The following is a 143458-nucleotide window of genomic DNA, read 5'->3' as shown; positions in this document are numbered from 1 at the left end:
ATTTGAGATGCCCACTCCATGCACAGGCAGAGACGGCAGGGAAGGGGAAGAGGCTGCAGCTCAGGGAGCCCTGGAACGTGTAGCCCGACCTGCTGGGGCACTGGGTCATGGTGCCCTCATGGCTGGGAGCTGCTTCCCTCCTGGGATGCCACAATTCCTTTAGGGCACATCTGCAGCTCCTGCGCTCACCACAGAGGGGAAGTGGGAAGGGCATCTGTCCCTATGCATGTTCTCCTTCACCTTGTCCTAGGCAGGTCCCAGGCAGCACCTCCCCTCCCAAGTGGCTCCCCTTGGCCCCTGCCCCTGGTGTTCACAGCCAGACCCTCGAAGAGAGCTGGACTCAGCGGCTCACTTCTAATGAATAGAAGCAGGCAAAAGAGATGGCGATCTCTCCTGAGATTGGATTGGGAGGGGCTGCAGGTTCCATCCACTGGTACTCTCCCCCTGGGTCTTCATAGGTGCTAGTTCTGGCATAGCCAGTCACCTGCACAGGGCAGAGGGCGGTCTAAAGCTGATGCCACGGAGAGACTGGGGCCTTCAGTCCAACAGCCTGCAAGCAATAGAATCCTGCCAGCAACACAGAAGCGAGCGTGGAAGCAGCTCCTCCCCTGATGAGCCTGAGCTTTCAGAAGACATGGCAGCCCTGGGCAGACACCTGCTGCAGCCGCGGAGAGCGCCTGGGGCAGACGGCCCAGTGAAGCCTGCCTGAACTCCTGGCCCAAGGAGTAAACACTCCTGTGGTATAACTGTGTGCTGGTGTGGGCCACAGTTTGGACTAACCTGTCAAGGGACAATAAAGAACAAACACACACCTCAGGTCCTACTTGGGGGAAGCTGTACGGTCAGCACGGCATGTAATATCTGTCAGGCCTCTGCGCCCAAGCCAAGCTATTGCATCCCCTGTGACTTGCATGTATACGCCCAGATGGCCTGAACAAACTGAAGAATCACAGAAGAAGTGCAAATGCAATACCGCGCCTTAACCGATGACATTCCACCACAAAAGAAGTGAAAATGGCGGGTCCTTGCCTTAAGCGATGATATTATCTTGCGAAATTCCTTTTCGTGGCTCATCCTGGCTCAAAAAGCTCCCCCACTGAGCACCTTGTGACCCCCACTCCTGCCCGCCAGAGAACAACCCTCCTTTGACTGTAATTTTCTTTTACTTACCCAAATCCTATAAAACGGTCCCACCCTTATCTCCCTTTGCTGACTCTCTTTTCGGACTCAGCCCACCTGCGCCCAGGTGAAATAAACAGCCATGTTGCTCACAGAAAGCCTCTTTGGTGGTCTCTTCACAGGGACACGCATGACAATATCTTCCTGTTGAACTAGAAGATTAATTGCTGGCCGGGCGCGGTGGCTCAAGCCTGTACCCAGCACTTTGGGAGGCCGAGACGGGCGGATCACGAGGTCAGGAGATCCAGACCATCCTGGCTAACAAGGTGAAACCCCATCTCAACTAAAAAATACAAAAAATAACTAGCCGGGCGAGGTGGCGGGTGCCTGTAGTCCCAGCTACTCGGGAGGCTGAGGCAGGAGAATGGCGTAAACCCGGGAGGCGGAGCTTGCAGTGAGCCGAGATCCGGCCACTGCATCCCAGCCTGGGCGACAGAGCGAGACTCCCTCTCAAAAAAAAAAAAAAAAAAGAAGAAGATTAATTGATAAGGCCAAAGATTAAAAAAAAAAAAAAAAAAAAAGAGCCATAGCTATTCTTTTCCATTTAGCTACAGGTATATATTAATATATGTTAATTCCCTGACTGAGTAATGGGCCAAACTCATGAGAACAGATGTGTGAGGACCGTCAGTGACCACCCTGACCCCAGCCCTTATATACAGACAAACTTTTGAACATAATCTGTAACCTTGGGGATCTTAACACTCTAAATTGTATTGTTTTTAATTAACTATTTCTATTCCCTAAGCAATACCTGTTCATCGGAGAGAAAAAATGGCATTACCTATACTAAGCAAAAGAAAGGAAATAAAATGTTCAGAAACATTTACATATATATGCAGACACACACACATACACTCACACACACGCACACACAGGCTCACACTGTGTCTAGGCCTGCCTTTTCACTTATTTGTATGTCCTGAACATATTTCTGTGTCAGTAGACACTTATCTTCGTAGCGGTAACAGCAAATAAACATTATTACAGCGTCTATTTTTACCATCATTTATTTAACTCATTGTGTTTGAACTGTTAGGTTGTGTCTATCGTTTTCTGTATTATAGACAATTTGATGACAAATGACCAAGCCCCTAATGTTCAATATAAAAATATCAATTGTATAAGGAGATAAGGGGTATTTGGCTAAAATAAAATTCAGTGTGCCCCACCTTCTCCACATGTAATATTCTCTAAAAAGGCATGAATAATTAAATTAGCCCTTCTATTCGCCAGCACGGATCCTGAGCCCAGCGGTGGGTGCAGGTGCTTAGAGCCTCGGTCTGCTCTTCTGCCCGCCAGAAGGCAAAGGCCACTCAACTGCCACCTTAAGACACCCAGGATTCTCCTCTCCTTTTTTATTAATAGAATAATGCTCAGGCTCAGTGCATGAGAGCAGCGCTCTCCGACTTTGCATTCATCAGAGTAACCTAGGTGGCTTGTTTAAAAATACACATTCCCCGGCTGCTCTCCCAGAAACTGGACTTCAGTGGTTTAGTGGGGATGTGCGTAGGACAGGTGATTCTGAGGACCACGAGGGGTTAGGAATTTCCCCGTTCATTCTGGCCAAGGGAGAGAGCAGACCATCCAGCATTGTCCGCAGCATATTTTTTTTTCCTCTTTTGCAATGAATATTTGATGCTCAGCGGGATCAGCCCCAGGATGAGACACACATCCAAGAAAAATCCATGCCTCTCCATCTTTTCACCAGGATTGCCCTTTGGCGAGACTCTCCTTTGCGATTGCTTCACTTTCCCCGGTTCATAGAACAAACCTCTTCTTAGTCTCTTTTGTTGTCTCTTATCTGTTCAACAAACACCCACTGCACAAGACCATCTTCCGGTAAGCCGTCGAGTGGGGCCGTTTGGGAGCCCTACTTCGTGGGGGTGGCACCGAAGGAACCGGGGCCCCATGAGCCCTTGCTTTTGTCGGGGCTGCCCCCTCTTCCATCGCAGGGTAACTGGCACCAGGCTGTTAAGCTGTGGATGCACAACCGCACAGCGCATTGCATGTGCGTATTTCAGCACGTGGAGTTGGCCAGTGAAGTCAGCCCAGGTCGGCACAGCGTACAGCAGCGCGCGTGTCCCTGGGGAGGAAGGGGAGGAAGGGTCGTCCCGCCTCCGCGCCAGGCCAGTCCTGTTGCGTCTCCTCTTGCCCCACTCTGATTTTCACGCGCCCAGGCGTCTCTGAGGGTCGCGCCCAGACACCCTCCTCCGCCCCAAGGCTGCTTCTCCCATAGGGTCGGGCTGGTGGCCCAGGAGCGCCACAGCCCCCGTGGGCCCGGGAAATCGCAGTTTCGTCATAGCCCAGCCCGCCGCGCTCAGCTTTTCCCACGACCTGAAGGATTCACTCTCCGCGCGTCCTGCCCGACCTCAGGCTGCAGAGAAAACTTGGGGGCGGGGGTCGAGGAAGCCGCGCCCCGGTGCTCCCAGCGCAGCCCCAGGAGGAATCCTGCGGTTAACAAGAAGTTGTGCGTGCGCTCGGGCTCGGCGCCGACAACAGCAGGAGCAGCCGGGCTGCCGCGAGCCTCCGCGTCCAGGTGGGGTCTCCGCGCCCCAATTCCACCCCGCCCGGCCATCGGAGCACCCCGCAAGTGCGGGGTTTCCACCCGCCCCGGCGTTCACGCCCACTGAAAGTCTCCCTTGCCCTCCCGAGAGATGCTCCCCGTGTTCCATTCCGCCCCGTTCTGGAGCGCCCCGCAAACGATGTGACCTCGCCCCACTGCGGACTCCCCTCCCCCGGACGCTGCCCCTGCCCCCACCCGTGGCGCTCCGGGCATCTCTAAGGCCCCGAACCAGAGTCCTCCAACGCACCCACGAGGCTCGCGCACCAGTAACGCGACCCCACCCGCAGGGACCCCGCCCACCTGTGGCGGTACCCCCGCCTCTGCGACCTCCCCCACCGCTAGCGCGGCCCCCACCTAGGACGACCCCCGCGTAGGTGCTCCTGCCCATACCCGCCCCCCCCGCCAGCCCCTGCCCCTTTCCCTGCTCCTGCCCCTAGCCGCGCCCCCGCCCCCGCAGCCCCTCCCGTGCTCTCTGGCCCCGCCCGTCTCCGCCCTTTGGCGCTGGTGCCGGGCGGGGGCGCGGGCGGGGCAGCGGTTCCGAGTCGGGCGCGCGCGGGCAGGGTCCCCATTGCCTGCTGCACACTAGGACTAGCGACTCCCCTCGGCCTCCTCGCCAAAGACGCGGACGACTCCCGGGCCCCCAAGGGCTCCTGGCGGAAGTTCCTGGAGCACCTCTCCGGGGCCGGCAAGGCCATCGACGTGCTGACTAGCGGCGGGGATGCTCAAGGTGCGCGACCTCCTCCAGGCGGCGAGGGAGGGACGGAGGGAGAGAGGGAGAACGGGGCGAAGGGGATGGGGGGACAGGGCAGAAGAGAGGGGGAGCGATGGGAGGACCCGGGGAAAGATGGGGAAGCGATGGGAAGAACCGGGGAGAAGAGCGGGGAAGCGATCGGGAGAACTGGGTCGAAGCCGGTGCCCGGGAGCGGCAGGGCAGGGGTACCTGCGGGGCAGCGTGAGTCGTCAAGGCAGCCCCGGGGTCCTTGCTGGGTGGGGCGGAGGAGGAAGGGACATGGCGGTAGGAACCTCCATCCGGAAGATAGTGAGCTTTCCATTCCCTCCGGTTTATGTTTTAAATTGAGCCTGGCAGAGGGGGTCGCCTGGAGCGCCCTCGGGGGTCGTTCTGCCTCTGAGCTGTAGGACGGGGCCGGGCTTCCCCTCCGAAGCGAGGGTACAGCGCGATCACTTCCTAAGTGGACCCCCGGCCCCCAACTCCGCCCCACGCCACCACACAGCATGTCGAGGAAGAAAAGGCGGAGTCCCTGCACGCCTTCTGTCGCCTCGTGCCCCGCGCGGCGTGGGCGGGGTCCCGGCTGCTGCAATGCAGGACGCGGCGGGGGTGCTCTGGGTTCCCGCCTGGCGTCTCCGAGGCGGTCCGGCAGCCCCTCGCGTTTCCGCTGGATTTACAAAAAGGGTTTCTTGCGCTCGCATGTGCTGTCGCCTTCCGGCTCGTGACAAAACTGAAAACTAAAATGGGTCCCAGGCCCTCCCCGCCAGCCTCCGTGGATGCCAAGGACCAGGAAGCGGGGACTCCGGGACGTCAGCGGCGCCGCGGCGCGGGCTCTGGGCTTCCCCTGCCCTGCAATGTGGAAGCGGCTCTCCAGGAGGGGCCCGAGCCTGGGCCCAAGAAGCGGGCGCGCCGGGAGGGCATTTAACATTGAAGAGCAGGAGGTGGTGGAGACTGCGCTCCCCAGGCCCTGGGTGCACGTAGGGGCGCCGGTGCCCGGGATCAGGAGGATGAGGCCTTCTTGGCCAGGTAGCCTTGTTAAATCTATCTGAAAGTGACACATAACTAAGTGTCAAGTCGTCAGAGATATTTAATTATCCTGAATGAGATGGCTACGGAAAACATGAAAACATCGTTACTGCTTACGTGCATGATGCATCCAAAACATTGTTACCTGGACAGTGGCAGCACTGATATTTGTGGGCTTTTGAACGTGTGGACTGGAGTGTTAAGAGTCCTTCAGAGTTATGACAGTAGTTTGATTTGAATGTTCTTTTCTTGGCGAATAAATGCTGTACATTGAATTTACCCAGGAAACTAGGAAGGTGAACCCACACGAAGGACACAGGCCTGTGGGCTGCTCCAGGCACCATTAGGGCGTTGTGGGGCCTGAGCCATGGGCTTCCCGCTCAGCCTCCTGAGAGCGGTGACAGCGTCTCTGTTCTGCCTCACACTGGACCCGCTAGTTTCATATTCTTGTTATGGTTCTCAGGCTACGAGCGGTTGGATTCTGCTAGTCACTCTCTGTCTTCCTCCTCCAGCTGCTTTCAAATGGGTCATCTCTTCGTTACAACTGCTTTTTTAAGCAGTGATTGATGGGGTGAGTTGTAGTGCTGTCCTGAATTGCAGAGGGAGCGCATTGAGGAACCTGGGTTTTGATGTTTTGCACATCAGCTGAGTCACCAGCCCAGGGCCCTGCCAGTCCCATTATTAAGCTCATTTCTTGCTCTTCTCATCGTTACTCGACGCCTTAAAAAAAAAGCAAACTCCGGCTTGCCGTCACTGGCTTAGTTTGGCAAATGGGTGTTTACCCTGGAAAGAGGGACATTTTGTCCTCTGGACCATCTAAGGCGCCCTTTGGTGACCTGGTCGGTTTCTGACCACTCTATTCTGTGGGCGTCCTTCCTGCTTCCACCTTCCCTTTCCGAACGCCCCTGCCTCCAGGGCTTTAATTTTCCTTCTGTGTGTGTGTCACGCAGAGGTTATGACTATTGTGCCAGTGCCCTGTTTTTTTTTTGTTTTTTGTTTTTTTCTGCTCAGGGCCCAGAACTTGCTACATCTCAAAAGAAGCAACTGTACCCATTTGTTCGCGATGATCATAAACAGCACCCTCTAAGGGAGACTAATTGGTCAGTCCCTCTGCTGTGGGTAGAAAGACAGCGGTGGCCGCGGAACGAGGGCTCTGCCCCTTCAGAGCCTGCACAACTGTCCTGCTTTCTTTCTTCAATATCCAGTAGGGGGGTTAATTTTAATAAACCCTTGAAACCAACAAAGCAGGGAAGTGCAAAGACATTGAGTTGCAAGATTTAAAATTACAACCAGCAGCCTCTCATTCTTCCTTCACTGGGGGTTGCCGCTTCGTTTTGGGGCTGCAGGGTATGTTTGGCAGCGACATCGGACCTTTGTGCTGTGCGACTCATGAATTGAGATAGTTCTTTACTAAGTGCTTTGTGCTGTAGGTATGAAAATGGGGAAAGAGGGAGAGCACTGTCCCGGGTGGAGAGGCGTGGAGAGACGCTGTGATACACAGCGGGTCCTTTTCTTCTGGGCTCCTGGTTTTAAATCTTTTCTTTTTTTTTCTCATAGCTTGACAGATGGTTTTTGTGTCTTAATTAAAAGATTAAAGACTGTAGGCCAGACCCAAACTAATTCCACTGGCATCAGAGAGAAGAATTCTTTACATATTTATCTATAGGCATAATTGAATTTTTTTTTTTTTTTTTTTTTTTGCTGAACTATCTGGTTAGTCAAATCATACATTAGAGAAGTAATATTTAAAATTAAAAAATAAAAAATAAAAAATGTACCTGTAAACCTAACCCCCTTCCATTCCAGTCTTTGTCTCTGTGTAATTTTAGAACCTTGGGCCATGATGTACATAGAGTTTATATTCTTTTAATATCTTGCTACTTCATTGTTTTAATGTTTAATCTTTGGGTTGATGTATCACAGGTTACTTGACCATTTCTTACACGTGTTTGGTTTAGTTTTTTTTTTTTCCTTTAACTCTAATGTAAATTTGAGTGTTTGGCTGGTAGGTTTAGCAGGATTTAAGGCAGAGCCTCAGTTACGGCCGTGGATCGATTTATGGTCCCTAGTTTTAGGAGGGAGGGGGCAACCTGTCCTTTCTTCTAAAATTGATATGTTAAATCACAATGGACATTTACTTGATTTTGAGCACTTGGGAATCCCCTGGGGTTCACTGGTATTGCAAGGTCAGGACTGGGGATCTCCTGCTGGAGAGGCCCCCAGCGTGCCCAGCGCAGGGTCCTGAGCGCGTTGCTGCAGGACAGAAGCCCTGGGCTTTGTCCTCCAGCAGCCGTCACTCTGGGAAGAACTGGCTGCTCCAGGGATGAGGACTATGCTCTGAAGCCCACAGTCAGCAGAGCAGCAAAGGTCAGCACAGATGACTTTCTATGAATCATTCATTTAACAAGCATTCATGGAATGCACACTCCATGCGGTTGGAACTTAGAGTGGAGGACCATCAGCTCACTGTTGTCTGAGCAGAGCTTGATCTCTGGCTCCCTGTTGTAGCCTCCGCTCCTAGGAGGTGCACAGTGAGTGTTGGGGAACCCTCCACAGGCACGGTTGCTGAACAAGGACCCCTCCCAAGGGCGTCAGCCCTGGGCCCTGAGCTCTGAAGAGGAGGAAGGCATTCCTAGGGCCGACTTCCCTTCTGGATACTGAGCCCTGCACCGAGAGAAACTCTTCCACATTCACTGCAGTGAAGTTCATAAAACAAATAGCACTTTAGAGACTGGGGCCTGCATTCCGCAGAATTTCTGTGGCTGCAGGTGGTGTCTGCACCATGCAACTGGTGTCTATGTTCCCTGGAATTTTCGTGGCCATAGGTGGTGGCTGTACCATGTGAATGAGAGTCTGTGTTCCCTGGAATTTCCATGGCCATAGTTGGTGGCTGTACCATGCAACTGGGGTCTGTGTTCCCCGGAATTTCTGTGGCTGCAGGCTGTGGCTGCACCATGCTACTAGGGTCTGCATTCCTTGACATTTCCATGGCCATAGATGGTGGCTGTACCATGTGTCTGAGGGTCTGCGTGCCCTGGAATTTCTGTGGCCGCGGATGGTAACTGTACCATGTGACTGAGGGTCTGCATTCCCTGGTATTTCTGTGGTCGCAGATGGCGGCTGTACCATGCAACTGGGGCCTGCATTCCCTGGAATTTCCATGGCCACAGGCGGTGGCTGCACCATGCATCAGGTCCGGTCTCAGGAGTTGGTGCCATTCTCTCTGTTACTCTCTCACCTGACACAGAGCGGCAGTTCCTGACCTTATCACTCCCAGGAAACACACAGGCATCTGTTTTAGATCCTTGTTTTATTTCCCCATCACCTTTGTCATCAAACGGAAATTAGCATCCCTATAAAGCTGAAAATGGTGTGGGGCCCCCTGGTGGTCTTTCCAAGGCATTATCAGCAGGTAAATTAAACCGTATGGGCCAGTGTACCTGAAATGAAAACAGAAAGGTAAGTCGTGTCACTAAGCTTTGCTGGGAGATTCAGGGTCTTTGTCCGTGACAGAATCATCCAAAGTAAGTTATTTCTTCACTGCAGATCGACACGGTTAGCTGTGTCGGGATTAAACTTACCCAGTGTCGACAGAGTGTAGCTTAATCCTCACGGAGGGGTGTCAAGTACATTGAAGAATAGCTGCTGAGCCTGCTATTGTCGGGAGAGGGGCAGGTAGGTCTCTCGCTTAGCCCAGTGCTGAAGGAGGCCGGGCTCACATCAGGCCGTGCGTGTGAGCGAGCTGGATGTTTAGCACGCTGGGACGATAAAGCACAAACATCTATTTTTAACTTGTGGGTGACCTTCTTCTGTGCTGCTTGAGTCTCTGTGGACCTTTCTCTGTTTCCTTCCTGAGGAGTCTGTGCCAGGGTCCCAGGCGTTTTCTGGGCTGCACCTCGGCGCCTGCCCACTCAGGAGCCTCCTCCTGGTGGCTGTGGGACCGTGCTGGGCCCACACTGTCAGCATCGTGTGTTTCCCCATTCACCATTATGTTGGCTGTGGGTTTGTCACATATGGCCTTTATTGTGTTGAGGTATGTTTCCTTCAGTGCCTAGTTTGTTGAGACTTTTTATCATGAAGCAGCGTTGAGTTTTATCAAGTGCTTTTTCTGTATCTGTCGAAATGATATGGTTTTTGTCCTTAATTCTGTGGATGTGATGTAGCGTGTTTATTGATCTGTGTTTGTTGAGCAATCCTTGCATCCTGGGATAAATCCCACTTGATCATGGTGTATAATCTTTTTGATTTACTGTTGGATTCAGTTTGTTAGTATTTTGTTGAGGATTTTTGTATCTGTGTTCATCAGGGGTATTGACCTATAGTTTGCTCTTTTTATTGTGTCCTTGTCTTATTTTGATATCAGGGTGATGCTGGGCTTGAAGAATGAACTTGGCAGAATTCCCTCCTCTTCAATATTTTTGGAATAGTTTGAGAAGAATTGAAATAAAAATTTGTAGAATTCAGCTGTGAAACCACCTAGTTCTGGGGTTTTCTTTGTTGGGAGACATTTTATTATTATATAGTCATACATGTTACTCATTGTTCTGTTTAGGATTTCCGTTTCTTCTTGGTTCCATCTTGGTAGGTTGTACATGTCCAGGAATTTATCCATTTCCTCTAGGTTTTCCAATCTGTTGACATAACAGTTGTTAAAAATAGTCTCTAATGATCCCTTGTATTTCTGTGGTATCAAATGTAATTCTCCTTTTTTGTTTCTAATTTTATTTATTTGGGATTTCTTTTTTTTTCTTAGTGTAGCTAATGGTTTGTCTATTTTATTTATCTTTTCAAAAAACCAACACTTTTTTCTTCATCTTTTATATTTGTTAGTTTCAATATTATTTACTTTCTCTTTGACCTTTGTTATTTCTTTTCTTCTACCACTTCTGGATTTGATTTGTTCTTGCTCTTCTAGCTCATTGCAGTTCATTGTTAGGTTGTTTATTTTAAATCCGTTTTTTAAAAGTAGGAGTTTATTGTTATAAACTTTCCTCTTAATATTGCTTTTGCTGTATACCATAGGCTTTGATATGTTGTGTTTCTGTTTTCAATTATTTCAAGAAATTTTTAAATTTCCTTCTTAATTTCTTCATTGACCCATTGGCTATTCAAGGGCATATTGTTTAATTTCTATGTATTTATACAGTTTTGAAAGTTCTCCTTGTTGATTTGTTTTTTTGTTTGTTTGTTTGTTTATTAAACTTTATGTTCTAGGATACATGTGCACAATGTGCAGGCTTATTACATATGTATACATGTGCCAAGTTGATGTGCTGCACCCATTAACTCGTCATTTACATTACATTACACTACTCATAATGCTATCCTTCCCCACTCCCCTCACCCCACAAGAGACCCAGGTGTGTGATGTTCCCCTTCCTGTGCCCAAGTGATCTCACTGTTCATTTCCCACCTATGAGTGAGAACATGTGGTGTTTGATTTTCTGTCCTTGTGATAGTTTGCTGAGAATGATGGTTTCCAGCTGCATCCATGTCCCTACAAAGGACATGAACTCATCCTTTTTTATGGCTACATAGTATTCCATGGTGTATATGTGCCACATTTTCTTAATCCAGTCTGTCATTGATGGACATTTGGGTTGGTTCCAAGTCTTTGCTATTGTGAATAGTGCTGCAATAAACATACATGTGCATGTGTCTTTACAGCAGCATGATTTCTAATCCTTTGGGTATATACCACTAATGGTATTGCTGGGTCAAATGGTATTTCTAGTTCTAGATCCCTGAGAAATGGCCACACTGTCTTCTACAATGGTTGAACTTGTTTACAGTCCCACCAACAGTGTAAAAGTGTTCCTATTTCTCCACATCCTCTCCAGCACCTGTTGTTTCCTGACTTTTTAATGATCGCCATTCTAACTGGTGTGAGATGGTATCTCATTGTGGCTTTGATTTGCATTTCTCTGATGGCGAGTGATGATGAGCATTTTTTCATGTGTCTATTGGCTGCATAAATGTCTTCTTTTGAGAAGTGTCTGTTCCTTGTTGTTGATTTATAGCTTTATTCTGTTACAGTCTGAGAATATCCTAGATGTTATTTCAATTTAAAAAAAATGTATTGAGACTTCTTTTGTAGCTTAGCATGTGGTTGATTCTAGAGAATGTTCCATATGCTGAGGAGAAGAATGTGCATTTTGTATCTGTTGGATGAAATGTTCTGTAAATGTCTGTTAGGTCCATTTGGTCTACACTGTACTTTCAACTTGATATTTTGTTGTTTTTTTCTGTCTAGATGATCTCCAGTGCTGACAGTGGGGTTTTGAAACCCCTACTATTGTTGTGTTGCTCTCTCTCTCTCTCTCTCTCTCTCTCTATATATATATATATATATATATATATATATATGTATGTATGTTTGAGACGGAGTGACGGAGTTTTGCTCTACTTGCCTAGGTTGGAGTGCAGAGGTGCAATCTCAACTCATTGCAACGTCCACTTCCCGAGTTCAAGTGATTCTCCTGCCTCAGCCTCCCAAGTAGCTGGGATTACAGGCATGTGCCACCATGCTGGGCTAATTTTTTGTATTAGTAGAGACAGGGTTTCACCATGTTGGCCAGGCTGGTCTTGAACTCCTGACCTCAGGTGATCCACCTGCCTCCACCCCCCAAAGTGCTGGGATTACAGGCGTGAGGCACCGTGCCCGACCCTTCTCTCTATTTAGATCTGCTAATATTTGCTTTATATATCTGGGTGCTTTGTTGTTGGGTGCACATATACTCGTAATTGTTATATCCTCTTGCTATGTTGATCTCTTTATTACATAATTACCGTTTTGTCTCCTTTTTACAGTTTTTGACTTAACTTGTGATTGGTCTGAAATAAATAGAGCTACTCTTGCTCACTTTTGAGTTCCATTAATGTGGAACATGTTTTTCCATCCCTTCACATTTAGTCTATGTGTGTCTTTATGGCTGAAGTGAGTTTTTTGTAGGCAGCATATAGTTGGTTTTTCTTCTTTTAAATCCACTCAGCCCGTCTATATCTTTTAATTGGGAAGCTTGGGGTTATTTTGCTATTGATATCACAGTCCAGACATTAAGATTTTCTCACTTAAGTTATTTGTACACAAATTAATATGAAGAGGAAGTAGATTTTTTCTTTTGTCCTTTTGAAGATAGTGATGGATTATTATTTTGATTTCATGCAAGTGAGGGACTCACCGTGCCAGTTGGAATTTTAGAATTTCTTTCCTGTTATTAGGAACAGCAATGATCTGTAATGGGTTCCTGGAATCATCCAGTGATGGCCTGAGTATCTTAAAACTTTCCTTTCATGTCTCATTTTCTATTTAGAATGCTGACATTCCTTGAAACAAAGATATAGAAAAAATCTTATAATTGCAGGGTACCTTGTAGTTTTCAGCTGCTCTCATGTGGATCCTTTTTCGTCCTTCTGAAATGCATTCCCAGGAGAGAGCATTGTTCTCTTTATATAGATGAGGAGCCTGGGTTTCAAATGGTTAGGAATTCATCGCAGGCATTGGAATCTTTGGTTTCCTGGAACATTTTCTATTCAAGTATAGACCACATGGCCTCTAAAGGCTGGCTCACTCTTTTTTGTTTGTTTTGCTTTTTGAGATGGAGTCTCGCTCTGTCACCCAGGCTGGAGTGCTGTGGCCAGATCTCAGCTCACTGCAAGCTCCGCCTCCCAGGTTTATGCCATTCTCCTGCATCAGCCTCCCAAGTAGCTGGGACTACAGGCGCCTGCCAGGTCGCCCGGCTAGTTTTTTGTATTTTTTTTTAGTAGAGACGGAGTTTCACCGTGTTAGCCAGGATGATCTCGATCTCTTGCCCTCGTGATCCACCCGTCTTGGCCTCCCAAAGTGCTGGGATTACAGGCTTTAGACACCGTGCCCGGCTGGCTCACTCTTAACACCACGATTGGGGATCCAGCCTCACCTCTGTGGTGGGTGGCAGGAACTCCACAGCAATCCTGGGTGCTCTGGGGTGGGGTGGCTGAGCTGTGGCATCCCCTCCTAGCTGAGCATCAAGGCAGGGGAAAGCTCATTCCATTCCCCTTGGTTCTAACCAGGTAGAGGCTTACACTGCACATTTCCTTAGCTGGGAACCTTTAGAACTTTACATTTAAAATCTAATCTGTGATCCAGGGGGTAGATACATGGGTACTTACTGTACAATTCCTACATTTTTTGTATATTTAAAATATGTTGTGTGTGTGTCATGGACGACAAAAGAAATGCAACCCCTTTGAGTTAGCTTTTCTGTATAGCATCTTCTAGAATCAGGAGGCTGGACAGGGTTTCGTTTCATCAGAAATCTTAACCTTTCTGCTCAAGAGATGGCATTATTAAATTCTTGGTTGTGTGGTTTCTGGGAAAGAAATAGTCTAACTGAGTTCCAGGAATCACCTCTGTGGCGTTTCTACAGGAAAAGTGACCACTCTTGAAGCTTCACTGTCACTAGCAAGAATGATTGTGATGGTTTCTAAGCGGTCTCCGGTCAATCTTTAGTTCTTTTATGCAGAGTCCTTTTATTCCAAGTGAAGTGCCCTTCTGTTTAATGGTGACCACCAGTTATTACAGGGATTGCAGCCACATTTGATGGACGTGAACCTGCTCATCTCTGGCTCCCCAGCTTCACCTCTGGGGTGGGTGGCAGGAGCTCCACAGCCATCCTGAGTGCTCTGGGGTGGGAAGTCCCTAGTCGGAGTGGACGGTGCATGGCCGCGAGGTTCCTGTCCCATGTTCCACACTGGTGTGTGCGCGTCTCTGCCTTGTTTCCTCCGTCCGTGCGTCTGTGGCGTTTTCTCCCTTCGTGCGTCTGTGGCCTGTTTTCTCCGTGCGTGCCTCAGTGGCGCGTTTCCTCCATTCGTGCGTCTCTGGCCTGTTTTCTCCATGCGTGCCTCTGTAACGCGTTTCCTCCGTCCATGCGTCTGTGGCATTTCTTCCGTCCGTGCGTCAGTGGCATTTCTTTCGTCCGTGCGTCTGTGGCGTTTTCTCCATGTGTGCGTCTGTGGCGCTTTTCCTCCCTCCGTGCGTCTGTGGTGCTTTTCTTCGCTCCGTGCGTCTGTGGTCTGTTTCCTCCGTCCATGCGTCTGTGGTGTTTTCTCCGTCTGTGGATCTGTGGTGTTTCCTCTGTGAGTCTGTGGCCTGTTTTCTCCGTCCACGCTGAAGGTCGTCGCTTCTCTCTAGTCACCACTTACTGATCGCTCCCTGTGTGCTGAGCCTGTGTCAGGCGTGTGTCGTGTGTCACCTGTGTGGCAGAGGTTTGCGTGACACACAGGGACACACGCCTGGGGAGCCGCAGTAATGGGATCATAGCCACGCAGCTCAGCCCTCGGTCTGAGGGGCTTGGTGCCCACCCAGCTCTTCCTGAAGCAGCCTCCGGGCAGATCCCAGCTCTGCTTTCTCTCCTGGAGGCACCTCATGAAGTAAATTAAGCAAATCTAAAGTAGGAAGCAGTTGTGAAATGAAACCTGGTTTCAGGTGTGTGTGGTCATTTCTCATACATGTTTACTTCATATATCCCAAATGATATATTTTCCACCTGGTATAACAATTAGTTACCAGCCATTACTGGTTCAAAATTCCATGGATATTTGAGGAGGGCATAGTCTCAAAAACATGCTTTATTTTCACAGCTGTGATTTGCATGATAAAACTGTCAGGACTGTGACTTTCTTTTGTTATCTTATTTTTAGTTTTAGACACTTGAGAGGAAGTTATTTAGTGATTACTTACAATTGTGAAAATAATCTAATGATTAGACAATCTCATTAGAACAAGTATTATATTTTCTGTTCCTTATGTAAATGAAATCATCTTAATCCAGGCCGATGTTGGCAGGAATGGTCACGTTTAAAATGGGTAAGATGTTTATGTGATGTGTGGACCTCCCCCATATCGTCTCTGGAACATTCCAGAGCTTCCATCTCAATTCTCACTGTTGACACCCTATCTTGTTTTGTGATTATTCTTGTTTGCATCAGAATTTTGAATCCACATACGTGAGATGATACTTACGTATGCATGTATACGTGCATGTTTGTGCATGTGTGTATGCGTGTGTATGCGTGTGAATGTGCATGTACGCGTGTCCATGTGCACGTGCATATGCATGTATGTGTGTGCATGTGTTCATGCGTGTGTGTATGCGTACGTGTATGCGTTCATGCGTACGTGTATGTGCATACATGTGTGTGTATGCAGGGATGTGCATATGTGTGCATGCATAGGTACGCATGCACACATGTGTACATGTGCATGCACATGTGCACGCGCATATACATGTATGTGTGTGTATGCACATATGTACACGTGTGTGTACATGTGTAGGTATGTGTATGCACGTGTATGCATGTGTGTGCGCACAGATATACCTTTTCCTTTCATACAGGCTGTTTTGAGTATTGCTGTTAGGCAGTGACAACTTTCCGTTTCCTCAGTCAGAAAATGGGTAGCTCATCATTCATAAAGATGAGCATTCAATATCAGGAATCCCTAAAGACAATTGAAATTGTCATATTAAATAAATAAATTCCAAAACAAAGATAGTGTTCTGTACTGTGTGTTCACATTGAACTGTCTCATAAAAATTGGTGTGAATGTTTCCCACTTATTGGAAATCACATGACTAGTTTAAGCCAAAACGTGGAATATTAATTCTGTCTTCAGATCACTTTTACATATTTATGATTGATCTGTTCTGTTGTTCTGGAAGCTCTGAACGCCACTCTGTCTTACCCTAGCTGGTGCCACGGTTGTGAGAATTCAGGGAAACGAGGTGTCTGCCAGTTTCAGTATTTTAGATCTCAAGCTGCCTCTTTTCTGATCATAAACCAGCCTTCAAGACAGACACAGTGTGACTTGTAGTGGATTATATCAGTTTTATTTTCTGTGGCTGAATCGTCACTCTACATTGTGAATTAATGTTATTTTTCAGATCGTCTTCATAACACAGGGAGGTTCTCCAGTGTTGAGTGCAGGTTCAGTGAAAGCACTAACACTGTTACTACGGACTTCAACAGACTTGTTTTCTGAGGTGATAACCCTGGAGTCAGGCATTCAGTGTCCGCCCATCACTTCACTTGGTTCCGAGTTCTCGGTCCCCTCCCGCTCTCCTCCCCCTGCACCCTTACTTCTGTCTTACCTTCTTTTTGACTCATAGGCCTTCGGCAGATGGTGTGTTGGGGGCAGATGTCTGCTGTGAATCTCCGATAACCTTGAGAGAGAACTTTTTCTTTGGAGCAAGACCCCTCTCAATAAACTTTCAGTAGCCCAAGTATCATCTGTTGTGTGAATTATTTATGGAAAATGTTCAGCATTTTTCCTTGGATTTTGGCCGATCTTTCTCCACCTGCCAGTTTCTTCTCAGTTTGCCATGTCTGTACCCTCACCAACCCCGTTCCAGCCCTGGTTGCGTGTAAAGTATTTGAAGCAGAGCTCTGCAGATGAGACAGTGTGTGTCGTCCCCCGAGTTCCCTTCCTGGCCTCTGAGTGTGGGTTGTGTTTTGTTCCGAGGAACGACTCTGAGGCTCCTGGCCCCTGTTTTGGAGCAACCCACACCAAAGTGGGTGTAAAATGAAAACTGGGTTTATGCTGTATTATTATAATTCATAGAGCAGATGATAAAAATGCTTGAATCTGAACAGCAGCTGAAAATGAGGACATGGTACCAGTTTGGATGTTGGACGACCTTCTTGAAAAAAGCTTTCATCATACTTTAGAAACCGTACGTGTGCTGTTTTCTATTTCATACTTAGAATCTGTACAGTGTGTGTTGTATGAATGTGTTGTATGAGTGTGTTGTGTTGTATGTGAGTTGCATGGGTTGTATGTGTTTTGTATGTGGATATTGTGTTGAGTTGCATTTATTGTATGTTTGAGTGTTGTGTGTTGTATGAGTGTGTTGTACGTGTATTTGTGAGTTGTATGTTTTGTATGTTGTATGAGTGTTGTGTGTTGTATGAGTGTTGTGTGTTGTATGTGTGTATGAGTATGTTGTATATGAGTTGCATGCATTGTGTGTATGTTGTGTGGGTGTTGTGTGTTGTATGAGTGTGTTGTACGTGTGTTTGTGAGTTGCATGTGTTGTGTGTTGTATAAGTGTTGTGTGTTGTGAGTGCAATGTACATATATTTGTGTTGAGTTGCATGTATTGTGTTTGTTGTATGTGCTGTATGTGCATGTTGTGTTGTGCGTGAGTTGTATTTCTTGTATGTGTTGTATGAGTGTATTGTATACGTATGTTGTGCTGTGAGTATGTGAATGTTTCGTTGAGTTGCGTGTGTTGTGTGTGTTGTAGGTGCATGTTGTGTTGAACGTGAGTTGCATGTGTTGTATGTGAGCTGTGTGAGCGTGTTGTATGTGTATGTTGTGAGTTGCATGTATTGTGTGTATGTTGTGTGAGTGTTGTGTCTGCATGTTGTGTTGTGAGTTGCGTGTGTTGTGTGTCGTATGAGTGTGTTGCATGTGTATGTTGTATGTGAGTTGTGTGTTGTGTGTGCTGTATGAGTGCATTGTACGTGCGTGTTGTGTTGTATGTGAATTACGTGTGTTGTATGTGTGTATGAGCGCGTTGTACGTACATGTTGTGTTGCGAGTTGCATGTATTGGTTATGTGTTGCCTGAGTGTTATAAATGCATATTGTGTTGTGAGTTGCATGTATTGGGTATGTGTTGTATAGGTTGTGTGTGTTTGTGTGCATTGTGTGTTGTCAGTGTTGTATAAGCGCATTGTACATGCGTGTTGTGTTGCATGTGAGTTGCATGTTGTCAGTGTGTGCCGTGTGAGAAGCGGGGCATCCACATGACTGCTCCTCAGCGAGTCCTGCCTTGCAACCCCTTCCGAGCTTGTATCCTCCCGAGCAGCCTAGAAGCAGCAGCATGTTTGCCTCTGCCCCTCCCCAGGAGGCCGCTGGGCGGTCTGCCTCTCTTGTCTCTCTTCTCTCTCGTCGTCCTCCTGCGCCTCTTCCTTCTCGGGACCTGCAGCCTTCCTCTGTGCTCCCTGGCAAGCCACACTTGGGATGTGGGAGTTCAGGCTCTCCTCGAAGCCGTTTGCTCCTCTCTGAAGAGCGCCCCCCTTGACTGGCAGTGAGCAGCTGAAGTGGATTGCAGGGAAGGGAGATGGGTGTTCCTGTAGAGACGCCGGGGTCTTACCTGGGGAGAACGGAGCCTGCACTGGGCAGGCCGCCCTCCTGCGGAAGGGGATGGGGCGGGAGGAGCCTCCGGTGGACAAGGGGCCCACCTCCTGCCCTTCTTCCCTCTATCCCAGTCAGTTTTGAGGGAGGGCGGGGCCCTAGGTGATTTCTATGCAGATCTTCAATTATTCAGGCTGTGAAACAAATACTTCTGTTTTTAAGATCAGAGGAAATCTCCTTTTGTGTGTCTGCCTTTTATTTTATTTTATTTTACCTTTTTTGAGAAGGTGTTGCCCAGGCTGGAGTGCGGTGGCACGATCTCGGCTCACTGCAACCTCCACCTCCCGGGTTCAAGCGATTCTCCTGCCTCAGCCTCCTAAGTAGCTGTGATTACAGGTGCCTGCCACCATATCCAGGTAATTTTTGCATTTTTAGTAGAGATGGGGTTTCACCATGTTGGCCAGGTTGGTCTCGAACTCCTGACCTCAAGTGATCCACGCACCTCGGCCTTCCAAGGGGTTGGGATTACAGGCGTGAGCCACGGCGCCTGGTCCGTCTGCCTCTTAGTTAGAGCCTGTATATTTAATGTTTTAAATTTCACTTTTCCGTTGGAACAGTAGTGTTGCTTTTTCATAGTGCTATGAATGTCCTTTACGATTAGGATACTGGCTGGCTGCCCACTGGAGAGTGGCATCACTGGGTCACGGTCACCATCTGCCCCAGCAGGGTCCAGAGTGTTTAGAGTCTTTCCTGGGCATAGACACCCTTTTGTCTGACGTTCAGATAAAACCAATCACCATATTCAGTTAATCAAAGAGATCAGAGCTGGGAACGGTTAGTGCACATCCACCTCTCCCGAGAGTGTTCACGCCTCTTCCACGCGGGGCTAGGCTGCTGCTGAGCGTGGTTCTACTGGCTGTGGGTGTGGCCTCTTTCCTCCACCACAGCCATCGCAGACCTGCCACAGTTTTGATTCCTCTAGAAGAGAATAGGCAACACAAGAGAAATAAGATATGTTACATTTGAAACCTTCAAAAATTATTTCCTCAAACATCGTGTATACTTTTTGCCCATACCTAATGTGATAGCAATTTAGAAAAGATTAAAATGAAAAAAAAATTTCCCCCATATTAAGTCTTTGAAAGGCATCCAACTTAGTTTTCATACAATTATTGTCTCTTTGGAGTCATACTTTATTGGTTTCAGTGATGTGTGACAAGGGCACCGGCATAAACAGATTTAGGAGCAAACAGCTGCTTCATGATTATAGTTCAGCTCGCGGGGCCCAGCTGTGGGGGTGCAGCCTGCGCCTGCCTGTGCGCCAATAGGGCTGGTCACCTTGAGCATCTGGGAGTGTCTGGGTAAGTGAGGTCTGGGCAAGGCAGCATCCACACACCTGCGTAGTTCTCACTTTGTCCACGTTATCCCGCAATGCCACAAAATTATCAAGTAAATGTTCTCCAAGCGCATATTCAATTAGTGTTTGGAAAGTGCATAAGTAGCTCATACAGCACCTTCAGGAGGAGCTAGGAGCCCAGGAATGAGAGCAGGTGTGAGGCCTGTACTCTCTTTGCATAGATAAAATATGCATGTGTATATCTGAGGCCAGAAAGTTAGATTGGGGCCAGAATGTGGAAGTCCTTACCTGTCGGATACTAGGGAGCCACTGAGGGTTTCGGAGAGAATCGCCTCTGATGTGCGGCACGCCGTGGAGCCGGGGGGACAGAGCAGGCTCATGCAGGGCACTCGCCGTGGCGAGAGGAGGACAGAAGGCAGCCAGTGAGCTGAGCAATTCGGTGCCTGGGTCAGGATGGGAAGAGGGAGTGCAGGAAGGCGGAAGAAGCTGCGAGTCTGCACCCCGAGGTCGGCGTTGCGCTTTGCCAGAAATCAGGAGAAGCAAATGTGGACCTGACTCGGAGATACTTACAGACACCACTGCAAGCTGCGAGTTTGGAAATACAGGAGGAGGCTTGGGGAAAATGTGGAGCAGGGTGCATTTGGTAGCCTCTTACGTAGAAGTGCAGGTCAAGTAGCCAGAGTGTGAGGCGTGCATGTCTGGAGAGAGGAGGCCAAAGGAAAGCCCACATTTGGAAATGGAGGAAGGGTTGGAAGACCCAGAAAAGGCCCTGCTTACAGTCCAGAGAAGAGCTGGATGGCGCAGTTCACTAAAGCCCAGAGCCGAGAGTTTCCAGGAGAAAGTCCCAAGTGTTTTTGAAAACCAGGGGGCAGGACTCCAGTTGGAGCCTGCGAGGGGAGCCTGGCGGCCCTGATCCCTGAGAGCAGCCAGAGCCTGGGGGTCTCGCGGAAGTGGGTGGGAAGTGCAGGGAGCAGGTGGAGATGGTCCTTCAAGGCCTGGTGCTTCACACGGGCAGCCAGCCGTGGACCAAGACACAGCTGGAGAGGGGCCTGAACCCAGAGCGTCTCCAGGTGAAGCAGGGAGCCGGGAAGGGCAAAGGTATCCGGAAGAAAGCGGGCAGGCATGGAGCCAGGTCCCCAGGGAGGCTGCAGTCTTCTTTCTCTGTTCATGGACTGGTTGTTGGTTATTTTGAGTTCCCAAAGTCATCCACTCGGTGCGGTCCAGAGAAAGTTCCCAGGGTCTCAAGCCCAGAGCAGGCCTTGTGCTTTTCCGAACACGGTGCGTGTTCACTCAGGGTTACTGTCAATGGCTAATTCTAGCGTGTCTTTTGTTGAAATCTGCAGAAGAGTCTCAACCAGCATCAGCTTTTGAAGAACTTAAAAAACTTGTGTTCTTCTAATTCTGGTATTTTTGCCTCAAATGCCTCGTATATTTTTGGCTAGGTGTTCTTAGCACTTGTGTTACGGCATTTGGAGCTCTGTATTTTTGTGATGTGCTAGCTGTGAGGATGTTTAAAATTAGATTCCTAGAAATCAGGTTATAGGAGCTCTTGGCCACGCTTCATGGGTTATGTTTTGACCCCTCATAGTGGATCCTGTTGCGGTGGCTATTCTTAGTATTTGTGGAACACCTGACTCGTGATGCTAGGAGAATGTGATTTGTTTTTTTTGTAAGTCTAAAGTCTAATGACCTTGTAGAGTCTTTATACCCATCTCTTATAAATCAGCTTTAATGTACTTGAAAGTGTCCTCACTGTGCCCTTGAAAAGCAGGTACACATTTTAAAAGTCATCCTTTTAAAATCCTTTTCTGCAGCCTGTGCCCTTTGTCTGTTTTGTTTCCTTCACTGCAACATCATGAAACAGGGACAAGGACTAGAATCTCTGTTTGATCCACAGAGCTGAACTGTGCTGAGTGACCTGCTATGCTGATGTCTGTTTCTATCATGAGAGGGAACCCAGGCCTCTTGACTTTTCCTTTTGTACATTTTCAAAAAGAATGTTTTTTCCTCTCTCGGGTCCATTCCACTGTGGGATTCTCTCCTAAGGCTGTTTCTTTGCCTTCCATTTTGACAACTATGGTTTAGTTTCTGAGATGATGAAAGGGCAGTGAAAAGGCCTGGGAAAGAGAAAGCAGGAAGGAAAGGAATTATCTCATGATTTTAGTCAGAAGGAAATCACTCAGACAGAAACGCTCTTACAAGTGAGTCAGATCCCAGAAAGTGGGATTGAATAAGTGGCATCGTATCACACAACTCTGTTTTACATTCTTGCTGTTGCCAGGGGTAACGAAAAGAACGAGTATATTCATTCCGAGGTCAAATATATACCTTTGCTGACTCTGACTATAATTAGCAGAATTCATTCAGTTCCAGTTTGAGAAAACCTTTACAGAAGAGGGTCTTCGTGCACGTGTGCCTATTTCTATTTGTATGTTCACATGTATTTGAGTATAAATGTGTGTGTGCCGTGTGTGAGACCTCATTATTTGAAATCAGGAAATGTGCAGTAGAGCTTATTAATTACGAGAAGGTACATTTGGGGGATAAACCACTTTGTTTAGAGTTGAATAATGGGGTCCTTGAGGGGTGTATATATGTATGTGTGTTTGCATTTATGTGTATGAAAGCCTGTATTACATGTATATGTGTTGTGCATATATGTGTGCCTTTGCGTGTAATGTACACGTGCATGCATGTGTATATGTGTGCATGTGTATCTGTGTTGCATGTATGCGTGTGCATGTGTTACATGTTTAGGCATGACTGTGCACACATGTGGAAATATGCATACATAAGTGCTCGTGTGTGTGTAGTTATACATGTATATTTGTGCATGTTACGTCTATGCATTTACTTATGTATGTGTGTGTCAGAATGTATATGCATGAAAGTGTGTGTATATGCATATGTGTTTGAGTGTTGTATGTGCGTGTGTGTTTGAGTGTTGTGTGTATGTGCATGCATGTGTTATGTGGTGGTATTATGTGATTATGTGAATGTGTGTGCATGTGTGAATGTATGTATTGCACGAAGGTGTAGGTGTGCGTGTGCATGTGCATGTGTGTGTGATATGTGTCTGTGCATGCATGCATGTGCACATTTGATTTGTGAGTCCTCTCTGGGAGGGGCATGTTCCTGGAGACAGTGCATGGGATCCTCCGCTGTCCTCTCAGGGAGAGAGACATTGTGAAGGTTGGAGCCATTAGGTAAACATGCCTGATGTTCTATAAAATATATATTTACATATACCACTGGGGTTAAATATATGTTAAATGGGTGCAAAGCTGTTATATTGCATTAAAAGTCATGTTAATACTTCCTTGTTAAAGGCTCTGTGAATGACTTCCTGTACATGGGACATAATACACCACACAGAATTACAGCGGGTCAATGATATTTGCCAGGAGGTCTGGCTTATGATTGGTATTTCTAGTTGCAGACATGCAGGTTGAGCTTTGCTGGACTTAGAGGAGGGTCATTGACTCTGCCCACTGAATGATACCAGCGTCTCTGCTGCTTCCTTGTTCTGCCGGCTTCATCCAGAGCTGGGACAGCTGCTCTCAGACGCATTGTACTTTTTTCTCCATAAAAATCTGCAGCATTTGTTAGCAGTCCAGTAGCAGACCGAGTGGCAGGTCCAGGGGCAGGTCCAGTGTCAGGTCCAGCATCAGGTCCAGTGTCAGGTCCAGGGGCAGGTCCAGCGTCAGATCCAGGGGCAGGTCCAGCCGCAGCTCCAGTGTCAGGTCCAGTATCAGGTCCAGCAGCAGGTCCAGCCAACTTTCCACCTGGCCCATGTGAAAATGTACACTCTCTCTTCCATTTTTCACAGCAGTAGTTATTAGTAGAGCCTACTGCCATTTCTCCTTGAGTTCCTCACAGTGGATGGTAAGCATTTGCTTTATTAAAGGAAAGTTCCATGCTCTTTGTGCTAAGTCTCCTCTGCCTTTCTGTGAGAGGCTAGAATTGGGATCGACCCTCAGCTGTGCCAGAGCCTTGGTTCTGGAATCTACTCTGTCTCAGTTCTGGAATCTACTCTGTCCTTGTTGCCTTCCATCCCCGACAGCCATCTGCCTTCCTGTCACTCCTTCAACACGGAGTCCAGCAGTGTGCACACAGGTGAGCGTGTGTGGATGCTGGTTTCATAGGATCTTATCGGGACCTTAGTCATCTTTTCACTAGGAAACCTGACACTGCAAAGGACTTACAGAAAAGCCCAAAGAAGCTGTATCAATAGAATCATAGAGACAGAATTCTATAACCATAGGAAATGGCATTGATTATCATGAAATGTGCATTTATGTGAGGCATAGTAAAACATCACATTTCTTACGGGGTAAGAGCTTGGGAAAGAGATTATGAAAGTATAACTTGCTCTACTCTTGTATCGTGGAGGATGGTAAAGTGATGCAAGATTATTGTATAGAATGGAACAAACAGAATAGAATTATACAGAGTAGCGCAGAATAGAACAAACAGTATAATGTTATATAGGGTAGCATAGAACAGAAGAAACATTGTAACATTATGTAGTATAGTATTCAATAGGACAAATAGTATTGCATGGTCTAGAATAGAACAAGTGGGATAGTATTGCAGAGTATACAGTTGAACTAATGGCGTAGTATTGCATAGCATAATACAGTCTAGATTAGAACACACAGCATAGTATTAATATTACGTAGTGTGGTGTGGAATAGTAGAGTCTCATGGCACAGAACAGAGAGGATAGTGCTCTGTAGCACTGATGCAGGAGTTTTGCTCTTTAGCTCAGCTGAGTCCAGGTTCTTGTCTCATGACCAGGAAGAAACAGACACGTGGACATCGAAGAGTGAGTGCAGTGGAACTTATTAAGCTAAAAGGAAAGCTCTCGGCGAAAACAGGGGTCCTGAGAGCAGGTTGCTTGTTGCCCCCTTCCCAGCTGACTACAAGAGCTTTTATAAAGAAGCTGATGGGGCTGGGCTCCCTGTCTGTGTAAGGAGCGATTTTCTGGTGGCTCCACCTCATTCCCCCGTGCGCATGGGGGCCCTTAGTCTGCTGTGAGCATGTTCAGGCCAGCCCCCTGTGCAAGTCCCCCTATCTGCACAAAACTGGAGGCTGGAGGCTCTCTGAGACCCTTTCCTTACTCTCCGCCTAAAGCAAGCTGGCTAACTCCTTTCCGTATAGAAGAAAATAGTTTACAATAGAACACATAGTACAGTATTATATAGTATAGAATGAAACTGTTGTAGTCTATCGTAGAGAATGGAATAGTATAGAATAGAACAAACAGATCGTACTAGTGTAGTATAGAATAGTAGCCTCGAGCAGCACGGAGCAGTGTTGTGCTCCCTATGTACAGAGTGTAACCACCAGGAGAGCGTTGTTCAGTGGGGCATCACTGGCCCTTCATATTTCCTTGGTTCTGTGGAAATGGGGACGGGGAGATAAGAGAGGGGGAGGAGGTTGGCTTTCTTACTTTTAAGGTGCTCATTACTTCTTGGGGATCATTTCATGGTCCCCTTTGGTAGTGTTCTGTGAAGCAGTCTGTGGACTCTGTAGGGTGAAATGTGGGGCAGTCTGTGGACTCTGTAGGGTGAAATGTGAAGCAGTCTGTGGACTCTGTAGCATGAAATGAGGTGTTTTATGTAAACAGTTGTCTCGTGCCTGGCACATGGCAGAGCCTCCGTGGATCTTGCTGTTGTGAACTTTCTGATAACTTCTCTACAGTGCCCTCCACACTATAAATACCACACACTGTGGGAAGTCCAGGCCTTTTCAAAGGCTGGGTTTCATTTTAACAAAATTGGAAAGCCCTGCATATTTGGAGTGGCCAGATCATCCTGCACTTAAATGACTTCACCTGTCCGGCTGGGTACAGCTGGTTTTTCTGTTTTTTTCTCCGTTTCTTTCATCTGGCAGTCTCTTCAGGGAAACTTTGACTTTGTTGTCAGGAAAACACTGATTAGCGAGAGATCAGATAGCAGCTGTGAAGAATGAAAGCCACACTAGTGCCTGATGAGGAGAGATGCACCTCCCTGCGTGCTGCCAAGGTTTATGAAGCGGAATTCCCTGACGCCGCTGCCCTCACTGCCTGCACCTGCATCTGCTGTGGGTTCATTTCCTTATTGGACTTGGCTGGGGACCGCCTAAGGGGTGGATGGGTCAGGACTGGGTAATCTGGGGAAGGTGTCCGCGGCATTCCTGTTTGCAGTCTGTGTCCCTGTTGGAAGAGATGCTTTTAGCGCATCCGTTAATCCAGACGTGATTAGCAAGCAGTGTCTCTCCCAGGTGAGAGTTGGTGCATCTCTGCTGAACCACTTCTGACTTCATCCTTTGTCAAGTCTGTTACAAAGAGAACTTTGGTTTCTCAAGGTTTAAGAATTAATGTCAAAGGGCAATTTGGTGTTCTTTTCGAGTCGCCAGCCTGGCTGGGGATGATTCGTGAGTCCTTGGTGGTCAGGGCCACAGCACAATCGGTGGGCCGTCTGTTCCCCACCCTGGTGGATACTTTCTCACCCAAAGAGATGTATTCTGTTAACATGTCTCAAGTAGAATATTTTAGTAGGAGACAGAGTTATGGCTCTTGTTTTAATTTGTAATAGATGATTACTGTAGCAGGATCAAGGTTGAAACTTGCAGTGTAGCTCATGGAAAACACTGATTAGAAACACCCAAAATATATCACCAGCTTTGTTGCTGCAGTTCCAAGGGACTAGGAATGCATATGTTGTTTTTTTTCCTTTTGTTATTATTTATTATTTTTATTTATTTATTTTTTTTTGAGACAGAATCTTGCTCTGTCACCCAGGCTGGATTGCAGTGGCATAATCTCAGCTCACTGTAACCTCCCAAAGTGCTGGCATTACACACATGAGCCACTGTGCCTGGCCGCCATGACCATTTTAAATGTGGCACTGAATATCTGCCTTTTTTTTTTTTTTTTTAAGAAGTGCAGGTGTCACCCCTCACACCACTATTCTGGGGCTGGCCTGGGCTGGCCAGCAGGGTTCCCAGGCTGATGTCTGAAGTGTTGTTGGACAATGTAGATCTGTGACCCTTGGTCTTTGGGGACGTGGCGCACCCCGAGACACCCACAGTCTTGCGAGGGTTTACGGCTCTGTGTGTGGCTGCTGTGAGGCAGCTTTGGGCGGGGAGGAAGGAGAGCAGAGCCCATCTGTCCTGGTGCGGAAAATGCCGAAGAAAGTGGGGGCCATGCACCTGTTTGATAATAAGAAGGCATGCTTCTCTTACTGCAAATACAACTTTTAATGGTTTTCTGCCAGAAAGACCCTGTCCTTTATGTAGGATACATAGAGGATCATTTGGCAAAGGATTGGGAATTTGGGGTTAAACTAAAAACAAATTAATTTCATTTTTTTGAGTTAATTATTTGAGTTAATTATTCATTGAGAAGTTGAATAGCACACACTGTTCTGACTTCCAATTTCCCCTGAATGAACAGCATTTGCTGTAATATGACAAAACCCTGAGTCTTAGAATTACTGGGTAATGTGGAAAGAGTCAAAGTTGGTTCTCTGTTGTTTTGCTTTAAAGAAATTATATTATTTTGCAGCCACTTAGTTTTCTCCTTTCCAATAAGAAAAATTGCTTTCTTACTACCTGAAAATTCGTGAAGGTCAAGGGGACACAGGCTGCAGTGCATTAAAAGCCACCATCAAATGTGGACGTGGACTGAGTTTTCCCCTGTTCTCTCCCACCATCAAATGTGGATGTGGACTCAGTTTCCCCCTGGTCTCGCCCATCAGCAAATGTGGACGTGGACCCAGTTTCCCCCGTTCTCTCCCACCATCAAATGTGGACTTGGACCCAGCTTCCCCCTGTTCTGGCTAACCATCAAACGTGGACTTGGACACACTTTCTCTCTGTTCTTGCCCACCATCAAATGTGGACACGGATTCAGTTTCCCTCTGTTCTTGCCCACCATCAAATATAGATGTGGACCTAGTTACCTTCTGTTCTCACCCACCATCAAATGCGGATGTGGACCCAATTTCCTTCTGTTCTCGCCCACCATCAAATGTGGACATGGACTCAGTTTCCCTCTGTTCGTGCCTACCTTGCCACCATGGCTCATTTCACAATCACTCAGGAAAGGAAGAAACATTATTTTTAATAGGCATGAAGGCAGTTGTTTTTAACCTAAGGAGCAGGACATAATTCCAGCAATGGAAATGACCAGCTGAGTGGGTCTGTGTGAGGTTTGGAAGAAAAAAAGGATTTTACCTTCCCCTCTCTGTGCGTGCCCACCTTCCCCAGTTGAGAGTCACAGATTTAATTACTTTAATTTTGAGCTTAAAATTATTTGACCGCCTAACAAAAACTACTACAGTCCTATAAAATTCTGCTGTGTGTTTGGTTTTTCAGTTGTTTTCTGAATATGGTAAATGAATACATTATGAGTTGTTATTTTAGTAATTGCTGTAAAAATTAAATTATGTTATAAACAAGTGTCATAAAGTTAATTTAGCACCAAAGTAAAGCTAAAGCTGCATTGATTTCCCACTGTACTTGTGCATAACAACGGCTCCATGAGGCAGGCGCTGTGACCCTGCAGTCTGGTGGGAGCAGGTGCCACCTGGCTGGTGCAGTCGCTGCCCATCCCCTCTTGCTGCCAGGCAGCTTTGTAGTTTCCAGGCTATGCGGGAGTTGAGGCGGGTGGTCAGTAAGTGACGGTGGGGAGTTGGGTGGTGCAGGTTGGCTTGGGGTGGAAGGAGGCGTGGAGAGCCTGGGGAAGGCTGGACAGCAGTTCCGGTACCTGCACAGGGGGGCAGGGTGAGGCGGCACCGGGCAGTGAGTAGCTCCTGGAAACAGCCCTGGAGGTTTTTATAGACGAGTCTGTCTTCAGCTCTGCACCCCTTTCCTGCTGAGTCCGGGTGGAGGGTGGAGGCGTCGAGCGCTTGTTTCTCCAGGTGAGGGCCCGTCGGACACAGCCAGTGTTTCCTGGAGTCCCCTCACCTGGGAACGTGCCCCTGCTCTTTTCAGAACAAAACAAATCTTAGTTAAACTTGACACATCGCCTTTCCAGAAGATGTTTAAGTCTGTATGCCTGTTAAGTCACCTAACTTTAAAGAGTAATGATACAATATGCTTCTTTTTAGGGGAGAAAACCTAGCTGATTTAAAAGATAAAATCAGAGGTTGGGGTCGCAGCATTTTGGAGGAGACTTGGTTTATGTCCTAGTGGGCAGCAGTGTTTCCTCAACTGTTGTGTTTGCTCTATTATTACATTACAGAGGTGACACTTCAAACATAGGGAAATGGAAGGCAAAACAGCCCCCCCCCATTCAGAGATAAACGTTATCAACATATTCATGCCCTTCCTTCTGCTGTTTTCACTGTTCACTTTTAATTTTAAGACCACGTTCGTAGGATGGATATATAATTGTTGATGTTGACTTTAAAAGCACCTTTCTTGCTAAAAAGAGTATTTTTTCACTCTGGAAAATTTAGACAACATGTTTTGTTTAAAAATTAGTTACAATACCACCGTGAAGTCATCAATGTTTTTATACATTTTCTTGGTCTCTTTATGGACTTAATATATGCAATTTAACAAATTGGAAATAACGTAATATTATGCATAAAATGTTTCTTGGCATTAGAGATGGAGCAGAGAGGAGGCACAAGGCTTCCCGTTGACTGAGGTCCTCCCAGGGTGTGAGCAGCGGCCTCCCAAGTTTAGGGTCTGCACGGAGTAAGATTTCTAAATCGCCTTACACCACACCCCCTGCAGCCATGCACCCCTTTGATAAGGGGGTGTACTCTGATAGATTTTTCAAGACAAGAGTGTGCTGGATCTGAAGCTGTTTCAGCTGCTTCTGAAGACGGCAGCTCTGGGACGTTTTTGCCAGCTCTTCCTCAAGACCCCACAGATGCCACACCCTCGTCTTTTGGAATCCATTGTTAGAGAGAAGCCTGAAGCCAGTTTGATTTTTGCTTCGTGGTAGGAAACTGATGTTTTCAGGCTTTTCCCCTTTATTTCCATAATGAAGATGATGTCCCACCTCATCCAGAGGTGTTTTTGTTACCTTGTCGGGAATGCCCAGCCCTTATATGCCTTTTCAGGTCCTCAGTCCCTTTCTCAACTTCCTCGCAATCCTCCCCATCTCATCCATCTTCACTGTAATTCTGTTATTTTTTTCATTTTTGTGCTCACTTTCCCATGCGACTTTTGTTCTTGTTTCACGTGCCAAACTTTATGTCTGAGGCTCGGGGGCCGTGTTTTATCCTGTCTGCCTCTGCATATACTTTTGAGAAGTGGGCGTGGAGGTTGCCCCCAGGTGCTGTTTCAGCTGGACTTGCCCAGACTCTGTGAATTGGGGGCATCGGGCAGAGCCCATGTGGCTCTGTGGTGGGCCGTGTTCCTGAACCGTACGTCTGATGTTTGGGGACCGTGTTTCATTCTGTCTGCCTCTGCATGTACTTTTGAGAAGTGGGGTTGGAGGTTGCCGCCCAGGTGCTGTTTCAGCTGGACCTGCCCAGACTCTGTGAATTGGGGGCGTCGGGCAGAGCCCATGTGGCTCTATGGTGGGCCGTGTTGCTGAACTGTACGTCTGAGGTTAGGGGGCCGTGTTTCTTTCTGTCTGCCTCTGCATGTACTTTTGAGAAGTGGGGGTGGGGGTTGCCCCCTGGGTGTTTCAGCTGTACCTGCCCAGACTCCCTGAAGTGGGAACGTCGGGCAGAACCCGTGTGGCTCTACAGTGGGCTCTGGTGCTGACAGAGCAAGAAGCCGCACTCCCAGAACGCGCTCACAGCTGTGGGCAGGTCTGGGATTGGGAGAGGATCATTTCCTTCTCTAAAATACATCTCAACTGTTATCCAGAAGGTTGGCTGTAGGCTTTCAACAGCTTCACTCTTCTTAGTGACCAGGAGACAATTCACTAAACAGAGTTGTGGTCAGGGTTTAATTAGGAATTTCTGCGAGAGGCTGGCGGGACAGCTCCCTCTGAAGCCTCCTGCAGCCTCCCCGTCCCCACTCTTGGGCCCAGCCACCTGCATTGGTCTGTGGAGGCTGCACATTCTCTGTTCTCCTGAGGGGCTCCTGGACTTCGGGACAGCCTTGGTAAGCTGATGTGTAACTCCCAGTCTCTTCTCTCTTTAAGTAAGTACGTTCATGGAATCCTGATCTTCTAAATTGTTTCATCTTTTTAAAACAGCCACAGCTTCCTAAGCCACCTTGTGTCTGAGTGTGAATCACTTGTTATTTTTCACTGCAGAATGAAGAGAACTGAATCGTAGTATTTAGAGGGTGATGAAAAGACAGAGGTTAGGGTATTCCATTTTCTCACCTTTTCCTTACACTGACATGGCGTGGGGCAAGGGCTTGTTCCACGAGCTTCTGTTTTTGTTGTTGTTGTTGTTTTTGTTACTTTTTTTGACATGGAGTCTCTCTGTGTCGCCCAGGCTGGAATGCAGTGGCGCGATCCAGGCTCACTGAAAGCTCTGCCTCCCAGGTTCACGCCATTCTCCTGCCTCAGCCTCCTGAGTAGCTGGGACTACAGGTGCCTGCACCACGCCCTGCTATTTTTTTTGTATTTTTGGTAGAGATGGGGTGTCACAGTGTTAACCAGGATGGTCTCGATCTCCTGACATTGTGAGCCACCCGCCTTGGCCTCCCGAAGTGCTGGGATTGCAGGCGTGAGCCACCGTGCCTGGCCTGTTTTTGGTTTTTTTTTGAGACAGAGTCTTGCTCTGTCATCCAGATTGGAGTGCAGTGTCATGGTCTTGGCTCACTGCAACCTCCACTCACTGCAACCTCTGCCTTCCAGTTCGAGCAATTCTCTTGTCTCAGCCCCCCAAGTAGCTGGGATTACAGGCATATGCCACCATGCCTGGCTGATTTTTGTATTTTTAGTAGAGACAGGATTTTGCCATGTTGGTCGGCTTGTCTTAACCTGTTGGTCCCAGGTAATCCGCCCGCCTTGGCCTCCCAGAGTGCTGAGATTACAGGCATGGGCCACTGCACCCGGCCCTGTGTTTGACTCTTAAATCTTCTTTTTCTTTTTAATATTTCTCTTTCTGGAGGGCCACTCAGTGGATATGGAGGAAGAGTTCACAGATGTCCGTATTACATTTGTTTCTTAAATTAGCCTCCCTTGAACACCGCTATAGGGTACAGACGCATGAAGGGCTGAAAGGGTGGTTGCTTCCCAGTAAGTGTGAGCGTGGAGCTGGTCTGTGAGACTCCGGTGCCGGTGAAGGCACCCGTGTGAGATGGCCTGGGACGGGGGTGTATAGAGCCCTGACCGTGGAACACACCCTTCGGCTTTGATGTTTCAGGCCATTGCTCTGGTCATCAGTGAGCAGAAGGTCTAACAGCAGTGATATTTATCACTAGCTGTGTTGGTCAATGTGTTAGGAGGGTGAATCTGTTTGACTTAAGCTGCTTGACTGGTTTGCATTTAAATAGACACCTGGTGACCTGGTGCCTGGACACTTGCTCTGTGACCTACCCCACGTGGCTTCTCCCTCTGCTATGCATTAGATGAGATGGGCATGTTTAGGGTGGTGTGGCCCTCGACTGGAATGCATTAGAAGTGCAAACCCTGCCTCACCCCAGACCTGCCCCACCCCAGTGTGACTTTTGGAGGTGGAGGCCCAGCATCCTTCACCTGCCCTCCAGGTGGGCCTGAGGATGCTGAGGTTTCAGAGCACTGCTTTGCTGGCACACCAGCAAGTCCTGCTTACAGAGACCAGGATGTGAAATGGCAGGTTACCAAATTGTATAGCAGAAAAATAGAAATGTTTCCTTAGAATGGGTGTAGGAAGAAAAATGATTTCCTTCACCGTATCTGGAAAAGATTTCAAATTAGCAGGCACTATTTTTAATTATTAGTGGTCTCTTGTATTTCTTATCTTTTTTTTTTTTTTTTTGATACAGGGTCTCACCCTGTTGCCCAGACTGGAGTGCAGTGGTGCAATCTTGGCTCCCTGCAACCTCCGCCTCCTGGACTCAGGTGATCCTCTCACCTCAGGCCCCTGAGTATCTATCTGGGAATACAGGCACGATACCACACCTGGCTAATTTTTGTATTTTTTTTTTTTTTGTAGAGATGGGGGTCTTGCTATGTTGCCCAGGCTGGTCTCAAATTCAAGCATTTGTCCTGTCTCAGTCTTCCAAAATGCTTCTGTGCCCCTGTCCCAACAAGGAAGAACAAGAGATGTGAGCCACACTCCTGGCCTCCTGTCTTTCCTTGTTGGAACAGGAATGGAGAAGCACTTGCCGCAGCTGACTTGAGTATATCCCGTTTTGCTTTGTTTTCCTCACGGGTAACCTGGCAGTGCTGTGCACCAGTGCTGCTGGCCAGCTGTTTTTTCGATGGACTGGCAGAAAATGAAACTGAGACCCGGGTTCCTTTCTCCCTGGGTACTGACCAGGTGGGAGAGGAGGGACGTTATCTGAGTATCATCTTCATGAGGGCTGGTGGGGAAACGTCAACTTGAAGGTGCCTGGGATCTAAGGCATGAAACCCAGCAGTGCAGCGGAATATAGGGGATGTAGACTTGGGAGCAGAGACGTGTGGGCCGGTGCCCTCGTTCCTGGTGGGTTTTGAGTGCAGGAAAAGGTTAGTGAACCAGCCGAGGTCACGGAGCAACCTGCCAAGACCTGCCTGGATGTATGGCTAGCTGCCATGCTGGCCCCACAACTGCCCATTTGGGGATTCCTTGAAGTTGCAGACCCACCTAGGAGTCCGGAGAGCATCCCAACCATGACCTCAAAGAACGAGGTGTTGCCTTGAGATCCTCCAAGGTGAGGGTAGGATTTTTTTTTTTTCACTTAGCAATAATTTGTTGTGAATGATCTTGGACCTATTTTCCACTTCTTTGTATAGGAAGAGAGAATAAAAAGTCTCAATGTGCCAGATGCAACATCAATGGATAATGCTGCGATTTGGTTTCCTCCCGTGGTCCAAAACACGTTCTAGAGATGCCGCTGCTTTGTGTGTACCTGAGACAAGGGTCTAAATGTATTAGGGCCTTGATATAATCTGTAAGACAGGCACAACATGCCTATTTCAAAGAGGCACTAGACAAGAAAGCGTGCTCTACTCAGTACAATGAGAATGCTTCATTGTCATAAGCAAAGTAAAATGTCTCCAAGACGAGCTTGCCATGCATTTAATGACCTTGGATACGAGCTTCCTAAACCTGCCAGAAAGTGCTTCCAGCATAGCTTCATGCAGTGGTTTCATGCAGTGGCTTCAGTGGAGAATGTGCATATGCGGCTCATACTGAGAGCTGGGCAACACCCTCCTGACCTGACGGGTGCCCATGTGTGAACCGTGAGCCGGGCATCCTGACTTGACGGGTCCCCATATGTGGACCGTGAGCCGGGCAGCACCCTCCTGACCTGACGGGTCCCCTTGTGCCCATTGTGGGACCTCCATCACTCAAGCAAGTGACACGCGTCAAACTGAATGCAGGGAGGAGGGTCCAGGATTGTGTGCGGGCTCCGTGTCTCGTCCTTCTGAGGCCTTCTGGGAAGCCAGGAGGGCAGTGGGGACTTCTGTGTGTTTCCTCCTGGTGGCTGTGAATTTGTAGCAATGGCTTTTTGCCAAAGGGCCCGGAGGCGGAATCAGAGCCTGTCTTGGAAAGGATGACACCTTCACGGGCAGCTTTTTCCGCCACTCCAGTGCTCCTGTGATTTTCAATATGTGCACCCTGCAGACTTCAGCCTGCTAGTGTCTTGGGGGAATAGATACCAGGATTGCTCCAATGCCTGCAAACCTCAAACAGGAATTTCTCTGCATGAAGTTGGTCACCAAAATGGGAGGTAAGGGGAGAGGGGAAGGAACTTCTTGGCCTCGTCAGCCCTTTTCTTGAAACTCACAGTCAAACTTTGTCAAATTCTAGGTGATGGTGCTTCAGGCGATGCACTTGTGTATGTTATGTCTTGTTTTCTGACTATGGTGCTTTGAGAATTTAAATATTAAGGTGAAATTGCCATGCACAGTTGAATTGGCACCATAATTAGACTCTCTGTAAAGCCTTTTGGTTTCCTGTTAGAGTGACTTACCATTTTTTGAGTTAACTGAAGCAAACTCACTCTGCTTTCAGCACGAAGGAACCACTGTATAGTTAGGACATCCAATTTAATAGAATTACCCTAAATAAAGTGTGCTCTTTTCATAAATTTTAAAAATTCATTTATTCATCAAACACATATTGAGTACTTATTATCCTGGTTGCTAGTCACTGTTCATATATATTTTTAAGGAATTACTTCCACCTAGCTCTGAAATAACATTGCATTTAGAATTTAGCACAGAGGTGATTAAGCATGAACTTTTCTCAGCAGTCTTGTTTTCATTTTTACTTGAGAACATGTTCTCAGACTCGGTGCCCAGCTGACATTACCGTGCGTTGCCCGAGGCACACACCTGGCCGGCGCTGTGTCTCTGGGGCTTTAGAGCAGGAAGGAAGGGCTGCCAGGTGTCTGGCCCTTCCATGTTTCCCTGGGGTAGGAATTAGGCCTTGGGCAGGAGTCTTGGCTTGTCTTACTGGATTAGCTGGTGTCATTTAGTCAGCTCTGCCTTGGTGTTAAGCTCTGGACTGACACTGACCTCTGAGTGGCAGAGGAGAGGACGGCGATTTAGAATCAGTCGTGCAGACCGGGGCACCCAGCGGGTCTCCGATAAAAAGTGGTGGCAATTGATCACTTCCCTTTTTGGGAGACCTGTGTGGATTGACTCAGACCTCTTTCTTTTGATTTTATCTTGAGACTTTGTAGAAGCAAAAATGCCTTTAAAAAAATTAAATGATGGGCTTTTGTAATGTTTGTATCTCCCCAAGATTCACAAGTTGGAATCCTCACCCGCGAGGAGATAGTGCTAGGAGGGGGAGCTTTGGGCGGTGAGGATGTTGTGAGGGTCTCATAAATGGGATTTGTGCCCTCAAAAAGGGACTACAGAGAGCTCCCTCGCTCCTTCCACGGTGTGCGGACCCAGTGAGAAGGCGCCGTCTATGAACCAGGAAGCCCTCACCAGGCAAACCTGTCAGGCCTTGACTATGGACTTCCCAGCCTGAGACTGAGACTGAGAGCTGTGAGAAATGAACTTGTGTCGTTCGCCAGCCCCTGCTCAGCCTGTGGTGTGTTGTTAGAGCGGCCTGGGTGAACGAAGGCAGGTTGTGAATTTTCTGTCGTACTTTCTGGCTTCAGATACTTGCTAGGGAGATGTCACCATCTTACCCAGGTGGGACTGTCTGGAATCAGACGTTCCGTTATGATTTGACCTTGTTCTTGCCCCACGCCTGTGCCGTTCACACCTCCAGGTGTCTCGGCTGCCCGCGGCCCCTCCAGACGTTTCTGATTCGGGATGTGGTACTGGTCGCGGCCACGCCATCAGTGACCAGGAGTAGGAGCTCGCACCCCTCGTGAACCAGCAGCCTCACTCGGAAGCTGCTGAGAAGCGTTTGACAGAAGGTGATCGTGCCTCGAGACTGAAACTTCCTGTTTACAGGGAATGGAGGTGCATAGTAGGGAATTTAATGATGGCCCTAGAAACAGATGCCTCTGGGGTAGGGGATATTCTGCAGGACAATGCCCCCGGACTCTCGAAAATTGAAGATCACACATAAAAGGGGTGCTAGGCTGTCCCTGAGGAAGACGGGGAAGGAGAATCACTCGGCGCAGTGTGTGGCTCAGATAGAAAAGACGTTTTCGGGACGATTGTGCTACCTGAACATAACCTGGACAACGATGCTCGGAAATAATTCTTGTCTGCCGATGATGGTACTGCGGCTGCAGAGGGGCCCTTATTCCTAGGGAATGTGTACCCGAGGACTCGGTGAGGCAGCAGGAGCCTCTCACCTTCAAGTGGCTCTAGAGGAGAAACAAATCTGTCTCTCTGTCTGATCTACAGAGACAGTGAGAAAGCAAATCTAATGAAATGCTAGCAGTTGTTGGAGCTCCACGTGGAGAAAACTTGACCACTCGTTGTACTGTTCTTCCACTTTTTAAATATGTTAGAACATTTTCATAATGAAAATGTGAGAAAGTAAAAATAAATCTGGAAATTAGAACGGAAGTGAGCCCAGCCAAGCGCTCTTGGGTTCAGCTGGGAAGAGCCAATCGTCCGTTGGTGTTCTCTCGACTCGTCGTGGGGATTTCCTCCTCCTGGGTTCACCACCTAGTTTTCCTTGTGATAGTTATTTTATACATAGCTATGAGCATAGGTGATGCTGAAAACACACGTTTAGTGTGGTTTGTCATTAAGAATTTGGAGAACTGGCTAAAGAAACCACTTGTACAGAGTTGAGATGAGCACTACCTGCCTCAGCGTCTGTGGTAACAGCTTCATTTGGGTGCAGAGCTTGGCAGAGGTTTGAGTGACTCTGTCTCGATGGTCCTCTGTCAGAGGACAAGGTTAAGCATCACCACCAAGGGCCCTGTTGAGCCTCTGGGCCGGAAGTAACCTCCCCTGGGCTGGTGAGGCAGCCTCGGGGGGCTTTCCTGACAAAGCCCTTCACTGAGCTGCAGTTTGGCCACCTCTGCCCTCGCCTCCCTGACTGCAGGGCCTCGAGGTCTCACCACCTCCAGCCTGAGCGCCCAGTGCCCAGGGGCAATTTCCCGCCTTCTCTGGGGGCTCAGGATGCCGGCTCCCGGAGAAGTGTCCGCAGCTGGGCCCCTCCTCCTGGGCTGGGGGTAAGGCTGGGCACGGCCTCCTGCTATGTCCCACTGGCCACTTCACGACAGCTGCAGCCCACACTGGGTGGCCGCTCCTACTTCTGTTGGATGAGGAGATGCAGGCCTTCACCGAGGCTTCCCGGCCTCGCCCCTGCTGGCCCCAAGGCTGTGCCGCTCCCCCCTGCCCAGCCCCTGGTCTCTGTGCAGTGTCTGTCCAGGATGTCTGTCCATCCGTCCTTGACATTCTATCCAGACGCGGCCACTGTCATCCTAGTCTGTGAGGGGTGAGCAGAGCCCAGGTGCGGTCGATGTGGAGACGCTGATGGACTTCAGTGTGCAGGGAAGTGAGTTCCTTCATATCTACAGCCTCTGCACAGACAGCTGGGGGCTCACCCCATTCACTGGTGGATGTGCCTTGTTTTTTAGCCCAATCGCCTACATTAAGTCAGACAACTCACAGTTCCCTGCTTTTCCGGCTTTCGTGACCGTCCGCCTCCCTCCTCTGCCTGGGGCTGAATGGTGGGGTCTGTCGTGGGTTCGTGGGAGCCTCTGTTCTCGTGAGGCCACCAGGGACTGTTATCCAGGCTGATTCCACAGGAGGAGTTTGGGGTGAGATCCTGAGCGAGAGTTGGGAAGACTGACGTCTGCGTAAACCTTGCTTGTTCGTGGTTATTCCTCTCAGTCTTCTTAAATTCTGAAAAATTGGGGCCAGTTTGAAATAAGGATTTAGGTATGGATCGGTGAGGAAAGAACGTTGATCTGATTGAGTTTACGTTGTGTGTGATAATTTTATGCTACCTTCGGGAAGAACTGAAGATGTTGACAGTGTCGTGAGTATCCATCCTTCCTTCCTTTCTTCCTTTCTTCCTTTCTTTCTTTCTTTCTTTCTTTCTTTCTTTCTTTCTTTCTTTCTTTCTTTCTTTTCTTTCCTTTCTTTCTTTCTTTCTTTCTTTCTTTCTTTCTTTCTTTCTTTCTTTCTTTCTTTCTTTCTTTCTTTCTTTTCTTTTCTTTTCTCTTTTCTCTTCTCTTCTCTTCTCCCTTCCTTCCTTCCTTCCTTCCTTCCTTCCTTCCTTCCTTCCTTCCTTCCTTCCTTCCTCCCTCCCTCCCTCCCTCCCTCTCTCTCTTTCTTTCTTTCTTTCTTTCTTTTTTTTTTTTTTGATGGAGTCTCACTCTTGTTGCCCAGGCTGGAGTGCAATGGTGCAATCTCAGCTCACTGCAATCTCTGCCTCCTGGGTTCAAACAATTCTCCTGCCTCAGTCCCCCAGTAGCTGAGATTATAGGCGCTCACCACTATGCCCAGCTACTTTTTTGTGTTTTTGGTAGAGATGGGGTTTCGCTTTTAAGGAGATTGTTCATTAAGTATTAATTGGTGGCCTGCCGTTGAACTAATGTTAGTGTAGTATTGACATCATCAGCTACAGCAGAAACTTACTTGGCACCCCTGGAAAAGAGGACAGGGAAGCATAGTGCCCTGAAACCACCTCATTCTCCAGTGCTACTTCCAACTCTGAGCTGATGGTCATTATGAGTGGATCTGCCCTGGACAAGTAGTTTAGTGCAGCTTCCTTGGACAGGCAGGTTAAAAGTAACAAACCGCCACAAAACTCAGCTAATAAAATGTGAGGAGAGACATGGGGCGCCAGGAAGGGGTGAGGCCTGTCTCCCTGTGTGCCATCTGTGTGGAGCCTCAGTACCTAGGGGACAGCGTTTACGCAGAGCCCCAGGTTTTTATTAGCGTTTCCCTGAATAAAATGTCACTTGTGAGCTGCGGACTGGGAAGCTTTTTCTGATGATTAGGTTTTGTAATGTGGGATCATCAGTAGGCAAGGTGGACCTGAGGGCTGTAGGATCTGGAGACTGTCCAGGGCGGCTTTCTGGGGATGACAGGCTTGTCCTGTCAGCAGTCAAGACACCAAAGAGAGTCTTTCTGAGAATAAAAGACAGAAGCTTTTAAGGAAAAAAGCAGTTTCTCTCTCTGTTTGGGAGTTGAGTGCATATTCCTACATTTATTCGAAGATGTTCCTTGGTTCCCACCATGTGCTATTGCCCCACTATGGGGTAGGGTCACCCCACCGCGTACCTAACCCGGGAAAACTCCTCTGCAGTGATTTCAGAGGCTGTGTGCATTTCTCTTGCCTCAATGGGTGGAGTGAGTTTTTCTTCCTACTGTTTTTAGTCAGTTTTCTTAATCTAGCGTACCTTGCGTAGAGAGCAGTCCACCTGTAACCAGTTTGTTCCTGGAGGTGCTGCAGTGACCTTGGTTACGCGAGGGCTCCGTGGCTCAGGATGGGCCGAGGAAGGAGTGTGTGTGTGAGCAGTGGGCACTGGCCAGAGGCAGGGGAGGTGTGGCCACTTGTGGCTTAAACCCCCCGATGCACTCTACTGCACCGCTGGGACGTGAACACTCTCGCCCTGAACGTTTTCTCTGAATGCTCAGTGCCCAGGCTCTTGGGTACACAGGCGGCCCCGGGGTTTATTTGAAAAAGGTGTCATGAACAGTGAAGTAACCCACGTGCCTAAGCTTTGATTGACATGAAGGAATGTAGAGGCTGCTGAAATCCTGGTCATTTTAGAACAAAGTATTTTATTAACAGTTTTCTAAAAGAAAGAAATCGTTAAAAAATTGATCCCTGTTGAGGTAGAAGGATCTCGTCCTCATGCTTCTCAGTTCTTTCCAGAATCAGCTTCCAGTTCAGCTGCACAACAGGTTCTGCTGGTGGCTGGAGCAGCCCAGGCAGGTGCTGTTGGGTCTGAGTTCACACTGGTGCCTGTGTGGTCTCCGGTTATGGTGTGGGCTGTGGGGGCTGAGTTCACAGCATTGCCCATGTGGTCTCCAGTTACGATGCTGGCCGTGGAGTCTGAGTTCACACTGGTGCCTGCGTTTAGAACGTGAGTTTGACGTTACTGTGGTAAGGGGTATCCTACACGTCATAATTCCTAGTCAATATCGGGTATTTAGTTAAAATAGAGTCAAGTATAGAGAGGCATTGGTCCCTCTGGCGAAAGGGCAAGGCACGGTGCTTTAGGTCCAGGTCCCCAATATCAAGTATGAAAATAAAACGTTGTCAACTCCAATTGCAGCCCTGTCCTCAGCGGGTCATTGTTTACGCTAACAATTATAAACAGCGTGAACTTGCTGTCCTGAGAGGCAACACACCCTCCATTCTCTCTGCAATGTAGCTGCCTTGGTGGATGGAACATGCCCCTCCTCCCTCCCTCCACCCTCCTCTCTCCTTCTCTCCCTCATCCTCTCTCCCTTCCTCCCCCCTCCTCGCTCCTTCCCTCCCTCCTCCTCTCTCCCTCCCTCCGCCCTCTCCTCTCCCTCACTCCCCCCTCTCCTCTCCCTCTCTCCTCTCCTCTCCCTCCCTCCTGCCTCCTCTCTCCCTCCCTGGCCCTCCTCTCTCCTTCTCTCCCCCCTCCTCTCTCCCTCCTTCCCCCCTCCTTCTTCCTGTTTTCTCTCACCATTCTCCCTCCACCTTCTCTCCTGGGTGAAGGGCAGAAGAGAAGAGACCTCTGGAATCTTGTGCTTCATCCAAGCAGCTTGGGGGCAGCATCAACAGCTGCAATTTGGCTGCCCCAGCAGGTGCCTCAGGGCAGCGTTTCTAATGGGAGTCCTGGAATCATGTCTTTCCTTAATGTGCCCTAAAGGCTGGAGGACATGAAGTGAAACAATGCTCCATGCTCAGTCCTGTGATTTTGTGTATTTGTTGGACTTACTTTGAAATTAAACTAAATGATACTCAAAGTACAGCATGAGAAAAACGAAAAAACAGGCTATGGTGTTTGAAAAATAAACAAAGCCGTTTGTTTTGTTGGTTTGTTCTTAGACCTTCACAGGCTCCTAGGTCACACGTTTCAGTTTCTCAGCGAGTGACATTCTCTGCGGAAGCCGTGTCAGCCTCTTGTTTGATGATGTCAGCCACAGCAGAAAGAAGCACTCCATAGGCCCTGTGCTCAGCACCTTGGCGTGAGCTCTTGCAATCTTCTGTTCATCCTCATCACAGCTCTGTGCAGTGGGCGTCCACCTGATCCCGGTGGGAGGATGGAGGATGGAGGCGGAACGGTGAGTGACAGCAGGATCACATGAGGGGTCTCTCCCGAGGTAGAGAGGGGAACTGGCCCAGAATCTCAGTGCCCATTACGTCCTTCCTATTCCTCCTCTGCCTCTCTGTGACTGACTCAGGCTGCAGGGACAGATGTGAGTATGTGCAGAGTGTGTGTGCACCCCTGGGGGTGTGTGCTCATATTGGCAGGGAGGGATGTGAGTGTGTACAGAGCGTGTGTGCACACCTGGGGATGTGTGCTGGCATTGGCAGGGACAGATGTGTACAGAGTGTGTGCGCACACCTCGGGGGTGTGTGCTGTTGGCATCGACAGACGTGAGTGTGGACAGAGGAAGTGTACACACCTGGGGGTGTGTGCTGGTGTTAGCATAGACAGACATTAGCGTGTACAGGGCATGTGTACACACCTGGGGGTGTGTGCTTATGTTGTTTTGTAAGCGGCAAATACGTGGCCCAATGCTTCTGGCGGCCCTGCGCCTGTGCTGAGTCCGTCAGTGGCTCTCGGGTTGGGGTCTCCATCTCCCCAGACAGCACTAGAGTGTCTTGAGGTTTCAGATTCTTCCTCTCCGGTTACTTGGGCCTCCTCAGACCAAACATCAGAACCAGCCAACTGCAAACTACAAGAACATTCAAATGCATCTTCAGTAGAGAAAACAAAAGCAATTGGAATAATTTTCCAACATGACCCCGTGGTTAAGCCGTTAGACACTCCAGCTAACAGATAGAGTCACTTTAAAATTCACACCAATTAAAATGGTTGTGAGAGTTGCAGAGCTTTACCACTAAACCTTGAAATAATTGAAGAGTTCTGCTCCACTTGCTTACAAACTGGGGTTGGGGATAACTTTCAGTCCAAAGTAGTAACCTTCTAAATCCAGCTTAGATGCGAGGCTCCCACTCACACAGGAAGAGACAGAGACCCTTGATTATTCTCCTGTTTCAGATACTTTGTCATTTTTTTTGTATCCTGATCATCACTTCTGCTTTTCCAATTCAAACTAAAGGGAGTTTAGTTCTGTTTTGGAGAAGCTGTGGTTAGTGGTTTCTTTTCATGGTTTGCTTAATCTCTTAAGTCTGGCACTTACATTTACCCAAATGGACTTTTCTTTAGTAAGACGGTGACATAGCCCAGGGCTTCTCACTCCATATCTGCTCCCCAGGAGGCCCCCTAGGAATGGGCGCTAGAGATCCAGCCCCTCTCCGTGTGCCATTTTCTTTGAGTCTAATGTAGCTTTGGCTCAGAGAAGAAAAGAGCCCTCTGGGTTAGGTGCCTCTGACTGCTTGCTTGTGAAATGTTTAATGATAAGGCGACTTCCAAACTAATTTTACACATTAATAGTTGTAGCTTAAAGTATCACTGAAGTCATAAGAACAAGAAACACTCCCATAAAGTAGATAGGCAGAAAAAAGCCATAAAAGTTTAATAAAGTGCAAATAAAATGGTGTTGTAAGAATGTACAGTGGGAAATGTTCTCAGTCCAGCCAGATCGGCTGTGGCGTCCTCCTGTAAATACATTCAGCCACGTGTGGCCCTGATCGCAATCAGTACTGTGAATTGTGATCCAGAATGTTCTTGGGGGCCGATACCTGGACTGTGCCAGCAGCTGAGTCTGATTGGACGTCACGGCGGTGATGTGGTAGGCGTGGCCAGCTGGGCCGAGGGGTGGCCACCTGTGCACTACCCACGTGCAGCCGTTATTCTTGTGATGGAGTTGCACGGGGCGTGGCCTGTCCACCTGGGCTACTTATAGTACCGGGAACCCAACCTCTGGTGGGTGCCTCCCGACATGGGAGCTGTCTTTTTTATCCAGGGCCCTCTGGCGCTGCAGACCCTGAGTCCACGGGGAGGCAAAGGAGGGCTCTGCTGGGCCATGGAGGTCCCCGAGCAGGTGGTCACTCATTGCTTGTGGAGTGGTCCATGGCCTGTGAGTTTATTCCCGGGGTCTGTGTGACCGAGGTTAACCAGTTCACAGCTGGGCACTTACCCCTTACACAGGTGATACTAGTTAAAGTGGAATCTATATTAGCTCGCACGGGAGCGTGTGAGGAGCTGGGAGGGTGGTGAGGCTTGGCCCTAGCACTGGAGCCCGGGCTCCTGACGTTCTGCGTCTTCCTGTTGAGGGGCCATCAGGGCCGCTGTGGGTCCTGAAGACAGTAGGTGCCATATGGACCAGGGGATGCGGAAGCCTCTAGAGGCTGTGGGAGGCAAGGAGACAGTCGCTTCCCCAGAGCCAGCCCTGCCGACACCTCGACGTTAGCTGGTGGGACCTGTTTTGGACTCCAGCTTTCAGAAATGGGAGAAAATAAGTCAGTGTTTAGGACGCTAAATTTGGGGTGATTTAGTGGAGAAATAGAAAACCAGCCCACGAAGGTGCACGCATTGAAATGTGCTGTGTCCAGGTGTTCACAGTGGCGTGAGGGGGATGGGGTCAGGGTTCTGGGAACTGTGCAGTTTTACTGAAGGAAGGGGGCTCGCCACGCCTTTCCTCATGTAACTGAAGGTATGTATGCCTGCCACACTGCCCAGGAGACAGGGACTAGAATTCTGACTATTTCTTATGGGAACCAAGGTCAGAACATGGTGAGGGCTGAAACGAGCTTCCTACAGCCTGAACTGGGCAGAGAAATCGCAAGTAGTTTGTGTTTTTCTACACAGACCTGTCCTTTCAGGTTTTGTTAAGTTCTGGAAAAAGGGAGAAGCCAGGCACACCTCGGCGACGGACAGTGTTTCTGGAGGTGGTGTGGCTTCAGCCTGAATGTGGCCTTGTGGCTGGGAGGCTCAGAACCTGCCCTCCAAGAGCACTCATCTGTTCCTTATTGCACTAATACCTCATTTACAGAAATCCACAGAAATTACAGAGCTGTGCGGGAGGCCTCTGGTCTGGATGGCTTTGTGTGGACCGAGGTCACGGGGTGTTGTCCCAAGGGCTTATCCTGATCTGGCAGAGGCTCTGTTCCCAAATGATTATGCCACAGTTTCAGAGCCTATATCTGAGTGATAGTCTTTTAACTTTGGTGCATAAAAGCAAACAAAGTATGTCTTGAGAGTCTAAAAATCCGTTTAGTAGCATGGCTGTAAACTCATACATGGGGCATTGGGATGGAGTGAAAACCACCGTCACCTGGCGTGGACGCTGTGTGGTATTCTGTGTGGTGGCCTGCTCATGCCTTGAGCTCCATCTGCAGTGTGAACAACAGCTGTGCATTTGAGAAATGTGGGCAGGTCAGCTTGCTCCTCCAGGGGCCTGCAGGCGTCCGGGCGAGGGGCCTGGGATGAGGCCACGTCAGTGGGAAGGAGCTTGGTTGTGTCAGCAGATATGTCTGTCTTTACAGGCCCGCAAGCCCGCCAGAACCCAGTTTTCCTTTGGTCATCTAATGCCAGAAAAAACCCCATTTCTTAGAGATTCTCGTAATTTGTTAATGAACCATTTGATCATACATAAGATGTTGTAAATGCATGAGGCTTTATAACTTGGCAGATGTATAACTCGCATGTTATGATTGAATCAAACTGTTGAAGATACTGGTTTCACTTGAAGATTTTTAGCATTTTATGCGCAAATCAAATGCCAGTAGCATTTTGAAGGAGTATTTTGGAATCGTAAATACAGTGGGACAGTGCTGGGTCTCTGCGATGCTGGTGAGGTGTACGTGACCTCAAGCTCTTGGAGCTTACAAATAAGATTCCTAAATTGTCACACCTGCAGTGCTGGAAGTCAAAGTGGATTTCTGTAAAGGAGGTATTAGTGCAATAAGGAACAGATGAGTGCCCTTGGAGGGCAGTTTCTGAGCCTCCCAGACTCCCCAGGAGGAAGCGGGAGAGGGAGGCAGTTACCCACCAGAACCTGGATGGTGGAGCTGGGTTTGCTGGTGGCCCTGCGTGGCAGGTCATTACGTGCAATAAGGAACAGGTGAGTGCCCTTGAGGGCGGTTTCTCGCTCTGCTTCGGAACTGCAAGTGGAAGACGCCCCAAAGTGGGGGTGGGGGGTGTGGTTGGTTATCCAATGGGGGGGCCGGATTTGCTGTTGGCCGCTGTGTGGCAGGTCACTGCGGGGAGCGATGGGAGGTGAGTGGAGTGGGAATAGAGGATGCACCCTCCACAGCTACTGCTGGGAGTTGGCGCTGGTAGCAGAGGGGGCATAGAGGGATTCCCATGAGGGGCAACACGGCTGGGGTCCCACGTGTGCTGGACGCTGAGGTGTGGCTATATGTGATCTCAGTCTCCAAAGCCGTACTGGGAAGTGGGTTCGGTCACCTTCCTTTCTCACATTTGAGAAATCTCGGGCTTACATCACAGCTGGGTGGGTTGGAACTAATGTCTCAGGCAGGACGTTGGCCCGAGAGCCCAGATCTTACTCCCCCACCTGCTCTTTTCAGTTCACCAAGCTTGTAGAGAGGGGTGTGTGGTGGTGGGGGGCGATTGAGAAACCAACACAGTAGAATGGGGGAAGGAAATAAACCAGGCAGGAGACACAAGCAGTGCTTGGGAGGTCTGTGCGGGGTGTGGGTGGCACCTCTGGGCCTGTGAACCCCGTTCTGTGCTCTCGGCTTGCCCAACCTTGGCCCTCAGCCATATGCTGTGCACTTTAGGTGAAATCTCAGTCCCTCGAGTGATGCGGGCATCTTTTCTCCCTGGCTTTGCCTCTCCTTAAATCACGGAGTCTCAGTGGGGATGGCGGGGTGGTTGGTGGTCCATGGAATTTGCCCTCCACTTCCCCATCCTTGTCCTGTCCTGTCTGGCCTGTTACCTGTGTCTGTGTCTCTTCAGAGCCTGCAAATGAGTGGAGGCCGCGGCAGCCTCTCGCTGATTGGCCTCTCAACTTTTTTATTCATCAGAATCGTGTTAAATGCTGATTCCTAGGTACCCCATTAGAGTGTCTACGCCTGCCTGGCATGGGTACTTTGGGGAAGGTACAGAGGGTTGCTGGGCTGTTCCAAGAGGGAATTTGCATTTGTAGAATGTCAGCTGTGGTCTTTCCAGCTCTCTACTTTCCACGCACACATGGCATTAAACCTGGAAAACGTCTGGGTGCTGTGCTGGTGAGGAAGCCCCGGCTGGACGAGGGGCTGCTGGGGCTCGGACTTGATTCCTGGGCTGGGGGCTGTGGGCTTATTCTCTTCAGTGGGTCTGCCGATGGGACGCCCTGGGAAGTCCTGCTGTGCACTCGGGGAAGGTGCAGAGACACGCTCGGGAAATACAGACCATGGATTTAAAAATTCCTACTGGAACATCTTTTATGAGCAAAGTAATTTGTATCTAACTGTAGACAATCATTGCTTGAATAATTGATTTGTTTACCAAATTGGTCCTATGAACAGAATAAAGTTTTCATTCATGCCTTGTCTATAACGTAAATAGGAGCTATTACTACAACCTAAATTAGCTTTAAATTTTGTATCAGATTGCAGTCCAGATTACAAACGGCTGCTTGATAATCTAATTGATAAAACAGAGGAATTTAGTGCTTGGAACCCAGAGTGAAGGGAACAGAATTGCTTTGGTTTCTCAAAAGCGTGTGACTGAGGGGTGACCTGGGGTGAAGAGAAGTGGCTGGAGTCATTACACTGGAGGAGAAGATCTGCCCCAGCCTTTCTCAGCTGTCTTCTGGATAAAACAAAAGGGCGATAAACAGAAAAATTCAGCACTGAGTTCATCTATTCCCTGAGCTGCTCATATGGTCATTAATGTGACTGGGCTGTATCTGTGAAGCCTCCATACAGGCACAAAGGAATTAGGCTAGAGTAAGGCGGCCGGCGACCTCTGGCGTCTGTGCCACGTGTCATTTCCTGAAGCCCTTTTGGGCGAAATGACAGTCGCAATGTCTGTTGTTCAGAGGAGTGTAATCTCACGTATGAGATACAGATTTTAAACGATGGAGATTTTAAACACCAAAACCAGGAAGCTTGGTGGGAGTGGCTGTCTTCCGAGTGGTTTTCTGTGCTGCCATGGACGAGGCGTGGATGTGTCATCCGTTGGTGAGATCCACTGGTGAAGGGGCTAAGCAAACCCTGGGGGGAGGTGGTGAAACTACATCTCTTCTGGCATCCCTAGTAAATACGTTTTGTAAAACCTGTGAATTTGACCCTAACCCTGAGTGTTGAAGTCTGGTGCAGTGTCTTGAGCCCTCTTCTGCATTGAGGGTGAGTGACTGTAAATGACCGATTCCTCAGTGATGAAAGTTCAAATTTAGCTTCCCTGAGGAAGCCAGACCTCAGTCACCCGTGTCTCCATTAACACTGCAGTCCCTACTCAGGTGGCTGCAAGTTTCCAGGCCTTCCTTGGAGACAGAGTCGTGCGGTGCTTGATGATTTGATAACATCAGCCACCTTCTGTCTAATCACGGTACAGATGATTCTCCTACAAGGAAACGGATCTAGTTTCTTCCCTGATCGTTGGAAGCAGCAGCCCGCCTAGGGACTGCACCGTCCTCTGCACTTTCACAGCGAAGCCTGTGTCTTTCTCCAAGGAGTGTCGTGGGAATCGTGGGAATTGCCTCCTTACTTCTTTCTGCTTTTGAGGGCTCGGACAGCTCTGCCTGTTTCACCCCGGACGAACAGTGGGTGGTCTCTGGCTGCTGTGGGACTAGGGCTTGGGGTGCATCATCACATCCGGTGACCTGTCCAGGTGGGCATATTGTCTTGCCTGTTGGCTGAGGCAGCTGTGATGCCATGGGGGTCATGCTTGTATCAGGGCCAACCCAGTTCTTCCCGTGCACACTTCTGCTGCTGGAGTGCCTTTCCTTATGATGACGTGTTGAATTAGGGTGGAGAATGCAGAGAGGCTCTGGGCCTCTCCTTCCCATTCTTACTCCCTGGAGCTGTGATGCTGGACAAGGGAGCCCACAGGCAGAGGCTCCTTTAAATTTAATTAGAATAAAGATTTGATAACATAGCCAAACACATTTGAAAAGAGCTTCACAGATTAAATTCCGGATTCAGCCCTTCAGGCCCAGTGGCCACGTTTTGGGGCTCAGCAGTTGTAGGTGGCTGTTGTCTCTGTGTTGGCTCAGCAGATTGGGACGTTTCTGGTTCAGCAGGCAGTTCTCTTGAATGGCTCTGCCTGTGGTGAGGGCACCTTGGCTGGAGAGCCTCGTGGGGATCCCTTAGGCCTCTGGCTACAGCCAGGCTGCACGGTTCCTGTGCCCCGTGTCCTCTGCAGGCCCAGAGCTATCCCACCACAGAGTCAGCACTGCTAGACTTGGGTACTGTGTGCAGACAGCAGAGGGTCATGTCTGGGTCTTGCAGGGGCTGGGGTGACTGGCCTCTTTGGCCAGGAGCCCGTCTCCGAGTCTTCAGGGGAAATGCATCCACCATCCACACCGTGCACCAGAGGAAAACTGCCGGCTTCTCTGTGGATGGTGAATTGAGATCATGCAGAGTGACTAGGCTTGGGCTCCTGATCAGCGTGAAACCTGATACCTTTAGGTGGAACCTGACATGCCTCCATGTGTACATGGCAAAGAGAATGCAGCGTTGTCAGCTTGAATCCAGATGTGCTCCCGTTTTGAGGTGGAAGGTTCTGGGAGTATTGGCCATTGGTGATTGTCCTGCCATGGAAGACTTTGAATGCAGGCACTGGTTTAGGATAACCCTGGTTTCCTGGTCCTGTATGTGGGCATCCCTGAATATCCCGGGCTGGACGAAAGCAGGGCAGATGGGAGGGTGACAAGAGGTCAGGTGTTTCCAGCTCTGGGGAGTGATGCCATCAGACGGCTGAGATCAGGTGGCCGGGGAACAAAGCAGGGGTGCATGGAAATGTCATGTTTCCTGGGGCATAGGGAGGACCTGTTGAGCTCTATTCCTGGGCAACAGTTCTTCCATTCTCAGGAATCTGTGCCATTTGTAACTGAGTAGCAAATTCTAGAATTGCTCTAATTACTTACTGTTAAGTCCCCATCCCAATTACCATGAATTAGCAACAGTGATAACAGTTTGCCAGGTCAAACCTTGCTAAGAAAAACCGGTGGAACTAGTTTTAGTTGCCTCGAGTTCCCTCCAAATCGGATTCCTTAGCGGCTTATGTCCCCACAGCTGCTGCAGTTCTTCCTGGGCCTGGCAGGCACATTCCAGACATTGACATCTCAGCTCAGATGCAGGCGTGCATATTATAGAAAATCGCAGTGTGCTGTGATTGGCTTGAGCTGACGTTCTCTAGGTGAGAGGCGGAGGCCGAGGACCTGTGAGGGACTGTCTTGAGTGTCCTCTCATTGACTTGGAGAAGATGCACATCTGTTCTTCAAAAGTTCTAATGGGATGAAATTAGAAATAGGAATTTTTAAAATTCATGTGTTACGAACTCTGTTCAGTGACTTCCTCTGAAATGAGAGACTATTTGCAGACGAGGCATTCAGACTGCAGCTCTCCTTAGAACTGTCCTAGACCTCGATGCCGTCCTTTGGCCTCTTCCTGGGTGTGGGGTGCTCTGCTTGAAGCAAAACCACGTGGTCTGTGCATCACTACTGCAACCAGCTCAACGTACACACCCACTGGGAGGGGGGCCAGATCACTTAATATTTTAAATGCATTTAACATTAAACCAGCAAGTCAGCCAGTGCTTTCTGTAACCAAGCTGCCTGGCTTATGGGAACCTGACACTTAATTTTTCGGGAGAGAATACTTGCTTCTGTGGAGTGTCAATATTTGTCTCATTTGTTGAGACTCTGCTCAAAGTGATGAACGTGTGTAAATTAGGACCCTTTTCTGTAAATTGGGCCACAGAGCTCTCTAGGCACAGTCAGGGGAGTAAACGGCTGTGAAAGATGCCGCCTGATGTGAGCCGTGACCAGGCACTTTGGAACCTGGGATCCCATCTCCAGCCTTTCAAAGGACGTAGAGGAATCGGTGTGATGTGAGCCCTGGCCGGGCACTTTGGAACCTGGGATCCCATCTCCAGTCTTTCAAAGGACATAGAAGAATATAAAATGCAGATGGGAGAGTTCATATTTTGGGCATCTCTGTTCTTTTGAAATCAAAGTGCAAAGAAAAAGTTTTGCCTTGAGGTCTTACCCCATCCTTGTTTTACTTTTTTTTTTTTTTTTTTGAGACGGAGTCTCGCTCTGTCGCCCAGGCTGGAGTGCAGATCTCAGCTCACTGCAAGCTCCGCCTCCTGGGTTCCCGCCATTCTCCTGCCTCAGCCTCCCGAGTAGCTGGGACCACAGGCGCCGCCACCTCGCTCGGCTAATTTTTTGTGTTTTTAGTAGAGACGGGGTTTCGCCGTGTTAGCCAGGATGGTCTCGATCTCCTGACCTTGTGATCCGCCCGTCTCGGCCTCCCAAAGTGCTGGGATTACAGGCTTGAGCCACCGCGCCCGGACCCCATCCTTGTTTTTCTCCTAAGGTTTTAACATTTTCTTAACTGCTTTTTTCTCCCCTGATCCTTGGGGAACTTCTATCTTCATATCTTCTTAAAAGATATGGTTAAATTCAACACTGAAATTTAAAAACATGCATTCATATTATTTTTCTTTAAACTGATGTATCTGACATTGGTGAAGAACTAACTGGGCGTATTGGTGTATTTTTATTTTTTTGAGATAGTCTTGCTGTGTTGCCCAGGCTGGAATGCAGTGGCGCGATCTTGGCTCACTGCAGCCTCACCTCCTGGTTCACGCCATTCTCCTGCCTCAGGCTCCTGAGTAGCTGGGATTATAAGTGCCTGCCACCATGGCTGGTTCATTTTTGTATTAGTAGAGATGGGGATTCAACATGTTTGCCAGGCTGGTCTTGAACTCCTGACCTCATTTGATTCGCTCACCTTGGCCTCCCAAAGTGCTGGGATTACAGGCATGAGCCACCACACTTGGCCTGGGATATTCTTGATTGTAGCTGTAATAGATCCCTTTAATAAAAACAAAACAGAACAACAACAACAACAAACAGCTGTCTGAAAAGTCCCAAAATTAAAGAGCTCACTTGGACAGGGATTAAAACACCAGTTGAATGGCCCAGCACAAACCATAGTTACATGGGCCACTCGGCCTGTTAGATCCTTAGGGTATTTGAAGTCGTGGGGATATTTGCATTTCTGCTTCTGGATATCGTGTCAGTATGAATTCGGCTAGTGTTTGAGGGCCAGGCTCAGATCCAGGAAAGCAAGAGCCCCTGCCCTCACGGCACTTCTCTTCCATGTGTGTGTGTTAGGAAAATAGAAAGCATAAGATATTTTTTTCAATGAGCTGGGAAGATGGAAAAATAAGCTTAAGATGTTTACTTGTTCAGAAGAAGGGAAGTGCAAGGAATACTCAGCTTTGTTGCTGCTGAAGGAGGCCCCTGGCGAAGGATGTTTCAGAGGTGGGGTTTGTCTGAGAAAGGTGGTAAGAGGCAAATAGGATGCCCCATCTGGTTTGCCAGAGATGGGGAAAGTCCGTATCCCCAAAACAGCCTCGGCATTCTGGCAAAGGCTTTGGAAAACCAGCTAGGGTGTGGGACGTTGTTGGCTGCTGGGTAGAAGGAAAACATTGCTGGTCCTGAGGACTGTACTGTTCTTCCACTGCTATAAAGAACTACTTGAGGCTGGGTAATAAGGAAAAAAAAGGTTTAATCGGCATACAGTTCTGTGGGCTATACAGGTTTCTACTTCTGGGGAAACAGAGTGGAAGGTGAAGGGGAGACAGGCATGTCTTCACATGGCTGGAAGGGGAGAGAGAGTGAAGGGGAAGGTGCCATGCACCTCCAAACAACCAGATCTCAGAACTATCATGAGGACAGCACTAGGGGGATTGTGCTAAACCATTAGAAACCACCCCCATGAGTCAGTCACCTCCCACCCGGGCTCACTTCCAACAAAGGGTTAGAGTTCAGCATGAGATTTGGGTGGGGACACACAGCCACACCATATCAGGCTTCCCATTCTTCTCCTGCACATGCTTCGCAAATGGTTCTGTCATTGGTTTTTGTTTTTGTTGATACATAATATGTGTACATATTTTCAGAGTGCATGTGATATCTTGATTCATCCCTATATTGATGAAATCTGTGTACTTGGGATGTCTTTCACTTTAAATATTTTCTTTTCCTTATGCTGATAATGTTCAAGTTATTCTCTCCTAGCTGTTTTGAAATACACAGTAGATGACCCACTGCCATCCCCCTGCTGATTTATCAATAGTAGGTCTTGTGCTCCCATTAGGCTGTGTGTTTGTGCCCGTTATGAGCCTCTGCCTATCCTGCTTATGAGTGGACTCTACTGGGCCCTGTTGACCACCTACTCTTGGCCTCCATGAGATCTGCTCTCAGCTCCTGCTTATGAGTGAGAACATGCTCCGTTTCTTTGCTTGGCTCGTTTGCTTAACGTAATGTCCTCCAGCTCCATCCATCCTGTCTCGGATGACAGGGATCTCAGCTGTATGGTGGAGTATTGCTCCTGTGAATGTTCGGGCCACATTCCCTTCATCCCCTGTTGAGGGGCACTCAGGTGATTCCAGATCTTGGCTGCTGTGGATGGTGCTGCATTGAAGCTGAGAGCAGTCACTGGCTTTATACTCGGGGGACGTGAGCCACTTTGATGTTCTCAAGCAGCCATTCCCCAAAGTCCTCCGTGGAATGCCGCTTTCCTTTGTGCCCATGGTTTCCACTAGGATGAAGAGCTGGGAAGGGGCTTCGAGTGAACCCTTGGGTTTCTGTCTTTAATTGGTACCCAGCTGCACTGACCAAGTGGGGGTCCCAGTGACCCTGGACACTACCTCACATAAGGTCCAAAGATGCAGTTAGGTTCTTTTTTTAACTTAAAAAAAAAAAAAAAAAAAACCTTTTGACCTGGTTAAGCTATAGCATTATCAGTTAGTGTTTTTCTTATTGGAAAGGTATATATTTTATTTTCTAAGAAGGAAAGAAATCCTGTTAAATACTCTAACTACAGATTAAATCATGTCAAGGAAAGAGGTACTATTTTGGGGGAAAATTATCCCTTCATGTCAATGATCAAGGAGAGGACTTAGATTGTTTAATTGAGTTAATTATGAAATCTTAAGTGGTTTTGAGAAGATGAGCTGTGGATGCTGCAAGACATGAGACTGATGGTGATTTAATGTGAGTCAGCCCTGACAGAATGTGGCTAATATTTAAAGCTTGCTCCAGTATTGCTTGATAGATTGTAAGTTAATGTAAAGATCTGTTTGATGCTTTTATTTTACAAACTATTATGGAGAAAAAGTTTGACAGCCAAGGAACCACCTTCAACCAATTTCTTCCTACTTTCTATCACTAGAAAAATTTGTCCTGTTAATTCCAGAATTTACTTTTGGAAAGTTCCTGTAAGGAGAGCAGAGGTATTGGTGATTGAATAGTGACTTGAATTTAGGTGAAGATCGTTAAATATTTCATAGTCATGTTTGTCTTGGTGGTTTTAGCAATTTTATATTAAATTTAGAACTGCGAGTGAAACCAAATGTGTTCTTTTGCTTTTGTGATACTCCTTTGTATGACTATACTGGTAAAGAATGATAAAATGTGTATCGGGTATTTTTTCTGTGTAGCTATTAGGATTTTGAGGGGAACAAATTAATCATTCTTCTAATAGACATTGTGCTGTGTGTTGGGTCCTTTGTATATTAGTTGAATCACTATAATGAGGACAACTTGAAAGTTTGTTTCTATACAAGATCTTTTATATGCTGACTTGTGTTACGCAAAATCCTTCATCCTCTAAGAAGACTAAGCAATGGGTTGGAGGAGAGGTTTCATCACCCATTAGGTTTATTCTAAATGCCCAGAATTGAAAGCAAGTACGAATTATGTTTTTGAAGTGTGGTGTGTGTGTGTGGTGGACTCCTTTTTAGGTCATGGGAGGGAGGTAAAGCAAAGATCAGATTTGCTGATAAACATTTGTACATATGCTAGTGGAGAAGTCATATGACTTGACTGCACCTGCGTACTCTGATTTTGGTTTTGTTAGTGTCTGTAGCTACAAGCCACAGCCGCCTCTGGGACTCACCCTGAGGGGCTGTGATGAGGGTTATTACAGAGTTGTGTGTCTTAGCGAATGGCACAAACGGTCTTGTGGGCCTACTTTGGCTTTGTTTGAATCTGTAGATTGTTAAACTAAGTTTAACATTTTGAGGATTATAAATTGTGATTCTTGTCTAAGAAGAGGTTTCTGTTGTCTCTGAAGACAGGAGCCACAATACAGATGGTCCCTGGCTCACAATGGTTACATTTGTGATTTTTTTTTTCAACCTTGTGATGGTGTGAACTAGTCACACTCAGTGCATTGTTCGGCCTGAGATGGGCTGCCGCTGGATGAACCCATTGTAAGTTGAAACTATTATGTCAAATGCACTTTCTATTTAGGATATTTTCAGCTTACGCTGGGTTTATTGGAACAGTTTCATCCCACGGTAAGTCAGGGAGCATATATGCTCATAAAAGTAGAGAGAATCTCATAGATATCATGAGATATAATGTCTCTGATGTTATAGAGATACGATGAAAACAATCAAGTGGGACTTGGAAGCCTTGGAGGGACTCACATGGGCGGCTCCTGGAATGCAAACGTGAGCGCCACTGGCTTCTGGATGTGACATCTGTGCCTTCTGCTTAGCCCAGTGGGTTATTGGCTGCTCCCGAGAGCAGAGAGGTCCAGCGTTCCTGTGTTTAGGTGTTTGAGCTGCCTTAAGAGGCTAGGTCAATTCTCACTGGTGTCTTCAGGGCTTTAGGTCTTCTGAACAAGCAAGAGGAAGGACGACTTTGTAGAGCTTTGGAAATCTCAACGGACTTCAGGGCCATCCCCCTTGGCAGGAGAGAGCTCCACTGGAGGTGAGCAGGGTGCCATGCGTGCCTGTGCTGGGCCCAGACGTGTACGGAGGTTGTGAGGGCCACAGGACGCAGATCGGTCTTGGTTCACAACTGGTGTCAATGGCCACGCAGCATTTCTGCCAGGTACATGACTGCGGGGACTTGGGTTTTGGGGTGTGCGTCCTGGTTGCCTAGTTGCTTGGAAAACCCCTATTCAGACCCCAGCCTGAGTCACCGTGACAGGCCTCCCGCTTCACACGCCACACGGAAGCCGTGGCGTCGGTCACTGACGCCCACCAGCTGTCAGATGTGCGTATGTATCTTCCCTGGTCTCGTGATGTGTCTTGTTTTGAGGTTATAGTAAACGTTCTTTAAGAGGGGTTTTGGATTTTTTATGTTGTTTGCAAGGAGGCAGCAGGGAGTGCTTGAGCAGTGAGATCCCCTTCCCAACCAATGCAATTTCAGATCACAGCAGGTAATTAGGGCAGCGGAGCTGTGGGATCACCTACCCAACCAATGAGAATTCAGATCACAGCAGATAATTACGACAGCGGGGTGGGTGGCAGAACCCTGAACTGTGGCTGTTTCTGGTGTCTTGCCCCGGACAGAGTGTGCTGGGGCCTCCGTGGTCCTCTGTGGGGTGGGTGGAGCACATGAGCTGGGTGCTGCTGGGCTGTGACTGGCTCCCCAGTCCGGGGTTTATGCAAGACTCGTTCTTAAGACAACTTGGAACCCAGAAAGCAACATGAGGAGAACGGGTTTGTGCGTTTCTGGATCCTTGGTGCTTCCCAGTCTCAGACGCTGTGCAGGCTCTGAGGGGTCTCGCCAGGAAAACTTGAACAGTTGGCCCCCGGGGTGGAGTGGGGCTGCAGCGGGTCTTGCAGAAACTGGAAGTGGGGGTGAGTGTGGCAAGCAGGACCTTTCAAATGGGCCCAGCAGGCTGCATCTGTGGAAATGGTGCCACCTAAAGCAGGGCTGTGGCCAACAGGGCCTGAAAGGCTACAGCGGGCTCTGTTTCTGCTGTCTTGAGAGAGTCTCTGCATGGTTTTCCTTGGTCTTTGTCTATTTGGAGGACGCTTCCCCCTTTCTTGGGCTTACCTAGCCTTCTGAGCTGCCTTGTTGAGTATGACAAAGCCCTGAGAAGGCATTTTTATCGCATAATTATGTTATCCTGGTGGCTGGATAAATGACCTGCAAATGTGGGTGACTCAGTAGCTCTGAGGGTGCTCAATATCCAAGACAGGTGGGAAGAAAATGTTCAGGCAGGTGTCAGAGAATCTGTTCTCTGCTTCACACTGGGGCCCTGGTTTGCTGACAGTCTTCACACTCGATCCAAAATGGGGATAATGAAGTCTCACGGATTCGGCTTCAGCTGAGAGCTGCCTCCAGCACAGTCTTGTGTGAGTAAGAGTTTATAGGTTTGGTGCAAAGGGCGGGCGTCAGTTGATCTTATTTGTGGTGGTGCTTATGGTGGCTTTTCCGTAAGGAATTTAGAGTTTATTAGGTTTGGCAAGGGAATCCTGAGTGATAAAGTGGAAGAATGCTTCAGGAAATTCTGGAACCTGCAGTGAGTTTGGAATCTGTATGAAATTGAGATTTAGATTCTCACGATTTCCTAATGCTACCCCGAAACCCAGTAGTTGAGACAGTCGTAGAGCTTCAGTTGTGCTGCCCCGGTTCCCCATTTTAAAAGGAACACGTTGCTTTCATCTAGAATGTTCTGAGCTCTGAGTGCTGCCAGCGGAGTTTCCAGCTCTCTGCATCAGAGGGGAAGCCAGGACCGCGCTCACGGTGTCGCGGCAGCTGGGAGCTGAACCTGGACCTCAGGCACGTGTGATGCTGACCATTTTCTGTAAACTCCAAGGGTGCAGTGGTCTCTTTGGCACTGTACAGTCTTCTGAAGCTTTTGATGTGTCTGTACTTTATAGATTTTTCAGAAGTAGAAGGCCTTTTCCCACACCCTTGGGCTGAGTTTTGTCAGAGGCTGGTGTGTGGGAAGCACCACACCCACATTCTGACAGCGAAGACTCTGGTGCCCAAACGAGGTCAGAGTGGAAATTTGTTTTTCCTTCCCTCCAGTCTGGTCCAGCTGCTCCCTGCTTGGCCAGAAGAAAATCATGCTTATCCAAGTCATAGGCAAACCCCCGAAGTCAAACATTTGTCTTTTTTCTTTAATATACCCATTTAGTTTTTATGGGACGATAGATGGAGAAGTGTTTTTTAGGGGAAAATTAATTTCTTTAATTACAGAGAACTTTTTGGACAAAAACTGTAATCAAGAAGCTATTGTGTAATAAGATCTAGTTAAATACTACAGTTGAAAGCTCTTTATATTTGATCTTAAACTTGGGCCTGGTATGCATGTCCGCACGCTCGTGCTCATGACGCTAGGCTCAGCTGTGAACTACAGGCACGGTACAGACTTTCTAGTTGCTTTTTTGAAAGTCTTACTGCTTGGCCTCTCGGACTCAAATGTTGAGTTAGGTTGATTCTGTTCAGAATGTTCATCCCTCCATCTAGGGTCCAGTCATCTTTCAGGAAGGAACCGTCTTCCTCATCTTTGTCCCCTACAGTATTGTATATTTAATAGTTAAATATTTATAGGTTACGTGGGTGACTGATCTGTTCATTAGGAGGGAAACAATGCCAATTTTCACATCATTATAATGGGCTTGTTAAATGACTGTTAGTATAATGAAGTTTACATGGCAAAAGAAGCTTTGCAGATATGACTGTAACGGACAGTGGGATGGGGGAGGACCCTGGGTTGTCCAGGTGGGGTCTAGCGTCCTCATATGTGCATTGATGGGAGAGAGTACGAGAGTCTGCCTCAGAGGAGGAGACCTGAGGATGAGATAGAGGCCAGAGGGCTGTGGGGCTGAGGGCGGGGGTGGGGTAGGGGCCGGAGGGGCATGGGCCAAGGGTGGGGCAGGGGCTGGAGGGGTGCAGGGCTGAGGCCGGGGCAGTGGTCAGAGGGGTGTGGGGCTGTGAACCAAGCTGCATGGTGGCCTCTATGAATTGGGAGACTCCAGGCAGGAGCACAACCTACTGACCCCTTGACTTCAGCCCTGGGACTCCTGACTTCCAGGGCTGAGAGGAGGTTTGCGTTTGTGGTAATTTGTTGCAGCAGCAATAGGAAGTTAATGCAGTGTATCTGTTCTTCACCTCCAAACCTTTGAAAAGTAACCCTGTTGTATCGGCCTTTTGTGTACCCTAAATTCTAATGAGATGGTTTGTAGGAAATAATGGACACAAACGATGGCAGAACACAAAGTTGGACAGAAGCAGTGTCTTCTGTGGTTCTGTAGTTTGGGTCTGTGAAGTTAGATTTCGGTCAGAGAGTGTGTGGTCTTGTTCAGTGTATACCTGGAGTACTTGTTCAGAGCTCCTAGGGGAGTGGTCTTTAACACTGTTAGGATTAAAACTTCAAGCACATCAGGGCCAGAGTTCCTGAGTCAGTGTTAGGCGACCTTTGAATAAGAGTTGGCATGTAGAATCTGCCCACTTTACTAGCATGAAGCAGGAAATTTTTTTTTTTTTTTTTTTTGAGATCGAGTCTCGTTCTGTCACCCAGACTGGAGTACAGTGGCTCGGCCTCGGCTCACTGCAACCTCCGCCGCCTGTACTCAAGTGATGCTCCTGCTTCAACCTCCAAATTGCATGATTTTTGTTTTGTTTTATATACTTAGTATATGACAACTCTGCAAACTTTATCAATACAAATGACATGGCAGAACTTATGAGAATCCAGCATTTTCCCATGCAAATTAGTAGTGATGTGGAATTCCTGAGCTGGTTTGGTTTTATAAGACGTAGGGGCGGATTCTTTGCCTAATTTTTGTGGAGCTAACAATTGTTAATCACCCAACACTCTTACCTCCCCCAACAGCTCAGGTGAGGGGGTTACCCCCGCTGTCATGATGAGAGGCAGGAGACTGAGGCTTAGGTGAGCAGGTGACACATTACTGTCCAGCCCCACCCACCCCGTAGTTTCCTGCCATGGCTCAGGTATCTTCCTACGAGAAAGGACAGACATCCTGGTGCTGGGTAGAATTCCTTGTGAACCCCTTTGCATCCTCCAGGGAGTTCTTGCTTTACGGTGGTGGCTCACGGGGAGGCCTCTGGCCCACTGAGAAAGTGACTCATGTTGTAACATTACTGTCTCTCTGTCCGGCTGCTGTCGATTGGGTGATTTGTAAAGAGACATTTATTGCTCACAGCTCTGGAAGCGGGAAAGTCCAAGGTCAAGGCAGTCCAAGGTCAAGGCACCTGCACATCTGGTGTTCCAGGGCCTGTGGCATACAGACGGCAGCACCTCACAGGGTCTTGCGTGGCAGCAGGCGTCTCATCGGGACTCATATGGTGAAGGAGCAGGAGGGCTCCTCCATCTCCCAACAAGGACACCAACCCCAGTCCTGAGAGCAGGACCTCCCAAAGGTCCCACCTCTTGATGTATCCCATCGGAGATGGTTTCAGCATGAGGTTTTGGGGACATTCAGGCCAAAGCCATTGCTCTGCCACAGTGTTAGGGCTGCATGGCATCATTACTGCAGCAGAGCCACAGCCTTCTCATGTGCATTTGCTGCAGGAGGAAGATGCAGGTGCCTGTGCATGTTGGGGTTCAGTGCAAGAAGTTGAGACCCTCTGGGAATCTTAGCAGGACGAACTTAAGGCTTTGAGAACTGACACCTTAGGACTGTACTTTTCTTCAGACTGTAAAAACCTTGGTGTGTGATAATACTGAACATTTCCTGAGCCCTGTGATCCTGTAAAACAGTGGTGGTTAAGACATTCCCCCTCCCCACAACTAGGCCCCCACTTTTACTGCAAGAAGCCCCTTCCCATGTGGCTTAGGCTGACTGGCGGATGACCATTTACCAAGGACAAGGCCAGACACAGGCCTTCAAACCCCCCATTTCTGCCTTATAAGTGATTAGCTAAACTGCCTGTTCCCACTGATCAATCACCTCCCACCTTGAAATGGTTCTTCGTGGTGCAGTTGTGCCTAGGGGGGTCGACTTGTCTTTGACTGTTGCCTTCCACAGAGGACAGTTAGGATGGGCAGGAAAGAATTATCTGCTACACGTCTGCATTCCAGGCTGTTTCCAGAAGTGGGAATTCTTGTGCCCTGGAGTCTGGGAATGGATTTCTAGTGTCCCAGCTTCAGGTGGAGTTGAAATTGAGTGAGGCAATCCAACACACCCATCTGGAGCCAGGAACTAGAGCCATTTTTAAAGTGGCAGTTTCTCCATAAGATTACCCAAAAAATGCGCTCAGCACGTTTCTTTCTTTCTCATATGCATTTGGCCATCTAAAATGGGAATGGTGGTTTTTTGAAGTATGGATGTAGTTTTAAATTTTGAGTATTGTAAACCTTAATGTAGCTTCTTAAAATGTTTGCCTGATTATTTGGAGATTTACTAAACCTTTGGAGTGGTAATCATGAATTGATCTATATGACTTTGCTTTCTATGATGCAATGAAAGTACTCTAATGAAAACCTCTGCAGTTGGGTCAGCAGGCGATTGGCCAAAACAAATTCTGCTTTTTGGGTTTCTTTAACCAAACAAGGGAGTAGAGTGTAGGCCGAAGTGGCAAATTCATTTCAGACCACGCCAGAGCCCTCAGTGATTGAGCAGTCTTCTCAGGTGAACGTGTAATGTGCCGTGAGTCTTGGCAAGCCTGGCTACTGATGTGTGCACGTGACATCACAGAGCCACACCTAGGAAGATGTGGTTTCTGTAACAAGCTTTGGAAAACCAAAGTTCAACTTAATTATCCAACTTTGTTATAGAAAAAGCTTAGATCAGATGGCCAAAGACCTGATTGTTTCATGGTTGAGACATGGTTATAAAATTGCCCTTACTTGGTGCCAATCAGTGTTGGTCCACAGTGATACTCCTCCAACGTCACTGAATAGTTTGGAGACTGATATGAGACTGTGAAAATCTCCTTAAGGTGAAAAGGGCTCTGGGGCACCCGGGAATATCCGCACACCCGTGGCCATTCCCCTATAAGGTGGAAAGGACGGCTGGGTCACGCGGGAGCATCCGCACACCCATGGCAGTCCTCTTTATGGTGGAAAGGGCTGCTGGGGTGCCCCGCAATATCTGCTCACCCGCGGCCATTGTTCCTGTCCCCCTTTCTGCTCAGTCACCTCTGTGTTCCTGCATTCAGCCTTTGGGACACTCATGAACAGCTCGTCCCCTGGGCTGGTGAGGAAGGAGTAGGAGGTTGTTCTGAGGCTCTGTCACTGTCTGCCCTGTCATGAGCTGGGGAACGCAGTGGCAGTGACCCTGGAGGAGTCTGGTCAGTGAGGGATCCGGCAGGAAATGCTGAGGCTTGAGGTGGCTCTACCAGTCGTAACCCAATGTCTTCCCTCTTATTTCCATGATTCCTTCTAGTTCTGCACCTTGCACTGCAGAGTCTCTGTGTGTCTATAAATATACATGAGTTACGATACAGGTGTCTCTTTCCCCTCTATCTGGGGTTGGGCCCAGGGAGTGAAGTGCAAGTCCCCCTTATTGCTGGATGCCCACCAGCACGAGGCAATGCCTACCCTGTTAACGAATGCCTACAGCGAGTCCTGGAAACCTCCTTCTGAGCACCTGGCCTGTTGACGGTGTATACGGGAGACAACTGAGCTCCCCTTGCCCCACCCTGAGCAGAGACTGGGGAGGCGGCGGTAGCACTGCCCCCATGGTGCATCCTTGGTGCATGGAGGAAAGTGTGTTCATGCTTAAAACACAGCTCATCCTCTCAAAAGCAGGGTGACAACCACATTTACTTCTGGAATCTTAAAAAAGGGCCCGTCTCTTTGAGAGAAGAACGTGGTATGTATGTGTGTACCTCCATTGTTTTCTTTGAGACAGTTTCCCTCTGTCACCCAGGCTGGAGTGCGGTGGTGCGATCTCACTGCAAGCTCCGCCTCCCGGGTTCATGCAATTCTCCAACCTCATCCTCCCGAGTAGCTGGGACTACAGGCACCCACCACCACGCCTGGCTAATTGTTTGTATTTTTAGTAGAGACGGGGTTTCACCGTGTTAGCCAGGATGGTCTCGGTTTCCTGACCTCGTGATCTGCCCACCTCGGCCTCCCAAAGTGCTGGGATTATAGGTGTGAGCCACCACGCCGGGTCGTATGTGTGTACCTCTTTACAAGTCTTGCCCGACCTTTGCATTGAAAAATTATTGAAAAACTTAAGGATGTAACTGACAAGAACTTTATAGGTTTCTCCAAGGAAAAATTTGGAAAAGTTAAGTGAACCCATAGTGTGTTTTACTTCTATGAGTCCCATACTTGGATTTTTAAATGTGGGCAAAACATCTGTATGTTCTCAGCCTGATTTCCATGGAATCGTGAATGAAACGTGCTGAAGTTGCCATGCGGATTTTGTTATGTGGCGGTGACAAGTGGGGCTGGTCATTAAACAACTGGAGGGACCCCTGTCCTTTCTGTGCTCCTGTTGGACATTAGGCACGTGCTTGGGTGTTTTCTGTGTGTGTGGACAAGATGAGGACAATTTCCAGATTCACATGGTGGTATCTTCTCCCTTTTGTGTTAAAACGTGTCTTCTGCTGCTTCTACATAGACCAAGTGTTTCTTTCTCTTGCCTGTCTATATAAACACTGTTTAACAAAAACTGTATTGTAGACATGTGAAGCTGAATTCCACATGATACAGCAGATAGAGATGACTGAGTATACTGTTTTGTGGAAGGAAGGTTTAAAATGATTTTTAGCTTTTTCCCTGAAATAGGGAATAATTTTAACTTTTTCCCTGAGATAGGGAATAATGAAATGGGAAAATAATTAAATTTTCCCATTTAATTGTTAGATTATATTTAATTATTAGATTATTCATGTATTGCAAGGGAAAAAGGAACTAGATCACCCCATGTACCCAAATGAAAATTTAAAGGGTATGGGCGAGTTCATTTGAACTCCTTTAATTTGTTTTAGTTTGTTTGTTTTTGAGAGTCTCACTCTGTTTCTCAGGCTGGGTGCAGTAGTGCAATGACAGATCACTGCAACCCCAACCTTCTAGGCTGCAGGTTCAGGAGTGGTCAGAGGAGGCCAGAGGAGGCCCTTGTGATGCGAAGCTAAACGTTTAATGATGGCGCTGCTGAGTGCATGAGCCGCGTCAGCCCAAGAGTCTGGGTAGGAGGGAACGGCGGGGTGGAGAGAAGACTGGACAGATAGGTGCTTTCCTCGGTCCCTGGGAGCACGGTCAGGTCCATGCTCAGACGTCCTGGTTTCTCCCACATTGCCATAAATAGCAAGGGAAGGACTCGGGGCACCCAGGGACCTCAGGGGTATAAGCTGTGTCCTCGCGTGGCCCCAGCTGTGGCCAGTGATGTTGTTCTCTTTAACCTCAGGCTTATTTTCTATAAAAACACAAAGGGACAGAAGTAGTTCAAGGGCCTCTAAACACTTACGTAATTGTTAATAGGCCTACTTTTATGCTTGCTTATGTATTAAGAGCAAATCATGAAACAAACTCATTTCTGTTTGAAGAAATCTTTACGGTTCTCATTTTTGTGGCAAGCAACATTGATTCTTTGCTTAGTGAGCGTTAGTGCCCTCCTGCCCAGTGCGGTTGCCTGGCGTGTCCTCGCACATACCTCTGTCCATTGGTCTCCGTTCACCTTTCCGCCTAGAATTGTAGGAGGGGCGCTGGGATCTTAGGGCTAGAAAGAAACTCTGAAGACCACTTTTAGGGGCGGCTTTTAGTCAGGGCTCTCCAGAGAGACAGCCAGCCGGGTGTGCGTGTGTTTCCAGGGGGAGGCTTGCTGCAGGGGCTACAGAGTCCAAGAAGCCCCAGGACCCACAGCCTGCAAGCTAGAGTCCTGGGAGGGTGTGGCTTGAAGACTTGAGAAGCGGAGGGTGCAGATCCCACCCGGGTCTGAGGAGCTGAGACCCAGTAGCACGGGCTGCAGAAGACAGATGTCACTGGCCTATCAGCCAGACAGGTGGAGTGAACCCAGTTTTCCCCGCCTTGCTGTTTTACTCGGGCCCTGGGTGGACAGGGTGGTGTCCCCCACACCGGCGAGGATGGGTCTCCACTCAATCCAGAGGCAAACATGCATCTCACCAGAAATAATACAGAACCAGCCATCTGGGCACCCCGGGCACGCTCAGGTTGATGCACAAAACCAACGCCACGCGTGGCCCTGACGTCTGCGTGTTCGCATCACTCCACGCACATTGCTCGCTCATCGTCTCGGTGAGTTTGTAAGCTCGTTGTGTGGTTCTGGGGCTCTTTGTCCCGGGTGGTGGTGGTGGTGATGACAGGCTCCCCACTGCCCCAGCTCAGGTATGGAAGGTGATGGCACCAACGGCTCCTTGTTTCTCAGACACTGGAGCGGGTGCTCTGTGCAGCCAGTTCCACCTGCAGCAGCATCTGTTTCCTATGCCGATTCCATTCGGAGTGTGCGCCTCCCTTCTGTTGAGGGTGCAGCCTTCTTTCAGGGAAGAACTGTGTCCTGTTCGCCTATATCTCCTGTGGTGTATCTCATGGCTGAATAAGTAGCTATAGTATACCTTGGTGGCTGAATGATAGGTTCATTAGAAGGAAAACTTGATACTTTTTTTTTTTTCTTTTTGGGATGGAGTTTTACACTCAACGCCCAGGCTGAAGTGCAATGGCACGATCTTGGCTCATTGTAAACTCTCCCTCCCGGGTTCGTGATTCTCCTCCCTCAGCCTCCCAAGTAACTGGGGTTACAGGCCTCTGCCACCATGCCTGGCTAATTTTCGTATTTTTGTTAGAGACGGGGTTTCACCATGTTGGCCAGGCTGGTCTTAAACTCTCGACCTCAGGGGATGCACCCACCTCGGCTACCCAAAGTGCTGGGATTACGGCCATGAGCCACCACACCCAAGAACTTAATACCATTTTTTTTAAAATCATAATGGGCTTGTTAAATGCTTACGTTAATGTTTATTTTTAAAAATGTTATCTGTGACCTTTCAGCTTTTCATAGCACTTCTCGTGTGAATATTTTAAAAAGGCCCTTTACTCGTGGGGGAGAAGCGGTTATCCCTTTCAGCAGAGGGAGATGGAGGAACAGGCCCTCGTGGGTCTGAGCACAGGCAGTCACCCCAGCCTTGATGCTTGCTTAGGTCTGTTCTCCGTTCACCGTAGCGCATCCACTCTCATTGTCAGCTTAAAAATAAGCTTTTTCCTCTTTCTAATCAGAACAGTTAGTTTGTTAACCATCACGTTAAGGTATCGAGAATGATGGCTTTCAGGCCTCAGATATGACACAAGTAGTAAATGCAGCTGACCCTGAACAACATGGGTTTTGAGCTTCGAAGAATCACTTATGTTAATTATTTTCCCACCAAACCCTTACTGAAAAAACCTGGCTTTGTGGAGGGCTGACGTTTCCTACATGCGGTTCCATAGGGTGGCCGCGGAGTCCTGTGGATACGTAGATTTGGGTAAACTCGGGGGGTGTTCTGAAATCCATGTCCCTGTGTATACAGAGGGACAACTGCAGCTTTTTAAAAGTTTGTGTCCTGCCTTGTCCTAAAAAGGCTCCAAGGTGGATGCAAAATTATTTCATCCTTTTGGTTTTCTTGGTGGGATATTGATGTTTATTCTTCAGTGTCTAAAATCCTGAGTGAACAGAGTTAGTGCTTCAGGAATAAAGCCAGTCTGGAAACACATATTGAGATATCCACCTTTTCTTCATGGTTTCACAAAAGGCCATGATCATATTTTATTCGGTTGAACTGTAGGAAACTGCCAATATTTGCTGTTTTTGGCCTACAAAATGGCAAGTTCGTACAATATTAAAAACAAAGGCTCCCTGGATGGGGAAAATAGGAATCGGTGAGAACCTGAAGTTGTCTGTCATGGCCTCTGAGTCACAGGTAAATAAACCTGCGTGAGGGGAAGTTGGCTGTACAGTATTTTCCTTCTGTTTTGAGACTGTCAGAAAAAGGTAAGTTCCATTGCGTTGGGTCCCTTTTCCTCACCTTTGCTGCAGAGTGGACTTGCCATTATTCCTCTTGTTTCCAGTGCCCAGGAGGCTGATGCCACATAGAAGACCTGCAGGTCGGTGGATGTGAAACAGGCAACGGACACGTTGTGCACCTTGGGACGCATCTGAGAAGTGCGTGCTTGCAACAGGTCTGAGGTGAGGGCGTGTTCCATCTCCTCTCCCTTCTCTGGCTTTGCAGGCCTTTGAAGTTGGTCCTGGAAAGTGAAGTTAGTTAATGCTGACTAGCTCCAGGTCAAAGCCTGGGGGCGGAAGAGATCCGCCCTTCACTCGGGGTGTGAAGCATTGGGCCTTCCCATCAGGAGGCAGCAGGGACTGGAGAAAGCCCCACATACCCTTCAGTTCCCTTATGTTGAAATTTTTTGTACTCGGCCATGCCAGGTCATTTGGGAGGTAAATGGGGGGTTCACATGGGGGTGTGCAGTATTCTTAGGTGTCAGGTGTGAGACTTGAATTTGTAGAAGCTGTGCGGATAGGAAAGGGCCTGGCAGGGAGTGCTGTTTACACGGAGCCAATTTAACGCGAGGTCTGTGCTCTGCCTGGGTCCGTGTCTGACCGGTGTCTCCCAGTCTGCAACAGGACGTTGATGTGACTTGGTGCCATCGTCCCACTCCGTGTAGACGTCTGAGGATCTGTGCGCGGCTGCTCTGTGAGAATGAGTTGTGATAATGAACTGAGAAACAGTGAACAAACCCTGAATTGGTTATCACTGGTTCCACAGCCACTTCTGTCGTGGTTGGGGTCATTCATAATAAAGTGTGCTGGAATTCTATGCAGAGCTCTGAATTTCAGAGGCCCTTTAACTCGGCAGCTAACCAGCCGCTTCCTTCAGAAGACATTTGAGTCCCCTTTACCTACCAGGGTGACCCTGGGAGTTTGAAGATGAGTGAGACAAGCCCTCCGTGTCTTGTGGATTTTACTGTCCAGAGGGGAGACAGATGTGGATGGTGAAGGGGGCCCTATCAGAGGTCAGCGCACGTCAGTTTGATTTCTTCAGCACTTGCTGTGTTCAGGCGGTGCCCCGGGCCACGTGCAGAGCATCTGGGGACACTTCCCATGGCATCCCAGGCACAGCTAGCATCTGCGCCATCTTCATACTTGGCCTGAGTTTTGGGGAAGTACCGAGGACGGCTTCTGACTTGGCTGGAGAGAGTTGGAAGTGAGGGTAGCCCTCCACAAGGAGATGATCGCCAGCTGATTCCTCAAGAAAGAGAGGTGGTCCCCACATGGGCAGAGCAGGGCAGCATGCACAGACCTGGGTGTGGGGTCTGAGGCATGTGCATCTGAGTGGGGTCTGCTGGGAGACAGCAGGGGTGAGGTGTGAAGGCAGTTGGAATTTACAGGATAAATGATCACTAAGGCGATGCTGGCAAAACATAAAATCGGGACTCTCTGGGGTAAACGTGGACTTAGGGTGACCCTGGGCATAGGTATTTTCAGGCTCTGAAGGCAGAGATTTAGGAAATTGGGGCAGAGCTGAGCCCCAGATGAGGATGAAGACCACCCTTGGGATGTTGAATGAGACAGGGGTAGAAACCCAGTGAATGTCGTGGGGTCAGTCCAGGAGGAAGACAGCAGAGGAGACCGGTGTCCTCAAAGGCCCCATGGGGCCTGCCTCTCAAAGTACTGGGATTACAGGCATGAGGCACCGCTCCCTGCCGATATTTTTAAAATTTCCAAGCTACTCTCTCTCATACCCACTCCCGTATTTTTTTTTTTTTAGACTAGGTTTATGGCTATATATTTTCCAAGGGAACCAAACAGTTACCTGTTTGAAGTACAAATAACACTGTCTTTAAAAACCGAAAATGCCAATTTGCATAGAAGTTTTCAAATACCCAGTTGGTTTGAGGCTTGCATTGCAGTGTCACTACCTGCCGTTAAATTTCTACATGATGTATAGATAGTGAGGCAGGGACGGCTCGTACATCTTCAGGTTTCGATTCTACTAACTTGGGCTATATTTTCATTTATTTTGGCACATCTGTGGGTGTGGCAAGCAAGGCCAGGGTATTTATTTTGAAGCTTGTCCAATAGCAGTTGGGAAGATTTTCACATTTTTAGAATTTTCATAGTAATAGTCATAATTTACAAAGAATTTATAACTGTGCAGTCATTATATTGCTTTTTTCTAGATATGCCCTGAAACAGGGTTGCTAACTATCATTCTACATCACAGGATTCAGAACAGTACCCTTTTGGAGCAGAAGCCTGTAATCGAGGAATTCCGCCTAGTCAGTTCACTTTAAACTTGTTTCAAAGGTTTTCTTTATCCTAGTTGGCACCTGTGGCTATAGTTTGTTTTCACTGCTGAGGAATATTCCATGATGGAAACTGTAATTCATCTGTTTTTCATATCGGTGGACATTTGGATTATTTTGGGAGGGTGTGTATGTCTATTCAGCCTTCCTTTTTTCAGGATTTTTTGTAGAAGATAATGTAACAGTGTAACATCCTCTGCTACGGAGCCAACACGAACCCTGATGACAGCCATACAGACTCTCACACAGACTCTCAGGCCTTGTTACCAACGCACAGAACCATTTTCTTAAGTTGAAACACAGTAGCAGAACCTGAAGCCATGTGAACGGGTCCTCCGATCTTGCACTTGGAATTCACTTTTTATTACTATGTCTGCTAATTAGGAAGCATATCAATTATAGAGAAAACTGAGAACGTAAAATTATATGTTTATAACAGAAAAAAACTTATTTAATAGCCCAGAGCACATGGCTATGTTTTTCCCTCATGCCACACCACTGTTTTCTTTGCTTGAAATGGGAAATGACACTTGAAGGCGGTTTTCTAGCAACTGTTAGACTGGCATAGTTGTTCAGAGACAGAGGATGTAAAGCACATGGAGAATTTCTGTTTGTGGAATGTGATTTCCCGGTCACTTCATTCAGGCTGCCGCCGCCTTCCCCTCTGGCCGCCTGCACCATGGGACGTCTGAGGAGGTCCCTGTTTCATCCTCTGGAAATTCTGAAAAGGAAGGAGAGGAGGGCGTGCAGGGTGTGATGCATTTGTGTTGGTCCTTCCAGCTTTTATTTGGAGTCTCGGCTGCAGCTTGATCTTATTCTCAAGGCTCAAATCGACTGGGTATTTGGAGACTTCTGTGCAAATTGGCATTTTTGGTTTTTAAACACGGTGTCTTATTTGTACTTCAAATGGGTAACTGGTTCTCTTGGAAAAAATATAGCCATAAAGCTGGTTCTTTAATAAAAAAAAAAAAAAAAAGAGTGGGTGTGAGAGAGTGGTTTAGAAATTACACCAGTAATGGTTGGGCGTGGTGGCTGAGGCCTGTAATTCCAGCACTTTGAGCGGAGGAGGCAGGTGGATCCCCTGAGGTTAGGAGTTCCAGACCAGCCTGGTCAACATGGTGAAACCCCGTCTGTATTGAAAATATGAAAATTAGCCAGTCATGGTGACAGGCACCTGTAATCCCAGCTACTTGGGAGGCTGAGGCAGGAGAATCACTTGTACCCGGGAGGCAGAGGTTGCAGTGAGCCGAGATCGCACCACTGCAGTCAACCCTGGGCGACAGAGCAGAAACTCCATCTCAAAATAGGAAGGAAAAAAAAGCACCCCGGTAATGGAAACCTGATTGCGTCATCTGTGATGGAGATGGCAGATTATTTCATTTTTAGTGACAGGATGAACTGGATATGTTTGCAGTATTGATCTTGACAAGGGAAATGGTGAAAACCAAATGTGCCTCCCAGCTTGGGCCTTGCCGTTGGCAGAAGACCCTGGTGGGCAACAGACTGGAGACTCGGAGACCAAGGGGAGAATTCTCACGCCTTGATGCTGGTGCAGTGTGCGCTTCTGGACTCCTGCTGGAGGGAGCGGCCCCTTTGCCTTGCAGGCTTTGGTGCAGTGGAGACCTTAGGACCTGCCCCTCCTGGCACACCTGTGGGTGTGGCGAGCAGTGTCAGGGCTGAGGCACAGGTGCTGAGCCCAGAATGTGGGACGGGAGAGGCTGCACACGCTGGCAGGCGTCTGCTGCAGCAGCCCGGGGTTTCCACAAGGGGGCGGGGTGTTGGTTTTCCTCCTTGAATTTGGGTGGGGAGGGTGTCCTGGGGTGCTGTGTCTGCACTTGTGTTGCTCTGAGGTCAAGTTGTGGCCCCGAGTCCCTGTCCCTCTGCCAAAGTGAGGGTTTGCCCATTTTCAGGTCAGATTTCCCTTGGGTCCGGGTCTCTAGGAGTGGGGCACATTCGAAGGGGGCGTGAACACGGTGGACGCGCGTGGGCCTCTTCCTCTCCCCTCAGCTCCTGGGTCTTGTGTGAAGAGCTGCCCAGCGGAATCACCCTCCTGCCTGGTGTTTCATTCACCAGAAATCGTTCTCACAGTGGACTCGTGAGTCAAATGTAATTCAGGAATGAAACGTGCTGTTGCTGGATGCCACACACAGCATCAGGAGCTTAGTTGGGGATTATATGATCTTACCCCACACCTTAAAAGTAAAGACTGTAGTTGTCAGGCCTCTGAGCCCAAGCCAAGCCATCGCGTCCCCTGTGACTTGCACGTATATACGCCCAGATGGCCTGAAGTAACTGAAGAATCACAAAAGTGCAAATGCCCTGCCTAAACTTAACTGATAACATTCTACCAGAAATAAGTGAAAATGGCCGGTCCTTGACTGAAGCGATGATTTTTATTTTTATTTTTATTTTTTGGTGAAATTCCTTTTCCTGGCTCAAAAAGCTCCCCCGCTGAGCACCTTGTGACCCCCACTCCTGCCCGCCAGGGAACAACCCCTCTTTGACTGTAATTTTCCTTTACCTATCCAAATCCTATAACATGGCCCCACACTTACCTCCCTTCCCTGACTGTATTTGGACTCAGCCCGCCTGCACCCAGGTGAAATAAACAGCCATGTTGCTCTCACAAAGCCTGTTTGGTGGTCTCTTCACACGGGCGTGCATGACAATAGTTAAGGGGATACTGAAGTGTTTGGCAGCTCCAAGAACTTTTTCAGTTTGTGTCAGGCATTTTAGGCAGAAGGAAGAGCTTGCTTAGAGAATCTTACAGAAATGTTTGGTGCAGTGCCATTAACTCGTGGAATAAATGTGTAACTTTCCATGGAAGCCCTCTGGAAAGAGATGCACTTTGAGTGCACCCTGGCCTGCTTGCTCCAAGAATCGGCCGTGTCACCCCGCTTTCCGTGGGTCTGCAGGTGTGCGTGGTCCATTGCCCTGCACTGTGGCCATGGAAGGGAAGATGATCTGGAATGTTGGCGACAGTTATCGGTGTGTGTTGATGTGTGCTGCTTTCTACAGGGGAGAACATTTCTGTTTAATAAACATCTCATCACGATGATGACTGCAAGATATTTGAGTCTCATTCAATAGTGTTTCGGGGTTCCTTCTGTTTTTAATCTGCTTTCTAGCACTAGGCAAGTGAACACATGGAAAGTAAAAACCCATCAAACTTGTAGAGACATGGTGTTGTGTAGGAGCAGACTGTAGCCTCTGGCTCTGTTTAAAGATTGTAGTAAACCTCTTACCTGGCATGGTCAGGGTGTAAATTATCTTGTTTAATCGAAATGTGTATGAATCAAAGCTGGCGCCTGCATTGTTGATGAAATACCAGATTTTAAGGGAACATGTCAATGTGCCGTAAGATACCAACAAAGTTCCTCACTGAGGTTCGGCGCGGGTTCGGAGGAGCTGAGCCTTAGGTCACCGGGGTCGTCTCTGGAAGCAGATGCTCAGTGTGGGCATTAGTCACTTAGCCTTTCCAGAGCCGAGGAGCAGCTCTCTCTGGTGGTTTTTGGAACCTGCATTTTGAGTCAGTTTGTCCCACTTGACTCGAAGTTGCCGCGCAGTTTCAGACCTTTGCCTCCACCGTGCGCTCGTTTTCTTGTCCCCTGATAACTGCCTCGGTTGCCCCGGCCTGACATTTGAGCCTCGTCGCTCATGGACACAGGCTCCGTGGTGGGGCAAAGGCCGCGACTCCGGCTTGCACAGTTCCGTGCCTCTCACCATGGTTTATCACATCACTCCCAGGATCTCCTGTTTAGAGGAAGAGTGTCCCTTTCCTGCAGGCCCTGTGTGGTGTGGAAACCACCCCTACCTACCTTTCTCCCGTTTGAACTGTACCGTGAAGCTATTTCTGTTCTAGTCAACCGTCAGAATTTAAGGAGCAGTAATTTATGTAACTTATTACACGCTTCTCAGCAGTTCTTTATGAATTTCATTCTGTTGTGAAATTATTGCAGTTTTCATGGCTATGCTGGTCTCAGGTTGTGGCCCTTGAAATGAATTGCCTTCCCCATTGTGTGTTAAGGTTGTGCCTGGGAGCAGTTGAGGCCTCACCTCTGCTTGGGGAGGCGGCTTTGCTCTCCTGACAAGAGAAAGAATCTTTTTTAGAACATTTCTAATGTGGTTTTTGCTTCCAGACAGAATTACTTTTTTCACAGAGACAGCCACTCAAGTCATAAATTATGCTCAGGATGGACACACGGGTCAGCTGGCAGAGTGGAGTCCAGAACAGACCCAAAGATGCAAAAGCAGTTCAGTGGAATTTGAGTCTTTTCAACAAATGGTGCTGGAATTATGGGACAGCCGTATGAAAAGAGTGAAAACAGGGAGAAGTTCCTGTATGAAAATTAAGGTGGACCATAGCCCTGCATGTAAAATGCCAAACTACAAAACCTGTAGAAGAAACGGAAATTGTCGAGACCTAGGGTGAGAGCTCTTAGCCATACCATGATCCATAATCAAGGAAGAAAACAAGTAGGTAAGACTCATCAAAATTAAACTTCTAATATAAAAGACACCTCTAGGGAATTGAAGAGACACATTTTTGATAGATGGGGAGAAGATGTCTATGAACCGTGCAGCCGGCAAAGGACTCGTATCCGGAATGCACAGGACTCCCACGGCTCATGACAGAACAAACCACCTGACTTAAAAGCGGAAGAGACCTGAACAGATGCTTCGCTGAGAAGGACGGGAGGATGGCCCGAAAGCATCTGAAATGACCTTCAGCGTGACTGGTTGCACCGAGATGTGCACCGAAGCCGCAGTGAATTTGTTCACACCCCTGCTGGAGCGCCTGACTAAGGTCTTCCGACAGCCCCAGGTGCTGGTGAGGACAGGAAGTTGGGACTCCTGTGCGATGCCGGGGTTCAGCATGGTGCAGACAGCTTGGTGGTTTCTTACAAAACTGAACTCACACAAACGTGGGTCCCGGTGACCGCACTCCTGGGTATTTACCCTAGAGAAACAGAAGCTGATATTTAAGAAAAACTGTGCCCAGATGTTAATAACGCTGTCTATAGTTGCCCAAAACAGGTTACAATGTGCCACAGCCATACGTGGAATAATAAACACCCAGCAGCCCCGAGGCCTGGCTGTTGATCACAGGACACCCTGGCTGCACCTCCAAGCACGATGCCCAGGAAATCATGATTTTGCGAGTGTTTTGCCACAACACTCGCAAAAGACAGACCCGGGGGATGGGAGAACACAGAGAGGGTGGTTGCTGGGAATGGGAGGGTATGCTTATGAGGCCTCGTGAGTGGGTTTGGGGCTGTTGGACTGTTCTGCTTGTGTGATGATGATTATGGGAATATTTGTGCTGAAATTCACAGAACTGAACACTGTCCACTTTACTGTAATTTTTAAAAAGTGGTAATATGCTCATTTTCAGGACTGTTTTTAATGGAAGATGGAGTTTGCAGATGATTTGTTAGGGCAAGCCTGTCTCAATAGTTGGTAGACGATTCGTTAGGGGCCTGTCTCAGGGCCCTTGGGTTGGGTTGGGTTAGGTTGGGTTGGGTTCGGTTCGGTTCAGTTGGAAAAGCCTTCCCTGTTGCGGGCAGTAGCATGGGGCACGGAAAGGATATCAGCAAGGAAACACGTAGAATCCTTTGAGGAAACGTGTATTTCTAACTTGCTATAAGATAGAATTGGAAATTGTAACGGTTTTGTTTCCTAGAATCTTGGTAGAATAGGGAAGACAGTGTAATAAAAGCTAATTTTGAAATGAAGAATTTGAAAGATTGCAACAGCAATAGCTCTAGGAAGTCACCCTGGAAATGTTTTTAAAGATGTTCAGTAGCAATAGCTCTAGGAAGAGTCACCCTGGAGTTGCTTCTTGAGCATTGGTTTCCTGGCTGTATCTTCCGACTTTAATTTTTGAGTTTTGCTGTGAGTTGGGGATGTGTGGGAATAGCCATCCCCAGGTGTTGGGTAGGAGTGGCCCTGCAGGGGGTTGCATGTGCCCTGAGGCACTGTTACCACCTAGCTTGGAACATGGGGACTCTTGTCAGTGGCTGGAGTAAGAGTACCATCCTGGCAGGCTGGGGGAGCCCCGGGGTGGTCTGGGCACTGTCCTCCCTGCCTGCTGGACGGCAGCTGGAGGAGCTCTAAGGCTGCCTGCCTCGTGGCTGTCAGCGCAGCAGCTCCTCCTGGCCCTGGAGCAAGCTTTGGGTCCATGAGTCTCTGAGCCGGCACTTGTCTCCTGGGACCTCCGCCACTGTCCTGAGGGCCCTGGTGCCATTTTCTCGGTAGGACCCAAGCCTCAGGCAGCTGCGACACCAGATTCGGTTGCTTTCCCTGCCGTCTCTTTCCAGCACGAGTGCTCACCTCACTCAATGTAGAGCCTCAGGTTCCCTCAAGATCCCCAGAGATGGAATCTCCCAATTTTACAAGATAGTTGGTGACAAGATATGAGTGGCACTGATTTAACTCAGCTTCCAGAGTTTAAGTTCCCAAGACACAGTCCTGCTCCTTCCTGGGCCTCATCCTGTGTGGCTGGTGTGGATGCGGGGTTTCCGGAGGGTGGGGCTGAGCCAGGTCAGCAGCAGGAGGATGACTCATTATTGATCGCTCAATGCCTTGAGGGTAACTAGGATTAATGACCTTTATAGGGCTGTAGGCTTGGGGTACGTGTGTATGTATGTGTGTGTGTGTGTGTGTATATATATATATTTAAACAAGGTGGACACGGTTGTCACTGCATTTTTCTGACATGAAACGTGGAGAGCAGAGGTTTTAGGAAACTCCTGAAGCCACACTGTCAGTGGGGCCTGGGCGGTCTGGCCTTAGATCCTGCACTGTTTGCCCCTCGCCAGGCTGTCAGCAGACCCGGGTGGTCTGGCCTTAGAACTCATGCTGGTTGCCCCTCCCTGCCACGTTATGGGGTTTTTCCTGTCTCTGGGCAGCATTTGATAGCTTGTGAAACAAGAGCAAGACTTACTATGAGTGGATATGCCGTTATCTGAGATCCAGAACGTTTCCTGGACCTGGCGTTGCCGATGTCACGTAAGGGGAGGTGAAAACATTTTCATTGTGGTCACTGGGGCTCCTGAAATGGTGTTTTTCCCAGTGAAAATTGACTCATAAAAATCTGTTAACTGAACACTATGTGAACAGGAAGAAGTGTGTTGGGCTCTAGTTAAATGTCTCAGAGCCACAGAAGTAAATGAGGGCACCTTCCGAGCACAGCCTCCCAGAGGAGGCCAAGGACTTTTGCCTGGAGGGTTTGCCATGAAGCAGGACTCGGGTAGGGCTGGTCTGCCTGGAGAGGCCTCTGCCATGATGTAGGTTAGTTGAAGTAGTTGAGGGGTGCTGGCGTGAAGTCGGTGGTCCCCGAGGAAGCCCCTAACAAGGCCGGTTTCCGTGGGATGGAAAACTGCTGATCAGTGGCTGTAATCCTGGCTTCACGGGTCTGACGTACAATCCTGCACTTGGATACCTGGATCCCAGCCAGGTCAGATGGACCTGAAAGGACTTTTGGACTGTGACGGCTGCACTCATTCTCAGTATCTGTAGGGTCTCCTATGTATGTGTGTGTTTCCACTTTCTTTCAGCACAATTTCTCTCTCCCAGTGAAGTAGCGAGAAACAGAAGGAAACATGGAATGAAGATGTGATTGAGGAAAGCGGGGTGTGGTCTTCGACCTTATTTTGCTTTTGTTGGTGCTCAAGAACTCCACCTGACCTCAGAGCTGAGCGTTTCTGCCAGGAGGTCCTGCCTTTTATCCTACCCCGATGGCTGTTGAGACACTCCAAGAAGCTTCGTTAACAAGTTGCCTTTTCCTTTTACAGCAGTTGGATATATTTGCAGCAAAACAAAGGAATAACCCCCCAATATGGTGATGAAATGCATTTAAGTATAGATAACATTCAGTCTTGAAGGGCCTGGGATTTTAATCATCTTTGGGTCATGTAATTAGTGGTGTTGGTGATTAAAATCTCCTGACAGCTTTGTTCTGCCACGTCCCTCAGTTTTGAATGATGATCTTCCTGGTTGTACCTTGGAGGGTCGTTTGTGTCAGTAGAGAGCAGAGTGGTGGTTCCCAGAGGCTGGGAAAGGACAGAGGTGAGGCCCCTGAAGGACGCTGGTCTTCCTGGTTTAGGGGTTTGGGGCTCAGCCACCTTCCTGTGTCCGTGTAAATTATACCCAGGATTATTTTCACTCGCCCCACTTTAGTTGAGCATTGGAGCTTCAGGATGTGCGTGCCCACGTCACCTGGGCTGTGATCCTGGAGTTGGGTGAGACATTCCTGGGTTTATAGAATTACTCTGAGATTATTGAAAACAGAAGCACTTGAGGCATTCGTAATGCTATTTCCTGAACATAACTTATGTTCAGGTCTTCAGAAACTTTTATCTGAGGAAGCATCTATAATTTTAGTTTTGTGCCACTCAGTGCTAGAAAGAATTGTGCAACACTCAAGTGAGTGGCATTATTCTTCTCCCTCCACCATGCAAGCAAGATTAAAGGTACTTCTGGCTCCCCGCAGTCTTCTCACCTGCAGGGTGCCTGGCGTGGCAGTGTGCTGCCTTCTGTCTTCTTTCTGGGGAGAATCAGTCGTGTTTGTGTGTGCTGCTCAGCTCAGCTTGGTGCGGTTGTGTGGGTGAGAAGCTTGGTTGCTAGGTGACCCTCCCAGGCCTGCCTCCCACCTCCCTAGGCCTTGTTCTAAACTGACAGATAACCAGTGTCTTTTGGAAGAGGACAGCAGCAGGGCAGGAGAGAGTTTGTTAACACTTTCTCCTCGCACTGATGTTTGAGCCTTCATCCAGCCTGGGCGCTTCTACAGAGCTGCCTTTGTGTGTTGCAAACCACTTCCTCCCAGTAACCGTGCTTTCAGAGGTTTGGAAATGTGACTTAACTCATCTTCAATTTAAAGCATACTATTAAATTTTAGTGTTGAAATTGATGTATTTTATGGCCTTTATTTGATTTCTCTTGATTTTTTTCCCCCATATGAGACATGGCATCTTAAGGGAGACAGCCTGGTGTTGGCCCTCTTTCCTAAGGATGGAAGTGAATTCTGAAAGCCCTTTATGTAGGCAGCGAAATAATCAGGGAATCGTTATTATAGCTATGCCTGTCCATGTAAAGCGAGCACCACTCATAAGCAGAAAAAAGTGCAGCCCGGGGGCAAGGTGAGCCCTAATGCTGCCTGTGCCTCACCTCCCTGCCATGAGGAACGAAAGTGCAAGCGCAGGTAGTTGAGTTAGCCTCCAAGCCCAGCCTGTGCCCCCTTCACATCCCTCTGCTTCTGCAGGGGCACAGGCCATGCTGCCACCCCTCGCTCAGTGCCACGGCTGATGCGTCAGGAACAGGGGTTACTGTCCGCCCCTTGTTCAGTGCCAGGGATGATCTGTCAGGATCCCTCGTGCTCATCTGGTCCTCATGTCTTCATCACCAGCCTCCTGCTGGTAACGGGCTTATTACCTTGGTATGGGTAATAACATACCCATACCAACGTATGTAATAACATACCCATACCAACGTATGTAATAACATACCCATACCAACGTATGTAGTAACATACCCATACCAACGTATGTAATAACATACCCATACCAACATATGTAATAACATACCCATACCAACGTATGTAATAACTTACCCATACCAACGTATGTAATAACATACCCATACCAAGGTGTTGTGGGGCGGTGCTCAGTCCTCCGAGGGAGGGAATCGGCTCTTACCCGATTCATATTCACCAGGACCGGGGAATGTGTTCTTGTTCCATGTCCTGGATGCCAGGAAGTCCTTGCCCTGGACCCTGTAATGCCCGGGGTCTTCCTGAGAAACGCTGGTGGCCACTGGAGCACAGCCCGGCCCCCTCCAGTTTCTCTGTTTTGTAACTGCACTTGTGTTTAGCAGGTCTTCCAGGACTTAGACCCTGCTTGGTGTGAGCCAGGTTTTGTGTGGAAGGAGGACAGATCCGAGCCGGCAACCAACCAGCCCAGAACCATCTTTTATGCTTCCAGATTCTGTGGCCAAAAACTTACCCGTGGACATTGAGGGTGGTGCATTTCTGCTCCAAGACGTGTGTGGACTCAGCTGGAGGGATAGAAAGGACGTGGAGCCTCTTCACTCCTGGCCTGGGCTTGGACCTGCTGTGTAGCCTCTCAGTGACACCAGGGCCCCCTTGTGTCACAGCGGCCTCGGGTTGCTGGCACTGCCCCAGGATGTCCCAGGCTTCATGATGTCCAGGCTCCCCTGGCATGGTGGCCTCAGGTGGGTGGCACTGCTCTGACGGACGTCCCAGGCTTCATGATGGTAGGGCCTCCTTGTGCCATGGCGGCCTCGGGATGGTGGCACTACCCCAGGGTGTCCAAGGCTCCAAGGCAAGTGTTCCGTCCAGCGAAGGGAAGTTGTACTGTAAGGTCTAGTCTCGGAAGATGCCTGGGGTCCTATCCTTCAGAGTGGTCCTACACTCACCACAAATCAAGCCAGGGGAGGCCCTGCCAGAATTTGCAGCTGTGTTTCAGGTTGTCCCACAAGACCTCTTTTATTTTGGGTTAGTCAGGTATATAATTCTTTTTCTCTTTGGTTATTTTAGAGACAGGCAAAAAAAAAAAAAAACAACCTTTTTGTGGCCCAGGCAGTGGTGTGAGCACAGCTTACTACAGCCTCAACCTCCCAGGCTCAAGCGATCCTCCTGCCTCAGTCTCCTGAGTAGCCAGGACCCACAGGCACATGTTCCACGTGTCCCCATGCCTGACTTATTTTTGTATTTTTTGTAGAGATGGAGTTTTGCAATGTTGCCCAGGCTGGACTCGAGCTCCTGGCCTTATGCGGTCCAGCTGCCTCAGCTTCCCAATGTACTGAGATCACAGGCATGAGCCACCGTGCCTGGCCAAGTGTGTTTCTAATTTCAAAGTTAAGAGGACCCAGAGTCAGTTAATGACGTCTCTACTGGAACATGCTGCTTATAGTACATTAGGAAAAATCATCCAGAACTTGGAAACGGGGCTGGACAGACACAGCCCTTCGAGGTTGTATGATGAACCCCTGGGGTTTTTAACCATCTGGAGGGATGTACCATGTCAGACTCATTGTTGTCGACGGGCTGAAGCCCAGGTTTCATGAGGTTATGTGTCGGCTTGTAGTACTTTCTCTGGCAGAGATGCGAGTGACTTCTGCTGACTGAGAGGCTCAACTCAGAGATTTCATGGCCTGAGGGCCGGCAGCCTGTTTGAGCTAATCGAGCAATCTCGCGCTACCCTTATTTTCTGAAACGCCTATGAGTGACTTCTCACATGGTCTTTGAAGCGGCTTCATGCCCGCGCTCCTTGGTAATGATCGAATGCTTTTTTTGACCCCTCGTCCCCTTTCTTTGGGGTGTTCCAGTCTCAGTTCTCATGTGTTCTGCTTCTACGGGAATTTCTGAAGCTGCTGAGTGTAGAAAGCACTGAGGAGGCTGTGCTCCCACCCCTGTGAGCCTTCCAGGCATCATCCTCTCCCCTTGGCGAGGCGGCGTCCATGGCACACCGAGGAGGCTGTGCTCCTGTCCCCCGTGAGCATTCCAGGCGTCCTCATCTCCCCTCCAGGGGGACAGAAGGAACCTTTCAAACCCTTCTTAAACTTGTTTTCATGTCTTTGTTTTAACAGATTTCTTTGCATCGTCTCCCTTATCCAGAAGTGAGGGTGAACGCTGAGTTATTCACGGGAGTCAAGAAACCACACGCAGCCCAAAGTGACGTTTGTTTCCCTGAAAGGATTTGTGTGTTCACCTTAAAATGCAACTCAGTAAAACAGGTGTGTTTTGAGGAATGACTTTAAATTACCCAGGTAAAAATGTGACAGTTAAATTTCATTGTCTGTGCGGGTGTCCACAACCCCCTTCTGTGATTGCGTGTGAGTTTGTGACTTGTGGTTATTTTTGAAGAAAGAAAATCTGTTGCTGAGGACTTCAGAGGGTGTGCTGGGATTGTGTAGAGTGGACATCGGGGGCTTCAGTGTGTGGCTTCCTTGAAGAGGTTCAAATTAAGGCTGAGACTCCCTACTCCAAAATGCTCTGAAACCTGAAACATTCCGAGCTTCCCCATGACGCTGGAAGGAAATGATTTTCGGAGCACTTTGGATTTCAGGCGGGGGATGCTCAACTGGAAATTGAAATATTGCAAGACCCTTCTGGCCCCAGGAGCTTGGATAAGGACATGGAGGGGGCCTGTGCCGGGTGTCCCTGGAGTGTGAGGCAGACTGGGCTCACCGGACTGGTTTTTGTAGGAGCCACAGAAGGGAAAGAGGGTCAAAGTGGCCACGTCTGACTCCTGAGAAGTCTGGACCAGAAGGAGGTGGGCACGGAGGGCAGCAGTTGAGTCCCCAGTGTCCGGGGCTCCTGTCCCTGGTGGAGTTGAGAGCCTCCGCTAGTTGTGGCCTCTCCCCTGTCAGCAGCCACTGAGGCCTGAAGGGAGAGAGGGCTCAGGAGAGGAGGGAAGGATAGGCCTGCTTCTGGAGAGGGCCGGCGTCGGCCTGTGCTAGCCTCGTGTGTTACTCCTGCGTCCAGGGTGCACGGCCATGCCTTGTGGTGTAGTGCTTCCCGGGATGCACAGTACTCTTGTCTGCAGTAACGGCTTTGTCTCCGACCCTTGGAGGCAAGTTACCTTTTTCCCCAGTGAAAAGAGGTAAAAAAATCTTACAGAAATGCATTTGTTCTAATGTCTATTTTCCGATAAGACATGGTCGCTTAGGCTAAATCTTCGGGAGGTCAAGGCAGGAGGATCACTTGAGGCCAAGGGTTTGAAGACCAGCCTGGACAATATAGCAAGACCCCATCTGTATAATAGAAAAATTAGCTGAGTGTGGTGGTGCGTGCCTGTGGTCCCTGCTACTCTGGAGGCTGAGATGGGAAGATCACTTAAGGCTACAGTGAGCTGCGATTGCTCCACTGTACTCCAATCTTGGTGACAGAGCCAAGACCCAGGCTCAGAAAGAAAAGTAAAAAAAAAAAAAAAAAAAATCCAGAAATGTCATTTTCTTTTTAAATCATCCCAAAAGAAAAATCGTTTTTTTCTAAGAATGTAAGGGAAACTGATATGATTGTTTTTCCTTTTCAGATATTTACAGTAGTCCGTCCACATCATCTGTCACCTCTCATCTCATTACGGAGCAGCAGGTTTCTTTGAGGTTAGTGGTGTTTCTCTGTGTCGCACCTTGGAGAACAGCCAGCATGAAACCTCTTACCACGATCGTGTGCATTGTTTGTAGTCCCAATTAAAATCCTCTCCAGAGACGCCTGTGCTGCTTATTATAGCAGAACTTTGGTTGTGCTGAAATGTGCATTCAGCTAATGGTTTTAAGTTCATATCTGAGATAATGCTGTATAATTCATGAAGCATATGGGATCAGTAATGATTGAAGATAATTCTGGCTGATGTCATTTAGAGGATATTTTTCACTTGAAGTTAAAACTTCCTTCGCGATAGTCATTTTGGGATTCATTTAACTATGTGCTTTATTTCATAGCTCAAATTTTCATTAGTCATTTCATAACACAGGAATTTGAAAGCAGATTTGGCAAAATCTTTCTAACAAAATATTTGCTTATGATGTCCCAAGGAACAGCACTCATAATTGCTGGTAACTGTGGTTATGAGAGAAGTCACTGATGGCTGATGATAGAAGTCACTTGAACGTGAAGGGCTGCTTTGTGAGGCAGATGGGGTTTGAACCCCGACCCTCCTGATACACCAGCCCTGACCCTGGCCTTCTCTCCTCTCCACTGGAAGATGAGAAGGGTGCCAGCATCCACCTCACAGGCCGTCCTGAGTACCCGGGACTAAGGGCTTGTGTTCCTCTGGCAGGCGGCGCAGATGTGGGGGCTTGACGATATACACACTGCAGGCTGCCAGTGTCGGGGTAATCCAGTTTTAGTCATAAAGGTTGAATTTGCTTTGCTCCCCTGCAGACCAGGTGCGGTGCTGCTGTTGTAGCAGGTGTGTGGATCCTCTTGGGTGGTCCTCAGGTGGACAAGGAGTCACCGATTCAGATTCCCAGTGTTAGATGTGAGGGGACCATGGACCTCATGTGTTCAGAGGGGAGGAGTAAAAAGCTTCCCTTGTAATTCCAGGACTGTCTATCCCAGGAATGCCAAACCACTGGCTTTCACCTGACGCCGTCGTAGGTGACACTGTATGGAAATGAGGACTCATGTTCCGCATACCTGAGCCCAGTACCCATCTCCCTTCAGGGCCGTGGCCGAGCCCTCTTGATTTCGCTGGGTTGCCAGCCTGGGGATCTGTAAGCCCAGTGACGTCTCCGGTCTCGGCCCCCGCTCCCCGTGGGGACAGGAGGTGGCTTCAGGAGGATGGTGATGAATGCCTGAATGAAGCCGACTTGTGACTGCAGTTCTGTCTAAGGGCCTCCCCGGTGTTAGATGTCAGTAAATGACACCTGTGTGTGGATCTCATGTGATGAGAGAAACAGTGGGGGAAACCAAAGCTTGTGGAGTCTGCAGGTTCTGGACTTGGGGTTGTGTGTACTTGTGTACTTGGTGAGGGGTGTGATGACTGGAATGAGTGTGCACGTGTGTCATGTTTGTGCGTGTGTGGTGAGTGTATTTAGCAGGTGTGGCTGGAGTGAACATGTTCATGTGTGTCGTATGTATTTGAGGGTGTGTGTGGAGTGTGTACACGCATCATATTTGGTGAGTGTATTTGAGGGTGTGTATGGAGTGCATACATCCGTTTGCATGTATAGTATTGGGTGAAGGGGTGGCATGTGTGGAGCCTGGGCCGGCTCGCCTGAAGACCCCGTGATGGAAAGATGCACCCCTCTGCCCGGAAGGAGTTGAATCTTTGTGGCTCTCAGAATGTACGGTTCATCTCTATATAAAGGCAGAGTGTGAAACGCCGTGGAGGCTGAGAGAAGAGATGTGGTTAGCAAGTATGAGTGAGACGTTTGGGGCTTGTTAGCACCTGGCGTGTGTGCAGCAAGCTTTGCTGTCTGCACACGTGTGATCCTTAGAACGCTGGCGTGTGGAGCCGTGAGGCTGTCGAGGACCCCAGCTCCTGGCAGGCTGAGGAGTTCCCTGTAACCACCAGGAGAACCGTGATTGAAGGCTGTCACTCAATCCCAAGTCCCGAAAGGGGCTCCTTTCAGAGAGGAAAACACCCCTAGAGCCTCGGGCAGAATTCAGCGATTTTTCATATAATGTTGCTTAGATTTCGCAAACATGAAACCAAGAACATATTTCAGAATGCTTATGGTTCTTCTGTAACCATGGAAACAAAGTAATTTGCAGTCGATGGACAGTTTGCAGAAGCTGAACTGCTTACATCATGAGCACGGCGCTCTCCCTACCGCCCTGGGCCTTGCTCCAGTTTGCTGGGGAGGCTTTGCAGGGCCTCTTGGCTGGGATACCTCTCTCATGTCCCATGTTGCTACCCCTGGTCACAGCCATACTACTGGGCACCTGTGCCGTGAGGACACTGAGTGGACACGGAGCCGCGGGGCAGCAGTTGGTCAGGAGGAGGTGGCATCCACATGGTCCGAAACAGGTTTCTGTTCATGAAGAATGATCATTGCAATAAAAACATAGAGTGAAAGAAAACTCTCTACTGACCTGAGAATGCGTCAGCTGAGTTGGATGGGGGAAGTGCAGTGAGGAAGGTGAGGACTGAAAGGAAATGAAGGAGGGAGAGGAAAGGAGGGAAGGGAAGTGAAAGTGGGAGGGAGGATGGGAGTGAAGAGGAAGATGGAGGAGGAAGAGAGAGGGCGGTGGGCAGGAGCCTGGGAAATGAGTCCCAGAGTCGGTTCCTGACCGTCGTGGGTGCGTCAGAGCTGATCTTCCAGGGAGAGGTGGCCTGGGAGGGCTGACCCTTAGGAAGTGAGGGCTGGGGGGAGCTGATTTTTTGGCCCTCAGCGGGGCTGTTGCTGACCTGAGATGCAGTCGATGGTTATCCCGAAGAGGTCGTCTGCACAGCCACCGTTTGCTGCCAGGTTGGAGAGAGAAGTGCTCCCCATGGGTTCTTTCTATTTTGTGGAGTTTTCCCAGTATAGCTGAGCAGCCTGTCAGTGGAACTGTCAGTGATTACTAACGTGTCTGAATTCTATAGAGCAGTCGGCCAGCTTCCGATCCTGTAGTTGTTGGGGGCACCACTCCCTTCGTGTCAGTGCTGGCCTAGCATGGAAGCCACAGCCCGAGGCGCTGGGAAACCTGCGGGGCTCTCGCTGCCGGGGTTCTGATGGGAGTCCTGCGCTGGAAGAAAGATGTCCTTAGGGCAGAGCCTGGCGAGGAGGGGGTGCTGCTGTTGCAGCAGTACATGGAATTTCAAATGACGAATGAAACAAGCTTTTAATTATGACCAGAGCTCTATGCCCTGCTTTTCTTCAAATGGAAATGTTGTGCTGAAATGAATTTGCTGTTAATCGGTTGCCTCATGCAAGACGGAATGCTGGGAGCAAAGTAGAATGTGGACTTCTCTACAAAGCTTTCCTCCTCTCAGACTATAACCAGTTGGATGGTGCTACACAGGAATACGTGAGAATTCGTGTGAGAAAGGCGATGGGTGCAGACCTGTGTGACCGGCAGGTGTTGGGGGAGGTTTGAGAGAAGCTTTTGGCTGAAGTGGTGTCAGGTGCAGGTGCTGAAGTGTGATGTCTGTCTGGATGGAAGAGCACACGCTTCTGGGCTGCGGGAAACAGATAAAGGAGAAGGTGGGCAGACATGAGTCGTGTCTTAGGGATGGTAGCAATTCAGGCAGATCCAGGATCAGGCTCCCACGGGGGAACAGTGGACATCAGGACCCAGGGAGCGTGGGGCGGGGGTCATGCCCAGGCCTCTGCGGAGCTTGCTACTGTGTCAGCAGGGCCTTGTGCTTGCCCTCCTTAAATCTTTCCCGATCCATAAAACGGGCACAACAAAATCCACCTTGTGACACGAAGCTTAAATGAAATGATCTACATGGTGTCTTCCTTCCCTTCCTGACACATCAAAGACTCACAGCTATGGTAGCAGCGACAGACTGGATGGAATGCTGGAGCCTCTTTGCACCTGGTGAAGCCAAATGGATTTGTGCAGTGCTTGTGACTGTCTCTGAAAGCCCTTGATCATGGCAGTGGCAGCCTCGAGTGGCTCTTGGCATACTTCAGTCTGTGGAGTGCAAGGTTGACTGGATCTCCGTGGCCATTGATACCATTCATGGGTGAGCCGATGGGGCCCTAAAACATGGGGGAAGGCCGAGAGGACTTGGCTGCCAGAAGCATTGTAGATTTCTGGCTTCGAGAACTTGCTGATTTATGTACATAGGAAGGTAAACCCAGATGGCTCCAAAATTTTAAGTCCAGAAGAAAGGTGGGAGGGTGCAATTGCTGAGTAGGTCATGGTTGCCCTGTCCCTTTCTTTCTGGCCATCGTTTCTGCTCCCTCCCCCTGCCTTTGTGGGCTGGAGGGCCTGAGCCTGCACAGTGGTCTATTTCATGGTGACGATGGCCGATTATTACCCTGCACTAAGAAGTCTCTCCACTTTATTTTGCAGCAGTAGTTAAATAAATGTAAAGAGTGATGGTTTAGTGGTATTTGTTTTGGTTTTGCTTTTTTTTTTTAAAGTATTATTTCACTGAATGTTATTCCCAATTTCACTGATCACTTTGAGATGCCAAAACATGCTTTGATTTGTTATTTTGTGTTTGAGCTAGTTTATTACGTCACAGGAATGCCAGTTATTCTGTTGTCACACATCATTAAGTATCTCAAATTGTGTTACTATAATACTTAGCTGAATTACCTCCCTTAGTTTGGCTTTTAAAAAACAAAAATCTGTGTGAAACACACAGGATGGTGCATGTCCATTGAGGGTTGTTCAGAAGTGTGACTTTTCCTGGCATGCTTGAGAATCATTGACATTATTTTATAGAAACACTTTGTAACTGACACCAAAACTAGAAGCTCCTGTAAAGGGCAGGGTAGGCAACGTGTTATGTTTTGTGGGTCACAGAAGTCTCTGCATATATTTCTTTTGTGAAAACTTCAAAGTGTAAAACCCACTTCTGGTTCCCTGGCCAAGGCTCAGTCGGGGATCATGGTTTGCAGACCCTTGACAGCAGCTGAGCTGAAAGCTGGTCTCCCATGCGGTGAGCAGGAGCCCACCTCATTGCTTCAGCCAGGAAGATGCTGCCCTCATGCTGGAATTTACTTCAAACAAACTTGAAAGCTCTGGCACCGCTGCTCATTTCCATACGGTTGCAGGCTATCTAAAATACAGAGGATGCCTTGGCGTTTTGATTTTGTTACTCCTCTTTAAGGGCTCTGAGATGGCTCATCGCGAGTTAGACACTTGCAGAAATGATCAAGCAGAGCTGCAGTCATCTTGTATATCAAGTGAAGTTTTTTCTGAAAGGTTGTTACAGGCTTACATTTCTGATCCCTTTCCATCCACTGCTCTTGTATGATTGGTTTCTTTTTGCACCCATTTGGGCTGTGAAGCGTCTCCCCACCGTGGTAGAACTTTAGCTCTGATTTCATGCATGAGTCAGTATCCTCACTCCTCTTCTGCGAGGAGAAAGCGCTGCAGGTCCTCCGTGGTTTCCGTCCCCTCCTTGCACGCGGATGGATTGGGAGGTATTTGTGGTGTGTGAACTTGCTACCCCTAAAGGCTCCTTGCTCACTCCCCTGGATCATACTCCTCCCTACTGCCATAGACTGCACTCCTCCCTCGTGGTTTATTCCCCGGACCTCATTCCTCCTTCCTGGCTCACTCCCCTGGACCACACACCTCCCTCCTGGTTCACTCCCTGGACCACACTCCTCCCTCCTGGTTCACTCCCTGGACCACACTCCTCCCTCCTGGTTCACTGCCCTGGGCCCCCACGCCTCCCTCCTCGTTCCCTGCCCTGGGCCCCCATGCCTCCCTCCTGGTTCACTACCCTGGGCCCCCACGCCTCCCTCCTGGTTCACTGCCCTGGGCCCCCACGCCTCCCTACTCTCCTGGGCCGCATTTCTCCTTCCTGGTTCACTCCCCTGGGTCCCCACTCCTCCGCCTTGGGGGCTTGGTAGTTTCTGCTGTGCTTGTGCCAGCACGATAAGGCTGAGTGGCAGCTCCAGGGCTGTGGCTGCTCACGCAGCTGTGGCATTAGTGCAGAGAACTGCGGGGATGCAGCTGCCCTTCCTGTGATGCTTCGAGTGTCATAGTCGATATGGAAAACTGGGTGGGATGTGGATGTCCCAGGAAGGGACAGGAGCCTCCCCTCAGCCTTTGTCAAACACTTCTCAGCCAGGCGTGATGGCTCATGCCTGTAATCCCATCGCTTTGGGAGACCGGGGCGGGCGGATCACCTGAGATCAGGAGTTGGACACCAGCTTGGCCAATGTGGTAATTTTTGACGCATTAAGGATTAAGGAAAATGACTCACACTCGTTTGCCTTGCTTTTTAATTGACGATTGGTGTAGCCCAGTAGCGTGAACTTGTTAAGCAACCATTCTTACCGAAAGACTAATCTTTAAAACTCTCTTCCTCTGGACACGTCTTTGGCTGCTGTAATCAAATGCAATATAATCAGCACTGGTTAATGGCTTTCCTTGCTGGGCTAACAAATGCTCCTCAGAAACGTTGGTTTCTTGTTATTTTCATTTATAAGTATGTTTTAAGCCTTCCAATTTTTCTAGCTTTCCTGCGAGTTGGGAATAATTGTGATGGGTGCTTAGTTTGGGATGTTGACGTACCCTCTATGCCCAGCTACTATGCCATTGTGTGAACACTGATTTGTCACTTTCTCATGAAGACTGATTTCACCTAGTTTGGTAAATTCTATTAATTTTAAGGAAGGGGGTGGAATGCAACTGCTGTTAGGAGGCTTTTTTAAGGATCAAGGAAATGTTGCCATGATTATTACCATTACAGAAGGAACATAAAGACACGTGCTGCCTTCAGTCATGATGAATATGTAAGTCCGCATCTGTGACTGCAGAAAACGGCAGCCCTAAATCTTAAAATCGTGTGGATGCACCAAGCCCATGTGCAGGGCACTGTGGAGCAGCCTGCATTAGCCGAAGTTGGCCCACAAGCCCTAAGGGATGGTGTCTGAGTTATGATAAGGCTCTGACTTGGGATTAAACAGGCCTCCAAATACTGTGATATTCTAAACAAGGACACGATACCGCCCAGGGAGCCCATTGGGCACCTGTAGGCAGTGTAGGTGAGAAAAGGCTCCAAGGAAGATTCCTGCAGCTCAGCTAGGAGGATTCTGTAAGGCAGTAGACACATCAATGTTCACATAGGAGTGTTGAGCTATATTCATTCCTTTTAAGCAGCCAGGCTTGTGTGTGTTTTTAGGGGCACTCACATGGCACCCCTTCCACTCTCACTGCTGGTCAGGTGAGGTGTTCAAGACTAGCCTGACCAACAAGGTGAAATCCCATCTGTACTTAAAAATATAAAAAATTAGTTGGGCGTGGTGACAGGCACATGTAATCCCAGCTACTCGGGAGGCCGAGGCAGAAAGAATCACTTGGACTCGAGAGGCAGAGGTTGCAGCAAGCCGACATCGAGCCACTGCACTCCAGCCTGGGTGACAAAGGGAGACTCTGTCTTAAGAAAAAAAAAGATTTTAAAAAACCCTACATACCCCTAGTTGCTTCTGTAGGAGACGGCATGGTTCCCGAAGGTAGACTTTGTGTTGAGGACTCTGCAGCGTCAGGCTGGAGACAGTCTCCCTTCCTAGCAGCGTGGGCCCCTGGGCTGCTCTTTTAGCAGAAGGGATGGTGGCATCTCTGGGAGGTGTCTGTGGACTCAGATCTGTGTGGATTAGTGACTTGTGTTACTCACAGATACTTAATTTTATGGGTAAATGAATACCTGGATTGGCTGCAACTTCAGGGAGAGATTCGGGAGTAGGGAGTGAAAAGTGACGACGGAACCCTGGGCTTGTCTTGTCGCCCCCAGGACCCGGTCGGGGCGCCTTCTCTTCTGAAGTCCCAGCACGAGGTCAGGGTAGCCCTCCCCTCTGAAGCCCCCAGCAAGTGATCGGGGCATCACTCCCCTCTGAGGCCCCAGAACCTGGTCGAGGCGCCCCTCCCTTCTGAATCCCCCAGTACCTGGTCGGGGCGCCCCTCCCTTCTAAAGCCCCCAGACCCTCCTGGCCTGCGGTGCTGCTTCTCCGAATGCTGCCCTTGGCTGTTTTCCAGGAGTCACCTGCACCCGAGCAGGCTGCCTGTTTCACTTCTCGGATCTGGGGTGTCGGTGAAGCTCATTTATCTTGTCTTCCTCCTCATGTGCCGTATCTCACCTATTGTCTGTCAGAGTTCGTGTGAGTACGTGTTGTGCGTTCTCAGGCTGTAATCGGTGTTTAGGTGACAAGAACGTCTTAGAGCAACGGACTGTCTGCTCTAAAGGAGGCTGTGGATGAATCGAGACACGGTTTACTTGTGGGGTTTAAATTTCCTGGGTGTTGGAGGCAATTGGGGAAAAAAGGTCTAAAAAAGCCCCTGGGGATGAGGAAGGCAATCATTAAAAAAATTACTCTATACACACTTAGCAGTTGATTTAATTTGTAGGTGAATTTTGTATTTTGGGAACTAGTAAAGCTACTGTTTGTAGGGATTCCTTGATGAGCTTCTTGTTTTCTCTCAAGTGGAAGGTAAATTGGATCGGTTTTGTCTTTAATTTGGACTGACTAGGATCTACTTTCTTTTTCCCCCAATTCAGGTTCGGGTGGGGATTGGACTGGAAGAGCTGTAGGATCTCTTTATTTCTGATCTTAAATGAATTTTTTCTTTACTCACCTTTTTTTTTTTTTTTTTGGTGAGCTGCTATTTTTTCCCTTTAATGCACTGTTCTTTGGTTTGGGAAATGTGGTCTGTTTGTATCGTGCTTTAAATGTACACAATGGTTCTAAATTGCTACTTTTCATTAAAGTTAGATATAACATCTTAATTAAAATGTCATCTAAAAATCAGGCACAATCTGAGGCCTGGAGACCCCTCTTGTCACTTCCAGCCGTGTCTCCTTCCCTGGCCACGTTGCCTCTGGCCACATCTCCTCCCCACACTACACCGTGTTATCCCCACAGCACGTCACCTCTGGCCACATCAACTCCCTCCTGGCCACATCACCTCTGGCCTCACTGCCTGCCTCCCTCCCTCCTGGTGGCCTCCGTGGCTTCTGCTGTCTGCCCTCCCGTGGGTGTGTTCGAGGCTCTTTCCCCATTTTCTGCTCCTGAGTGGGTCTCGGGGCCTGGATGTTTCACAGGATGCAAGTTTCTTCCCTTCCAGCCACGGGTCTCTGAGCGACAAGTCCAGAGAGGGCACTAAGCTGTCCTTACCCACCTGGGGGCCCCGAGCCCTGACCGCCGACCACCAGGGCTTTTCTGTAGGGTGTGGGGCAGACTCATGCGTGAATTGGGCTAAAAAGGTGCTTCCAGGAATCCTTGTTTTAAGTGCACTGGAGCAGAGATGGGGAGCGGGGACCACCTGATTTGCTTAGTATTTGGTCCTGATCACAGCCGATGAGTCAACATAAGCACCTCCTGAATGAAGCATTCCAGAGACTGATTTTACACATGACAGTTGTGATGGCTGGAAAAGGCTTCACACAATGAGTGAGTTTGAGTTGCATTTGAAGGAAGAACAGGTCCCTTTAGGTGGAAATGAAAGATAAGGGTGATCCAAGCCATCAGCAGCAGCGGGGGTGGGGTGGTGCTGACTCCCCATGGATGGTGGGCATGCCTGAAATGCAGGAGAGGGCAGGGGTGCGAAGGAACAGGAGGGCGGCATTAAAATTTCGCGGCAGAGAGGGGACATGACTGAGATATTATCACATGTATACAACTGAGAGATGATTTGAGAATGATTTCTTGGAGCCTGTTGGAACAGTACGTGGTCATCATCAGTTCTCGGGATCTCTTTATGAAGTGAAAGAGTCGTGCCTCTGCCTATCTTGTGAGCTGTTAAGATCAAATCGGATAATCTTCAGTGAGCCTTTTAAAAGCTAAAGCTTATGACAGGCTGTTCCATCCCCCTTGTCTTCACCATCCTTTCCTCCACGGAAACGTGAACCCTGCTGGGTACCTCATTATCTGCCTGGCTTCCTCATCCATAACGTGAGCCCTGAGTACTTGCTGGGTATCTCGCTGTTCACCTTCCTTCCTCAGTAACATGAACCCTGAGTATTTGCTGGGTACCTCGCTGCCTGCCGTACAGCTGGCTGTATCCTTCTCAAACGCACTTGGCTGGCACATAAGTAGAAGTGCTCGCCGGGCCTTGGGAGGGCTTTCTGACATGTGGGTGCCTGCTTTTCCCTGTTAGGCTGGAGCTGCAGGAGCCCTCCTAGACCAGACAGAGGACCAAGGCTGTGGCCTCGGGGTGGGGGCTGGGGGAGCTCGCTGGGTTTATTGTGTGGGTGAGAGCAAACTTCAGTCCTAATGCGGCATCGGGATTCAGGGTTCCTTCTGGAATGTTTTGAGTGAGAAACAGGAAGTGTGCACAGGTGTGTCTTCTGCAGATTTTATGGTTATCTTGAGAGAGCACTGGTGCCTCTGAGCTATGAACCTGCAGAACCACTTCTTCCACTAACGGCCGCCTTTATAGAAAGAATGACTTACAAACGATGCCACTTCAGATGGAGGTATTTGCAGGTGTGGCCTGAAAAATGAACACAATGACTTTCATCTCAAGGAAAGTACCTTACATTATTCCCAAGGATAGACATTTGAGCTTTCCAATGAGTATTAAAATATAAAAATCTTGTGTCCACCACTTTCTCATGTGATCAATGGTGATATTGATTTGTTTTTGTTTGTTTGTTTTTTGATATAGAATGAAATGTGGAACTTGCTCATAGTTCTGAACCAGTGTTTTCTAACCAATTTATGATTACAAAATCGTGTGCTGGTAAAAGCCATTCCAGTGCAGGACGGACCAGTTGACTCAGAAGGAATTGGAGCAGAAAGGCCCGTCGACCAGAGCGCAGACTCTGCGTTGCAGACAGCCTGTAGGGAAGTGCCACTGGTTACATTTGGCAGCAGAGAATACCTAAAATGATCTGAAAACACAATGAAAATACTGCTTCCTACTTATATATCAGCGTGGGGTCGGACTTCTTTTTTTTTTTTTTTTTTTTTTTTTTTGAGACAGAGTCTCGCTCTGTCGCCCAGGCTGGAGTGCAGTGGCCGGATCTCAGCTCACTGCAAGCTCCGCCTCCCGGGTTCACGCCATTCTCCTGCCTCAGCCTCCCGAGTAGTTGGGACTACAGGCGCCTGCCAATGCGCCCGGCTAGTTTTTTGTATTTTTTAGTAGAGACGGGGTTTCACTGTGTTAGCCAGGATGGTCTCGATCTCCTGACCCCGTGATCCGCCCGTCTCGGCCTCCCAAAGTGCTGGGATTACAGGCTTGAGCCACCGCGCCCGGCCGGACTTCTTTCATAAACTTCAGCCACGGCTCTGTAGCCCACTGAATGCAGATGTAGGCATGAGAACCCTGCTGTCTGAGGTGCAGAGATGTTAGGTTTTTTCACAGCAGTACAAACTGTTGCCACGCTGCTACTTATTTTGGAAAATGGTTTCTTCTTGAAGACTGTATTAAGATGTAACGACTTTATCGTTGTAAAATAAACTAAATTGTTATCTTTTTTTCTTTTTTTTTGAGACGGATTCTTACTCTGCTACCCAGGCAGGAGTGTAGTGGTGTGACCTTAGCTCACTTCAACCTCTGCCTCCTGAGTTCAAGTGATTCTCCTGCCTCAGCCTCCCTAGTAGCTGCTACTACAGGTGTTCGCCACCATGGCAGGCTAATTTTTGTATTTTAGTAGAGATGGGGTTTCGCCATGTTGGCCAGCCCAGTCTCGAACTCCTGACCTCAAGTGATCCACCTGCCTCTGCCTCCCAAAGTGCTGGGATTACAGGCATGAGCAGCCACCACTCCCGGCCTGATGAGAAAGCTTTTTTGTGATCTTGAATAAAGTGCAAAGGGTTCCTGAGACCCCAAAATTTGAAAACCACTGGCTTAAACTGAGAAAATTGTCCACGATTCTTCCGTGTATCTTCTAATCTGTTGATGGAGAAAGGACGGTAAGGGTTGCTTTACTTTTTTCCTTTCACAACTCAATGGTGCTGGGACAACTGGGGTATCCACATGGAAAAGGATGGACTGGACCCTTCCTCACGCTACACGCAAAGCTCAAAATGGATCCAGCGTAAGGAGTCGACTGTGAGACCCATTCTGTCCGTCTGCTGGGTACCATAACGGACACCACAGACCGTGCGGCTTAAACAACAGCATCTTATTTCCTTTTTTCTGGAGACTGGAAGCCTGGGATCAAGGTACGGGCAGTGTTGGATTCTCTGGGGCCTCACCCCGTGCTGTGTAGACGGCGTCCTCTCTGTGTCCTCACAGGTTTCTCTTATGTGCGTGCAGCACTGAGGACTGTGTCTAAATTCTCTCAGAAGAATACTAGTCATACTGGATCAGGGCCTACTCTTAAGATCTTATGTGACCTAAATTTCCAAGTTAAAGGCCCTGTATCTAAGTACAGTGACATTTTGAGTTTCCGGGGTTGTGATTTTAACATGGGAATCTTGAGAGGGGGGACATTCAGCCCATGACACCTTTACGGAAGAATCCTGGTGAAACTGCTACGTTGGATTAGGCAATGTTTCCTTGGCTGAGACGTCTAAAGCTGTAACAAGCAACTGAAGGGAAAAAGACGGTATCAAAATTAAAAATGTTCATTTCCCAGGACACTCTTAAAGTAAAAAGACAACCCACAGAACAGGATACATTATCATGATAAGGACCTGATATCATGAATATATTTAAAAGCTCTTAGTAAAAATCCAATTTAAAAATGGACAAAGGATTTGAATAGACATTCTCCAAAGAAAGACATATAAATGCCTTAAAAAGCACATGAGATGTTTAGCAGAATTCATCATCTTAGAAATGGAAATCAAAACTACCGTGAGATACCACTTCATAACCACCGGGAATGGGTAAAACTCCAGTATTGGACAGTAACATGGTGGTGAATTTGGGAAAACTGATATCTTGATATATGGGGAAGTAAAATGGTACAGTTGATTTAGAAAAGTCTGGCAGTTTCTCAGAAAAGTTAAGCATGAAATCACCGTACAACCCAGCAATTTCACTCCTAGGCATACGCCCAGGTAAATTGAAAATATTTTTGCCAAAAAAATCTTATGCAAGAGTCTTCATAGCAGCATTATTCGTAGTAGTAGAAACAGTCCAGGTATCTGTCAACAGGTCACTCACTGTGAGATTCCACTCACCTTGGACGTGAAAGATGTCAGCACCGAAGGTCACGCACTGTACGATTCTCCTCACAACAGGTGTCCAGAATGGGCAAATCCAGAGAAATGGAAGTCGGCTGGCGATTGCCAGGGGCTGGTGGAAGGAAGGAGCAGGTGCTGACTCTTAATGGGTTCAAGGTTTCTTTGGCCCGTGGTGAAAAAGTCCCGGAATTACATACTAGTGGTTGATGTACAGCTTTCAGAATATGCTAAAAAGACTGAATTGTATCCTTTAATATTGGGGGCTTTTGTGGTTTGTAAATTCCTTTCAATTTCAAAAGGAACTCAAGAACTACTTTGGTGTTGATATTTGGATTGTGAAAGAGACAGTATCCAAAACAAGTTACTATGTAACTCACGTCCCCAGAGTTAAACTTCATTTTCTGAGGATCTTAAATGAAGTGTTTGAGCCTAGGAGACACAACGATCCTATATTAGATGTTACACCCCATCTTACTGATTTCTATCTCACATAACCATATTCAGGGAAAACCGACATGTAAACGTGAGCTGAATGCTATGCAGAGGCACATTCCTCTTACCCGGATGATCTTTAGTGGTGCAGTAAGAGATGAGGTCATAGCAACGTTAGTTTAGCTAGTTTAATTGCCATGGCAACAGGAATTTGGCACATCTGAAGAGTTAGATGTCCCTGCACAGCTCCTAACGAGGTTGCCCATTTCTGTGTGGTGTCTGTGTATATTCTTGCTGTGGAAAAAAGTGATAGCACCTGCACAAACACTTGCCCGGAAACGCGCACGAAGCTGGTGAAGGCAGAGGACAGGCGAGAGGGAAGCATGGCTCAGCCCTGGCAAAGACGATCGTTATTCCGAACGCAGTCAGGTGGAGAGTCTTGCTGCTGGTGTCTGGGAAATGTGTTGTGTTTGCTTCTATCTGAACAGCTGGACCTGAGCGTGTCTGTGCTTCAACATTTAATCTGTACAGTATCCTCGGCAGGGTGTGTAGCTCTGTGGCACAGGACACCCCGGCCACAGTGGATGTCAGCGGCGGTGGCTGGACTCAGCGTCCGTGAATGTTGCATGATCGAACGTGTTTGGTTCATTCTCAGCTCCTGCCCAGGTACCTCCCGAGCTTCGGGTGCTGTGGCTCCCCAAACCCTTCCCATCTGTGTGTAGCATGACCACCACCTTCCTACCATGTGTTTGTCCTACCACGGCTGCCGTGTCTAACGGACGCTTTGCTTTCCAGCTACTTTCCTATAATCAAAACCCTTGAACGACTTTGCCTGCGTTTCAGAGACGACAGGGTATTAGTTTTTCATGATTGCTCTGAGGATTTCCAAAAGCAAATGAAACTTACAGGATGTAAGATATTAGAAGTGACTAATTATAGATGGCTTTTCTCAGTTAGTCTTTTGATTGTGGTAAAATTACATAGCACTTTATTTTTAAGTGTGTGGTTTGGTGGCATTAAGTGTGTTCACACTGCTGTGCCGCGATCACCACCATCCGTCTCCAGAACTTCCTGGTCTCCCCACGCTTGAAACTCGATCTACCAAACACTAGCTCTCTTTCCGCCCCAGCTCTGGGAAGCACTACAGATTGCGTACAAAATAGGCTTTTTCCATAAGAGAAGGGGCAAGGAAAAGAGCTCTAAAGACTGTCTTGAGATTTGAGGAAGTGTTTTATTTTTTGCTGTCTGGTTCCCAGTGTAAAGGAACTATTGAAGACATGGGAAGGCGAAAGTCTGTGACCTCAGGAAGTGCTGGACTGGGCAGCTTTCCTGCAGTGATGGGGGCACTTGTCCTCAAACCTGCCTGAGATAATCGGATGAGGATGGTGCTGCCTTGTGACAGCTCTGAACTTGGTCTCCTTGAACGTTGTCAAGTACATAAGCTTTGGCGGTTACCGTCTAGTGTCTGCGGGAGACCTAGAATTTGAACATTTTTGACTTTAGAACACACTCATTTGTATAACACTCTACCTGTTCTCATTAATGTGTTCTTTTTTTTTGCCTTAATATTCTGTGTTGCGGTAGCAGTAGTTGCAGCGGATGCTACTTCTGGTTCATAGTCATTGCCAAACACAAGCTTCTGGAAACCATGTGAAAAATGAAGGGGAAAGTGCTTTTCTGCAAAGGCCTTTTTTGAATATCTTGTTTTTTCTAGAATATCTGTTGTGGTGTAAAACGTTTTCATATTTAGGATTTTGTAACGTGTTTTACACTAGTTAGCTTTGAAACCTCCTGTTTTTGCATGTCGTGGGGCTGCTTTATCCTGTTATTCTATGATATAGCTGGTTTGCAAAACTATTGGTTATTTCCCTTTAAAAACCAAAGCAGCTTACAGATTGAGTGTGATTCCTGTAAGAACTTACCTGTAAAATTGATTTGTGTTCAATAAGCTTACTGAAATGACTAGATCAGTGGACAAGAAGATAAGAACATGTCAAGTCTCTGGGCCATGAAGGACTTCCAAATAATACACATGATACACAGTAATTTGTTAACAAAAGATTAGATTTAGTACATAGCTATTTAAAACCTCCACATTTTCTATTATAGCCATTCCACAGTGCCCATGGGGGTGGGCTGCAGGACTGCCTATGGCATCCGAGGTCTGTGGGTGTTGAGGTCCCTGCCCTAAAATGGCATGGTGTTTGCATATGACACGCACATCCTCCTGCAGACAGTCATGTCAGGGTTGCTCGTAACAGCTATGCCATGGACATGCCATGCGAGTAGTTGTTTAATGAATAATAAATTGTGAATGCTTAGTACAAAAACATTAAAAAATATTCTTGATCTATGATTGGTTGAATCCACAGGCCTGGAACCCCGGGAGAGAGTACAAACTCTAGAAGCAAAACGAACAAAGAACTTGAGGTCAGCAGTGACGGGTGTGGGATCACACTGAATCTCATGTGTTTTGCTGTCTGTGTCACTGTGTCCCGTGTAAACGGGAATCATTTGTAGCTTAAGGTAAAATAGGTAACAGGAAACATTACAGAATGGGCACGAAGGCGCACCCCTCATTACCCCGTGTTACAGCCAAGTGTCTGCCTCCTGGGGAACGATCTGTTCTGTGGGGAGACTAGACGTTGATGATTTCCGGATGTGTGAAGGGAAATGCCCTCCGAGAGGCGTGGCTTTGGCCGGAGCACGTCAGACGAGAGTTAGCGTGGCATGGAGTTTCCACAGTGCCCCTCAGGCCTGCTGCTTCTCTCCTCTCCCCACCCCTGGCCCTAACTCTTTCCAAGGGAGGAAAGTTCAGCTCCAGTTGAGCCCCGCGCAGGGCTGTGGATCTCTAGGGCAGGTGCCACCGTCGCCTGAATAGGCTGTGTCAGAGGAGGGTCTGGCCATCCTTGAGCTGTGAGTGATGCTCTCAGAGATCCAGCATCCTGAAAACCCAGGTGCTGAAGGTTCCTCCTCCACCATCCTGAGGGGAAGGGGATCTTATCCTGCTTCCCCTCCACCCGAGCTGACTTTTGTCTGTTGTGTACACCTAGTTTTTAAAACCAATTATTGTTAATCATCTAGCAGACAAACAGCATAAGGTGAGAGCCTGGGAGGGTAGATGGGGCTGTGGAAGATAGTTTCCTGAATAACAGTGTTCAGATTCCTGTTTTGCCGTCATTTGACCCAACGACTCCAGATAATTAAAATATTGTCAGCAAAACACCCATTTTTTAATCTGAGTTTTTTTTCTTGTTTGTTTTTGTTTTTGTTTTGTTTTTAAGGAATGGGTGCAAACTTCTAACCAGGGACCTGACAAAAGAGAAGGATTTCTTTTCAAAGTGAAGGTCGGGGATGGTTGGCATTTGCCATCTGTGACTAGCAGGGACCCAGGCTGCTTCCCTCCTGCCGCCCGACTCCTGCCCCTCCAGCTCCTGCCCCTCCAGCTCCTGCCCCTCCAGCTCCTGCCCCTCCAGCTCCTGCCCCTCCAGCTCCTGCCCCTGTTCCCACCAGCAGGAAGAGGAGCGGGAAGGTGCCTTTTCCCCTTTAAGGGGATGAGGTGAGATTTGCACCTGCCATTTCGCTAGTCCCTGGGGTGATTCTCCAGCATGGGTGGGAGTTGGGTTTGGAGGCCTGAGCCCCGTGAAGCTGGGATTGCTTTTCCCTGAGCAGTGGGAACCTGGACTCTGGGAAGTGGGGTCAGAGGGTAGCCTTTGCTGCATCTGCAGGAGGGGCCTCTCGTCCCAGTTGACATTTCACTGCAAAAGGGGGTGTGGGCTTCATGGTCCATTGACAGAACGTTACTTGTTTTTGTTTGTTTTTTAAGCACATCGAACCCTAATTCCTTTGGCTTTTACTAAAGTGGCACTTTGTAATTCCACATGATTTCATCGTTATACTCGCAGGAGAGAATGCTTCCTGTAAACCAGAAGGATCTCTGAGACGGTTCTCGGCCCATAGAGAGTTCCTTTTCCCAAGGTTAAAGACACAGCCTCAGGAGGGGTTGAGAACACACTGCGACAGCCTCAGGAGGTCCTGGACATGTGCCTAAGGTGTTTGGGGCACAACTTGGTCTTACACATTTTAGAGAGATGTGAGACAACAATATATGTGAGATGTACGTTGGTTCGGTCCAGGAAGGGAGGGACGGCTCGAAGCGGGGAGGGGTTTCCAGGTCACAGGTAGATCAGACAAATGTGTTTCTGGTGTACCTTTCCAGAGGAAGCAGCCAGATCCGCATTTATCTCCGTGTGCAGATGGTGACTTTGGGTTCTCTCCTCTGTCATGAGGAATTTCCTTGTGGATCGGTTGTGAGGGAGGTACGTGGCTTGTTTTTTTCTCCCCCAGTATCTGTCTCTGTTCAGAGAAGCATGGGAGGCAGGTTTGCCCTAAGCTGTTCCTCACGTTGAGGTCCCTTTAGCTTAGTGATTTGGGGTCCTGAGATGTATTTTCAACTGCATATTTCTGAATACACTGGCACTCTAAACAGTGTTGTAGGAAGCATCTAACTTACTTAGAAGAAGAATCTATTTGGAAGGACTTGAGCACCTTCATCCTTGAGAGAACTAAGCCTTTGTTTAGTTTGCTTTGCCCCGAGGCTGTTACTCTGCCCTGGGCTGTGCGGCCTTAGAAAGCTGTGCCCCTCTGAGCTCCTGCCTGTGGAATCTGGTGACTTTGAAGTTAATCCAGCAGCTACATGTTTTGGAAAGCAGATTGCCTCTGAAAGTGTTGGTGATTATGATCCTAACACTAGAATTTCAGTGTGTATTTTCCACCCTTCTTACTTTGTCTCCTCATACACTGAGATGCTGCTGCATTTGCCCTTAGGCTTCACTGAGGGAGGGTCAGTTCTGACCCTATCTTAGATATTGACCTTTGAACGGACAGAATCGGGATTCAGAAAAACCCTTGAGCTGTGAGAGTGTGCTGATATCTATGTGAGTGGGGTTCATGTGTCAAACTCAGGTTTAAGAAAAACCAATTCTAGGCTGGGCATAGTGGCTCACACCTGTCATCCCAGCACCTTGGGAGGCTGAGGTGGGCAGTTCACTTTTGAACCCAGGGATTCGAGACCAGCCTGGGCAACATAGCAAGACCCTGACTCTACAAAAAATTAAGTAGGAGTGGTGATGTGCACCTGTGGTCACAGGTGCTCGGGAAGCTGAGGCTGGAGGATCACCCAAGCCTGGCAGGTTGAGGCTGCAGTGAACCATGATAGCACCACTGTACTTATGGTGCATTGTGCCTGAGTGACAGAACAAGAACCACCACCCCCCCCACCACACACAGAAAGTATCAATACATGTAGAGGCCAGTTCTGCTGGGACCACCTGTTAAGGCTACTCTGGGCCTCACGGTTTTAGAAGGGTCTGTTCCGGGGGCGAAAGGGAGTGGCTTGAGGGCCTAGAAGCCAGTTCTTGTGGTTCAGCGTGACTGCGGATGTGGAGATGGGGGCAGGGCTCTCTAGGGCATGAGTGGGTAAACGGATGGGCTTCCAGGATGAGTCCCTGTGATTTTGCCTGGTTTACATCTGTCCAATAGAAATCCAGTTTCTTACTCTAGAAGCTTCTGCTGGGGCTGATGGACTGGCCTGGGGAGAGAGGGTACCCTCAGAGCCTCAGGGTGCCATCTGGTTTAGGCAGAGCACTTAGTCACCTAGATCTAGGATTTATGGCACTACAGGGGACTCATCACACTCGGAGCAGCAGCCATCTGCATTCTAGACTTGGTTCTAGGCGAAGTACTTTGGAGTCTGTTGGTACCGTGTGTTCTGTTTATCTGTAAAACAAGTTAGAGTTATAACTAGTTATAACCTATGATTAAAATTTTACTACAGAATATGGCAGTTGTGGTGGAGCCTGGCCAGAGACCCCCACTCTCGTACGCTGCCGCGTGCTGGGGTTGCAGGCGTTGCCTGCATCAGCTGCCCCTCCTGGCGCGTCTGTGTTCTTGACACTGGTGCCCATCAATGCTCGGCCTGTGGGACTCGTGCAGCCATTTGTCTCTGTGTTCTTCTGAGGTTTCGCAGACTTCACCGTCCCGTGGCAGAGCGTACAGTATCTGCTTGCATCCTGATGTCCTCAAACCCAGGACAGGCCAAGAGTTCCTTACACACAACTGCAGAGGGCCCCGTGGTGTGGATTTGTGGGTGACACAACCTTTCCCCAGTTCGGCCTTCATCTCCAGAGTTGGCTTTAGGGTGATAGAAGCTTCCTTCAGACTGGGGGGCCCTGAAGCTTTGGTGCTAGGAATTCGGTGACCGGCACGGATGATACCTCGTTTCTCTGCATTTGTAGCAATAGTTGTTAACATGACCACGAGATGTATAAAGGAAGGGAAAAGGAGGTTTTATTTTCAGAGTAACACTCTGTGCTTTGGGAAATGTGGTCTCGGGGGAGCTGTAAGCACGTGCCCCTCAGGAGGGGAGGAGGCCGCGGCGTTACACGTTCCGGGGTTTGTTGGCTGTGTGTGTTCATCGTGCTCATGGAATGTCGGAACGTTTACAGGGAAAGTGGGGTTTGTTCATCTGGTTCGTGCAATGTCTGAACACTTACAGGGAAAGTCTAGCACACATGCAGTGAGTTAACCTGTAACATCCCTGTTCACCTTGGGGCAAGCGTAACATTTGAAATGAGGTTGACTGGGCGTGTCATGTACACAGGTGAGCTGTTGGGCGCAGACGTTTATGCACAGCCTCAGTCACAGCCAGGACTGGCTCAGGGTCTGCAGGTTGTGGCGGGAAAGGACATTCAAGAGGCCATTCTGTCCAGTTCGGGCTGCCGGCAGGGTCCCAGGGTGGGGCTTCTTATTGTGGAGGAGACTTCATGCTGGTTAACAGACTCTATAGGAGTAGCGCTGTGGAGCTTTGGGGTCCACCTTCCCTATGATGCCGGTTACATTTCCCTCCGGACCCCATCGTAGCCACAGAGAGTGCACCTCGTCTGACAGCAGGGGTTGCCATGTTGCTATAGTAATTTATTGTATTAACCTTTTTATTACTATTTTAATAACTTTTTTTTCTTTTTAAAGAGATAGGATATTGCTGTGTTACTCAAGCCAGTCTTGAACTCGTGGCCTCAAGCAATCCTCCCACCTCAGCCTCCCAAAGTGCTGGGCTTATATACATGAGGTAGTGTACCCAGCCTACAGCCATGTTTTTAAAACTCAGCACTTTAAAAATCCTACTCCTTTCACCGCCTCGAGCACGCTGGTTAGCCTTGTGCAAACTGGGGTGTCAAGATCTTGGCCCCCCTTTTATTTTACCCTTTGACCTCAAGTTCTGATGAGAACAGCAGTTACAAAATGGGCATTAGGTGATTCTTCCGTTACTAAACCCAGAATTCTCACCAGTTAGAGATGTTTGTCCCCAGGATCCCAGAAAGCTGTTTTGAATCAAGCTCGTAGCAAATAAGTAAGGAACTAAACTCTTGGTCCTCTGCTTAGTACCTGGGGATTGGGTTAGTTGCTGATACCCTTTGATCTGTACTCACATGCTGCATCTTGTCACGGGAAGCAGAGTTACCCTGTGGAATAAAGCCTAGCTCACGGTGGCACGTCAAGACGCTCTGGGCTGTCAGTCCCTTATACCTTACTTCCTCCACCTCCTCGTCCTCCATGCAGAGCGGGGGGCAGCGGGGCTGCCCACAAGCTGGCGGAGGTCATGGCCCAGACCGACATAGGTGAGCACGCTTCACAATGTCTTTCTGTGCCTGTTGTCTAAATGCCTTTGTGGGTGCAGGTTTTCCTCTGTTTTATCATGGCTGTGGAATCCCTTGGTGGAAAGAGTGCAGAGCCCCTCTGGCCCCTGGGGTGCTTTGGTTGGATTGTTTCTGGAAGCTCCTTTACTGCTTCTCATGCCCAGGTCCCTCCCACAGCTGGAATTGCAGGGGCCTTGCTACTGGGGAATCCTGCAGCCATATCCGCTCCCATCTTTTCTTCTCACTTATGCTCCTTTGTGAAACCTTAACAGTCCCAGTCAACAGGACAGGGTTTTAAAGTGTGCTCCTCCTGACCACGGGAGTCATTTATGGAAACGAGGGCTTTAACCACGGCTGCTTTACGCTGCTGTCTGCCACAGGTGTTCAGATTTCTTGGGCGTGGCGCACTGTTTGGTGTAGGTTCTATGACAAGGGAGATCCTCTGTGTTAGAAAAAGAACGAAGTTAGGATCACTGCCCTACAACGTTTGAAGATGCCGTGGAAAAGGAGTGAAGTGAGAATTACTAGAGGTAGAGCCGGCGCGTGGAGGAGCGGTGATGAGCCTTCTGTCGCTCTGCCTTTGAATGGTTCAGGACTACATGTTTTCCATCAAGTATGGGACTTGGGTTGACTAGGATTTGGTGTGTGTCTCTATTAAAGCAGTAATCGGAGACGACTGTGTACCATGTTGCCGATAATGGAACACAAGACACAGGCTCAGACTCTCCCGGCATCAGCTACCACAGGAAAGCCTGATCTCTGCAAATCCCTCAGTGGGAAGCAGGTGGACGTCATGTGTGATCAGATAGCCCACAGACACCCTAGAACCCCAGAATGTTCACTTCTAGATCACTGACTCCTTGACACCCAGAGGCGTTTGGGATTGACTTGGGTCCCAGCCCCTTCGGTGCTCACTGACACTGAAAGTGTCAGCTGTTTTCTGTCTGGAACAGGAGTTTGCTGTCAGGAGAGCTGGGTCTGTCTCACTTTTCCCAATAACTGCTGCTGGGATCTGGAAGTTCCTTCTCCTGCTTTAGGCTTTCAGTGAGGGAAAAAAAATTGAAAAAAATAATTTTTCTCTCTCAACTGTTGTCAGTATAAAGGAGAAAGCAGAAATACTCTTTAAAAGTTTGCAAAGTAGTACTCAAATGCAAAGCAGTATTACACTTCAGTTTGACACAGTTTCAGGAACATGTACACTCATTTATGTGAATTAATAACCTATACTTGAAATCACAGTAGGTTAAACATTGAACAGAAATGTGTGACTGTTACATATTTTTCCATAATAAAATTCCATGTGTATATTGGATGCCAGGATAGTGGTCGAGGCTCTGCCAGACCTGAACGGGGAGGCCAGACAGCACCTCTGCCACTTGGTGGAAGCATTTGTATCCTCGGATTGTATTCAATTTTAAGGAAGTGCACAGAATCTTACCCGGAAAACACATATTTTGAACAAATGAAGCACTGCACTTGGGCCTCCCTTTGTGGGTTTACCCTTGCAATACTGGAGGAAGTTTTAGTACAAAGACTTAATTTATCCAAACTGTGAGGGGCTCCTAACTCATGTACATCAGGGCTCAGTGTGACCCAAATGTAACTCTCAGGTGATCACGTTCCAGTAATTTCTAATTGGGCACAAAGGTAATCCTCGTAGACTATCTGGACATTTTCTATAAGTTTGGTATTTTTTGGAAAAGCCGTGGCAAAATAATGAAACTTGAAGAGGAGAAATATTTTCTGTAGCAAAACAAGAGAAGTAAACAGTCAGATGTGCATGTGACCTTCTGAGATCATCAGAAGCCTGTGAACGAGAACTTAGCGTGTGTGATCGTGTGTGCGCATGCGTGTGAGATTTCTAAGGAGTCCAGGCACAACATAGTCACACTGGCCAACCCCTCCAAGGGATGGAAGGGGAGGCCACAGAGGCTGCTTTCGTCGGAGGGGAGAAAAGCCCAGGGCTGCAGACTCCAGGTCACCCAGTCTCACAGAGCTGGCCGCGCTTCTACTTGTTGTTGAAGCGAAATCTCAAGTCCTTTGTGGATTTTTTTCCACCAATTTATGCCAGCAGTTAAGTAGGAACATCTCACATGTATCTTCGCAGTCAAGCCAGTTTGGCATAAGATAGGCAATCGCATTCTAGTTTTCTTTTTCTACTGCTTTACCCGCTGTCCATCTAGAAGCTGTCTGCAGCGCTTTCACACCTCGGAGCTGAGAGGAGGCCTCCGAGACGCTACCATCCAAGTCCGCTGAGGATTGAGGGTTGGTTCTGCAGGAAGTCGGGCGGCCTGCCTGCCGGTGGAAAGTCGTGGCACTGATGGACGGTGTGGCGGAACCTCCCCTTAGTGAGAGCCGATCATTCTTCTCTTCTCAGTCACGGGTTCCAAGTGAGTGGCGTTGCCAAATCGACTTGTGACGCCAGACTGACACCCTCAGGAGGGGCTGACGCGGTGCCCAGGCGGCTCAGCACCCCCACCCCGCCCGGTTCTCGGATCATAAAGGAGCATCGTTTCACGGCCTCTTTTGTGCCTCGATTTTCTTTGCTGTTTTTGTGTGTTCAGTTGATTTCGCCGTCTAAATGGCCTCCGGGCGCGGTGCTGACACGGGCAGTGTGCGGTGAAGAAAGGCTTTTGAGGATGAGCACCACTTTCAGCAGCACAGAATATCACGCTTCTGTGTCTTCTGTTGCGTGGGACGGTGGTGGGTGATCCTGAAAAGCTTCTGTCAAAGGAGGATTCAGAATCCAGATCCGCACTGTGGCGCCCATCCTCAAGATTCTAGGTGTGACGGGCGTTGTCAGTGGGCTGCTTGGAGCATCTTCCTCAACGTTTTATTCATTAACTAGCAAAGCATGCTTTTTCCCATTTAGCCGCTTACGGCTTGACTTTCTCTCCACGGGGTGCTGTAAGAGAAAGAGCTCCATGCGCTCATTGGCCTTAGGCAGTCCTTAGTACACATTAGGGTGTAAAGGTGGTTTTTTGAATGACTAGTATTGTTTGTACTAAGACAAGTAATAGTAGTTCTTGATGTCTCCCCCTTTTGTAAGGAAAATCCTATGAACTGTATATGTGTTAACTCATGTAATCCACCCAACTACCCTAAATGGTCATAGTCATTACTGTTCCCATTTGATGAAGAAACTGAGGCACGGAGAGCTTAAGGGACATCCCCAAATCTCCAGAAGTTTCCAGAGCCGGGTTTCCATTTCCAGGCCCTGGGCTCCAAAGCGCCAGTAAAGCCCCGGGCTGTGTCGACGGTGGCCGACAGGAAACGGGACCCTTTCATGAACACACACACGGTTCCTGGTGCCCGGCCATCGCCAGTCTAACGTTATTCTAGTTAAAACGCCACTGACGTGGCTCTTCTTAGGAAATTGAGGTTTCACCGAACTCTACTCCATTTTCGGCAACATGAGTTATGCTGGGGTCCCCCTTTGTGCCGGATGTGTGTGGCAGACATGGCTGAGATCGGCTTTGACTTCTCACAACACCCCCAGGGTGAGCGCCTGCGCTCGTCTCTTCCTAAGTTATGGCTTGCTCAACCTGCAGAGCAAACGCCACAACCACCAGAAACACTCATGATGTGCTTCTTTACAGAAAATCATTCTGCACCTTCTGACGTAACCACGTACACCTCAGAGCACTCCATACAGATGGAGCGACCACAGGGTTCCACGGGGTCCCGGACAGCGCCCAAGTATGGCAACACCGAGCTCATGGAGACCGGCGATGGTACGTTCCAAAGCAGAGATGCGTTTTTTTCTGGTAAGTGGTTTGTGCTGATGTCCCATTCTGTGCACGTGACTGGGTGTGTTTCTTCCTGGGGTGCAATCTGCTGCCATTTTATCTGCTGAATAACTAACACTGGTTCAGTAACTGAGAAATTCTTGTACAGGTATTAAGAGCATGAACAGTCACTTAGAAGAGCAAGATGAAGTTAAATGTACAACAGAATTACTGTCAGATGGGCCGATATGTTGCTTTAGACTTAGGAGGAAAAAGGGTCTTTTTATCCATGTTGGACAGAGATGTCAGCGACTTGGTAAAAGGCTGTGGCAGGGGGCTTCTCCTTCCTTCCTTGTGGCCTGGTCTTGGTATGTTCTCATTACAGCGGCCGTTTGTATCACCTAGCCCCTATTCTATTTAAGTCTCAGTCCTTCCTGGGGTCATTAAAGTCAGTGTAGAGCCTAGCAGTGAATGAAATACAATGCCCCTGTGTGAAGCCTCATGGAGCAGTTTTGGCATAGCATCGTCTTGCAGTGCATGGGACTCACAGGTGGACAGGGAGGCCTATCCCAGCCCCAACAAGTAGACAGGGAGGACTACTGGAGCCCCGACACTCACAGTGGACAGGGAGGTGTACGCCCTGGGCTTAGATAATGGTGCGTCAGGGTAGCCTTCTACTCTTTAGCACAGAGCTTGGTGTTCCAAAGGCCATGAGGAGTTTCAGACCCTGGAGCCCGGACATGTTCCAAGACTCTTACGTTATATCAGATATGGAAGCCCTGCCTCAGCTTCTCCCAACACTCAGCTTCTCGGAACACTCAGCTTCTCCCAACACTCAGCTTCTCTGCCAACGTAGAAGAAGCATCTTGATTGTGCTTTTCGTTAAAAAAGCAATGTATTGCTATACATACATGTTTTATACTTAACTGCGTATCTTAGAGTATAAACGTTGACATATAAAAATCTCCATAGTGGTTATCTGTGGGGCACAGGATTGGCTCAGAAACAGGCACTTTCCCTTTGAACTGTGATGTTTGCCTTGTTCATACTAAGAATGTGCTCGCGTTGGTTGTACTGTTTGCTTCTAAGTTTCTATAAAAAGAGAGCAGTAGACTGATGCACTCAGTATCCTGGAAATAGAGGCTGTGCTCTGGGTCTGAGTGCTGCCAAACCCCAGCACTCACTTGGGCGGTGAAGTCAACATTTCCGTGCCCGAGTCTTCTCATCTCAAATTGGGCAATAATAACCACAGGCTTGTGGTGAGTTTTGAGTCCCTATGCATGACTCAGAACCATTTGGCACATGGAAGGTACCACTAGGGCAGTGGTTTGCCATCTGTAGGGGGAGGCATCAGCACCACCAGGTCAGAAGTTAAGGGGTGACCCTGGACACCACGTCTGTGGCGAGGTGGGGCTGTGAGGCTGCCTGTGTGTCAGGAGCACCGCGCTTCTGTGCCCAGCTGTGTGTGCCGGGAGCACCGCGCTTCTGTGCCGGCCTGTGTGTGTGTTGGGAGCACCGCGCTTCTGTGTCGGCCTGTGTGTGTGTTGGGAGCACCGCGCTTCTGTGCCCAGCTGTGTGTGCCGGGAGCACCGTGCTTCTGTGCCGGCCTGTGTGTGTGTTGGGAGCACCATGCTTCTGTGCCGGCCTGTATGTTGGGAGCACCACGCTTCTGTGCCTGGCTGTGTGTCAGAAGCACCGCACTTCTGTGCCTGCCTGTGTGTGTGTGTGGGACGGGGGGGGACACCACGCTTCTGTGCCTGCCTGTGCCTGCGTTCTCTGCCTGTGTTGTGTGCCTGCCTGTGTTCTGTGCCTGCCTGAACACCACGCTTCTGTGTGCGCCCTTGCACTCCAGCCTGGGCGACAGAGTGAAACCGTGTCTCAGATAAAAAGGGGGGGATTTTGTAATGGAGATAACAAAACATACGTGATCGGGCCCTAAGATGACTCTTCCTCCCAGCCTCTTGCCCGGCAGGCCAGTGTTCTGAATCTTGGCTAGCCCGGCGTTTTGCTTTCATGTGGCTTTTAAAAACAAAACTAAGTATACCTTAAATTTTTATCACTAAGATAGTGTATCCGGCCTCTTGTAACAAAGTACCACACAGTGGGTGATTTAAACAACAGACACTTGTCTCAGTTCTGGAGGGTGGAGTCGGAGACCCCGAGGTGTCATAGGACTGGGCCTCTGGAGGTGCTGAGGGAACCTGCCCCAGGCCTCACCCCGGCCTCGGGTGCTCAGCGATCCTGGATGGGGTACCTGTCACTCCAGTCCCTGCCTCCATCATCATGTGAGCTTCTCCCTGTGTCTGGGCCTCTCTCGCCTCTTACAAGGACCGAGTCATTGGATTTAGGGTCCATTCTAACGCAGTATGACCTCATCTTCACCTGGTCATAAGATGGCCCTGGCTTAAGGTGGTTCAACTTGCGATTTTCACCTTTACAATGGGTTTATCAGGTTGTAACCCCATTGTAAGTCCAGGGGTATCTGTCTCTGCACAGGCCCGGCTTCCAAATAAGGTCACAGATACGAGGGGTGATCTTTTGCACGGACACGATTCAACCCACAGCAGATACTGAAGCTCACAGTTCCTGACTCCCCACACCGATCTTTGTAGAGGACTGTTAGGGTGAGGGAATGGTGGCAGGACCACTGACAACACTGTGTTTTCATTTTGAAGTTTTAGTTTTTTTGAGGTCTCTGGGAAGTAAAGGCCAGGAGAATAATGTAAAGCCCAGTGATTTGAGCTCACGCCATCTAGGTGGTTCCTTGTGGGTTTTCTTATTTGGGCAGACTTTGCTTTTCTATCTGATTAGCTCTATCCTTTTTGATTCTTCCATCTGGAATACTTCTGTTTCAGGAGTCTTTCATGCTTTTTTCAGTACACCAGTTAATTCATTCCAATGAGATCTCCTCTTGCAAATTTTAACTCTTATGTTGCCTCATTTATGTCTTCAGCTTCATTATAAACCATAATATTTTAAAGTTAAACAGCAAGCTTAGGTCCAGCTTTTAAGTGTAAAGTGCATTAAAGGTTTACATATGGAAAATTACAGAAACAAATGTGATGTGTACCTAAATTGTGGTGACTCCCTTAGATAACCATTGAGGAATTGTTAGTTTTCAGGAATATAATCCATGATCTTAGATTTTAACTTATTTGTTCACAAATTCAGTCAGCAGGTATCTATTGCTAGACATTTTCCAGGGCTGGGATGCAGCAGTGAGCAAAACAAACTGGAGAGTTGGGTCTGAGGGAAGAGGTCGCACAGGTAGTCAGAGATGTGTGCTATGGGGTGGGCACGCTGGGTGGGGAGTGTTTTCTGAGGGGATGAGAAGTCTCAAATTTGAGCCAAACTCTGGAGACGCGGAGGGAGAGGGCCGTGCGGAGGTCTGCCGGAGGAACGTCCTGAGTAGCAGTGAGAACCAGCACAGAAGCCTCAAAGCGTGAGCAAGCTGGGGTGTCCGGCAGAGGAGGTGGGGCGGACCCCAGAGTGGTGCCACAGTTCATTCTACAGCTTGCCTGCCACCCAAATAATTTTCCTTAGAACTTGGCAGCCAGAATGGCACAGCATAAGTCTTATTTTAGATTCTTATATATAAAATTGGGCATACGCCCAGACAGCCTGCGTCTGAATTGAGGCTGAACAGTCAGGATTTCCATCATTTCTGTTCAGTGGTTTTGTCTGCATTCTTGGAGTGGATGCACCCCCTTCCAGACGTTTGCGGAACTGGAAGAGCAGACCATGCAGTGAGGGAGGAGCTGGGAGGACAGAGAGAGCCGGTCTGTGCAGGACCTGCATAGAGAGGTCAGGAGAGGAGCTGCCTTCGTAGTTTTCAGGTATTCTTGAGATTCCCTGAGAACGTAGAGGAGGAAGCAGTAGACTCGCCAGCAGCCGTTCATAAACAGAAGGAGCACCCCCTAATGCGGCCACGTGGGTGGCCGGCACTGTTCCCAGGGGTACCCAGCCTGCTGCCTGTGTGCTGACTGCAGAGCTGTGGTTGTGATGGCTTGTCTGCCCCTGCATATTCAAGTTAAAAACTGTCGTTACAGGCCCACGGATGACAGTAACCAGCCCCCGGGCCGGGGCGTCCTCTCCACGCATGGGCTGACCTATGGAGTCATTCGTTTGGACTCAGAAGAGAAGCTCTCCGTGCTCACCATGTAGGATGTCGGCCTCGTGATGCCTGGAGGTGAGTGTGCGTTGCAAGCCGCACAGTTTAACCGGTTATTAAATGCTTTTCTAACACACATCACCAAAGCCAACATTCCCGTGTTCCCACGTTCCTGCGTTCCTGTGGACTACGCTCGCAGTCCTCTGGCTGCGAGCCTCACTCCCAGTCTTCTGAAACCCTTGTCAGGCTTCAGACATTTGAGGCAGCGTTCCCTCTCCTGGGAAGTGATCGAAAAGATGGGGAAGAGCAGCTTTGCACAGTGGGGCCTCAGGCTCCTCTTCCCTGGAAGGCTTCTGAGCCAGTGCAGTGTCCACACTGGTGCTTGGGCAGCTTCCCTCCTCTGCCCCAGAGGACGTGCCCGTCCATCACCTTAAGGCACCAGTGAGAGTGGGAACAGCCAAGCTTGGCTGCCCCCATGGCAGATACGTGTGAAAACCAAGGAATGTGAGTCTGTGTGACCGTGAAGCCTGTTTTCAGCAGTACAGCCCTTTTTCCAAGTCTCAGAAGCCTTTTCCACAGATGCGTGAGGAAGCGCCCAGCTGCAGGGACCACCGTGCTTCCCACCAGCCCCACAAGGAGTGCCCAGGAACCTCCCAGGAGCCACTTTACCAATCTCAGGGTGCACACACCTGGCGCTCAACTCATGGGGTCACAGGCAGCATCAGCCCCTGGCTCTCTGGCCCCTGAAAGGGAACCTGGCTCTTTTCTCAGCTGGGGACCCCAGAGCCTGTGTCTCCTGCTGAGCCCTCCAGGCATGGGGTGTGGGCTCAAGCCCAGCAGGGTAGCCATGCCCGTGCGAGCAGTGCTGCCACCATCAGCAGCGGGTGCAGGATGCCAGGTCAGGTGGGTCTCAGCGGGGACCCCCTCCCCGTGGAGTCTCACACAGGCAGACCCATCATGCCCCTTCATGGTGAGCTGCACTGGGGCCAGGCGCTCCAGAAACTCTTGCCTTTCTGTTCGCCCGGTTTGGCATAAAAGAAATGAAGGCAGCCCTGGGCTTCCCTCTGCCTCACTAACCCAATTCCCTGTGGACGCCCTCCAGCCCCTGTGTCCAGCCCACTCCCTGCCCCCCAGCTGTGGCCAGGCCCCCTGGCTCCCTTTCTTTAATATTTAGTTTTCAAATAAATGGGGCTTCATGGTAAAATCTTCAAAAAGTTCTGAAGGACACAATGGAAACGCTCCTTTGTGACTGTGAGAGCAACCGCGAGCTTCCCATGCTCCCTGTCAGAGGCACCTGGGGCTGTGGGACAGAAGCGTGCGCCCTCCCCCCTGTGTGTATTCTCTGCCTGGGTTTGGGGGTTTTCTCACATCATGATAGATGTGAGAAACTGATAGAAACATGACAGATGTGATAGACTGCCTACACGCGCATATTTTATATCTTGGTGTCCTTTGTCAGCACGTAACGAGCTCCGTGCTGTTCTCGAGGTGGCACAGTGCTACGTTGTGGGAGCACTAGGGTTATTTGAGCCTGCCCTGTTTGGTGATTTTCCCTCTTTTGCTGCTGCGGTGAGTGACCCCTTCGTGGCAAATGGAAACAGTTCTCGAAGTGGGAGTTCTGTTTCAAAGAGAACTACCGATGTGGCTTTTATGACGATTGTCTTTTTGAAGCCTGTGAGGCTATACACCCCGCTGAGTGGTAAACAGCAGCACTTCTTTTTCCACTCCCTTATCTGCCCTATTACCTGACTTTTATTTTTACCAATATGATGGGTGAAGAATCTTTCAGTGTAATTTTAATGTGAATTTTTCTTCCTGTGAGTTTATGTTTCTGCTGTTGCACTATTTAGGCACCTGTACTCCAGCCCAGGGGGTGCCGGCTGTTTCAGGCTCTTTCTAAACAGTTCAACTGTCACTAATGCACACTCCACCCCTCTGAAGCGTAAGGCTCTTGGCTCGCTAATCAGATCTGTAGCTTGCCGTTGGGGGGGATTATAGGACGTTGTTGTTCAAAGCATCAAAGTGTTGGTGGCACAGATCATTGAGAACTGATCAGCACTGAACCATGTGCGAAGTGCTCCAGGGGTGTTCTTGGAAGGACTCACCTTGCACGGGGCATGAAATCGAAGGTTCAGATTCCCCTAAGACATTAGCGGCTTGATTTGCAGAGTTCAAGTTGCACCACATTGCTGATGTACATGTGGCAGGTGGCCCGGAAGTTGGTTCTGAGGGTCCTCCCCAAATCTAAATGGCAGATGTTACACCCCTAAGTACAACTTGCACATTAATGTTAAAGCAGTTGAAATATTGATGTTTCAGCTATGAAATTGGACATAGCGCTGCGCCAGGAAAAATCACGGTCAAGGTCTCAGTCCCATGAGACTGCCCCCGCTTCACTAATGGCAACTTTCAGGTCTCCCTTGCTTCTGACTGACCACCTAAAAATCGGGGTTGCCCTGTCCTTCTACTTAAGGTCAGTAAGTTGCCAGACTGGCTCATGCCACCCAGGGCAACACCTTTACCTACTATCACCAGTTCGTTATGAAGGACCTGTGAACAGCCAGATGAAGAGGTGCATTGCTCCAGGCCTGGTGGGCGGGGGTGGGTTCCAAGTGCAAGGGCTTCTGGCCCTGGGGAGTGGGAATGCTGCCCTCCCAGAATGTCAAGGTTTTCTCCAACCTGCAAGCTCTCCAACCCCACCATTTAGGGTTTTCTAGAGGTGTCACTGTAGACATGGTTGATGACATCTTTGGCTAGTGGGGATTGACTCATCTCCAGCCCTCTCCCTCCAGGTCAGAGGTTGGCTTGGAGACTGACAGCTCCAGCCCTCTAGTCCTGCCTTGGTCTTTCTGAACCCGAGAACCACCCTGAAACTGCCTAGGGGGTCCCAGCTCCCAGGCCTGTCCCGACTACACAAAGGCACTCTGACCACTCGAAAGATTCCAAGGGTCTTAGATGCTCTGTGCCCAGAACCAGCTGAAGACCAAATAGCTACGTCTCCTTGGATGGCACAATCACAAGCTCTCATCAGCTGACGGTCCGGGGCAGGTGTGCTGAGAGAGCTTTGCTATGGCCCTGTTGCTGGCAATCTGTTTTCAATCCTTGCTGGGCCAACAGACGCTCTCTGGTCATTCCCCAAGCTGATTGCATTTAGTCTTTTCCGTTTGATTCCACTGTTCTGGCCCAGTTCTTCTGAAGCCTCTTTCAACATCATTGCCTCACCTGGGCGCTGAGATCCTGTGACCCTCACCCAGCAGGAGATACGGATGCCAGGATCCGGCTACCCTACCTTCAGTTGGATTGTGAAGAAGCCGGCCCTAAGCCTTCCCTTCCTGGGTCTCTGTAATGCCAGAAATGGGATGTTTTAGAGTTTATTATTTTAATTTCATTTTAGGTCGATACGAGCGACATACAAATTGGAGTTGGGCAGTTCACTGGCCAGGCACCTGACTCTTCTGGATAAGAAGAGTCTGGGTAAGTCTGGATAAGAAACAGGCCCCAGGCCACACTGCCAGGACACAGAAGGGCAGCCCCTGAACCCACAAGGTCGTGACAGAAAACCCCAGCTCCCGCAACCGCAGGAATTCTACAGATTTTCGCTTAGAAGAAAATGCCACCCAGGAGTACCCACCCCGATTTTCTCAAAAGTGGTTTTGCAGAGGCTCAGAAGAAAAGTCAGGACACAGGGCGCCAGCCAGCCCCATCTTCCCAAAGTCACTTGCCCTGGGGCCACCCACCTGCAATCAAACTGTTAGAGATGGCTTTTTATTCTCAGCTATTACCAGAGCAAATATTCCTGGAGAAGCACGCATTCGAGTAGGGTGTCTCTTTCCAGAGGTCCTGGAGAGGGAGGCTTCAGCAAGTCACTGGCCAGGGACCCTGGGAACTTCATGGTTCGGGGGCTGGAGGATAGAGGGGGCAGAACCCTAATGGTGGGTGAGTTGAGAATGGAAGAGCTTTCTTCACCTCAGTCTCCTGGGGTCTTTCCCTTCAGGAACTGAAGAGGTGAGGAGGGCTGTGCAGTCTGAGACAGGTGCTACCTGGCTTCGAAAGATGACGCATCTGTCCCCAGAGCTGGGGAGCCACCAGCCCAACCCACCCTGTAATAACTGAAGTCCTTTTTCCCCACCTAGAGCCAGTCCGGGCGTCGGGTGCACACTGTACTTGATCAACACATGCCATACAGGAAGTGCTGATGTCACTTTCCTACTTCAACTGCCCCCTCCCCAGAGTACACCTTCGGGACATTGGAAAAAAGACACCCCTTAATGTACCCCCAAGCCCTCTGCTCTCCATGAACCTCCTGAGGGCGACTGCAGCATGGCGAGCAGGGAGCCACGGGCTTCTTGATAAAAGTGTAAAATGAAGCTCTGTCTGAAAGGACCCCCATCTGTTAGATTTGGAAAACATCTAAAGGCCGTTTGCTTTTCACAATGAGTAGACTCTTAGGAATGTATTCTAAGGAAAGGCAGAAGATATGGAGAAACAAATTCAACAAGAATATTCTTTGGAGCAATAGCAAGGGAGGGAGGGATGGAGAGAGAAGAGAGGAAAAGGCGAACAGATTAACAGGGAGATGGGCCAGACACAAACAAGAGAAAGAGAAACAGAGTGACAGAGGCAGAGAGAGCAGCTAGCTCGTTTTCAACTTGACCTCCTGGAAAAATCTAGCAGGATCATAGATTCCTCAGCACATCCTTGTACTGGGGCAGCCAAGTTTCAAGCCAAAGTTTCCCAAACTACAAGGTAACAAATACTAAGACTGGAGAAGCTGTGCACGTTCTTTTCCAGCTCCTTTTTGCAGCATCAGCAGAATGGGGCAGGTTGCTGCGTTCATTCTAAAAATCAAAAATGCAAGAGGACTCAGCTGCGGAGATGGGGGTGGGAGGGCAGATGTTCTCTTGCTCACTGAGCTCACACCCCGAAGCCGGCCAGCGCCTAACGCTGCCTCCACAGGTTCCATGGAGGACACGGGAGAGGCTACGGCCATGTGAAGAGCAGATTCACATTTCTGTGGCTCCCTCCCGAGGGAGCTAAAAGCTGTATCTCACGAGTCCTGCTCGCTCCCGTTGATCCGGATGCCCTAGCCGTCGGCATCTCTGCCAATCGTCATGAAAGAGCCTGTTGCACCGCAGTCCAGCAGGGCCACAATATTCAAAATGAAAATTGTAATGATCACTTTTCTGACTGCAAAATCTCAAGTCAGAGAACTTCTCTCACTAAAGAAGCGGGGCGGGGGGAGCTGGACAGAGAAGCCCCCCTGGCTGTCGGGTGCTAAAAACTGTGACACCGCCTGGCACCAGCGATGAGGGACTCATGCTCGACCCGAGAAAGAAGAACAAGAAGGGGCCACCGCGGGTCTCCCCCAAGCTTCCAGCTGTCGGGAAATCTTGTCCAATCACCCACCTCGCCATGCCACCTGCTTACCTGCATCCTGTAGAAGTACTAACGCATCATTCACTTCCCAGCAGGCCAAGTGGGCAGGAAAATGGGGCCAAAAAGAAAACCATGACCGTAGAAGGCAACGTCACGTGACTGAGCTTTCTGGGTTGTGCGTCTTTGGGGTGATAAACACAGTCCCGAGCTGAACACAGAATGAAAACGAACCTTCCTCCGTGCTGAAGTCGGAAGAGATGTGCTTGGCTACCTGCAGTGCCTGCCTGTTTGGGCGGTGATTACTGCAGGTCACACGTGCTGTGCAGGAGGAGGGCAGGGAACTCTGGAGCCAGGCTGGCCAGGTGCAAGTCCCAGCTCCGTGGCCAGCTCTGTGAGCTGGGACAATTCGCCTATGTCCTCTGCCTCTTGAATTCCTCCTCTGTAAAATGGGGGTAATAGTCGCATCTATCTGAAAGGGCTATGTGAGAATTAAACGACCTTGTCAATGTACGGGGCTGAGAACAGTATCTGTTCTTGGTGAGCAGAAGGATGACCAGGAGGTGACCAGCAAAATACCCCTTTCGAAGCCTCAATACTATTCCGTAGTGAGCAAAGACATAGCTCCTCTACGGACGAAGCCATTAATAGTCGATCCTGGCAGGCAGAGTGCAGATTCCTTCGAATCAGAAATTTGAACTCTGGCCAACGACTGCTGTACTGATTGAGTAAATGTTAGGATTTGTTGTTAATGGTAAAGTAGTCTACAAAAACAAACAGTCTGAAGGAGTTTGAGAGGGTGTGGACTCAGCTGCAACCTCTCCTCCCAAGGCCGTTGGTCAACATCTCCAGCCTTGTGGAAAGACAGAAGCAGTGAAGAAAATGTCAGACAAACATTTGGTGTGTTTGTACACTTCTCCCAGAAATCCTAAATGCTTTGCATGTTTCAGCTAATAATTCATTAAAATGGATTATGCTGACCATTTTATAACCTACTTCACTGCTCGCTCTCCTGTCTAAATCCATCCCTTTGTGACAAATTTTTACACTTGGCTCATTTTTTCAATTGTGTTTGCTGTCTTACTCCCATGTAAAGGATAAATGTACATGTTAATGTTGATTTGACTGAGACAGCTAATGCTAAATCTGTCTCTGTTCCTTGAATGTTGACTTGTGATGGTGTATTTAAGTCTCTTCTTTTTCCCCTTGAGTCAGCAAAATATTCCATGTTACTTTGAGCAAAACTTGCTCGCTAGTGTTATGGAGGATATAAAAGCAAATGGAATAAGTTTCCTGCCTTCAGGAGGATTGAAATCTCAAAGTCGGTATGACAGCATGGATGGGAGTCAGCTCAGTTTGCAGCTTTTAAAACATGTTGGAATCTTTCCTCTGCAACTTTTGATGGTGAGACCCTGAGCAAATCATTTCCACAAGCATCAGGCTCTCCATCTATGACATGGAAGTAAAAAGAGTAATCTTGACAAAATTGTGATGACTATAGATGTGTACCTATCCTCTTATTTACCTCCTCCCGATAGAAGATATTGTAACTCATCCCATTTGAGAGCTGGTGGTGATCACCCCCATCTTGTGCGATTCAAATATAATTATCTGGAATCCCCCATCTTCGGATGATGAAGACCCAGCAGCCCTCACAGTGTTTTCTAGAAACTGGATTTTGTTTGAAGGGTGAACTGACTCCAAGTTTCTTCTATTTTCACCTATTGTCCTTCCTACGTGTCTCCTGGGGTTTTTCCCTTCCTCCCAATCTACATTAACCTGATGATAACAGCCAGCTATGTTTTCTACAATTCCCCTAAATTGACTCATGCCAAATACTGAATACAGTAGATTGGGAGGGTTCATTAAATCACGATAGAGCAACCTACAGAAGGAAAGTAGACACCTTTTTTCCTAAAGGGCCTTCAGCCATCCCACCCTGGAGAAGGTTGCTGATTGCCTCTTCTCCTCACGCAGTCTTTTTACTATTTTTTTTTTTTTTTTGAGATGAAGTCTCACTGTCACTCAGGCTGGAGTGCAGTGTCATGATCTTGGCTCACTGCAAGCTCCATCTGCCAGGTTCAAGTGATTCTCCTGCCTCAGCCTCCTGAGTAGCTGGACTACAGGTCCGTGCCACCACACACAGCTAATTTTTGTATTTTTGGTAGAGACAGAGTTTCACAATATTGGTCAGACTGGTCTTGAACCCTTGACCTCGTGATCCATCCACGTTGGCTTCCGAAAGTGCTGGGATTACAGGCGTGAATCACCGCATCCGGCCTGCATCACTTTTTATGCCTCGTCTTCATCCTTATAGCTTCTCCTTCCTAGTGGCCTCAACTCCCAACCCCGGAGTAAGGGTCACAACTGTCCATCTTCATGCAACACAGCTTAGTTCCCCTTCTTCTCCTCCCCACCATGCCCTATGGGTTGCTTTTCTACAACCAGAATGGAGACCCAGAGAGATCTGCTAAACTAAGACAGTTCTCACCCCTGGGAGAAAAATGTACTTCCCAGTTCTCAGTCCAGCTAAACTATTGTTAAGATAAAGGACCATGATAAATCCTATTGGCTAAGAGAAGAACGTTCTCCAGGTTGCCGTAGGATAAGAGAGGAGGTGACCGAATCTGCAGCCATTTGGTAGAATATGTGATATGTGAATCATTCTGAGGAATACGTTAAAATTCTGTAGTCACATCTTGGAAAATGGTATTTGCAGCAGAGGGAATAATATAACAAAAAACCCAGGCAGAAAACAAATGAGTGTGTGTGGAGAACAACAATAATGTGATGTGAATGAAGGATTCGGTGTCATGAGTGAGAAATGGCTGACCGAAAGTAGGGAGATGCAGATAGGAAAATACCACGGGAAGACTGAACATCACATTAAGTGATTTAGGTGATTCTGCCTGCAGTGCAAATATTTTGGGCTCTGAAGTGAAGTCATCAAAAGGTTTACGTCTGTAATGGAGGCTTGGTCTAGATAGCCTTTCAGATCCCACTCGGCTTTGAGATCCTTGATTCCGGGTCACACCTGCGGGTCTGGAGGGCAGTTCTGCAGAGTCATGAAGGAAGGATTCCAGGAGGCTGGAACACGAAGGACATTCAGGTGACTGCATCAAGAGATCAAGTCGGGTAACAAGAACCTGAACTAAAAGGAATGCAGTGTAAATATGAAGGAGAAAGAGGAAATGGGAAACTGATTAGAAAGGATAAGTAGAGAAAAAGGAGAATATGTGATTCCAAGGTTTAGAACAGTATTTGTAAGTTATAGTCCCATAACTTCTTGCATAAACAGTATCTAAGAGTCATTTTAAAAAGAAGAGCAAACCTCCAAGTTCCACTGAAAGACACCAGCATCTCTGTGGAGTGAATTGGGGAAAGAGAATGAAGAGGTCTGTTCAACTTTTAGACACGCAAAATGTGAATTGAATTGCGTGAGTGACACCAACAATGTGAAGATATTTAGCAGGAGCTCTTTTTTCTCTTTTTGGCCTATGGTATTTAATCCTTCTATCATCATTATCGTCCTTTCTCTAATTTAATGTCTTTGAACCTTTATTCAAAAATCCACTACGTATATGTAACATGTTTGTGAGATTATTACTAGACCCTCTAGGAGGTTTCATTAACCCAGTTTTCTCTTATTATACCAATACCACACTATCTTGATAGTTCAGGTAAGTCCTCCACCTTTTTTTCCAAGTTGTCTTAGCTCTTTGGGGTCCTTTAAATTTCCGGACACATTTTGGAATCTGCTAGTTCATTTCTACTGGAAAAAAAATAAAAATAAAATGATGCTGGGATTTTGATTGGAATTGCATTAAACCTCTGATCCACAAGAGCAGAACTCACATCTTAACAATATTGAGCCTGCTGATCCATGAACACAGTATATCACTTCATTTATTTCTTTATCTCAGCATCACTGCCTGCTTTTCAGTGTATAGATCTTACACATCTTTTGTCAGATTTAGTCTGAAGTATTTCATGTTTTGATGTGCTATAAATAATATTGCTTTGTAAATTTCCATTTCCAATTATTTCTTTGCCAGTGTATAAAGAGATAAATATTGCTTGTGTGTTTAGCTTGTATCTTGCAAACTTTCTAAACTCACTTATTAGGAATTTATTATTATCAGTTTTAGTGTCTTTTTGTGATTTCAGGACATTTTCCACACAGGTGATCACATCACCTGAAGGTACAGATAGTTTTAAATCTTATTTTCTAATAAGCGTGCATTTTATATATTTCAACTTGCCTTATTGCATTGACTAGACTCCAAAAAAATGCTGAAAAGCAGTGAGAAAAAAATCAGGTGGCATGGTGAATACAGCCCTTGTTCTTCCGTTTTGACCTGAAGCACCCAGTGTGATCATTTTCTCATTTGATTTTTGTGAGGACTTTTTGTTTCCTTTTTTTCCTTTGTTTTTTAAAAATACACTTTATATTTTAGGCAGTTTCACGTTCACAGAAAAATTGAGGGAAAGGTGCAGAGAGGCCTTCTATATGCCTTCCCTTCCCCCACGTGCACAGCCTCCCCCACTAACAACACTCCTGCCCAGAAGGACCATTTGTAGTAATTGAAGAACCTACGTTGACATATTGTCACCCAGAGTCCACAGTTTACATGAGGGCTCCGTCTTGGTGCTGGTTCTATGGGTTTGAACAAATATGTCATGACATGTATCCACCATGATAGCATCGTACAGAGCAGTTGCACTAAAATCCTAAAAATCTCCGTGTTTCACCTCATCTCTCCCTCTTCCCAACACCTGGGAACCACGGATATTTTCACTCCATAGTCTGGCCTTTTTCGCAATGTCCTTTAGTTGGAAGCTGACAGTATTTAGTCTTTTCCGATGGGCCTCTTTTGTGTAGCCGTGCATGTTTAAAGTTCCTACGTGTCTTTTCATGGCTTGACAGCTCACTTCCTTTCAGTGCTAAAGAATATTCCATTGTCTGGATATATCACAGGTTATTTATCCACTCACCTAGTGAAGAACATTTTGGTTTCTTCGTTGCCTCCAACTTTGAGCAATTATGAATAAAGCTGGAATAAAATTAGCAATTATCATTAAAGCTTCTATAAATGTCCATGTGCAGGTTTTTCTGTGAACACAAGTTTTCAACTCTTTTGGACAAATACCGAAGAGTGCAATTGCTGGATCACATGTTAAGAGGATATCTCATGCCCATGAATGATATGGTGGATACACAAAATGTGGCACGTATATACCACGGAATACTATGCAACCATAAAAACGAATGGGTTCCTGTCCTTTGCAGGGACATGGATGAAGCTGGAAGCCATCATTCTCAGCAAACTAAAAGAGGAACAGAAAACCAAACACCGCATGTTCTCATAAGTGGGAGCTGAACAATGAGATCACATGGACACAGGGAAGGGAACGACACACACGGAGGCCTGTTGGGGGGTGGGGACAAGAGGAGGGAGAGCATTAGGACAAATACTTCATGCAAGCAGGGCTTAAACCGTAAATGATGGGTTGACAGGTGCAGCAAACCACCATGGCACATGTATCCAAGAACTTAAAATTTAAAAATAAAAAAGAGTAGAGTTGGGTAAGACAATGTGATAATTTTACAAACACTAAACACTTCATACCCACTTCCCCACCTCCCTCAAGTACTTTCAACAGCATGCCATTGCTGTTATTAAGGGAATAAAGCATCTACCATCATCTCCCAGCCCCTGCCTGCCGGCCTTCATTCTTGTGCCACTTTCTCCCGTGCTTACTTCCTTGCACGAGCCTGTTTCCTGCTGCAAGAGGCATTCTGCACGCACCCCCATCTCTGTTTAGACCGTGGTGTCCCTACACTCCACCCCCCTCAACAATCAACCTCTACTTCTCTCCAGACTGCAAGGGGATCATACCTTCCAGAATGCATCGGTTTTCTACCTCTTATCCCAAGATACACCAGGTTCTTTTACAGCATAAATTTAGAGAATCCCGCTTCCCTTTCTTTGGTGCGCTTTCCTCAATTCTTCATCAGAAACCCATTAGAGTGATTGTCATATTAGTGTCCATTCTCCCCATCAGGCCGCAGGTTCGTGAGAGCAGGGGCCACGGTCATGTTGGTGAACCATGGTATTCTCAGTGACTATCCATGTGCTTACAAAGTATTTGCTGAATGAGTCAATGGGTCTGCAGTTCCAACCAAAGCTAGAAGCTTGACTTTGGAAGAATGAAAGTAGGTAACATCTCCAAAGCAGACCCTATAGCATGAGAAAAGAAGGGAAGAACGGAGGCAGAGCTGAAGGATGAATATCGGCACAGGAGTAGGTGAGAGTTCCAGAAATGCTGGGTTTTCACGTGTTTTTATTTACTTCATATCTGTGTTTCCGTCCCTGTGTAGTGTGACTCTCATATCCCTCTCAATTACTACATTTCTTTACTGACAAGGACAGAGGTGGTGCATTAGACACACTACTAACCAGCATACTCTCTCGGACTTGCAAGAAAATGTAGGAAAACAATCTAGAAATGGTATCTCAGAAAAAAAAAAAAAAATGAGAGTAAATGTGGGAAAAAAAATCAATGTTTAAAGACAACTTCCCAACATATTTAGGAATCTGAGAACTAAAATTTCATCAGGACTCCCCACACTTCTTTCTTTTTACATTGCTGTGTCTGCGTGTGTGTGTGTGTGTGTATTCAACAGAAATCTACAAAAAAAAATGCTATTGCTAGAATAATGCTACTACAGGGGAGAAAAATGTAATCTTTTCTTCCACCCATCTTAGCTTCATTGGCTGGGGTTCCTATAACAAAACCAGATGAACCCCAAAAAAAGCAAACGGAGGCTTATTAGCATGTATATTTCATATATACATGGGAGATACACTGGGAATGAGGGAATCTCAAAGAGACAGCTCAGAGCTTTCTTTTATATAACATCTTCAACAAGGATAATAAATGTTTATAGAAGAGCCAAGACAAAGTAAAAGGACTTTGGGTCATTGGGGGCAACAAATTGTGGGAAGGCCAATAAATGATAGATTTTTGTGTAAATTCCTCTGGTGCTGTTTCCCGAATGATAAGGGTCTGAAGTTGTCTGCAGAGATTGACCTGCGTCCTTTCTGGCAGAGAGGGGAGAAAGGGCACTTTTGTCTTTGTATAATATTATGTTGTGTGCTTTTCAGAAACTAGAGGGAAGGCCAGAGCACTTCTTAATGGCCTTCAGCTCAAAATATTTTAGCATAGAGTGTTTTTTTCTCTGCACTATTCCTGCTGCAGATATCTTTAAAGGCATCAGTCGCATCCTAAACACTACTTGTGGGGAAATATTGAGCAGAACGAGATCAAATGTATAATTCAGCCCCACAGAGTCTCTGAGCCACAGGACAGAGAATGGCCTGGGAGTCAAAGCAGACACTGAGCAGCTGACATTCTAAGAGGCTCCTTCCAGTAGATTGGCGCATAAACTCAAGTTCTTTTCACAGATTTGTCTATGTTTCTTTTGTGCAAAAAAAAAAAAAATATATATATATATATATATATATATCCCTGTAGCTAAAATGCCTACTTCATAGTGCAAGAAAAACAACATCTGGAGCCTTAGCCAGAAGCAGCAAAGACCCAGGCAGCCTGGTGGTGTCCGGCGGGCACAGCCCACGAGATCCATCAGCATGTGGCCCTGCGAGCCGCCACCAGTAACATATGTTTACATGATCATGAATGTCAGGCTCATTTAGAACAAATTAGCATCCATCAAAGTCAAACAGCGAGCAGAGCAGCACATTTTCCTGTGTGTCAGTGGCCCCTGAGATACCAGGGAGAACTTGAATTGCCTGACCCCTTCAACTTCCAAGCATCCCAGAGGGAAAAGGCAGACCCCAGGAAAGGACTGTGCTGGAAACTATTTGTTCTTACAGATGTCCGGAGTAGTCTTGTGACTGACCCAAAGACTCCCCTCTGAGGGTGGGGGATACCTAGGGTAGGGGAAGGTGAATGTGCTGCCTTCTAAGACCTTCCTTCTAAGGGAGGGTGGGGGAGACCCAGGGTAGGTGGAGGTAAGCCATGCTGGCAGGAGCTTCCCTCTAAGGGAGGGTGGGGGAGACCTAGGGTAGGTGGAGGTGAGCCGTGCGGGCAGGATCTTTCTTCTAAGGGAGGACGAAGTGTGCTTTGCTAGACTCTACGCTTGAGTCTCAGCTTGGCCGACCCAGATGGGAGCAAGTCACTTCTATCCTATGATTCTGGGTGTCCTCATCTGTCATGGAAGCTTTGGTTCGATGAGCTTAAAGTCACTCCAGTTGCAAAGCTGTGTGACTTGTAGATACATGCCAGTGTGAATGACTCACTTCACTTTAACAAGTTGCACAGATAGCCAGGCTTCTCCTTAGATCAGTCAGGAGGCCCCAGAAGACTTTGTCACAGGCAAAGGGTGATTAAAAGGAGTCACTGACGGGATTCTTTGGAGTTCGGTGGGCAGGGCCCAAGGGAAGTGAGAATAGCACTCCCCAGATCATGGGCAAGGGATGCCTGGGGAGGGGCTGCTAACGTGGACAGGCATGACTAAGAGAGGAGGGAGGACAGCTCCTCTCCCTCCTCCACCTTCTACCTGCTGCCAGCAATGAATCCAACCAGCAGCCCTAGGCCAGACCTCCAGAGTCAGAGCCAGGAAGAAGCCAGGCACATGGTGAAGCCACTAGTCCCCATCAACACCAAGGGTGCAGTAAGAATTTTGATGGAAATATTTAAAAACTCATTCAACAACTTCCTATCTCCCCAACCAGCCTCTGCCTATGATTCCACCTTTTCCAACTACTGAGCGGTCATCAGGGGTGTCACAGGGGTGGGGCTGCCTGCTCTGCCCAGGGGCCCGAGACCCTCCAAACTTCGAAGGCCTGGGGTCCCCTCTCCCCTCCCTGGCGGCAACTGTCTTCTCTACTGTCAAATTATCACTTCCATCCTCCCACAACACATGAGAATTTAAGACGGGATTTTGGTGGGGACACAGCTAAACCATATCAAAGGGGGGACATGGGGCTCCCTCATGGGGCTCTGGCATGAGCTTGGGTGACACAGGTTCATAAGACCCCATCTGCTTCAAGTTTAGTTGCATACCCCAAGATTCCCCGGTTGTACTCCTAACCCAGGACCTCAGAATGCGTCTGTATGTGGAGATAGGCCTTTTAAAGAGGTGATTAAGGTAACAGTCATTAGGATTGATGACCTTGTAAGAAGAGATCAGGACACAGACATCTATAGAGTGACAACCGCACGAGGACACAAGAGAAGATGCCATCAGAAAGTCAAGGAGAGAGGCCTTAGGAGGAGCCAGCCCTGAACTCACCTTGACCTTAGACCTCCAGACTCCAGAACTGTGGGAAATACATCTCTGTTTTTTCACAAAACTGCCTGTGGCAGCCCAACCAGAACCGTGCGCCATCTTTGGTTCTCAGAAATTCCACTTGTTTTTATGCTGCTGGATTTTAGGAGGCCCCTGGATGACCAGTATGTGACTACAGTTAGAGAAGGAATTACTGGTGTAAGAGAGCCCCACACATCTCTGAGCAGACACCGTACAGCCCATGAGATATTGAGTGTAGTATCACCCTCTCTTCCCTACGATATTAAGAACAATATCACAGGAGGGGTGTACAGCCACAGCCCCTGCGTTACTGGGAGCAATAGCATCTTCTCCCCCTCTCGATATAAGAAACAATATCCCAGGGTGGGTGTACATCCCCTGTGATATTGGGCGTAATGTCATCGTCTCCCAATGCGGATATTGAGCATAGTGTCACAGGGGGTTGTATACCTTCTTTGCTATCGGGAATAATATCCTCTCCCCTCAGGATTGTAGGCAAAATATCGAAGGGATTTTACAACTCGTGCGATATGGGCAGTAATATCATCCTCTCCCCACCTAGATGTTAGGAACTCTATCACAGGCAGCCGTACACTTCTTGTGATATTGGGAGTCATATCATCCTCTCCCATCATGGATATTAAGAACAATATTACAAAGGAGGTGTACACCCCCTGCCATATTGAGAGTAATATGCTCTCCCCCTTCGGGATATTAGGAACAATGTCACAGGAGGTGTGTACAACCCCTGCGATATTGGGAGTAATATCATCCTCTCCCCCTGCATATAGGAAACAATATCACAGGAGGATGTACACCCCCTGCTATATTGGGAGTTGTATCATCCTCTCCCACCCAGGATATAAGGAACAAGACGACCGAACGGATGTACACCCACTGCCATAGTTTCAATAATGACATCCTCTACCCCCTGGCTGTTAGGAATAACATCATACAGGGGTGTACACTTTCTTCGATATTGGGAGTAATATCCTCTCCCCGCCGGATATCAGGAACAAGTCTATTATTAATATTGAGAAAAATTAAGAGTAATCATCGATATTAATAATTAGTAAAATACTAAAAATGTTAACATTAGCATTAATAATCAATAGTAATATCACTATTAATAATAAAATAATATCAGCAATTAATATTACTTAATACCAAGTGATGCTGGTAATAAAATAACAATATTAACAATTAATTTTAAGCATGCATAATCATATATTTAAAATAATTATCCATAATAACAGTATCCTATTAATAATATCATTGATAATTGTTAATATCGATCATGGATGTTTAATAATTGATCATATTATTACTCCTAATACCGCAGGGGGTGTACACCTACCTGTGATGATATTCCTAATATCCAGGGATAGGGAGCATGGGATTTTGTTCCTAATTATCAAAGGGGGGAGAGCGTAATATTACTCCCATAATGGCAGGGTGTGTACATTCCCCCCAAGGGATTGTTCTTGCTATTCAAAATGAGAGAGGATGACATGACTCCAGATATCGAAGGAAGTGCAAACCCACGTGTGATATTCTTTCTAATATCCAGAAAGGAAGAAGAGCATAGTAATCCTCATATGGCAGGAGGGGTACACTCACTCTGATATTTTTCCAAACATGCAAGGGGGAATGAGGATAATTGCATTCCCAATATCACGCCAAGGGTTGCACACCCCATGTGAGATGGTCCTTCATCATGTTTCAAGGCGGGAGGGATGATATTACATATATGGCAGAAAGTGTACACCCCCCAGGGATATTGTTCCCATGATCCTGGAGGGAAGGGGATGATATTACTTTAAATATTACAGAAGGTGTACACGCCCCCAGTGATATTGTTTCTAATTTCCATGTCGGAGAGGAGGATATGACACCCAATAATTCAGGGAGTAGAAGCAATCCTGGGATATTCTTAACATTCAGGGAGGAAGAAGATGGTATTACTCCCAATACAGACGGGTGTACACCCTCTGATAGTGTACACACTGAGGGTATACAGCCATCTGTGAAAGAGTTCATAATTTCCAGAGGGGGAGATGATATTACTCACAATATCATAAACTGGCTATGAGTCCACCATGGCCCCTAATAGCCAGCGGGAGGAGAAGGGGTGGCTATTAGTCCCCACCTTGTGGGGGGTGCCTCACTAGGCTCCTCAAATCTGCCAAGCCTCCACCCGTCGAGTCTGGCCTGGATTCTCACAGGCCTGCACAGCCTTCATCTGGTTCATAACTCAGCTCACAAAGGCCCTAGTACCGCGGCAAGGATGGCGGTGGTCACACCTGTGGCCATTTATCCTCTCTGCATCTAGCTCCTCTCCCTGAGGCAACAGCACCTCTGAAGTCAGAGTCTGGCCTCCCAACTCTCCCCTCCCGAGCTTCTTGGCGTGTTGCTCTGCTGCACACACCTCAGCAAATACTGCTGATTAGCCAGAATCACCCAGAAATCTCTTAACCTTGATTCTGACTGCTTTTGTAATTTGTAATATTTGTACTTCTAGTGTGATTTGAGGAACAACACATTTTAAAATTAGAGAAGCCGGGCGCGGTGGCTCAAGCCTGTAATCCCAGCACTTTGGGAGGCCGAGATGGGCGGATCACGAGGTCAGGAGTTCGAGACCATCCTGGCTAACACGGTGAAACCCCGTCTCTACTAAAAAATACAAAATAACTAGCCGGGCGAGGTGGCGGGCGCCTGTAGTCCCGGCTACTCGGGAGGCTGAGGCAGGAGAATGGCGTAAACCCGGGAGGCGGAGCTTGCAGTGAGCTGAGATCCGGCCACTGCACTCCAGCCTGGGCGACACAGGGAGACTCCGGCTCAAAAAAAAAAAAAAAATTAGAGAAGATGTGGTTTTTATTCTCTCCTTTCTACTTGCAACCTTGAAAATTCAAGTAGCAGCAAGGGTTTGTTGAAAGTAACTTCCACCAAATAGAACCTATTACAAAGGTACTACAGAGTGTCAACCACATAGATGTAAAATAGAGATGCAGACACAGATATAGAATCCAATGGTTAAACCAAATTGAGAAATGCTTGCCAGTTTGATAGGACTTCTAAAACTTGACAAAAATGTTGGCTAAGGGATACAAGGCGTTATGAGATGAGTGAGATGCTTGGCCTAGAACCACAGGCTCTCTCCTCTTTACAGCAGAAAATCCATAAGGAAGTCAAATCTGAAAGAATCAGGTACCACTGAACGGCATACTCAGCCATGCTTCCCCATCCCTGGGCCAGCTGCGGTGAGTGCAACCATGCAACCAGTCGTTCACCAACATCCATCATCCATCCTCCGGGCCATGGCTACACTTCACTCCCAGGCTCCCTGTCATTATGCAGATTAGGTAAATCATGGCCACTCTCACCTTAAGCCTCCCCCACCGCCACCGTGGCAATCACCCAGTCCCAACCACAGGAAGGACGGCAGTGTCCTTGGGAACGCAGAGCAGGGGTCTGAAATGAACCTGGATCCCTGAATACCTCATGGAGCAGTCATCAGCCTGGAACATCCTCCCTCATGAGTTTACAAGAGAGAAAAACTCCTTGGTTCCTCAAACTACAATACTGCAGAGTCTTAGGTCACAGCATCCTTACCTATCCTTGTCAGGAACCGTTCATGCTCATCAAGACATGAGAACAAAACTGCAGTGGCACAGTCACACACACCCAGAACGCAGACCACCTGCAGCTCACATTCATCGTATTAACACCAAAAAGCCACCGTGGTGGATATCCTGGATGTGGACACTCGGCGGCTTTTTGCTGGAGATGCACTTTGTGCATTTATCGCACGACCATCTTGGCGTCAGGAGGGGCTGTGCAGATGGCAGTTGTGCACGTCACAGGGAGTCTCACTCACTGGACTTTCAGCCAGCTCCCACTATCAGTGCCCGCAGAGTCCTCTCCTCCGGGAGCACATGCTCGGACGCCACAGCGGACTGTGGATACACACAACAGCACTGTGTGCCCCAGGAGCTTAGAAAGTACCACTGCATCAATGCCTCCACAGGTGAGGCTGGGCGCAGAAGCCACCCTCAAACAGTTATGGTCCTCCGTGGGGCTGGTGTCCAGGCAGGAAGGTGGCTCAGCGGCTCTTCTCTCACTGTGGAACTTCCTAGGTCCCCACATGGACAGAACCAAAATAACACGCAACAAACAACAGGAACGAGAACACGACCAGCAGCTTCTGAGACGAACAAGCTGGGCTGATCATGACACACCTGATAGGGACGGTGCCAAAGCCCCTCCCAGTGACCTGTGAGGACAGCGCTACCAGCCTCTCCCTAAAACCAGCCCAAGTCGAGTTAGACTCCAGGCTTCCCAGGAGTGGGCAGATCTATTCAATCCCACAGTCTGAACCTTCTAGGCCGTGTGTCATGGCCCCCATCTCACATATGGGAACGCGGACACTGCACCATAGACCCGGCCCCAAGCCCTGGTTTCTTTTTCGACACCACACACCAGTACAGTGAGCACTTAGGATCTGGGCATTCACAGAAAATACTGCTTAACTAAAACTTCTGATGTAGAACATGTTGAATTCCTACTCACAGAGCTCAAAGTGTTCTGTCCTAGGAGGCGGCAGTTGTAACTAAGCATGAGAGAAGAAGGGATCAGAGTGGTGCCAAGTATTAAATATTCCTCTAAATCTATTCACCAGGTCGCCATGCTATTGTCACCTGCTTCATTTTCTGTCCTTAAAAGACATAATAGTTACTTTTCAAAATAGACAACCTGTTTTACTGATGCTTAGCTATAAAGTAGCGAGCTATTGTATCCAAAAGGGAGATATGGGAAAACAGAAAATGTCCACAAGCGATCAGGTGGGAGGGCAGCTGCAGCAGCACCTTGCTCTGTTTCGTTGTGAGCCAGCCACGTGGGCTGGACAGCTCACTTAGCCACTGAAATTATATCATCTAAGATTTTGTTGCAGTTACTTTGATAAATACTCCTTCCTGCTATGAAGAGTAAGGTTTGGGGTTTTTTTGTTTTGTTTTGTTTTGTTTTTTTGAGTCAGAGTCTCCTGTGTCACCCAGGCCAGAGTGCAGTATTACAATCACGGCTCATTGCGGCCTTGACCTTCTGGCTCAAGCAATCCTCCCACCTCAGCCTTCCAAGCAGCTGGGACCCACAGGCGAGTTTGATTTCTTTGCTAACGAATTCCTAATTCACCTCGCAGCGGGCCTGTCAGGGCCATATGCTTGGAGGTCCACCTTGCCGACCGGCCTTGTGGTCTCTAATGTGGATGCACTCCGGTTGCCCGGGCTCTGCACGCGATGTTGTATAAGGGACTGACAGTCCAGAGTGTCTCGACGTGCCATCGTGAGCTGGGCTTTATTCCACAGGCGACTCTGCTTCCCATGACGAGATGTAGCATGCGAGCACAGATCAAAGGGTATCAGCAACTAACCCAATCCCCAGGTACTAAGCAGAGGACCAAGAGTTTAGTTCCTTACTTAGTTGCTACGGGCTTGATTCAAAAGAGCTTTCTGGGATCCTAGGGACAAACATCTCTAACTGGTAAGAATTCTGGCTTTAGTAATGGAAGAATCACCTAAGGCCCATTTTGTAACTGCTGTTCTCATCAGAACTTGAGGCCAAAGGGAAAAATAAAAGGGGTGCCAAGATCGTGACACCCCAGTTTGCACAAGGCCAATCAGCCTGCTTGAGGGGGTGAAAGGAGTAGGATTTTTAAACTGCTGAGTTTTAAAAACATGGCTGTAGGCTCGGCACACTGGCTCACGTCTATAAGACAAGCACTTTGGGAAGCCGAGGTGGGAGGATTGCTTGAGGCCAGGAGTTCAAGACTGGCTTGAATAACACAGCAATACCCTATCTCTTTAAAAAGAAAAAAAAAAAGGTTATTAAAATAGTAACAAAAAGGTTAATACAATAAATTACTATATCAACATGGCACCCCCCTGCTGTCAGATGAGGTACAATCTCTGTCTACGATGAGCTCCGGAGAGAAATGTAACCAGCATCATAGGGAAGGTCGACCCCAAAGCCCCACAGCACTACTCCTGTACAGTTTGTTAACCAGCATGAAGTCTCCTCCACAATCAGAAGCCTGGTTTAGAGGAAAGCTGCCCACGGGACCTGGGTGGACTCCAGACGCCGGCCGACCAGACAGCCCCACCCTGGGACCCTGCCGGCACCCCCGACTGGACAGAATGGCCTCGTGAGTGTCCTTTCCCGCCACAAGCTGCAGACCCTGAGCCAGTCCTGGCTGTGACTGAGGCTGCGCATAAACGTCTGCGCCCAACAGCTCACCTTTGTACATGACACGCCCAGTGCACTTCATTTCAAATGTTACACTCGCCCCAAGGCGAACATGGATGTTACAGGTTAACTCACTGCATGTGTGCTAGACTTTCCCTGTAAGTGTTCAGACATTGCACGAACCGGATGAGCAAACCCCACTTTCCTTGTAAACTTTCAGACATTCCATGACCCCGATGAACACACACAGCCAATAAACCCCGGAACGTGTAGCGCTGCGGCCTCCTCCCCTCGTGAGGGGTGTGTGTTTACAGCTCCCCCGAGACCTCATTTCCCAAAGCACAGAGTGTTACTCTGAAAATAAAACCTCCTTTTCCCTTCCTTTGTACATCTCGTGGTCATGTTAACAACTATTGCTACAAATGCAGAGAAACGGGGTATCATCCGTGCTGGTCACTGAATTCCTAGCACCAAAGTTTCAGGGCCCCTCAGTCTGAAGGAAGCTTCTATCGACCTAAAGCCAACTCTGGAGACGAAGGCCGAGCTGGGGAAAGGCTGTGTCACCTGCAAATCCACACCACGGGGCCCTCTGCAGTTGTGTGTAAGGAACTCTTGGCCTGTCCTGGGGTTTGGGGAGATCAGGATGCAAGCAGATACCTTACGCTCTGCCACAGGACCGTGAAGTCTGCGGAACCTCAGAGGAACACGGAGACAAATGGCTGCATGAATCCCACAGGCCGAGCCTCGATGGGCGCCCCTGTCAAGAACACAGACACGCCGGGAGGGGCAGCCGATACAGGCAACGCCTGCAACCCCAGCACGCGGCAGCGTCCGAGAGTGGGGGTCTCTGTCCAGGCTCCACCACAACTGCCATATTCTGTGGCAAAATTTTAAAAATAGGTTTTAACTAGTTATAACTCTAACTTGTTTTACATATAAACAGAACACAGGGTACCAACAGGCTCCAAAATACTTCGCCTAGAACCAAGTCTAGAATGCAGATGGCTGCTGCTCCGAGTGTGACGAGTCCCCCTCTAGTGCCATAAGTCCTAGATTTAGGTGACTAAGTGCTCTTCCTAAACCAGATGGCACCTTGAGGCTCTGAGGGAACCCTCTGTCCCCAGGCCAGTCCATCAGCCCCGGCAGAAACTTCTAGAATAAGAGCCTCTAGATTTGTATTGGACGGATGTAAACCAGGCAAAGTCACAGGGGCTCATCCTGGAAGCCCATCCGTTTACCCACTCATGCCCTGGAGAGCCCTGCCCCCAGCTCCACACTTGCAGTCACGCTGAACCACAGGAACTGGCTTCTAGGCCCTCAAGCCACTCCCTCTCGCCCCTGGACAGAACCTTCTCAAACCGTGAGACCCAAAGTAGCCTTAACAGGTGGTCCCAGCAGAACTGGCCACTGCGTGATTTGATATTTTGTGTGTGTGGGGGGGTGGTGGTTCTTGTTCTGTCACTCAGGCACAGTGCACCATAAACACAGTGGTGCTATCATGGTTCACTGCAGCCTCAACCTGCCAGGCTTGGGTGATCCTCCAGCCTCAGCTTCCCGAGTAGCTGGGCCCACAGGTGCACATCACCACTCCTATTTAATTTTTTGTAGAGTCAGGGTCTTGCTATGTTGCCCAGGCTGGTCTCGAATTCCGGGGCTGAAAAGTGAACTGCCCACCTCAGCTTCCCAAGGTGCTGGGATGACAGGTGTGAGCCACTATGCCCAGCCTAGAATTGGTTTTTCTTAAACCTGAGTTTGACACATGAACCCCACTTACATAGATATCAGCACACTCACAGCTCAAGAGTTTTTCTGAATCTCGATTCTGTCTGTTCAAGGTCAATATCTAAGAAAGGGTCAGAACTGACCCTTCCCTCAATGAAGCCTAAGGGCAAATGCAGCAGCATCTCAGGATATGAGGAGACAAAGTAAGAAGGGTGGAAAATACACACTGAAATTCTAGTGCTAGAATCGTAATCACCAACACTTTCAGAGGCAATCTGCTTTCCAAAATATGCAGTTGCTGGATTAACTTCAAAGTCACCAGATTCCACAGGCAGCAGCTCAGAGGGGCACAGCTTTCTAAGGCCGCACAGCCCAGGGCAGTGTAACAGCCTCGGAGCAAAGTAAACTAAACAAAGGCTTGGTTCTCTCAAGGATGAAGGTTCTCAAGTCCTTCCAAATAGATTCTTCTTCTAAGTAAGTTAGATGCCTCCTACAACACTGTTTAGAGTGCCAGTGTGTTCAGAAACATGAAGTTGAAAATACATCTCAGGACCCCAAAATCACTAAGCTAAAGGGATGTCAACGTGAGGAACAGCTTAGGGCAAACCTACCTCCCATGCTCTTCTGAATAGAGACAGCTACCGGGGGGGGGGAGGGGGGAAGCCATGTACCTCCCTCACAATCGATCCACAAGGAAATTCCTCATGACAGAGGAGAGAACTCAAAGTCACCATCTGCACACGGAGATAAATGCGGATCTGACTGCTTCCTCTGGGAAGGTTCACTAGAAATGCATTTGTCTGATCTACCTGTGACCTGGAAACCCCTCCCCGCTTTGAGCCGTCCCTCCTTCCTAGACTGAACCAACGTACATCTCACATATATTGTTGTCTGACATCTCTCTAAAATGTGTAAGACCAAGTTGTGCCCCAAACACCTTGGGCACATGTCCAGGACCTCCTGAGGCTGTTGCAGTGTGTCCTCAACCCCTCCTGAGGCTGTGTCTTTAACCTTGGGAAAAGGAACTCTCTATGGGCCAAGAACCGTCTCAGAGATCCTTCTGGTTTACAGGAAGCATTCTCTCCTGCGAGTATAACGATGAAATCATGTGGAATTACAAAGTGCCACTTTAGTAAAGGCCAAAGGAATTAGGGTTCGATGTGCTTAAAAAACAAACAAAAACAAGTAACGTTCTGTCAATGGACCATGAAGCCCACACCCCCTTTTGCAGTGAAGATGTCAACTGGGACGAGAGGCCCCTCCTGCAGATGCAGCAAAGGCTACCCTCTGACCCCACTTCCCAGAGTCTAGGTTCCCACTGCTCAGGGAAAAGCAACCCCAGCTTCACGGGGCTCAGGCCTCCAAACCCAACTCCCACCCATGCTGGAGAATCACCCCAGGGACTAGCGAAATGGCAGGTGCAACTCTCACCTCATCCCCTTAAAGGGGAAAAGGCACCTTCCCACTCCTCTTCCTGCTGGTGGGAACAGGGACAGGAGCTGGAGGGGCAGGAGCTGGAGGGGCAGGAGCTGGAGGGGCAGGAGCTGGAGGGGCAGGAGCTGGAGGGGCAGGAGTCGGGCGGCAGGAGGGAAGCAGCCTGGGTCCCTGCTAGTCACAGATGGCAAATGCCAACCATCCCCGACCTTCACTTTGAAAAGAAATCCTTCTCTTTTGTCAGGTCCCTGGTTAGAAGTTTGCACCCATTCCTTAAAAACAAAACAAAAACAAATACAAAAACAAAAACAAACAAGAAAAAAAACTCAGATAAAAAATGGGTGTTTTGCTGACAATATTTCAATTACCTAGAGGCCTTGGGTCAAATGACGGCAAAACAGGAATCTGAACACTGTTATTCAGGAAACTATCTTCCACAGCCCCATCTACCCTCCCAGGCTCTCACCTTATGCTGTTTGTCTGCTAGATGATTAACAATATTTGGTTTTAAAAACTAGGTGTACAGAACAGACAAAAGTCAGCTCAGGTTGAGGGGAAGCAGGATAAGATCCCTTTCCCTGCAGGACGGTGGAGGAGGAACCTTCAGCACCTGGGTTTTCAGGATGCTGGATCTCTGAGAGCATCTCTCACAGCTCAAGGACGGCCAGACCCTCCTCTGACACAGCCTATTCAGGCGAAGGTGGCACCTGCCCTAGAGATCCACAGCCCTGTGCGAGGCTCAACTGGAGCTGAACTTTCCTCCCTTGGTAAGAGTCAGAGCCAGGGGTGGGGAGAGGAGAGAAGTAGCAGGCCTGAGGGGCACTGTGGAAACTCCATGCCACGCTAACTCTCGTTTGACGTGCTCCGGCCAAAGCCACAGCTTCTCGGAGGGCATTTCCCTTCACACATCCGGAAATCATCAACGTCTAGTCTCCCCACAGAACAGATCCTTCCCCAGGAGGCAGACACTTGGCTGTAACACGGGGTGATGAGGGTCGTGCCTTCGTGCCCATTCTGTAATGTTTCCTGTTACCTATTTTACCTTAAGCTACAAATGATTCCCATTTACACGGGACACAGTGACGCAGACAGCAAAACACATGAGATTCAGTGTGATCCCACACCCGTCACTGCTGACCTCAAGTTCTTTGTTCGTTTTGCTTCTAGAGTTTGTACTCTCTCCCGGGGTTCCAGGCCTGTGGATTCAACCAATCATAGATCAAGAATATTTTTTAATGTGTTTCTACCAAGTATTCAGAATTTATTATTCATTAAACAACTACTCGCATGGCATGTCCATGGCATAGCTGTTACGAGCAACCCTGACATGACTGTCTGCAGGAGGATGTGCGTATGTCATATGCAAACACCATGCCATTTTAGGGCAGGGACCTCAACACCCACAGACCTCGGATGCCATAGGCAGTCCTGCAGCCCACCCCCAAGGGCACTGTGGAATGCCTATAATAGAAAATGTGGAGGTTTTAAATAGTTATGTACTAAATCTAGTCTTTTGTTAAGAAATTACTGTGTATCATGTGTATTATTTGGAAGTCCTTCATGGCCCAGAGACTTGACATGTTCTTATATTTTTGTCCACTGATCTAGTCATTTCAGTAAGCTTATTGAACACAAATCAATTTTACAATTAAATTCTTACAGGAATCACACTCAATCTGTAAGCTGCTTTGGTTTTTAAAGGGAAATAACCAATAGTTTTGCAAACCAGCTATATCATAGAATAACAGGACAAAGCAGCCCCATGACATGCAAAAACAGGAGGTTTCAAAGCTAACCACTGTAAAACATGTTACAAACCCCGAAATATGAAAACGTTTTACACTACAACAGATATTCTAGAAAAAACAAGATATTCAAAAAAGGCATTTGCAGAAAAGCACTTTCCCCTTCATTTTTCACACGGTTTCCAGAAGCTTGTGTTTGGCAATGACTATGAACCAGAAGTAGCGTCCGCTGCAACTACTGCCACCGCAACACAGAATATTAAGGCAAAAAAAAGAACACATTGATGAGAACAGGTAGAGTGTTATACAAATGAGTGTGTTCTCAAGTCAACAATGTTCAAATTCTAGGTCTCCCGCAGACACTAGATGGTAACCGCCAAAGCTTATGTACTTGACAACGTTCAAGGAGACCAAGTTCAGAGCTGTCACAAGGCAGCACCATCCTCATGCGATTATCTCAGGCAGGTTTGAGGACAAGTGCCCCCGTCACTGCAGGAAAGCTGCCCAGTCCAGCACTTCCTGAGGTCACAGACTTTCGCCTTCCCATGTCTTCAATAGTTCCTTTACACTGGGAACCAGACAGCAAAACTTAAAACACTTCCTCAAATCTCAACACAGTCTTTAGAGCTCTTTTCCTTGCCCCTTCTCTTACGGAAAAAGCCTATTTTGTACGCAATCTGTAGTGCTTACCAGAGCTGCGGCGGAAAGAGAGCTAGTGTTTGGTAGATCGAGTTTCAAGCGTGGGGAGACCAGGAAGTTCTGGAGATGGATGGCGGTGATCGCGGCACAGCAGTGTGAACACACTTAATGCCACCAAACCACACACTTAAAAATAGAGTGCTATGTAATTTTACCACAATCAAAAGACTAACTGAGAAAAGCCATCTATAATTAGTCACTTCTAATATCTTACATCCTGTAAGTTTCATTTGCTTTTGGAAATCCTCAGAGCAATCATGAAAAACTAATACCCTGTCTTCTCTGAAACGCAGGCAAAGTCGTTCAAGGGTTTTGATTATAGGAAAGTAGCTGGAAAGCAAAGCGTCCGTTAGACACTGCAGCCGTGGTAGGACAAACACATGGTAGGAAGGTGGTGGTCATGCTACACACAGATGGGAAGGGTGTGGGGAGCCACAGCACCCGAAGCTCGGGAGGTACCTGGGCAGGAGCTGAGAATGAACCAAACACGTTCGATCACGCAACATTCACGGACCCTGAATCCAGCCACCGCCGCTGACATCCACTGTGGCCGGGGTGTCCTCTGCCACAGAGCTACACACCCTGCCGAGGATACTGTACAGATTAAATGTTGAAACACAGACACGCTCAGGTACAGCTGTTCAGATAGAAGCAAACACAACACATTTCCCAGACCCCAGCAGCAAGACTCTCCACCTGACTGCGTTCAGAATAACGGTCGTCTTTGCCAGGGCTGAGCCATGCTTCCCTCTTGCCTGTCCTCTTCCTTCACCAGCTTCGTGCGCGTTTCCGGGCAAGTGTTTGTGCAGGTGCTATCACTTTTTTCCACAGCAAGAATATACACAGACACCACACAGAAATGGGCAACCTCGTTAGGAGCTGTGCAGGGACATCTAACTCTTCAGATGTGCCAAATTCCTGTTGCCATGGAAATTAAACTAGCTAAACTAACGTTGCTATGACCTCATCTCTTACTTCACCACTAAAGATCATCCGGGTAAGAGGAATGTGCCTCTGCATAGCATTCAGCTCACGTTTACATGTCGGTTTTCCCTGAATATGGTTATGTGAGATAGAAATCAGTAAGATGGGGTGTAACATCTAATATAGGATCGTTGTGTCTCCTAGGCTCAAACACTTCATTTAAGATCCTCAGAAAATGAAGTTTAACTCTGGGGACGTGAGTTACATAGTAACTTGTTTTGGATACTGTCTCTTTCACAATCCAAATATCAACACCAAAGTAGTTCTTGAGTTCCTTTTGAAATTGAAAGGAATTTACAAACCATAAAAGCCCCCAATATTAAAGGATACAATTCAGTCTTTTTAGCATATATTCTGAAAGCTGTACATCAACCACTAGTATGTAATTCCGGGACTTTTTCACCACGGGCCAAAGAAACCTTGAACCCATTAAGAGTCAGCACCTGCTCCTTCCTTCCACCAGTCCCTGGCAATCGCCAGCCGACTTCCGTTTCTCTGGATTTGCCCATTCTGGACACCTGTTGTGAGGAGAATCGTACAGTGCGTGACCTTCGGTGCTGACATCTTTCACGTCCAAGGTGAGTGGAATCTCACAGTGAGTGACCTGTTGACAGATACCTGGACTGTTTCTACTACTACGAATAATGCTGCTATGAAGACTCTTGCATAAGATTTTTTTGGCAAAAATATTTTCAATTTACCTGGGCGTATGCCTAGGAGTGAAATTGCTGGGTTGTACGGTGATTTCATGCTTAACTTTTCTGAGAAACTGATAGACTTTTCCAAATCAACTGTACCATTTTACTTCCCCATACATCAAGATATCAGTTTTCCCAAATTCACCATGTTACTGTCCAATACTGGAGTTTTACCCATTCCCGGTGGTTATGAAGTGGTATCTCACGGTAGTTTTGATTTCCATTTCTAAGATGATGAATTCTGCTAAACATCTCATGTGCTTTTTAAGGCATTTATATGTCTTTCTTTGGAGAATGTCTATTCAAATCCTTTGTCCATTTTTAAATTGGATTTTTACTAAGAGCTTTTAAATATATTCATGATATCAGGTCCTTATCATGATAATGTATCCTGTTCTGTGGGTTGTCTTTTTACTTTAAGAGTGTCCTGGGAAATGAACATTTTTAATTTTGATACCGTCTTTTTCCCTTCAGTTGCTTGTTACAGCTTTAGACGTCTCAGCCAAGGAAACATTGCCTAATCCAACGTAGCAGTTTCACCAGGATTCTTCCGTAAAGGTGTCATGGGCTGAATGTCCCCCCTCTCAAGATTCCCATGTTAAAATCACAACCCCGGAAACTCAAAATGTCACTGTACTTAGATACAGGGCCTTTAACTTGGAAATTTAGGTCACATAAGATCTTAAGAGTAGGCCCTGATCCAGTATGACTGGTATTCTTCTGAGAGAATTTAGACACAGTCCTCAGTGCTGCACGCACATAAGAGAAACCTGTGAGGACACAGAGAGGACGCCGTCTACACAGCACGGGGTGAGGCCCCAGAGAATCCAACACTGCCCGTACCTTGATCCCAGGCTTCCAGTCTCCAGAAAAAAGGAAATAAGATGCTGTTGTTTAAGCCGCACGGTCTGTGGTGTCCGTTATGGTACCCAGCAGACGGACAGAATGGGTCTCACAGTCGACTCCTTACGCTGGATCCATTTTGAGCTTTGCGTGTAGCGTGAGGAAGGGTCCAGTCCATCCTTTTCCATGTGGATACCCCAGTTGTCCCAGCACCATTGAGTTGTGAAAGGAAAAAAGTAAAGCAACCCTTACCGTCCTTTCTCCATCAACAGATTAGAAGATACACTGAAGAATCGTGGACAATTTTCTCAGTTTAAGCCAGTGGTTTTCAAATTTTGGGGTCTCAGGAACCCTTTGCACTTTATTCAAGATCACAAAAAAGCTTTCTCATCAGGCCGGGAGTGGTGGCTGCTCATGCCTGTAATCCCAGCACTTTGGGAGGCAGAGGCAGGTGGATCACTTGAGGTCAGGAGTTCGAGACTGGGCTGGCCAACATGGCGAAACCCCATCTCTACTAAAATACAAAAATTAGCCTGCCATGGTGGCGAACACCTGTAGTACCAGCTACTAGGGAGGCTGAGGCAGGAGAATCACTTGAACTCAGGAGGCAGAGGTTGAAGTGAGCTAAGGTCACACCACTACACTCCTGCCTGGGTAGCAGAGTAAGAATCCGTCTCAAAAAAAAAGAAAAAAAGATAACAATTTAGTTTATTTTACAACGATAAAGTCGTTACATCTTAATACAGTCTTCAAGAAGAAACCATTTTCCAAAGTAAGTAGCAGCGTGGCAACAGTTTGTACTGCTGTGAAAAAACCTAACATCTCTGCACCTCAGACAGCAGGGTTCTCATGCCTACATCTGCATTCAGTGGGCTAAAGAGCCGTGGCTGAAGTTTATGAAAGAAGTCCGACCCCACGCTGACATACAAGTAGGAAGCAGTATTTTCATTGTGTTTTCAGATCATTTTAGGTATTCTCTGCTGCCAAATTTAACAAGTGGCACTTCCGTACAGGCTGTCTGCAACGCAGAGTCTGCGCTCTGGTCAACGGGCCTTTCTGCCCCAATTCCTTCTGAGTCAACTGGTCCGTCCTGCACTTGAATGGCTTTTACCAGCACACGATTTTGTAATCATACATTGGTTAGAAAACACTGGTTCAGAACTATGAGCAAGTTCCACATTTCATTCTATATCAAAAAACAAACAAACAAAAACAAATCAATATCACCATTGATCACATGAGAAAGTGGTGGACACAAGATTTTTATATTTTAATACTCATTGGAAAGCTCAAATGTCTATCCTTGGGAATAATGTAAGGTACTTTCCTTGAGATGAAAGTCATTGTGTTCATTTTTCAGGCCACACCTGCAAATACCTCCATCTGAAGTGGCATCGTTTGTAAGTCATTCTTTCTATAAAGGCGGCCGTTAGTGGAAGAAGTGGTTCTGCAGGTTCATAGCTCAGAGGCACCAGTGCTCTCTCAAGATAACCATAAAATCCGCAGAAGACGCACCTGTGCTCACTTCCTGCTTCTCACTCAGAACATTCCAGAAGGAACCCTGAATCCCGATGCCGCAGTAGGACTGAAGTTTGCTCTCACCCACACAATAAACCCAGCGAGCTCCCCCAGCCCCCACCCCGAGGCCACAGCCTTGGTCCTCTGTCTGGTCTAGGAGGGCTCCTGCAGCTCCAGCCTAACAGGGAAAAGCAGGCACCCACATGTCAGAAAGCCCTCCCAAAGCCTGGTGAGCACTTCTACTTATGTGCCAGCCAAGTGCGTTTGAGAAGGATACAGCCAGCTGTACGGCAGGCAGCGAGGTACCCAGCAAATACTCAGGGTTCATGTTACTGAGGAAGGAAGGTGAACAGCGAGATACCCAGCAAGTACTCAGGGCTCACGTTATGGATGAGGAAGCCAGGCAGATAATGAGGTACCCAGCAGGGTTCACGTTTCCGTGGAGGAAAGGAGGGTGAAGACAAGGTGGATGGAACAGCCTGTCATAAGCTTTAGCTTTTAAAAGGCTCACTGAAGATTATCCGATTTGATCTTAACAGCTCACAAGATAGGCAGAGGCACGACTCTTTCACTTCATAAAGAGATCCCGAGAACTGATGATGACCACGTACTCTTCCCACAGGCTTCCAGAAATCATTCTCAAATCATCTCTCAGTTGTATACATGTGATAATATCTCAGTCATGTCCCCTCTCTGCCGCGAAATTTTAATGCCGCCCTGCTGGTTCCTTCGAACCCCTGCCCTCTCCTGCATTTCAGGCATGCCCACCATCCATGGGGAGTCTGCACCACCCCACCCCCCGCTGCTGATGGCTTGGATCACCCTTATCTTTCATTTCCAACTACAGGGACCTGTTCTTCCTTCAAATGCAACTCAAACTCACTCATTGTGTGAAGCCTTTTCCAGCCATCACAACTGTCATGTGTAAAATCAGTCTGTGGAATGCTTCATTCAGGAGGTGCTTATGTTGACTCATCGGCTGTGATCAGGACCAAATACTGAGCAAACCAGGTGGTCCCCGCTCCCCATCTCTGCTCCAGTGCACTTAAAACAAGGATTCCTGGAAGCACCTTTTTAGCCCAATTCACGCATGAGTCTGCCCCACACCCTACAGAAAAGCCCTGGTGGTCGGCGGTCAGGGCTCGGGGCCCCCAGGTGGGTAAGGACAGCTTAGTGCCCTCTCTGGACTTCTCGCTCAGAGACCCGTGGCTGGAAGGGAAGAAACTTGCATCCTGTGAAACATCCAGGCCCCGAGACCCACTCAGGAGCAGAAAATGGGGAAAGAGCCTCGAACACACCCACGGGAGGGCAGACAGCAGAAGCCACGGAGGCCACCAGGAGGGAGGGAGGCAGGCAGTGAGGCCAGAGGTGATGTGGCCAGGAGGGAGTTGATGTGGCCAGAGGTGACGTGCTGTGGGGATAACACGGTGTAGTGTGGGGAGGAGATGTGGCCAGAGGCAACGTGGCCAGGGAAGGAGACACGGCTGGAAGTGACAAGAGGGGTCTCCAGGCCTCAGATTGTGCCTGATTTTTAGATGACATTTTAATTAAGATGTTCTATCTAACTTTAATGAAAAGTAGCAATTTAGAACCATTGTGTACATTTAAAGCACGATACAAATAGACCACATTTCCCAAACCAAAGAACAGTGCATTAAAGGGAAAAAATAGCAGCTCACCAAAAAAAAAAAAAAAAAAAAGAGGTGAGTAAAGAAAAAATTCATTTAAGATCAGAAATAAAGAGATCCTACAGCTCTTCTAGTCCAATCCCCACCCTAACGTGAATGGGGGAAAAAGAAAGTAGATCTTAGTCAGTCCGAATTAAAGACAAAACCGATCCAATTTACCTTCCACTTGACAGAAAACAAGAAGCTCATTAAGGAATCCCTACAAACAGTAGCTTTACTAGTTCCCAAAATACAAAATTCACCTACAAATTAAATCAACTGCTAAGTGTGTATAGAGTAATTTTTTTCATGATTGCCTTCCTCATCCCCAGGGGCTTTTTTAG

General features: G+C 48.2%; 2 long non-coding RNA genes across 10 annotated transcripts; one reads left to right on the top strand and one right to left on the bottom strand.

Annotated features, from left to right (window-relative positions):
* The first annotated feature begins 41503 nt into the window (after positions 1–41503).
* LOC141408582 (uncharacterized) lies at positions 41504–140457 on the top strand. 9 transcript variants are annotated; one of them, XR_012424169.1, is made up of 9 exons: positions 41504–41662; positions 66423–66540; positions 78644–78893; positions 80271–80417; positions 81719–81788; positions 106612–106779; positions 110790–110929; positions 138852–138966; positions 139561–140457. It is a non-coding gene; the product is annotated as an uncharacterized lncRNA (long non-coding RNA). The 9 variants fall into 9 exon arrangements; XR_012424168.1 differs by lacking the exons at positions 138852–138966; positions 139561–140457 and adding exons at positions 114246–114325; positions 114846–117219; XR_012424167.1 differs by lacking the exons at positions 138852–138966; positions 139561–140457 and adding an exon at positions 114246–114587.
* LOC141408585 (uncharacterized) lies at positions 109895–116025 on the bottom strand. The gene is made up of 2 exons (XR_012424179.1): positions 114589–116025; positions 109895–114191 (listed from the first exon to the last, which is right to left on the bottom strand). It is a non-coding gene; the product is annotated as an uncharacterized lncRNA (long non-coding RNA).
* Positions 140458–143458: the final 3001 nt, after the last annotated feature.

This window comes from Macaca fascicularis, chromosome 15 (assembly GCF_037993035.2).
Source record: "Macaca fascicularis isolate 582-1 chromosome 15, T2T-MFA8v1.1".
Classification (NCBI taxonomy): domain Eukaryota; kingdom Metazoa; phylum Chordata; class Mammalia; order Primates; family Cercopithecidae; genus Macaca; species Macaca fascicularis.
This window is presented reverse-complemented; position numbering and strand designations above follow the sequence as displayed.